The 144,179-nt window shown below is 36.3% G+C and overlaps 4 protein-coding genes across 10 annotated transcripts in view; 1 reads left to right on the forward strand and 3 right to left on the reverse strand.

The window, feature by feature from the left end:
• lurap1 (leucine rich adaptor protein 1) overlaps positions 1-868 on the forward strand; it is a 14,800-nt gene extending 13,932 nt beyond the window's left edge. The window contains exon 2 of the mRNA XM_028444564.1: positions 1-868. This exon is cut by the window's left edge and continues 1,751 nt beyond it. The gene's annotated coding sequence lies outside the window, so the exon portion shown is untranslated.
• Positions 869-16,003: 15,135 nt separating this feature from the next.
• On the reverse strand, positions 16,004-73,230 carry lepr (leptin receptor). 5 transcript variants are annotated; one of them, XM_028444558.1, is made up of 24 exons: positions 73,176-73,230; positions 64,787-64,894; positions 63,491-63,594; positions 56,532-56,581; positions 54,926-54,978; positions 53,124-53,339; positions 49,473-49,605; positions 48,403-48,575; positions 45,296-45,441; positions 43,407-43,545; positions 39,486-39,640; positions 38,345-38,444; positions 38,140-38,239; positions 36,751-36,956; positions 34,680-34,834; positions 33,798-33,951; positions 33,576-33,658; positions 32,593-32,598; positions 23,171-23,378; positions 21,348-21,560; positions 21,184-21,267; positions 20,291-20,384; positions 19,923-19,998; positions 16,004-18,901 (listed from the first exon to the last, which is right to left on the reverse strand). In XM_028444558.1, coding segments are annotated over exons 4-24 (3,291 nt in total). In that variant the 5' UTR covers positions 56,534-56,581; positions 63,491-63,594; positions 64,787-64,894; positions 73,176-73,230; the 3' UTR covers positions 16,004-18,106. The 5 variants fall into 5 exon arrangements, with proteins under 5 accessions (XP_028300359.1, XP_028300358.1, XP_028300356.1 ...); XM_028444557.1 differs by having other exon boundaries at positions 63,487-63,594; XM_028444555.1 differs by lacking the exons at positions 63,491-63,594; positions 64,787-64,894; positions 73,176-73,230 and adding an exon at positions 60,266-60,461.
• Positions 73,231-80,526: 7,296 nt separating this feature from the next.
• Positions 80,527-117,418, reverse strand: dnajc6 (DnaJ (Hsp40) homolog, subfamily C, member 6). Of its 3 annotated transcripts, none has more exons than XM_028444563.1 (19): positions 117,155-117,418; positions 109,916-110,066; positions 103,216-103,351; positions 98,338-98,387; positions 97,131-97,279; positions 96,596-96,718; positions 95,316-95,449; positions 94,627-94,821; positions 94,409-94,526; positions 93,160-93,239; positions 92,871-93,064; positions 90,192-90,560; positions 89,957-90,100; positions 87,532-87,633; positions 87,317-87,448; positions 86,156-86,524; positions 85,198-85,346; positions 84,918-85,094; positions 80,527-83,979 (listed from the first exon to the last, which is right to left on the reverse strand). In XM_028444563.1, the coding sequence occupies exons 2-19, from the start codon at positions 109,926-109,928 to the stop codon at positions 83,878-83,880; spliced, it is 2,736 nt and encodes a 911-aa protein (XP_028300364.1). In that variant the 5' UTR covers positions 109,929-110,066; positions 117,155-117,418; the 3' UTR covers positions 80,527-83,877. The 3 variants fall into 3 exon arrangements, with proteins under 3 accessions (XP_028300364.1, XP_028300363.1, XP_028300362.1); XM_028444562.1 differs by having other exon boundaries at positions 90,032-90,100; positions 109,916-110,456; XM_028444561.1 differs by having other exon boundaries at positions 109,916-110,456.
• Positions 117,419-122,380: 4,962 nt separating this feature from the next.
• Positions 122,381-134,470, reverse strand: ak4 (adenylate kinase 4). The gene is made up of 5 exons (XM_028444566.1): positions 133,937-134,470; positions 132,546-132,665; positions 124,683-124,855; positions 123,841-123,959; positions 122,381-122,575 (listed from the first exon to the last, which is right to left on the reverse strand). Exons 1-5 carry the CDS (start codon positions 134,076-134,078, stop codon positions 122,449-122,451), a joined length of 681 nt encoding a protein of 226 aa, XP_028300367.1. The 5' UTR covers positions 134,079-134,470; the 3' UTR covers positions 122,381-122,448.
• Positions 134,471-144,179: the final 9,709 nt, after the last annotated feature.

Here is a 144,179-nt window from a genome sequence, read left to right on the forward strand (position 1 = left end):
TATTATGTTTTTTAATCATCATACTGATGCCAAATTTGCTTGCTTGGTAAATCTTTAATGCTCTGCAAAGCAAAAATGATCTGATTTAGAAAGTGCAGTGTACAAATTGCATCCACTTTCATCCATTTTGGCAGCTTTGTTTCCGCTCTTGTTTCCACTGATTAATATATGGTACTCGTGGTATAAATTCATTTTACCACACAGCACCTTAACCTCTCACAGCTCCCATCCACAGCATTTTAACTCAGGTGACAAAACAGAAGCGCATATTCTTGCTTAAGACTGCATAGATGAATTAATAAAGTAACTTGACAGTTATGAAAAAAAAATAGTAAATCAAAAGTGCGATTTTTATTTTCAAGTTCTTAACTATTATGAAGAAAAATAATAAATTATATTTTACTGACTGAAAGAACAATGTGTGAATAACCAAGAATAGAGGTTAGTGTCTCATAAAATATTGGACTACATTTATTGTGATCATGTCAAGCACATGTGTCAAACTCAAGGCCCGGGGGCCAAATCCGGTCCTTTAGAGCGTAAAATTCGGCCCGCAGGAGGAAGTCAAAATGACAGAGATACCATGAATCATGTAAATTACCAACTAATTCACTTGTACATATCTCCAAAATAATACACAAATTCAATGAAACTCTACAATATTAGCACATGTTCACCATGTTTAAAGCACATGATGGAAGTCATTACAAATCTCAAATTGTTAAAACAACTCTCGATTTTTCCACAATCCTGCAATTCTCTTCAAATTATTTCACAAAATTTCCACAAAATGTTTCCTCAAAATACATAAAAATTGGCCACAAAATCAAATAAATTGAAAGTGAAGATCCAGCAGGGACTGAAATCTGTCACTTATTGCTTTGATATTATCAGTGCCATACATATTTTATCATTTATTTATACGTGGACGTGCAAACGAGAGCACAATAATGATTACATTACTAATTTTCCTGACTAAAATCTGTGGCCCACTTAAGATGAACTCCATATTTGGCCCCTGACCTAAAGAGTTTGACACCCCTGATGTAAAGCGTTCACCTCCAGAGCTAATAATACGTGCAACATTGTAAATGACAACGCAGCTGCTCTAAGCATCAGGTTATTAGTCGTGACTGGTCGTGTAGACTCTTCCTTAATTTGCCTGAGAAAATATTTGTTTTGTTTTAGATTCAACAGTTTTAACAGGTATTGTGAATCTCTGATGTTGTGCCTGGTTAATGTAAACCTACATATGCCTGTATTTTAACCAATGAACTGACTGCACTGTTGACATGATGATAATATATAAATATATATATATATATATTTTGCCTCCACTTGGCCTTTGCTTGCGTGTACGATTAACTAACGTGTGCTCTTCTTGTTCGGTAACAGGTAAATGTGTGTATTGCTGCATGCCCTGTGCTGAAAGCTTTATGGTTAGACATCAGAACACAATCCCAGAACACAAGCAATATTTTTCACTGCAGTGGGATTGTAAATTGCTTCTAGTCTAATAATATAAGAGTGAGTGTGTATATTTTGTGTATGTGTGTGCGTGTATGTGTTTGTGTGCATGTTGAGGGAGGGAATTAGATGCTGCTTGCCTTCCTGTTTTGATATGAATAGATGAGTTCTGAAAAGCATTTGCAGCTCATTCATCGTATCCTATACCCACCTGCAGTGCTTCATGTGAGGGGGCCAAGTGGGAGAAGGGACCATGTTACATAACGTGAGCACTAATGTTACAGTATAACTTCCTAATAAAAAGCTTATTGTGAAAGATTAACAGGGACTGTCCATTGTTATTCAGTGTGTGGGGGTTTATTTGTGTATAATAATATGAGTGACTGGGTTCTCACAGGCGCTGTTGAGCATAGGGGCCCCTACGGTGTAATTTTGATCCCCTGTGTTGTGTTGTCGCCCCCTATGGTGTGTTTCAGCAGCGTAGGGGGCTTTCCTGTTGTTGTTTTTTCCTTTTTTAATTGGTACCGTCATAATAATTGTTGCACACTTGGACTTCCAGACTTTATTTTACATAATCAAGAAACACCTACATCAGCCACGTCTATTCAAAATAGGTGATTTGCTCGGATGCTCCCGTCTTTAACCAAGGACCCCTGCAGCTGCCCCCGATGTTGCCTGTGTGCATCCAACGCTTGTTAACCGTAATCACTGTCCAATATAACCAGTGTGCTTCAACCGGACGTCATGTTTATAACTCGCAACGGATCATTCTACTTGCATGCGCACGAATGTCAATACTGTCGGGTTGAAACGGGTTCGGGCCATAACAGTCCCAATATTACTGAGGGTCCCTTAGAATCAGTCTTTTGAATAAAATGTTATTTTTTGTCTATACAGTTGGCTTTAAAGTAAGGCAGTAACAAAAACTTTAGCTTTACTTCACAAAATTTGACAGTAAGAGGGCAATAAATGTCAAAATGTTCTGGGGATTGGATGCGCCCGGTCCCCCCTGCAAGACTCGCACCTCGTGATCCCCCATACTGTGAAAAATTCCTGGTGAGATCCCTGAGAGTGATGTGAATTTTTTTTATTATATTGTATCACTTCAGTCCTAATTGTATGTACTGTATGTTGCTTTCAAACAAGTTGTTTAACCATTCCATTTGTAAAAAGACATTTTCAGGTCATACTTTCAGTGTTTTTGACCAAAAATATTGGTATTTCTCTGCTCACAATACAAAAGGAGATCAGCAAGAAGCTTGGAAAAAGACTGACCCATTTTGTTATGCAAGTCTGTTATTTTAAGTAACACCTCCCTCTGAAATAGTAGCAACTACAACCACAAGCATTCATACAGGGCAATAAAAACAAAGATCTTCACGCCTCTGAAAGACAATGATATTAATTACTGTTTGGGTACAAAGATTATTAATGAAATTGCCAATGCACATGAAGAACCAGTTCTGCAGATATCAAATATCACATTTAATATCACAATATTTGCAGCCAAATGATTTAGATTTGAGTTTGTATTGAAAAACTTCACTGAGTTTGTGCAGCTGCTGAAACGTTAGACCACTAAAGTGTTTCCTCTGTTCTTCTTTCTCTGCTTTCCACCAGCACAGAGCTTTGATGGAAACGTCCAGCCTTCGCCAACACACACACACACACACACACACACACACAATGCCCTCTCACTGGAGCTGGCACCACAAAGCAATCACCACAGAAAGTAGGAGCGATGGCCAGCTCTGGACATAAGAGAGGAAAGTCGGCCCAAAGAGTCGGAACTTCAACCCTATTTTCCTCTCTGAATGGATACTTCACTCATGGAAAACCTTTCAACCACAGTATAGACATGAAGTAATGTAAACCTCCTTTCTTATTTAGCATATGAGTTGGCTGTAAAGTAAAGAGAAATCACCTAGTAAAGAAGGCAGCTCTGCTCTGCTGCTCGTGTGTGGTTTTTCTTTTCAAATTAGCTGAGACTTGTGGGGAAAATGGCTTTTACGGCAGTGGGGAACAAACCTGTGAAACACATTACATCAGGCCATGGCGTGTCCTCCTTAATATCTACTGTTAGATGATGATGATTTTCTACAGGATGAGTCCCGCTTTAAACTTGTACATATACATCATTTCAAACAGTCCTTGGCAGCAGTTAATTAGTATTAGTATTAGCATTTAATAAGTGCTGACATTTAAGGTGCCAAAATAGCTGGTTATGGTCTGATGGAGGGATTAAAAATGATCTAAGATTGGCAGGAGAAGAAAGGAAATGGGAATTGATTATTACGGTTTTTATTGCTTATATCGGACAGTGACGGGCAACTTGTATCACAGCGGGGGGCCAGGGGTCTCACAAAAATGGTCACATTATTAACATTCATGTTTGCATTTAGAACTAGAATATTTAAGAAAATACAAGTGAGGAGTCAGGTGCTGGTCCGCTTCATTGAACACTGCATTAGCATTAGCTAGCATTACCCTTGCATTAGCATGTATATTAGCATTAGATCGTATTAACTTAGTATTAATATTATAATTAACCTAATATTAGCATTACGATTAGCTAGCATTAACCGTATATTAGCTTAGCATTAACTAACTTTAGCATTGGCATTAGCCAAGCAATAACATTAGCATTAGCCTAATATTAGCATTAACCTAATTGACATTAGTCAGCATTAGCATTAATCTAGCATTAGCATTAATCTAGCATTAGCCTAATATTAACATTAACCTAGCATTAGCATTAACTAGTATTAGCATTAACTTACCGTAATATTAGCTTTAGCTAGCATTAGCCTAATATTAGCATTAACATCAACCTAACATTAGCTTTAGCTAGCATTAGCCTAATATTAGCATTAACATCAACCTAACATTAGCTTTAGCTAGCATTAGCCTAACTTTAACACTAGCATTAGCGTAACATTAACATGCCTCCTGCATCCTCACTAATAATGATAAATTGAAAGAAAAAAAGGATTTTGTCTTTGTTGTCTTTATTTAAAATAATAATTTTGTGTGTTTTTTGAGTAATTTGTGTATGGGTATTAATCTGTCATTTTCGGGAATTTCTGTTGTCATTTTGTTTGTTATTTTATGTATTTTGGAATATTTTTCTGTGTTTTTAGTTACTTTGTATACATTTTGGAGATATGTTGTGTATTACGTTGGGCTTCATATTATTTGTGGAATTACAATTTTTTGGACGATTTGTTTTGAGGGTCCGCACAGAATTGGATTCATGTGGCAACCAGTTGCCCATGCAGGTTGTAGGATATATTGTTGTGCTGAACTGGTTTCTGAGCGCTGGGCATCCATCCACAATGTTTATTGCCCACACATGAAGTGTGTTGCGTTGGCCTGTAGGTGCTGCACCCTCTGGTTATTCTGGGAACAAGATGCACAGCTTGATTACTCAGACCAGTCAAAGCTCATGCACAGTTGCCATGACAGCGAGGTCAAGCAGGATTGGTGGGCATCACATAACAATGTTTACAGCAGCAGCAGCAGCACATTGTGGGTTAGAGCCATGAGATCAACTCACACGATTGTTGGAAATAATTCAGGTTTTACTTAGTATTGTTGTGAATGATCAACAATGATCACATTTGATCGAAGAATTTGAACACTGTTTCATGACCTCTGCTTTCACTATTACCTCTGGTCATTCACACTGCAAACAACAGTCCTATTTATCATGATTACAGATATTCTGTCATCACTCTCTTTATTACTCCAAAACTCTCTGTCATTTACAGTGAGGAAATAAAGTAATATTGTCTCCTGGGAAACAAAGAGTGCACATAGCATGCAGTAAGAAGAAACTTACACCCTCAGTTTTCTACTGTATTTATTTCATGCACATTGTTATTTGCATATGTTTTACTATTGTACACTTTTGGCAAGCTATTTATGAAACTTTCAACGTACGATTTAATGTTTTCTATTCTGTATTCTGTGGTAGGTATTTTAGGGTGTCACATTCCGACACAAGTTATTTAAAACCTGATCTTTTTGCACAACTTCTTTGATCAATATTTGGCACGGTCTACATTTTCACCGGTGCACATCTAATAGCAATCAAAACATCTCCGGACCTTTCCAAAGATGACAACTTAGTACCGTAGGCTTTCCAAAATAGACCCACAATAACAAATCCTCAAGCTATTTGGACATATGTTTGCTGTTTCTGCATGTTTCCCAAAAATAATATTTCAACACTTTCAGTTGCCAAAACCACCAGAACACAGAGGTGACTTTTATCCTTTTATCAGGTGATTAGAATAAAAGAGAAAACCCAAACAAGCACAAGGAGATTTGAACCCAGGTCCTTCCTGTTATATAAGCACCACTATATCAATGTGATATCTTTAATTTACTTTTACACTTAGGTCATTCTTGATCTTCAACATCATACATTTCAGATTCAAACTTGTCACATTAGAGTTAGGTAAAAACAAAACAAAAAAAAAACCTCTCTTCATATTTTTAGATACTTGTTATGAGGTTGAAAATAGAATAGATGAGGTGCACAAGAAATAAAGGTATTTTTATTAAAAAAAAAAAAAAAAAAAAAAAGCATAACATTTGTATAATGTCTTAACCTTTTCCCAAGTTGGAAAATTCAACAAGGATTTGAAGATTCTTCATCTGAGGAACAACAATGATTCTGTCGTTGTGGCTCTTTGGTCACTTGTCAAGATATTTTAGTCGCTACTAATTCTGTAAATATGAACCAAACAGGCACACTTACCACACCACTTCACACCAACAGCACAGTACATTCACACTGGGCTGAGTGGGTTTGTCTAGAGCACATAGTAGTGATGAGAGAGGATGCAATGTTCTCAGTGGGTTAGTGAGTGACAATCCCAGGATGTGTGGGGTGTGAAGCTGGAGAAATCATGTTTGTGTCAACAACACTCCACTACTGTGACATGAAATAAAGAGAAACTGTGTTCAAGTTTTAGAGCAGACGTGAGCGAATGGCGGCCCGGGAGCCACATGCATATGGCCCCTCACTTCAATTTTGTGCGGACCCCAAAGTAAACACACTTAATGACTTAAAAAAACAACATACAAATATACAGAAAAATACACAACAACAATACAACATTTCTTCAAAACCAAACAAAAAAAGTTACCCCGAAAACACAAAGAAAAACAACAAAAAAAGTCAAAATAAGCACAAAATATACCAAATGACATACATTTACAAAACAATCATACACAAAAATCACAAAAATCTAGCTAATATACACAAAATGACTCATAACACAGACAACAAACAAAATGACAAGGAAAAATACACAAAATGAGTTGGAAAAACACACAAAATGTCCATAAAAACATGCAAGACAACAACAAAAAGACACAAAATGACCACAAAACAGACAACCCCCTTTTCTTTCTTCAAATTGGTCATTATTTAAATGCTGACATGACTGTTGATAACATGACCCTTAGATTTGTTTTGGCCCCTGTCGTAATAACAGTTGCCCATCTCTGTTTTTAAAGTATAAATACTAGATTGAAAAGACATTCATCAGGAGGTCAGATAACTCTTTGGAATTCATGCATGGTAAGCTTTTATGGTTTCAGCATTATGCAGCATGTGAATAAGGCTGTATAAAGCAGCTATACAGATGGACAACTAGAGATGAATGCTTTATGGTGTCAGTGCCATTGATTTTTGTTTGTTTTGTAATGAAAACCTCTGCTAATCGAAGCAGGCTCAGTGTCTGTGGTGGCTAAGGTAGCCTGAGTCAGCAAAGACGTTCATTATATAAGTGAAAACTGCAAGACGCAATGGGAGCTGCTAATGCTGAGCAAATGGGAGAACGGTGACTTTTATTTGACCTTTTAACCTGCAGGTAGTGTCGCCACCACTCTAAGAGTCGGGACCTTTTAATGATCTTTCATGGCGTTTGCTACATTAACGAGCAAAGGAAGCTCACAGTGCAATCAGTGTTAGAAATAATGATGTGAAGTAATGACCTCCCAAAACATGCAGTCAGTTATTGTAAAACCAGTATACACTTTCTGCTTCATTTTTGCTGCAGTGCCATACATGAACTGCTGGGCTCAGTGTCGCTTCACCATTTACATTGTGAAGAAGAATTGCGCAACAGAAGAAGAACCAACCTAAAGTCTTGAAAGTTTGGGACCATTTCACAGAAAATTTATACTAAACACCTGAGGTAAGTTATACTAACATCTGTGTCATGAAACTAACAGTAATACTGTTTTATGGCACTCAAAATATTTGTATATCATGTATATTATATCAAGAATTTTATTTTTTTTCATTCATTTGGGAAAACTGTAATGAAAACTTGTTGCTGCAGAAAAATCAGGAATGAATAAATGCAGGCAGGAAGCTGCCGACACTGTTAATGCCTAAATGGCAGGTCATTTTCCAAGAGAACTGATTGGTTAGGAGGCGGGACTTTTGTACTTGCTCAGATCTTGTCCACTTCATAACCTGGTCCCAACCAGGTTAAGTGTTCAGCCTAAGTTACCATGGTGATTTAGCTCGGTAAGACGTTAGCCAGCGTCGTAGTAACCCACATAGACTATATCCTGGAAGTTACCGCGATAAGAGAAAATCCAGCTTTGTAGTACTAGCCCCTCAAATGTTTCATGGTTGGTTTGTTTAGTTCATAGTATATTCTAAATTGTAACGTTTATTCTGCTGTCTTGGCCAGGACTGCCTTGGAAAAGAGATTCTGAATTTCAATGAGACTATTCCTGGTTAAATAAATGTTAAATAAAAATGAAACAAAATAAACTAGACTTCTGAGACCTAGTTAGCCTTCTCCACTTGGGGTTTCTGGGTCCTCCTCAACCAACACACAACAAACCTGTAAATATTTCCTTCATGCCCTGCAGAAACGTATGGCAATTTATCGAGATGTTCCCAAACAGTGTAATTGGCATAATCTAGTCCCACAGGCTTCTTGCTAAGTTGAGGTTCACTGCAGAGGTCTCTTGCCTTTGTGGGACACAGAGCAAAACAAACTCAGGGGTTGAACTGGGCTGCAAGTTTCACACAGTGACGTAATACGGGAGGGGTCAAGGTCAGCAGATAGTGGCGTTTAGGGAATGGTCGCTCTATTCTCCATTGGCTTTTCAACAATACGGCAGGGAAGTAACTCTCCAAAGAGTACGGGAATGATAGGCATCTGTTTTGTGTTAGAGTGAATGTGATCTTTAAGTTGGTTTTACAGCAGGAGTCCTCTGTGCAAACTCTGAGGGGAAATTTGTGCTCGTTTATGTCACATGTTCATGTAGTTGTGATTTTTGTGACAATAAAATCTTTCATTGTCAGATGGAACATATTGTGCAATATACTTCTGAAGCAACAAGAAAACTATTTAGCTTTTGGCCTTATAAGGAAATGATATAATTATCCTAATGCCTATAATGTAGCTTATGTTTTATATTAGCATTGTACTTAAACGCCATGAGCATTTTCCTTTAAAACGAACGTTTGTCACTTTAATTACATACACATGGTGTTTTAATGTGCTTCTTTTTAAAGAAAAATACTCCTTACATGGCACTGCTAGGGGAAATTATTCAGCAGCTTTTTCACCCTAAATGTTGCAGTTTCCAAAGCCCACAGGCCACCGCAAAGCCCCCATGTTTCTGCTATTCTCTTCTCGGAGCATTTTATTAGTTATATAGACTGCCCTTTATTAGCCTGTTTTTGACTTTCGTGGTGCTTTCTCATAGAGTTGTAAAGTAATCTGACCAAATATCAATAAACAGACCCAAACTCCAACGGCAACAACGATATCATGCAAATGGCTCCTTTATCATTTATAGGCAGAACACGTCAACACATAAAAGAGTAGAATTAAAAATCATATTGATCATTTTTTGGTCTACAGCTTGTTCAAGTTAAAACACATAAAGATGGGATGATACATGGTGCGACAAGTTATTGTGATATTAAAATGTCTCAATATGTATCGTCAATGGTACAAGTAGTATCGCGGGGGGGGGGGATTTTTTAATATATTTTTAGTGTTTTAATAATGTAGATTTGTAGGTATTGAGCACACCTGGAATGTTGTAAAATATTGTCTTCTGATCATTTTCTTTGGCAGCAAAATCTTTACTGCCTTTGGGAGTCTCACCTAGCAAAGGACCGATGGGCTTTCCAGTAAGCCAGTGGTGCATTACATTACAGTAAAAACCATTATGGTGCATTTTACAGCTTGCACAGCTCATAGGAAAGTATCTCTCTAACTTACACACACACACACACACACACACACACACACACACACACACACACACACACAGACAGATCCATACTAGTGACCAAAAGGCAACCATGTCTGCTCTTAAGTGGATACCACTCAGTCTAGTGTTTTACTCTCAGGGTTGACACTGACTGCAAGTCAAACGACCTGGAAAAATACATAAGTAATGCCCCAAGACTGTTGCCCCAAGTTCAAATAGGGCTTTTGACCCAGTCGCTCAAAATCTACTCTATTTGCTCACTGATCAAAAGAATATTTCCAAAAAAGGAGGAGCCAAAATAAAGAAAACAAGTGCAGAGGAGCTTGGGGCACCGCCTCACCACATGCCTGTAGTCGTGAACTCCAAACCAATTAGGCCATAATTGAGTGTTGCAGTGAAAAGGGGGGTGCATTGAGCTGAGCCTCTTTCACCCTATTAGCCAGAAACAAGCATGCATTTCATTCATCCGACCCACTTACAACTAACAAGGAAGTACCAGGTCATTCTCTCAAAAGCTCGCGTGCATCATACAATGATGAAAAAACAAAAAAAAAAAAAAAACAAGCTCTGCTGTGCAAATGACTTGGGCAATGGTTTTGGTTTGAATATATATGGGCAATTCATAAATATCTGGGCTAATGGTTAATTTCCCTCTTGCAAATGACTTGTAGATCATCAGCTTTGGACACAGTGACACAGTTTTGTCCCAAATCCACTCTCCGCTCACTTTCCTCACATTTAGCTCATTTTTCTTTCATTTGAGACAGAAATTAATTTAAAACAGCATGTTCTGTATCACTGTTAAAATGTGTAAACATAAAAAGTAATTCTAAATGTAAATATTAAATCTGAATGTAAATGTTAAATGCGATTGTTTAATGTCAATCTAAATGTTAAATGTATGTAAATCTAAATGTTAAATCTAAATCTAAATGTTGAATCTAAAAAAGACATTAGGGAGGTTGTAAAAAAAAAAAAAAAAAATGTCACTTGTTTTGCAGGTTGTTCTGGTTTCAAAATAAAAGCCTGATGGGGAAAAGTTTTAGAAATATACCGGCAGCCCTGTGTATTTGAACGATGGTCACGTTTATTGGGTAAAATCACAAAGTGAATTTTTTTCAAACCAACAGAAAAAAAAAGTCACTTCATTATACCTTGTTTCCTAAACTGTTGCCATGCCAGATGTACAGCTCTAATATAAACAACTATCCTTGTGCATCACTCACAGAAATCATGCTCTAATTGAAATTTGAAGGTCACTGTTACAAACGTTGTTGAGGCTTTCTCGAGCTGGAATGTTTACACGCTTGTCTGAGAGCAACGGGGTGAGAGTGCAACATGCTTGTCCTCTCAAATCCTCAGTGAGGCCTCATGCACTGAAAAGGGCCCCTGGTGGGGTCCCTGAGGTCAGCCCAGCTTCTGTCCACATGTTGTTTTTTTTCTATTTCCCTTCAAAGACTCCACTCCCCCTCGCTCTGCTCTGTTCCACCTGCTGTTCCTCATGTTTCTACTTTATTGTTGCAAACATTTAGTCATTATTGGACCTTGTTTTTTATTGCATGGACTTGTTTTCAAGTGTGATGAAAGCTGACATCGGTACCATCCTTATAAGTGGATGCAATTGAGTTAAGATTGCAGATTACATGGGGAGAAGAGGATTTGCATTCCGCAAGAATCTAAATCCATCAAGCTTGCTGTGCTGTGGCCCCTGGCAACCAAGCCTTCATTAAACACGTCTGTTGAAAACAGAGCTCTCAACCAATGGAGCTCACACACGTGCAACCCTAATATAAATCTGCATGGGTAGATTCGAATCATTTCCTTTGTCGGTGCAAAGAGTTGCGTTGAACTCCTTGCTCTGACCTTTAGCCCACATGTTAAGACCTTCAAAGCCATGGAGGATAAACATCAGTAGCTAAAGCCCTTCATGATTGCTGCACAAATGAATGCAGAGGCGATCAATGAGGGATTTACAATGTCAAGCTGCGATATCGTTCTCCTGACTCACATTAACTGGTTTGACAGCATCAGTTGGAGCATAAACACTTGGAGCCTGGATCATCTACACCAGGAGTTCTCAACCTTGGGGTCAGGACTCCTTTAGGGGTCTCAAGATACTGGGAGGGAGTCGCCAGATGCCTTTAAGAAACTAAGAATATTTTCTGAACAATTTGAGCCCCTTTTTGCTTATTTCTTTTTATTTACTCTTTTTTAATGCATTTATGCTACATTTCTCTGATTACTGCTCCAACGTCTTTTCTGCAATTTTTTTCCACTTTCAAGATATTTTCAGACTTATAAACACTTTCCACCACTTTTCCCACCTAATGTCACATATGTTGACCCATTATTGTCACTTTTCACCTCTGTTCACCGTATTTCATGCTTATTTTTGCCAATTTTACCACATTTATGATTTGTCATGCCCATTATTTGCCAGTTTAAACTAATTTTTCCTGTCCATTTTTGGCCATTCTAATTTGCAACTTTTAACCTATTTCTGTGGTTTTAATTAATACCACAGAATATTAATTGTCATGGGTTCATCACAACATTTGACGAACATGAACCAAAGTTATTGGTGAGATTATCGCTATAAGGAGATAGATGGATATCTCTGGCAAGCTGTTTTAACATTTAGTAGCTATCCTGGCTCTTGGTTTGAAATATCTGGAATTCAGTCTCGTCTAGTTAAAATTAACTTTGGAAATGTGAAAAAATTCATTAATGTTGGAAAAGGCTTGGCAAATAAAAAGCCATTTCACCTTAAAATGCCAGATCAAGCCCTTCAGTTAACACATTGTTCTTTGTAGATAAATTTACATTTTGACTTAACCAAAAGGACTTTTGAAATATCTCAGAATATTTCCATCAATTTTCCAAACCACTTGCTTCTCTTCAGGATTGCTGATTCTTGGATATTTTGACCTGTTGACCATATATTTTTTAATTTTAGAGGAGTTGAAGATATCTTGAACTCGAGTTTTGCATTTTACACAACAAGCTGTTTAAACTTTGAATATATGTATAAAAAGATTTTTATTTACCAAACCATATTTTACCATATTATTTTTTTTTTTCTGTTATGTAGTTGAATTTTATTTAAACATATGGGTTTTTTTTTTTGGTTTTTTTTTAAACACATTTTTTTCAACGCAATTTTGCATTTTTAATTTTTAAAATTTCTCTCATAAGAAGCATATCATCCCTCCTGGATTTAGTTTAACGTGAAGATGATTTTATATGTGGGCAGTTTGGTTTTTGGTTCCACAGCTGAAAACACTAATCACTTCCTGTCACGTGCTGCTGCTTAACACTTCAGTTCACACCTTTTATGATGATAGCCCCGCCCCTTTACTCACCTGAATTCACTTTTCTCATTAGGACTCGGAGTTCTTAACTGCAGTAAGTCTGCGTTTTAGGTTTTTTTTTGGTGGGTTTGTAATCATTCACAGACTTCTACTTTTGGCTAATCTTTACATGTGTTTTACTGCTAATTTATGACTGTGTGTTCCTCATGTTACAATAATTCATTTGGTTTAATCAATTCAGTCTGCTTATTTTTCTCCTAAAAAAACAAAAAAAAAAAAAAAAATCAGTTGTTATTCAGGCTTTATTTGATATTATTTGCACTGTTTAAGAAGGTCTCATAGCATATTCTGCATCATTATAATTATAAGGTTGCAAAAACCCCTTTTCGGCCTTGAAATGCAACACCAGGCTTAGGCCATAAAGATTTGGTCATTCATTCAGTATTTAATCAGTAAAAACTTTTATAATGCACACATTAGTCACGCATTTTTATCCCTACTTAAAAAAATAATAAATCTATTTACAAGTAGGATTACTGCAGTGACTCTGATGTTAATTTGCTTAAGTAGTGTAAGGATTTAAACTAATCAGCTCAATACATCTGACACATAATTGCAATCATTCCTACAATTGGGCCGAAATGCATAATTATGAAGTTCTAATCCATTAAATCTTTAAGTTTCAAAATAAACCTCATAATTTTAATGGCCAAGTTTCACATACTGTGCACGAAAGTTCATAATTTCCTCCCTAAATCTAATGTTTACATTATCATAGAATTTAAATTCTATATATGACCATGATCCTAAAAAGGTGTTTTTGTTTTGTTTTGTCTTTGTCAAAATGTAAATTTGCTAATCAGATTGTGCTTTATTTTAAATCTAGGGTATCAATAAACTCATTTTAGTTCAAGGGCCAAATACGGATCAGTTCAATCACAAGTGGGCCACAGGTTTTAGGTGAAAACAAACAATTTCAACATTATTGTGCCCAAGTTTGCACTTCCACTTATACATTAGACGTAAAGTATGGAAGGCATTAACAATATCTAAGCAATAAGTGACAGATACCTAAATGTCCTTTTATTTAGTTATTTTTGACCAATTTTTTTTTAATTTAATTTGGGAAGATTTTGTGGAATAATTTGAGAAAAATTTGCCCGATTTTGGAAAACATTTTGAGTTCTTTCAACAACAATTTACAACTGAATTATTTACGTTTTCTGTGTCATTTTCATTTTCTCCTGTTGGCAGAATCGGATGCTCTGAAGAGCCAGATTTGGCGCCCAGGCTTTGTGTGACACATGGTCTAAATAATATTTGTTGTATACTCAATTCCTCCTTTTGTTCAGTTTGGCAATATGTTAACAAATATTGTACTTGTTTTATTGTATTTTTGTGACTTTTGTCCATAAAGTATATATAAAAAAAAGTGGTCATCCCTTCAAACAAGGCCTTTGACTCACCTTTGTTGCCCCCTGGTGGCTCATGAGCCCATGTGCAGTTGCATAGTTTGCATTTAGGCAGAAACTCTGAAGACAAAATACAGTTTCTTTTTGAGGACCATTCTGTCTATTAATTTGGAGTATAAACATTTATTTATTGTGATCTATTACTTTAAAAACTGCATTACTAAGACCAGCCTGTCGCTCAATAAAGTAGCTGTTGTCATGTGATCACTAGAGGGCAGTGTTATACACAACATTTTCAAAGAACACACAAAATCACAATAAAAACATTTATTCAACATAAAAATAGGCAAACCACTTCCACATAGAATAACATCACCTGTCGATCATGTTTTTGAACCTTTTTTACGCTTTTATATATTCTGTGATTTTGTGTGTAACTTATTTTCATCTGTCTTTCTTTTTTTTTTTTTTTTTTTTTAAACAGCAGCAGTTTATTCAAACGCAAAACAGACAAAATAGATATTAAGGTCCAGTTACACCACAGCACAGGGCATGAAGACATCTCTGGGTGGTCGAGGATTTCATGCAGACTTTTGATGTCAAGTTTTTTTTTTTTGTTTTTTTTTTAATGCTGAGAATGAGCAGCCCAGCGATCACCTGCAGATGCAGAACTTGTTTTAAGTTTCATTCAGTCCCATAAAAAAATAAGTTTGGCCTTGACTTTACAGTGAAATGTGCTTTGAAGAGCTCTATACCAAACAGAGTAACATCATAAAGAAAATATAGAGGATATTTTTTTGTCAACCGAACATTTTAACCGGAAATCAGGGCAAAATGTTGTTGTTTTGTAGCCTCGATCATTCCTGAACCAACTGGAGATTGTGGCACTAAGCAGGTAAAGTGTCCAAGTAAACAACACATACATTATAAAACAGTGTGATTTAAATAAAGAAAAAGGCTCGGTGAGGTTAAAGAGTAAATAAAACCCAAACCACTTTTCCCTGCTGAAAACAAATTATTTGGGCATAAAGTATTGTTATTGATGAATTATTGTCCAACTCTTAACATTTTAGTCAAATAATTTAAATTTGGCATTTTAAAAAAACATTAAAAAAAAATAAAATAAAAATGTAAGAGGGACTGCCCTCTATAGGTAGAACCTGGCCATTACAATCACATTTTAGTGTTTGATGTTTTGGTGACTTCTTATGTCACAAACCACCACTATTGGCCACGCCCCTCCCATAAAAACTAGCACCTGTTGAGAGAATTGTGAATAGAGACGTATGGTTGGTAGTTAGTATAGCATAGATTGTTCTTTGGAGAATTCATAGCATAGACTCGGGCTGTGTTCGAAATTGAAAACTGACGTATGACTCCTACTAAGTCTGATGTCAATATTAGTATGTAGCGTGTTCACATTAGATAGTATGCAAAGACTGAGTACGTGAGAAATACCCAGATGTATACTATATTGGACCATTTTTTAAGTATGCACGGTGGGCATACTTAACTCTCCCATGATGCATTGCGAGCGGAATGTAAATTTGTCCTGGGACCGGCTTCGAGCTAAAAGTCAAACATCCCCTTTTCAAAACAAAAGCATGTCTTTTTCTAACCCTTTTGTAAATTGGACTCTTGTTTTGAAGTTAACCAGAAGTTTTGTCAGTAGCAATGGTGAGTCTCCAAAATGTCATCATGAAATATTTTTCTGCGAGTTTTATGGATCTGATGACATGTTGATATTCTGCTTGGTCAGTTTCTCACTTAAAATGTTTTCAGAACTTTCAAAGGTGGAGAATCAACGGCGATATTTAGCCTCGGTGTGTTTCAGGTTTTTGTCGTTTGAATTGCATCTTGGGAAACTTGGAAGAATACTTCAGTGGGAACGCTCATCATCCTAATCATACTTTCTCTTTACTGTCAGCTCGTCTATCAAACAGAAAGTTATACCCATAATCTAAAGTAGCACCTCCTGGAATAGTAGGATAATAATAAACGGGTTTGTTTGCTGGTCATCTGCAGAGCTGCATGACGACACACTTCTAGAACCAGGCGTGCAGGAGCAGGGCAACATTTAAAACAGGTATGACTTTTGTCCTTCAGGAACTCCAAGTTAACCAAGTATCATTAAACACCTTCTTCCATTACTCTAGTCGAGCATCAACAGGACGTCAACACAAGCAACTCCATTACTTATGCAGCGATCAATGAACTGTGTATCCTGGTAACCTCAGTAGCTCGTTGTGAAGTTCACTTGCTTTATTACCTACTGTAATTTACCACGAGTCCAATCTTCACATTCTCCATATTTTTTAGGAAAGCAACTTTGAGAACGAAATGTTCCCTCCACGCATTTCCCAATCACTAACAGATGTCATTATAAACAAACATCATGTTATTCATTTCATCTGCTGCTAGTCAATATGGTAGTGTATGAATGTTTCTGATAATACAATATTTAAAGAACCAAATATCTATTTTCCCTTGTTGAAATAACTTGCTTGTTGTGCATTTTAACTGCTTAAATATATATTATTTAGGTTGCTTCTCTATAACTACCAGTTCTTATCTCTGAAGACCCGTTGTATGTTTGCTACATGCCACTGACTCAACACTAGGGTGGTTTACAAAATTAAAGATCGCTTTTTGCCTTGTTCACTTTGACGTTTTAAGCATTTGTAACAAAAATGGAGTCAATTGCTGCACTTTTAGAGGTGGCACGTTTTTTCACAATGTTGGCATTTTTTTCTGTTTTCAGGAATAGTATTTGAACTGTTCTACTGTTCTTACTCATTTAGTATAACTATAGGTAGAAACTATTATTGACCATACTTACCTTTATATCGTTAAAGATTCTAATATCTGCGAGAGTTACGCCTTCTTTGGTTGAGTAATGAAAATTGTGAAAAAATTGTGCCACCATTTAGGGATGTTACATTGGCCACATTTTTTGGTACAGATGTTCAAAATATCAATAGTAACAAGGCAAAATGTGATCTGGCAACATGTGGAAAAAGTTTTTTGTTACCATTATATTGTGAACTACCTTACTCAACGCCCACATTTTGTTGTTACCACATAAAAGTCCAGAAATCACAGTTGCAGTAGTCGGCATGTGGTGTAGCTGATAACTGGCTCAAATGTCTTGCACCAACCAAACATTTGTACAGGGTACGCCCAGCCCAAGAAGATAAAATGTTTTCTCCCAAGTCTCTGGTTCTCACTTGCATGTGAGCTGTTTGCAAGAACAGCAGGCCTGCTGCACAATTTTACTTGTGACCAACTCAGAATAGAATACACTGAAAGAGTATTACTCTTGTCACCTTTCCTCGAAGCTGTTAAATTAAAAAATCAAGGAAGTAGGTAGAGACAAAAACCTTACACCGCTGATTCCTGCCTGCAGATGCTGTACAATATGGCACAGAATGTAATGTGGGTTTCAAAAACTCATAAAGAAATCAAGAAATCAATTACCTGTGCCCCCTTTTAAGTCTTTTCCCACATGACACAATAGCAGCGATGATTGGAATAGAGCATAAGTCAAGGTGCTTAGACATTTCTCATCGGGTGCTGATGGGACAAAGTCAGATCTGCTTTGGTAGGTGGTGTTGGATCAGAACACAACAGTTGGAACAGAGCTCCCTTTGATCACAGCTGAGCGTGGTCCTGCCTGTGAGCTGCTGACAGCTGCGTTTTGTGCGGAACAGTTCTGAACTGAGGCAGGTACAGCAACGTTGGCTCACTGGAAACCTGAGGGCCGAGAAGAGGATGGGACTCCACGGAACCCTCTCTGCTCAAGCTAGAAGTTTTCAATGTGATCCCTGTTGGCTGCTCTTCATCCTCCTCACTCTGTTCATCCTCTGCAGGGAAGTCCATCCCCAGATAGTATAACTCATTCCCATTCTCGTGCTCGGAGGTTTCCGAAAGCTCCTCCACGGAATTGTAGGAGCAGGAACGTCGTGGGTCGACTGTGTACAGCTCCCACAGACCGCTGGGGAAACTTCCAGATATGTCGGAGTTGGCTGAGAAGTTTCCTTCATCGCTGGAACTGCTCCCACTGCTCCCACTGCCTTCCTTGTCATGGAGGTGAATACCCTCCTCCTGGTGCTTTGGATCGGAGTGCTGCACAGTGGCATACGTGACTGATGACTGTGCAGAACTCTCAGCTCCACTCTGGCACTGCTGCACTGGTAAAACCACCTCCTTCTCTGTTACCATAGCGATGGACGATAAGGCTTCAAAGTGGACGACTTCAGGTCCAAACTGTGAAACAGATATGGGTCCATCCGTGGCGTGGTCAGGAGTCAGGCACACCACAGAGGACCGGCGCGTCGTCTTGATTTGATCCATGATAATGACTTTGGAGATTTTCTCTGGAGGCAACAGCAGCGGCCACACAGGTAGACCTTCTGGAGCTCGTACCAAGTGGTGGAATGTGTCCGCCTGCAGGGAAAAAAGGGACAGTGAAGCTTTTATTACATGAACAGAAGACAAAAGACATCGGGAGATTCAAAATGGATTAAAACACAATAACTGCTGCACATTGTATGGATCTCTGGAGGCAGCAGCTCCATTTCCAGCTAAAGTAAATAGAAAGAAAATGATAATAAAAGATTCGGTTAAAGTTTTTAGTGTCACATCAAATCATAAAAAAAAAAGTTTCATTATGTGGAAGTTGAGACGTCGTGTCTCAGGGTCAGTCTGGGGTGTCAAATGTAAAAACTCAGTCACTGTTTCATAGCCGACATATTTGAAACATTTAGCTCACTTTCCTCACATTTAGCAAATTTTTCTGTCATTTCAGACAAATTCATGTAAAACAGCATGTTATATATCATTGTTGAAAATGTGTAAACGTGAAAAACAAATTTAAATTTTACATCTAAATATAAAAGTTACATATAAATATTAAATGTAAATATGAATGTTAAATCTAAATGTTATATCTAAATCTAAACATTAAATTGGTCGCCAAACATAAAGCTAAATGTATAGAAATTATTCAAAGTAGATAATAAACAGATGTTTAAAAAAAAAAAAAATTATTCTAAGTGGGCATGTCAGCGCCTGTCGATCATGCAGCCCTGCCCACACTCCATTTAACAGATGTAAACGTAATAATAATTTAACATTTAGATTTATCATTTAGATCTAACAGTTAGATTTAGATTTAACATTTATATTTAAACTTGTCTTTTATGTGTACACATTACATGAAATTCACACCTAACAATAAAAAGTATAAATCCTCTGTTTGAGAACATTGATTGTGTGTGTGTGCGTGTGTGCGTGCGTGCGCGCCCAGTGCGTACTGATTGTGCTGCACTAATCCTATTTCTCAAATATGATCGTGTTTTGCACTGTCATGCTGTCAAGTACCGTACTCTATTCTAAAGACCAATCTATTATAAATAAATATAAAAAATGAATGGAATGCAAATACACATTTTGGAGTATATTTCACCTTTTTAAAGTCCTCTCCTTTGGCCCATGAGCACATTCTTGGGTTGGGAACGTCTCTCCACACAAACCTTTTCACCCTGTAAAATTAAAAGGTTGGCTTTTATTTTTCTCTCCATCTGTTCAATCAACACGAGGTGCAATTACACCCTGGTCACCTGCTAAATGTCAAACCCCTGATTATTCTTTAAATATCAGCCCTTAGGTTAGATCTCTCTCTCTAACACACACACACACACACACACACACACACACACTCATCTCCAGTTAGTTCTGTAATACGCTAAAATTAAACTCTCAAAAGTAAGTGACTGTTTTTATCATCAGCTGTTTTTTATAGTTGCCAGTTTTTATGGTTTGTTTGTTGCTTACTGGTTCTGAGTGAAGACCGCTGTGACAAACAGAGCAATGGAGAGGAAGGAGACGATCAGTAACATCAGGTATACAGCAGGGTCTCGTCTTGTAGCTGCAAAAAGGGATTAAAACAGCATATGAGAGGACGAAAGGGGAATTATGAATATAATAAAAACAATCATTGTTTTACAACAAAGATGGGCAAGTTTTATCGGAGCAGGGCCACAAAAATGTGACTGTCGGATCCGAGGGCCAAGTTATGAACATTCATGTCAACATTTAGAATAATGATCTGATAGTTAAAACAAAAAAAACAAAAACAAAAGGGTTTGTGTTTTTGTGGTCACTTTGTATATTTTATTGGTATTTTTGGAGTCATGTTGTGTATTTTGTTGTTTTTATGTGTTTTCGTGTTACTGTATTCAGCTTGTGTGTTTTTGGACACTTTATGTCTACTTTTGTATTTCTTTGTTATTTGTTTGTGTTGTGTTGTGCACAGTTTTTGGAGTAAATTTGTGTATTTGTGTTGCCATTTGAGTTTTTGTAGTCATTATATGTATTTTGTTGTGGTTTTGTATATTTCTGGTATAGCTGTATAGGTTTTGTATAGTTTTCTGTCACTCTGTATGTTTTTTCTCTCATTTTGTGCTGTTTCTGAGTCAATTTGTGTTGTATGAGTCATCTCTGTGTGTTTTTGATGTTTTCTATACTTTTTCAGTCATTTCTCTATTTCTTTTTGTGGTCGTCCTCTTTTTGTCATAAATATTGGGTCCTTTTCTGTCATTTTGCGTGTTTTCATGCGTTAACTTATGAGGGCCACACAAACTTAGATTGAGGGCCGTATGTGGCCTCCGGGCCGCCAGTTTCCCATGTTTGTTTTACAACAAAGAACAACGTAAACATTGTTTTACCCAATGTGTACACTGGCTCTGCTTCACCATCAGCGAACACAGCGTACAAGTAAAATCCAAAGTCCCCTGTGCCGAAGAAATCACCTGGTAGGATAAATGAAAACATCTGAAGGAACTGCTCAAATTTAAACAGGGAAACGCTTGTAAAAGAGCAGAGATTTCACCTCTGAGATAAACCGTCTGCTCTGTGTAGGGTAGTCTGCTCCAGGTTTTCCCTCTGGGCTCAGAGACCCCCTCCTCCTCCTCCTTCTGGGTCCTCTGTGGAACCCACTGCACCACCATGAACAGAGGCTTGGAGCTGTTACTCCACAGACTCCACGACACAGAGACACACGAGCTGTTGATCAGCGACACATGGAAGGAACGCACAGAACGATCTGCAGCCCACAGACGCACAGCAGAAGAAAAACAATGGTGTCAGATAATAGGACGGGATTAAGAAACCAACGTACCCTCCAGTAGCTGTATTACACTTTAATCTTCATTATTTGACTTATCTTTAATAATACATTGGATTTAACCAGAAGTAGGAACAAGTCTTCTCAAGTCTTAAGTCATGTCACTAAAGTCCCAAGTCAAGTCCTCAACTGGATTTTACAGGTCTAACCAAGTCATGAGTCCATAATGTACCACCAGCTAGCGCCATTTTACAGAGCAACATTATTCATATAATGATACTGATATAAACGATTAATTACAAAGAACATACAGTATTTGTCAAATAATAGTGAAATATAAATAAAATAGTGTAATTGCTCACTTTATTTGAAGTTTTATACATAAGGCTGACATTATGCCATTTGCATAAATAAGCTGTGATGAAGGCTGTCATGAAGTGTTGTTCGCTAACTTATGACACCTTTGGAGCTATGTTGACATTTTTTAGGTTAGGTGGAGGGTTCTAGTGGGGTTAGGTAGGGTTAGGGTAACAACACTTAATTACAGCCTTCATGACACCTTATTCATGTCAATGACAGATAATGACAGCATAATGTCAGCCTTATGTATTAGACTTCAAGTAAAGAGTTCAAGTTTCGCCATCCACTCCAATATGCAAATTGCCGTGGCTATTGATATGGAAACGTATGAATAGACTGCCAGTCTATTCATACGCAGCACCCCTCATTGGCCAGTTTAGGTGACGTGATAGATGCACCACGTGACTTCACCGTCAGTTTTATTTGAGCTCATACCTATTTTTAGCTACCTTGCTAACCCTTTTATTTTAGCCCTAACCCAGGAAATACCCTAAAATGTAGAAAAGGTCCAGAAAACGTAACCATAGTCCCGGGGGCTATTGATACGTTTCTGTATCAATAGACAATAATGACAGCGTAAAGTCAGTATGAAACTTCAAGTAGAGTGTTACCAATTTAAAAAAATATATTTTTAGTCCAATTTCTTAAAAAATATATAAATGTATGATCATTTCTAATTGACTTAATAATTAATGTCTAATTTTCTTAGAACCAGCGTCCTGTTGCTTTGTGTCATGACTGCTAAATGTACCTGATTATTATTATTATTATTACTATTATTATTATCTTGTTATTTTTATTTAGTTTGCACATATTAGTCTAACTGCTCTTATATTTATGTTTATGCTTCTTTTTTTAATTTATTTTTCTTTATTTTACTTATTTTTCTTTATTTTCTTTATTTTTCTTTATTCTAGTTGATTGTTATTATTTAATGTTACACTACCTGAGAGAGCACAGGTCACCAAAAGAAATTCCTCGTGTGTATTCATACACCCCTGGCCAATAAAGTTGATTCTGATTCTGATTCTGATTCTGATGTAAAAAATTTAATTTAGCGAACGGTCTCATAATTTAGTGAACAACACTTAATAACAGGCCTTCAAGATACCTTTTTCATGTTAATGACAGATAATGACAGCGTAATGTCAGCCTTATGTATAAAACTTCAAATAAAGTGTTACCAAAACTGTTTTTTTACTCTTTCTTTACATTTCTTGGTCACTTACATTTGGGCTGTTTTTCCAGGGTCATGTTGATGTTGTTGGTGGAGCTGCCTTTACTGTTGTAGGCCTCTACAGTCACAGTGATGGGCTCCTGGTCCCATTCAAAGCTATAGGACGCCGCCTCCGCACTGATCTGCTCCCTAATCACAGATCTATCTGCAGTCTGACGCTGAACTACAAATCCATCCACACAGCCGGGAATGGAGAAATGCTGGAAGAGCAGAAAAAGATCAATGAGTGAGTGAGGGCAGAAACAAAACACTGAGTAGCACGCAGGGGAATGAAGTGGCTTGAATGGATTGTGAATGTTTGTTAACCTAAGCTGATTACATGTTGGTGCTGCTGAGATCACTGTAAGAAGCTTGGAACTGCATTCACAATTATTGTCATTTATTGTATATTTTTCAGTCCTGTTTTCTGTTTTGAATCAGCAAAATAAGCCGTTTCGCTATTTCTAGCACAAAGATAGGTAACTTTTATTACAGCAGGGGCCACAAAAAAGAGATCCGTGGGCCACTTTATTAACATTCATGTCAGCATTTAGAATAATGACCAATCTGAGCATTTATACAGTAAAGAACACAGGGTTTGTGTGTTTTTGTCATCATTTTGTCTTTTTTATTTTTTTCCTTTCTGGGATTATGAGCATTTTTATTGTCAATTTGTGTGTTTTTAGAATAATTTTACATGTTTTTGTTGCCATTTCATGTGATTTCAATTTTTCTGTTTTTCATTATTTATTTAGTATTTTTTTCTGTTGTTCTTTTGGGTATTTTTAGTAAATGAATGTTCTTTGTAATTTTGTATGTTTTTTTGTTAACATTTATTTTGTATGTTTTTTTGTAAACACTTATTTTTGTATGCTTTTTGTAAACATTTATTTTGTAATTTTGCTGTTGTATTTTTTCTGTAATTATTTGCGTTACCTTTAGTATCCGCACAAAATTAGGCCCAACATGTGGTCATATGTCTGCTCTAGCAGGTCTTAACGGAGCAGTATATCGACTTTCACAAATGTGACGGATCAGATCACAGATCGTTAAGGAGCAAGTGCTGCTAATGCAACACCACTTTTGCTCAAGTAAAAAAAGACTGTGTGAATAAACGAAATTGAAGTTTTGCATGTCAGCTTTTTTGTTCGATGTTAACTGTACTTGGAACCAGTTTGATAAATTGCGTACATAAATAAAAAATAATAATAATTTGAAACATACCTTCACTTAAATGATTTTCCATCCGTGTTTTCCCAAATTAGAGCGATGCCTTTAAATAGGTGAATTGGTATGTCTTACTGGAAAACAACTTGAAAATAGTCTAAATGATGTGAATCAAAAATAGCAATAAAATAAAATGTAACCACATTCATGATTTGTCTTGTCCATTATTTGCCAGTTTTAACTAATTATTCCTACTTTTTAAAATTGCATTCACTCGTTTTTGCCAATTTTAAGGCAATATTGACACTTTGAACTCTTTCTTTTTTCTTGTTTTTTAACCACTTTTTCTGTCCATTTTTGGTCTCTTTAAATTCCAACTTTTAACCAATGTCTGTGATTTTTAAAATCCCATTTCACCACCTTTTCGGTCACTTTTAATCCATTTTATTTCTGATTAAAACAAGGATTTACATCTTTAGGATGACTATATACTGTGGCCCAAATAACTAACTTCCTGGATAACAGTGGATATTATTCAGATGAATAAATAAATGTGGTTATCACAGATTCCTAGAACAATGGACCATCATTTTACTGACTTTATGGATGGACCCTAAAAAGCTCTCCCCTTTATTTCCCCTTACAGATGGCCCTGTTTCCATAGGACTGTTCCTCAATGTTCATGTCTGTTCAACCACCAAGGTTGAGAACCACTGTCATAAGGAACCATCGAGTTAAAGATGTAAAATACTGGGACTTTGAATAAGAAATAATGAAGGACATACATTTTTATTGGGAGACTGAGGAAATATTTTGATATGCAGATACATTTTGACATAAATAATCAAATATTGCTGCATTTGGTCGGTCGTCTGCTCACAAATATGCTCAGTTTATTTGTTATAATATAACACAGAATTGCGTTTAGAGTTGCTGAGATATTTTTGCTAAATATCTGTCATCAATTTGAATTCAAAGCCAAGATTTTTGCACTTTATTTGTATTATTCTGTATGTGGATTGTTTCAAGATGGAAAGATGTGAAACAAATGTGATATTTCTACTTTTGAAGTACGGTGTTGAACTGCTGAAGTCAGCATCCAATAGGAACATTTCAAAATCCAAATAAAAAGACTGAGAGGGTGACTTCATAATTTATTTTTTTTCATCATCTAAAGCACGTTCAATCCCAATCACAAATGCATCTGCGTTGCTTTGCCTTAACGACAAAGTTTTATTTCACTCTTCATGTTCTCCACTTCACTCTTGGCCTGTTGGAGATCGTCTATTTTCTTCTCCAGCTCAGTGCTCGTCATCTTCTTCTTCCATTCTACAGTCATCTGAGACAAAACAGTATCCAAGATGATTTGGACCTCACACAGTGTGATCTCCATCTGTTCCATTCCACTGTCGGCCTGTTGGACAGCTTTCTTTAAAGAGAGGATCTCCTCATCTTTCTTCTCAAGCTCAGTTCTCGTCTTCTTCTCCCATTCTGCTTCCATCTGACACACCATATCATCACGGACGCTTTTCAACTCACACACTTCGCTCTTCATGTTCTCCACTTCTCTCTTGGCCTGTTGGAGATCGTCCATTAAAGAGAGGATCTCCTCATCTTTCTTATCCAGCTCAGTGCTTGACGTCGTCTTCTTCTTCTTTGTCCTCCTCCTTCTGTTTCTTCCCCTTCCGCTTGTGGCGGCGAGCACCTTCATTTCATTGTTCTCCTTCACCAGAAGCTCAGTTTTTTGTGTTTCTTTCTCCTTTTCCTCAATCAGAGTGAGATGTTGGTTGAGCCTACACACTTCACTCTTCATGTTCTCCACTTCACTCTTGGCCTGCTGGAGATCGTCTATTTTCTTCTCCAGCTCAGTGCTCGTCATCTTCTTCTGCCATTCTACAGTCATCTGAGACACAACAGTATCCAAGATGATTTGGACCTCACACAGTGTGATCTCTATCTGTTCCATTCCACTGTCGGCCTGTTGGACAGCTTTCTTAAAAGTGAGGATCTCCTTATCTTTCTTCCCCAATTCAGTGCTCATCTTCTGCTCCCATTCAGCTTGCATCTGAGACACAGTGTCCTGATGGTGGTGGTTGAGCCTATGCACTTCATGCTCCATGTTCTCCACTCCACTTTCTGCCTGTTGGAGAGCTTTCTTTAAAGAGCGGATTTCCTCATCTTTTCTCACGAGCTCGGTGCTCATCTTCTTCTCCCACGCTCTCATCTGAGACACAGTATCATTCAAGATGCTGTTGAACTCACATTGAATTTCTCTCAGTGAGCTGCTAGACCCGTTGTTCCTCTTTTCACTCTGACTGCAGACCCTCTGCCATCCAAGTCCATCTCCAACCACCTCATCCATGATCCTGATCTACTCTCCAAGCTTTCCTCCCTAAGAAGACTTCTATCAGTCCTTCGTGCAGTCAAGCAGAAAATTCAATACACACTCAATGTGTGCTGCTGGGTCCTTCCACAAGAATCTCTCCCTTTCCGTTAAATAAACTCAATGTGCTTTTATAAACTCAATGCAGTTTAACTTGTAATGAATGTCTCTGAGAACGATTATCAAAGTTACACTGAGCAGGCTCTGATGTTTTAGAACAGTTAGGACTCAAAGTACCTTTGATGTTTTAGAACACCTATTAGTCAAAGTACCTTTGATGTTTTAGAACACTTATTACTCAAAGTACCTTTGATGTTTTAGAACACTTATTACGCAAAGCACCTTTGATGTTTTAGAACACTTATTACTCAAAGTACAGAATGTTCCAAATGTTCCATATGAACAGGGGGATAAAAGAAGAGATTAATTAGGACCGTACCATTCTATTTATTCATGTCAAACAGAAAAAGCTTGCGGTATGTGTGTTAATGATAGCGCAACTGACTCAGTATGTCAGTTCTACATTCGTCATGTCTAGTTAAAAGCATGTTTCTTTATGAACGTGTAACGTAGTGTTAGGATGGTTCATGTTTGAGCAGTAATTCATAGTGGTCAGTGTGTAGTGTTCAGTGTTGTGCTAGTTACTGAAAAAAGTAACTAGTTACCATTACTAGTTACTTCATTCACAAAGTAACTCAGTTACTATTTTGATTACTTACACAAAAAAGTAATGCGTTACTGGAAAAAGTAACTTTTGAGTTACTTAGAATTAAAGAATGTATTATTTATTTTGGGTAATTTGTGTCCATACAGCTTCATATTAGTGCTGTAATAATATAATAATCCACTCTTGATCAACTGCTATAAAACAGCCATAAATGATGTGCATATAAAACACAAAACAGCTTCTCCAAAATTAAAACAGTAATTTTTCAGCCTTAGCACAGTAATGTAATGTAAGCTGTACATATTCCAGGTGCACATTCTGCTGTTGAAAATGCTTATAAAAATAAATGTGGAAAAACTAATTCACAGAATTTTTCTCAGCTACACAATGCTAAACATATTAGGAAAAAAGAAAAAAGAAAAGAAAAAAAAAACATAGGCTAATGAGCTGCTGTTAGCAGTAACTCAGCAGTCGCGACAGGCTGCATATTTACAACAACATACCGTGCAATAGTTTGGCTGACCTGTTCCTGGATAACAGTCACAGTCCGTTAAATTCCAGCCGCAGCGTTAGCTTAGCTTCACTGATGCATCTTTTGGAGACAAAAATAATCAGTGTATTTCCACTCTGAGAAGCTTGTCCTGCTCTCGCATTGACTCGCCATGATTGGCGCACGTGATGTAAACACAAACACACTGACAATGCTTCTTCTTCTACTGTTTTATTGTGTTTGGCACGGCATACCGCAAAAATATGTAGCGCCACTGTAAACAGGAAGTACACTGCTGCTAGCAAAGTAACGAACAAACGCACCATATTGTAATGATAACGGCGTTATTTCTTTAGAAAAATATTGCGTTACAGTACTAGTTACTGTCAAAAGTGATGTTGGGGCAGTAACGTGTTACCGCCCAAAACTGGTAGTGTTGTTACTCAGGCTGCTATTCAGTTAAGCTAATAAAATGAGGCCGAGCTAGCGTGGGCTATTTTTCTTTAAAATAGGTAAAATTTTAAAGCTTTCTATTATGTCATGCCATAGAAATTAGTCGCAAGGGTTAATTTTGATACCAGTAGATTGTAATAACAGTCGTAATCAAGTGCGTTTTTAGAATAACGGTTTCACAGTTTACCCTGGGAAATATGAAAATATCGTTTGAGTTATTATTGTATTTGTGTGTCCATTAAAAAGGATGGCATGGTTAGTCTTATTTAGCAGAGGTTCATCATAATGTAAATTAAAACTGTACACGTTTTAAATGTAGATTTGAAGGTTTTGTGTCGATTGTTACATAGAAATCATTCTCTGACCAAATTGTATGTGTTATTAATCCGTGTAAATCCCAAAACTGTGGGAAATGAAGGGTTAAAAAAACTGCTTAAGGTAAGATTGTATTAACATGAGTGTTACTTCAAAAACAAATCAAAATCACTGGACTGATGTGCTTCCTTGTTAAGGAGCAAGTGCTGCTAATGCAACACCACTTTTGCTCAAGTAAAAAAAGACTGTGTGAATAAACGAAATTGAAGTTTTGCATGTCAGCTTTTTTGTTCGATGTTAACTGTACTTGGAACCAGTTTGATAAATTGCGTACATAAATAAAAAATAATAATAATTTGAAACATACCTTCACTTAAATGATTTTTAATCCGTGTTTTCCCAAATTAGAGCGATGCCTTTAAATAGGTGAATTGGTATGTCTTACTGGAAAACAACTTGAAAATAGTCTAAATGATGTGAATAAAAAATAGCAATAAAATAAAATGTAACCACATTCATGATTTGTCTTGTCCATTATTTGCCAGTTTAAACTAATTATTCCTACTTTTTAAAATTGCATTCACTCGTTTTTGCCAATTTTAAGGCAATATTGACACTTTGAACTCTTTCTTTTTTCTTTTTTTTTAACCACTTTTTCTGTCCATTTTTGGTCTCTTTAAATTGCAACTTTTAACCAATGTCTGTGATTTTTAAAATCCCATTTCACCACCTTTTCGGTCACTTTTAATCCATTTTATTTCTGATTAAAACAAGGATTTACATCTTTAGGATGACTATATACTGTGGCCCAAATAACTAACTTCCTGGATAACAGTGGATATTATTCAGATGAATAAATAAATGTGGTTATCACAGATTCCTAGAACAATGGACCATCATTTTACTGACTTTATGGATGGACCCTAAAAAGCTCTCCCCTTTATTTCCCATTACAGATGGCCCTGTTTCCATAGGACTGTTCCTCAATGTTCATGTCTGTTCAACCACCAAGGTTGAGAACCACTGTCATAAGGAACCATCGAGTTAAAGCTGTAAAATACTGGGACTTTGAATAAGAAATAATGAAGGACATACATTTTTATTGGGAGACTGAGGAAATATTTTGATATGCAGATACATTTTGACATAAATAATCAAATATTGCTGCATTTGGTCGGTCGTCTGCTCACAAATATGCTCAGTTTATTTGTTATAATATAACACAGAATTGCGTTTAGAGTTGCTGAGATATTTTTGCTAAATATCTGTCATCAATTTGAATTCAAAGCCAAGATTTTTGCACTTTATTTGTATTATTCTGTATGTGGATTGTTTCAAGATGGAAAGATGTGAAACAAATGTGATATTTCTACTTTTGAAGTACGGTGTTGAACTGCTGAAGTCAGCATCCAATAGGAACATTTCAAAATCCAAATAAAAAGACTGAGAGGGTGACTTCATAATTTATTTTTTTTCATCATCTAAAGCACGTTCAATCCCAATCACAAATGCATCTGCGTTGCTTTGCCTTAACGACAAAGTTTTATTTCACTCTTCATGTTCTCCACTTCACTCTTGGCCTGTTGGAGATCGTCTATTTTCTTCTCCAGCTCAGTGCTCGTCATCTTCTTCTTCCATTCTACAGTCATCTGAGACAAAACAGTATCCAAGATGATTTGGACCTCACACAGTGTGATCTCCATCTGTTCCATTCCACTGTCGGCCTGTTGGACAGCTTTCTTTAAACAGAGGATCTCCTTATCTTTCTTCTCCAATTCAATGCTTGTTGTCTTCTCCCATTCAGCTTGTATCTGAGACACAGTGTCCTGATGGTGGTGGTTGAGCCTATGCACTTCATGCTCCATGTTCTCCACTCCACCTTCTGCCTGTTGGAGAGCTTTCTTTAAAGAGAGGATCTCCTCATCTTTCTTCTCAAGCTCAGTTCTCGTCTTCTTCTCCCATTCTGCTTCCATCTGACACACCATATCATCACGGACGCTTTTCAACTCACACACTTCGCTCTTCATGTTCTCCACTTCTCTCTTGGCCTGTTGGAGATCGTCCATTAAAGAGAGGATCTCCTCATCTTTCTTATCCAGCTCAGTGCTTGACGTCGTCTTCTTCTTCTTTGTCCTCCTCCTTCTGTTTCTTCTCCTTCCGCTTGTGGCGGCGAGCACCTTCATTTCATTGTTCTCCTTCACCAGAAGCTCAGTTTTTTGTGTTTCTTTCTCCTTTTCCTCAATCAGAGTGAGATGTTGGTTGAGCCTACACACTTCACTCTTCATGTTCTCCACTTCACTCTTGGCCTGCTGGAGATCGTCTATTTTCTTCTCCAGCTCAGTGCTCGTCATCTTCTTCTGCCATTCTACAGTCATCTGAGACACAACAGTATCCAAGATGATTTGGACCTCACACAGTGTGATCTCTATCTGTTCCATTCCACTGTCGGCCTGTTGGACAGCTTTCTTAAAAGTGAGGATCTCCTTATCTTTCTTCCCCAATTCAGTGCTCATCTTCTGCTCCCATTCAGCTTGCATCTGAGACACAGTGTCCTGATGGTGGTGGTTGAGCCTATGCACTTCATGCTCCATGTTCTCCACTCCACTTTCTGCCTGTTGGAGAGCTTTCTTTAAAGAGCGGATTTCCTCATCTTTTCTCACGAGCTCAGTGCTCATCTTTTTCTCCCACGCTCTCATCTGAGACACAGTATCATTCAAGATGCTGTTGAACTCACATTGAATTTCTCTCAGTGAGCTGCTAGACCCGTTGTTCCTCTTTTCACTCTGACTGCAGACCCTCTGCCATCCAAGTCCATCTCCAACCACCTCATCCATGATCCTGATCTACTCTCCAAGAAGACTTCTATCAGTCCTTCGTGCAGTCAAGCAGAAAATTCAATACACACTCAATGTGTGCTGCTGGGTCCTTTCACAAGAATCTCTCCCTTTCCGTTAAATAAACTCAATGTGCTTTTATAAACTCAATGCAGTTTAACTTGTAATGAATGTCTCTGAGAACGATTATCAAAGTCACACTGAGCAGGCTCTGATGTTTTAGAACACCTATTAGTCAAAGTACCTTTGATGTTTTAGAACACTTATTACGCAAAGTACCTTTGATGTTTTAGAACACTTATTACTCAAAGTACAGAATGTTCCAAATGTTCCATATGAACAGGGGGATAAAAGAAGAGATTAATTAGGACCGTACCATTCTATTTATTCATGTCAAACAGAAAAAGCTTGCGGTATGTGTGTTAATGATAGCGCAACTGACTCAGTATGTCAGTTCGACATTCGTCATGTCTAGTTAAAAGCATGTTTCTTTATGCACGTGTAACGTAGTGTTAGGATGGTTCATGTTTGAGCAGTAATTCATAGTGGTCAGTGTGTAGTGTTCAGTGTTGTGCTAGTTACTGAAAAAAGTAACTAGTTACCATTACTAGTTACTTCATTCACAAAGTAACTCAGTTACTATTTTGATTACTTACACAAAAAAGTAATGAGTTACTGGAAAAAGTAACTTTTGAGTTACTTAGAATTAAAGAATGTATTATTTATTTTGGGTAATTTGTGTCCATACAGCTTCATATTAGTGCTGTAATAATATAATAATCCACTGTTGATCAACTGCTATAAAACAGCCATAAATGATGTGCATATAAAACACAAAACAGCTTCTCCAAAATTAAAACAGTAATTTTTCAGCCTTAGCACAGTAATGTAATGTAAGCTGTGCATATTCCAGGTGCACATTCTGCTGTTGAAAATGCTTATAAAATAAATGTGGAAAAACTAATTCACAGAATTTTTCTCAGCTACACAATGCTAAACATATTAGGAAAAAAAAAAAAAGAAAAGAAAAAAAAAACATAGGCTAATGAGCTGCTGTTAGCAGTGACTCAGCAGTCGCGACAGGCTGCATATTTACAACAACATACCGTGCAATAGTTTGGCTGACCTGTTCCTGGATAACAGTCACAGTCCGTTAAAATCCAGCCGCAGCGTTAGCTTAGCTTCACTGATGCATCTTTTGGAGACAAAAATAATCAGTGTATTTCCACTCTGAGAAGCTTGTCCTGCTCTCGCATTGACTCACCATGATTGGCGCACGTGATGTAAACACAAACACACTGACAATGCTTCTTCTTCTACTGTTTTATTGTGTTTGGCACGGCATACCGCAAAAATATGTAGCGCCACTGTAAACAGGAAGTACACTGCTGCTAGCAAAGTAACGAACAAACGCACCATATTGTAATGATAACGGCGTTATTTCTTTAGAAAAATATTGCGTTACAGTACTAGTTACTGTCAAAAGTGATGTTGGGGCAGTAACGCGTTACCGCCCAAAACTGGTAGTGTTGTTACTCAGGCTGCTATTCAGTTAAGCTAATAAAATGAGGCCGAGCTAACGTGGGCTATTTTTCTTTAAAATAGGTACAATTTTAAAGCTTTCTATTATGTCATGCCATAGAAATTAGTCGCAAGGGTTAATTTTGATACCAGTAGATTGTAATAACAGTCGTAATCAAGTGCGTTTTTAGAATAACGGTTTCACAGTTTACCCTGGGAAATATGAAAATATCGTTTGAGTTATTATTGTATTTGTGTGTCCATTAAAAAAGGATGGCATGGTTAGTCTTATTTAGCAGAGGTTCATCATAATGTAAATTAAAACTGTACACGTTTTAAATGTAGATTTGAAGGTTTTGTGTCGATTGTTACATAGAAATCATTCTCTGACCAAATTGTATGTGTTATTAATCCGTGTAAATCCCAAAACTGTGGGAAATGAAGGGTTAAAAAAACTGCTTAAGGTAAGATTGTATTAACATGAGTGTTACTTCAAAAACAAATCAAAATCACTGGACTGATGTGCTTCCTTGTTAATTTTGTTAGTGGCATAAACTGAACCTAAAGACGTACGAGTGTTGTGTTTACCTCAAACAGCAGCGTGATGTTTGTCGATTTTCCAAACACATTCTCTCGCTGGATTCTCCAAAAATCAGGACCACGTTCAGGGACTGGAGAGGAAATCAACATTAGTGCTGATGATATTTGATATATTTCCAAAAGATCAAAATGTGACTTCAGGCGTTCTTGCTCATTAAAGTTATGACTTTGCAAAATTCCTGTCAGGTGTGAAGCTAATGGTGTTTTTACCTCTGCCGTTTTGAGGCTTAGAATCCACTGCATGACTCCAGTTACTCCAGTATCTCATGCCGGTGGTGCGCCTACACTGAACCTGAACCACGTACACCTTGCACATATTGGGCACCACTACCTCCACCCTGTGAATCCACACAGGCTCCAGGACCTGGAAGCACAACATGGTTAAGCTTCTTTGGGGAAAACAACCAAAAGAAAAGTATTTGTAATTTTTGGAGGGGACAGAAATAAACGGAAGCAATTTGAAAGCATGTCTCTAATTTCCCAAAAAATTTTTCAATCATGAGAGTTGCACTTTAATGTCATGTCACTGTAACTTTGTACTCTCCGTTGCTCGGAAATCAAAGTCTGTTTCGGATCAAAACAACGATCAGTAAGCAGGAACGATCAGAAAACTGCCTGCAGCAATACATTTGTAGCACGTGTTATAGAACGTACGTCGACTTAAATGTTCCATGCTTTGAATAAAGGCTAAAAACTCAACATATTTATCAACCCTGTGTGAAAACGGATGCAAATTTGAGTTTACATTTGGTCGTACGACAGGACCAATCATGAAAAATTCATATTTGACTAACCCAAATACGAATTTGGATTAGGTGTTGATTAATCTGGCGGCTGAATTCGATCGTCAATAACTCTTTGCGCCCTTTGCATGATAAAAATCGGCATCCTCACAACTGAGGTGGAGCAAAACTAAGATATGCTTTTTGAATGTGTGAAAACTGGAATTAAAGATGCACATGTAAACGCTATATGGAAGAGGATCAGCTACTGAGCAGGTGACGTCTGCCCCCCTGTGTGCTCTGCAAGCAACTTCACATCAAATCTGAATATACGAACGGTTGATAAAGGAGGGCCCAGGTGTGGTCTTACCCCCCAGTCTGGCTGGGCTTTCATGTTGGAGGACAAACAATATCGAATCTGACACTGAAGACCTTCGGCAGGCAGGGACGGGGGCTCCCAGGTGATGTTCAGGACTCTGCTGCTCTGACTGACGGCCCTCACGTTGGTGGGTGGATGAGGTTTGACTGCAGGGAGGGGGGCAAAATGAAGCTTTTTCATGACAGTGATAAAGACATGGCATAATAACGTACTACTCATACTAAGTCTGACGTTAAAATTAGCATGTAGTGTGTTCACATTAGACAGTATGGAAAGATTGAGTTCGCGAGAAATACCCAGATGTATACCGTATCTAGACATTTTTGAAGTATGCACGGTGGTCACACGAGTCATACTCAACTGCCCCAGGATTTATTGCGAGCGGAATGTAGAACCGGCTTCAAGCTAAAAATCAAACATCGCTTTTTCAAAACAAAATCTTCTTAGCTATTAGTTTTTTAACCCTTTTGTAAATAGGGCTCTTGTTTTGAAGGTAACAGGAAGTTTTGTCAGTAGCACAATGACGAGTCCCTGAAAATCTCTGAAATGTGTTTTCGTGAGTTTAATGGATCAAATGAGCACATGTTGATATTCTACTTGGTCACTTTCTCACTTCAAACAATTTTAGAACTTTCAAAGGTGGAAAATCAACAGAGATATTCAGCCTCAGTGTGATTCAGGTTTTTGTTGTTGTGGGTTTGAAATGCATCTTGGGAAACTTGGAAGTATAATTCAGTGGGAACGGTGACCATCCTAAGCATACTAATAGTATATAGTAGACAGTATATACTCACGGAGCATGTATTGCATGGTATGGGGTATGCCATTTTGAATACATAGTGTAGGCCTCATAGATCAATAAATCAAAGGTTTTTTGTCAAAAAAAAAAGAGAATTTCCTTAGAAAGGTTGAAATTGCAGCTTTAAAGTTTATGACTCCACTATCAATCTCCGTTTGTTGACAAATAGTAATTTGACGCGAAGTTTGGAAACTTGTTGGGCATTGCATTGTGGGATTTTGAATCCCGTAGAAGAATGCAAAGACGGGGCAGAAGCAGAAAAGTAATTCTTAGGATTTTGTGATTCTTCGTCGGACAGGGAGGACAATTATTCACCTTTCATTCTCGTTCTGCTTTGTTTATCATTTTCCCTGTGATATGAATTCATAACCATTGTTTTGTTTTTCTCTTTAATCCATGGAAAGAGCAGAAATGTAATTTTGGCAGTAACTTTGGAGGCACACTGGTATCAGTAGATTTAGTTCTTAAAATGCTATTTATTGTCTACAGCAGCTTTAAAGCATGATCAGAGAATAAACCCACTTTTGAATCATTTTCTCTGAGTTTGCTTCATAAATAAACTCTGGGGAAGTTAATGGTGGCCTTGCTTGGAGATTTATCCTAAAAAACAGCCACTGCATGGGTGCATGCTCTCACTAGATTGGGGTGTCAAACTCATTTTAGTTCAGGGGCCAAACATAGTGGTATGTAGTAGTTTGATTATAAGTAGGCCGCTGATTTAAGGCGGGAAAACGAACAATAATCTCCCCAAGTTTGCTCTTCGATGATACATTAACTATGTAAGGAGCCAACAATATCCAAGCAATATTTCAGTCCCTGCAGAATTGCAGGTTTTTCTCTTTTACATTTCATTGTGACTAATTTATATTTAATTTCAGGAAATTATGAGCAGTAGTTTCAGGAAAATTGAGTCCTTTGAACAATTTTAGATTTAAAATGACTGCACGTGATAAAAGTGTGGGAAAATTGCGATCCTCCAAATATTGTAGAGTTTATTATATTTGTGTATTTAGAAGGGCCTAGAGATCTACATCTGTATTATTTGGTAATTTACACAATAACTCGTGTTTTTTATGTCTTGTGGGCCAAATTGGATGATCTAAAGGGTCGGATTTGACCCCCGGGCCTTGAGTTTGACACATATGGACTAGATAAACTCAATGAAAGTTGGTTTCTTTATGATTCTATTTTAAGAGTTTATTCTAAAGTGAACTATCAACTGATGTACTGATATGGCCTAACATGCGAGTGCCTCCTTCTCACCGTGATCTATGGGTGACAGGTAGACGGGCTTGGACCTGATGGGGCCCAGTTGGGATGGGACCTCCAGCCACAGTTTGTAGCAGTTCATCCGCAGAGGCTGGATCTTGCAGGTGGAGCTGAAAGGAGTGCACGCAGGCCCAAGGGCACCAACCTCCTCACCCACTCTCTCCTTCTCCTCCATCTCGTCACAAGTCATATCTGCCCACCTGCATGGAAACAAACAAAGAGTGAAAACAGATCAGGCTAGACTAGAGTTAGAGTGATGAGCTGCTGTAAAACTCCTGAAACACTGTTTGACTTCATTTTCCAGTGAAACAACAAAACAACAAAAAGCTTCCAATGGTTGGACAAAAACAGCGTCTAATTTGGTTTTGTTTTAGGTGAATTTACTTATGTATATTTTTCAATCCTGTTTTCTGTTTTGAATCAGAAAAATATGATGATCTGCTATTTCTAGAGAAAAGATAAGGAACTTTTATCACAGTGGGGGCCACAAAAAACCAAAAAGTCAGCATTTAGAATAATGCTAAACATTTATACAGGAACGAACAAAAGGTTTGTGTGTTTTTTTTTTTTTTCCTTTCCGTGTTTATGGAGTGATTTTGGAGTGAGCATTTTTATTGTCATTTTTGTGTATTTTGTCATTATGTGTGATTTTGGAATCATTTTATGTGTATTTGTTGCCATTTGATGCGTTTTTGAAGTAAAACGCATCAAATGATACGGAGAAAAAGGACAGTGAGGAGGAGTAACAACAGGAACAATGACTGTAGACGAGAACACATCACATAAAAAAGGAAAAAAAACATTAATGAAAAGATGAAATTATGGTATGAAGAAGATAAGAATGTTTGACCAGGGAAGAAACGAGGTTTGATGTAAAATTATCTGCGTTCAAACCAGGGGACGGATCTAGATAAGCAAAATGCTTTTTTCCGTTGCCCTTTCCGGCATGCAAAAAAGACAAAAAAAAAAAAAAAAAAAAACGAAGATATGATTTTGCTCTGAATGTCAAAGTGAATTTCTGTGATTGCAACCATGTCGGAAATTAACTGAATAAATAAATAAAATAAAAATAAATTTTGTGTATTTTTGTTGTATTTTGGGTTTTTTTTCTGGTTATTTTGTGTATTTTTTGTAAACATTTATTTTTGTAATTTGAGCTGCAGTAAAACTCCTGTAACACTGTTTGACTTCCTTTTCCAGTGAAACAACAATAAAACAAAAAGCTTCCAATGGGTGGACAAAGCAATGTGTTTTTTAGGTCATTTTAATTCTCGGTACACAACACTTGGTGATTTCTAAGCTTTTACCACATCGTGTCTGAAGTGTTTGTGTGCACGTGTTCACTTTATCACTGAAAAAAGTGGAATATATTTGCTGCTTTACTTGGAGCGAAATATGGGGGTGGTCCACTGTGTGTTTGTCCATCTGCATTCCATGGCATCGATGTCTCCACTGGTTTCACAGCTTATGTTAATGAAAGCCCCTGGAAAAAAACACACATAGGGAATCCTCGTAAGGACACGCAAAGAAAAATATCCTTACTTTAGAGGTTTGAACATTACTTTGTTCATGGGTTTATATGCATTACCTTGTACATAGATCTGGCTGTAAGGTATGCTCCAGTTCTGAGTGCACTGCAGCACATCATACAACCGGTTCTCAGAAGGATGCACTGTGATCTGGCTGACCTGGTGAAGGTGTAACAAGTTTAAATATTGACAAAAACTGCTTTCTGGAACATACATAGGCAACTAGCAACCACATGCGGCCCTCGCTGAACTGCATAAATGGCTCTAAAATCTTTCTAAAAACTAAACATAAAAAAATAATGGGGTAAAAAAAAGCTTAACTACACAAAATGACCCCAAAAACACAAAATCACCAGGAAAAAAAGACAGAGGAATAAAATACACAAGTTTATGCTGAAAACACACAAGATAACTACAAATATGCACAAAAATAACTGCAAAGAAACAAAACGACACCAAAAGTACACAAACACTCCAAAAACACTAGGGGCCTGTACTACGAAGCTGGATTACCTCTTATCGCACTAACTTCCGGGATTTACACAGTGTCCTGTGCTACGATGCTGGCTAACTTCTTACTGGGCTAAATCACCATGGTAACTTAGGCTGAACACCTAAACAGGTCGGGACCAGGTTTTGTTCTGACTAGGATCTGAGCAAGTACAAAAGTCCCAATAATCTCCCGCTTTTACGCATTAACAGTGTTGGCAGCTTCCTTTTGTCCTGCTTTTTCTGCATCAACAGTGTTGCTTTTGGTCTAAATTATGGATTTTATTTATTTATATTGTTAAAGAATTATTCCTAAATAGTAACGTAAGTTGCTCTACACAGTTTCTCCGTGTTTGTGGTCGGTCTGACGCTGCAATCTGCACCCGTTTCACGTGAACACGCACGTAGCCTGGCTGAAATCCTCTCTCTTCAGTGAACGTGTTTATATCCTGCTTCATAGTACAGGTGCTCAGTGACAAAGAAGGTTTGGTTAGGTGAAGCCCGCTAACAGAGTGATATCCCAAATATACATATCCAGCTTCATAGTACAGGCCCTAAATAACAACAGAACTACACATAATGACTCCAAAAAGACATCAAACCCTTTGTTCTACCCTGTATTACTGTTCAGATTAGTCATTATCCTAAATGCTGACATCAAATCGTTGCCCACTACTGTTCGAGAATGTAAATAAGTGTGTACTTTCTTACCCACTGGCTGACTGGGTGGCTGTGATGTAGAGGCTCCAGAAAGTTGAGCCTCCACAGGGCCGTGCTAGCGTTGGTGCTGTGGTCGTTGAGCACACAGTAAACGGTGACGTTCTCCCCGGGTCGTACCACAACTTTCTCAGGAATGTAGCTCACGACTGCAAACACAGGAAACATTACTGTCACTAGCTATTTCCTGTTCTTCAGACTTTAAAACATGTTGTTAAATTTAGAAATCACAACAACAAAAACAGATTTGATGCCTTGCATGATATCAAATATCAAATAATTAAATTCCACTGTGTGACAATACCTCAATACAACAATATGTTACAATGTTTCGCCCTAGCGATACGTTATCAATTCATTGGCGCAAAACATCGATATTTATTTTATATATATATATATATATATTTATGTATATATATATATATATCCTTCCTATTACACAAATTAAGTACAGGGCCCTATAAAATCCACGTTAACGGAATCGCGGACAAAATTAAATGGACAGAATTGGCATGAAATGCATTACTGTGAGAAGGAAGAACCTTTTTTATGGGGAATACATGTTTCTGGGGAGCGCTTATTAGGAACGCCGCTCTCCTCCTCCCGTCTTGGCTGTATTAAACAGCGCCTAAACACCTGAAACCCCATTTAAACTGCCAAAAAACTATGCAAATCATCACTGACTCCTAAATACAGAGCCCACCGGTGCCTGCTTAACTTTAATGTGCCTCTGAAACTCCGTCCGTTTCTCGTGTAGAACAGCAGCGCTCTATGCAGCAATGGATCCGGTGCAGTAGATGAATTCTGAATTTCTTAAGTGACACAAAAATCTTCATCTATCGTGGATGAAATTTCCCACGATATATAGATTATTGATGTATTGTCTTATCCTGCGATATCAACGTTATCGTGTGGTATATCATATTGTGAGGTACCTGGTGATACCAGCCCTACTTCTCAGGTACAATATATGTTTAAATTCCAAAGAGAATGGGACTCGAATGAAGATCTGTATCTGTTTTATTTTATTGTATTATTTGTTTATTTATTTCCAGCAATTTAATACAAACAGAAAACATTTTGTAGTATGTGCACATACATTTTTTCCATTTGTAGCCTACATGGCTAATATACATGGTATGTATTAACATAAATACTGTAGATGTACATAAATACACTGCTCGATTATGTAATACAACATTATCATACTATTATAACTACAATATTTTGGATTATTCTTATTATTGACTTTTAGTTTGCATATAAACATTCTTGTGTTAGTGACTTTAAGTATTGGCATTTCAAACTGTAATATTTGATAATTGTAAATGAAAAAACTAATGTTATTACATGTTATTACAACATGATGTTCTTAATTTCCAGCTGAATTACTTATGTTAATTAAACTCTTGATTGTGTACGAACCCTGGTTGCGTAATCTTCATTTACTAGCAGTCTTTACATTATTTTCTGTTTTTATATCTATTATTAATCAGCTTTGTACAGGCATCTAAGTATATATTTTGAACATATGAGTCACATGGTGTGATTAGTGGACGGTGTCGCTGACCTTGATGTTGAACTGTGATTCAGGGTCTAGTGACGTTGGCTGTATGGAAATGAGCTCTTTATCAACGACTCTGGCTAATGATGTGGCTTCACGTTAGGACATAAATCAACCTGAGAGACCATCTACGTCTCTCAGTCAGTCACAACTGCTCAGCTTCAAAGCTGCGGTGCTACAATGAGTCAGTTTGAGCAATGACAGCTTGATTATTAATGTTCTATTGAATAAAAGTCCAGAAAGTGAAAGTCAGAGGTTTTTTTCCTCCAAACCATTAAGTCCATTTCAGTGATGGTAAACCACGTTACATTATACATGCTTCGGTAGTAAGTACAACATACAAATGCATAATAAATCAGAATGTGGTTATTTCTTCTTTTTTTTCAATTGTGATCAGGGTTGGGGTAAATGACATTTTTCTAAGTTTTTTAATTTTTCCAATTACAAAGATTATTTTCACCCTTAAAGTAAATTTGATGTAATTTTTTTTAATTTTTAAATCAAATTATTTAATTTGATGTCATTTTTTATTTCAAACATGAACACAACAGCAGTGTATTTACCACAGTTAAAATAATAATAATAATAATAATAATAATAATAATAATAATAATAATAATAATAATAATAATAATAATAATAATAATGAGAATAAATAGTTACAAAATCCTGCACGTGAAGCCTGTACATGTTTGAAAATTACAATTATGTCCTCAATTACTAAAGTACTATTAATCACAATTACTGATCATTTAATAAATAACAACATAAAACCTTCCCCTTGTGTTAGCTTTCTGTTAGCATCTCTTGTAAGCTTTGACCCATGTCTTAAATCAGCTGTAAAATACACTAAACAAATAATATCTATCATCTAATTAGTTTTTAATCTCTTGGTTACCTTTTTAGGCTTCCTAATCGATGAAAATATTACTATTAATATTTTTGGTGTTGGTGTCTGAGCTTTTTTTCTGTCAGTATACCCCAAGAATTCAATTATCTTTAAAAGGAAAATGATTCTTAAGAGAACTTAAGAAGGTAAACTTCATATGAAACAGTTTAATAATTATTAAGTACATATGTGTAAGCCATAGAACCATAACAGTGTTCCATGGTTTCATGTGTAATTAAATTGCAAATGACAGTTTTTATAGAATTTTCATGTCATTTATAATTCACTTGTCACTGTAAATAATGATAACGTGATAATTGTAATTAATTATCAATTACGCAATTACAATTTACCCCGTTTACCATTATTCTTCCAATATAAGCCGACCCCATTAACACACAGTATAGCCTACATAGAAAACCATTTGAATGCTTTGGTAACTTTATCAAAACCAAAGTGCAGACAAAGCACATTATTTACTATAATTGATACCAGATCCCACTCCAGTTAAAGCTGGTACGTTGTGAGAAAAAACCCAATGCAATAAGCCAAAATGTTTAAACCATGGCTACATATATAGTTCACCTCCAACAGCATGAGATAATGGTTTCAGTAAGAAGCTTTGGGCGCCTAAAAAAGTCCTGTATAAATCAAGCGTGGAGCACTTATCTTAGAGGTCGAAAACACATAATGACGTCAAAGGAAGAGTGGAAATAATGAAATAGTCAGAATGGGGATCATGAGTCACGTTGAACCCCCTGCCTGAGAGGAGAAGTTCATCAATCATCTGGTCAGACCCCTCCCACAAATACCAGTTAACAAAAACACATTTAGAACTCAATCGGGTCCAACATACTTTGCATTTTATAACTATCCCCATTCATATCAATAAAGTAATCAGGTTATAAAGTCATTATAGAACCCTTGAATATGTCCCAAGAAACTAGGGCTGGGCGATATGGCCTAAAAATAAAATATCTCACAAAAAAATTGGATTTACGATTATTCCCGTTTCCCCCCCGACATTTTAAAGAAAACAAAATGTACAAATGACAACGATGTCTCAAACCAAATTTTCATTTTATTTTATCAAACAACAAAATTAACCCTTATTTACCTCCTGAAATTAAAGTATCAGCTGTACTTTTGTTAAAAAAATAAAAATAAATAATGTAAAAAAAATAATAGTAATTTGTTGTTGGAAACTAAATTATTAACGTTCACATTAATAGCTGCACCATTTTCAAATACATTAACAAAGAATTTTCTCAATACTTAACCTAAAGAAAAACATAAAATAATGACATTTTTCAAACAATGCCACAACTTACAGGGTACACATATAATAGCATCAACATGCAGTGCACTCCAAAATCCTTCTAGTTCTCTAATTGCTATCTTGTGCACTTTTGAAGAAGCCAAATTGATGAGGGTTCTAGAGCAGAAAGGTGCAGACTCGTACCGTGGAGGTAGATGTGGTGAGGTTCACTCCACTCGCTCCACAGCGGAGGCTCGACCCGCTGGGAGCAGCGAACCTGGACGCTGTAATTCACCTTATGCATCAGGTCCAGAGGGAGGCGGGGCTCTAGTAATGCAGACATCTGTGGGAAACAAAAGGAGAGCGGATCAATGCCAAATAAAATGTAAACAAACACATTTTACAAAATGTGTGTATCTGCAGTGTGCAGGGTGGGGGTCAATTACATTTGAAAACAACAATTACGTTTTCAATTATCCATCTTGAATTACAACTTAACTACCATTACGTTGACCGGCAATTTTTCCAATTAAAATTAAAATTACAATTATTTTCCTCCTGACAGTCAATTACAAATATGTTCTCAATGAATCTCAATAAATGAGCCTTTAATAAATAAACCCATAAAACATATCATTCCTCTTGTGTTAGCTTTCTGTTAGCATATGTTATAGCATATCCAGTCAGTTTTGACTTAAATCTGCTGTTGTAAAATACACTAGAAAATATGAATCTCTTTGTCACCTTGTTAGACTTCCTTATTCATGAAAATATAGGTTTTCATGTTTTTGGTGTGGGCGTCTGACACGTTTTTCTTTCAGTTTACCCCAGTGGATCCCAACCTTTTTCTTTTCGTGACCCCATTTTTATATCACAAATTTCTGGCGACTCCAGAGATTTTTTTTTTTTAAGGATTAGTGCACAAAGTAACAATAACTGCCAGCACAGCTATTTTTTATAATATATTAATATAATATACTGGTATTTGAGAAAGTGAAAGGATAGAATACAATACAGTTGTTTGAGATTGTGCAAAATAGACTAATAAAAAAAAAAAAAAAAAATTTAAAAATAAAACTATTTAGTTTAAATTTAAAAACATTTTATTTCCAGGCAACTCTTTGTCTTTAATCAAATTGAAATGAACAGTTTTTATAGAATTTTAATGCCAATTACAATCACGACGTGAATTATCGGAACTCAATTACAATTCAATTACTATTACAACAGTAACATTTTTTTTTTTGGATTACCATTACATTTGTAATTACGTCATAGTTGTTATTAATTACCAATTATGCAATTCGATTTATCGAATTTGCAAAATAAAAACTATTTTTACTTTGCAAATTCGAGTTTAAGAAAAATAATAATAATTTTTAAATTTTTTTTATTTATTTATTTATTTTTTCCACGACAGTTTTTTTTTGGACTTTTTCGGGTTCCGTCGTTGTGGGTTACCATAGCACAATGTGAGTCAGCCCCCTCTTTGTGTACATTTGTTTACCCTTTGAGTAGGCTATATGTGTTTCATTTGTGATTCACACTATGCTGAGATGTTAAGAGTTTATTATTTTTTTAACTGTAATGTTTAATGTTATAAAATATGTAGTTTTCTGATTTCTTAATCAGAATATTTAGGCTACTGTGAAGTTGCTGTTGCACTTTTGCTTAAACCTGGTTAAAGCTTGTAATAGTTGAATGACAGAGCCTCATTTACATTTTATTTTGGAATTGTTCTATGCGTTTTAACTCTTGAGGACAATCACAGCAATAAAGTTGCACTTTTGACAATACATCTGATGTCATTTTTAAGTGCATTGAAAAAAAAAAATCGAAACTCAAATTTTTCTTAAAGAAATCAAAGATTTTTTTTTTAAAGGCAAAATCGCCCAGCCCTACTTACAATTATAATTAACCCCATCCCTGGCCGTGTGTGTAAAATATTTTACATTGTTGAAAATTTACATTTAAAGAATTTCAGAATAAGTAAAGAAATTGAATTAATCAAAATCAATTAAGTGGTTGATTTTTAAAGTTGTTTTAAAATAGGAGTTTGGCTCCTGTGTAGCATCTAACAGATGAGTTCTTACCTTCCAGTCAGCGTGGGTGCTGTTGAAGGCTTGCCGGACCTCGTATCTAAATGGACCAGAAACATCTGGAGGCTCGTCCCACTGCAGGATCAGCTCACCTTCAATGGTCTGAATGTGTGACAGGTGGACTGGGGGGCTCGGCTTTACTGTGAAATACACATAAAGCATGTACTGAGTGCTTAGCCCTACTATTATCCTCAAATACACACTAAACACATTTTACCCCCACTGACACCAGGGATATTTGCTTCCATGAAATAAGTTTCAGGAAATTGTGTCAGGCACTTTCTCTAGCGCCACCATCAGGCCAAACTTTTAAATTAGAATTAATTTATCTTCAATAGTTTTCATCCAAATCATCTAAAATGTACTGACAACATTAATGACCACTAGAGTATGAACCCTATTGGTCGGAAGTACCCCTGACTGCAGTCCGCAGTTCGGGGTGGAGCTCAACACTGCTCAACATCGGCATGCTATTGGCTTTCAGTCCACAGTTAGGGGCGGAGCTCAATGCGGCATGCTATCGTGCTGTGTGATTCTTATACAGTTCAAAATAATTAACCTCAAAATAAATAAATCATGCCATATAAGTCATTTTATTTGTTACATAATTCTAGAGGCATACAAAATAGATATGGGTTAGGGTTATGGTTAGAGTAAGTCTGAACGCGATTGGTTTATTGAACTTGACGCCCCGAAAGTTGAGCGCCGCCCCGAACTGCAGGCTGCAGTCAGGGGCTTCTCATTGGTGATAATATGACCTTTCCTGAAGCGCCACCATCAGGTCAAACCTTCAGTTAGTGTTGTCGATGTTTCCTTTCATGAACACATTTATTTACTTATATCTATCTCCTTTTTTGTACCATATTTGAGGTTATTCCCTATAATGTGAATAACAAGCTTGGTTTCAAATTGACACCAATGCATGCAATATGTGTTCAGCACATTAAAAATACATCATTGTGATCATTTTAATGCTTAATCAATTGTACGCATCAAATTATATGAAAAGTCATGAAATATGAAGCAAAAAACAACAAAGTCAAGTCAAGTATTTTTTGAATGATAAACACTGGATGAGGTCAAATTGACCCCAAAGATAATAGGAGGGTTAAGACCCACAATTAACACATATCTGTCATGTATGACTTATAATGATTACCAGACTTTGGTTAGATTTACTGACGAGGTGCTTTTAAGGCTCCATTGCTCTGATGATGATGATGATGATGATGATGATGATGATGATAATAGCCTCTGCTCCAATCAAACCTTCCTTCATTCCCAAAAATTACTCTTATAGAATTGCTGCCATTATTATGCTGAGACTCCTAAAATGAACCAAAGAAAAGCAATCACGCATCATGAGATCTGAACCCAGCATAAACCAGTCTGGCTCTTTATAGCTGATGGAAAATCTACACATTATTCATAGATCAGCCCACTATTGGCTGATTTTGCATGTTTCAAATGAATCTGGATAAGGGGACGGATCTGGATAAGCATAATGCTTTTTTCCGTCGCCCTTTCCGGCATGAAAAAGGACAACCATGTCGGAAATGAACTGAATAAATAAAAAATAAATAAATATCTCTCATAATCCAATTTATAAGATGACACAATAAAGGTATTAATCACCAACATAGTCCTAATAGTTCAAAATGTTCACCCAGGTTTATGCCCACATGATTTTATTATTTATTATGCAAGTCCAAAAATTTCAAACATAAAACGAAAAGTCAGCTATTTCAGCCCATTTTAGCCCTGCTTTTATATTGTGGAATTTTAAACTTTCCTTTATTTTGAATAAAAACATCCAAATATAATTACACTTCAACCACAAACAGCAAAGCTCTGTCTCCAATTCTACAACTCAAGATAGGCTGTCAAACATATTTCTATATCATTTTTGAAAAGCCAGTGGGAAAGAATGAAAAACGTAAAAAACAATACCTAAGAGGTAAATTATGTCAACAAAGTACAAACTCAATAAAACTACAGGGACAAATACTTTAGATATTTTATTAGCACTAACTCTCTGTTTCCATGGTAACCTCTACAAATGTTACCACAGTGCACACAGACATAAATAAATGCATCATTTTAGGCTCTTTCCACCACTGGATGCACTCATTACATGTGGATTAATGGCTGAATACTGATTTAGCTGAATACTTCAAAATAAGAGAACAAAATATTAAAAGCAGACTTTTTCTTGACCCTGCTGCTTTCAGCATGAATCCAATTGTTATTGACAAACCTCTTCACCGTCTGTCTTTAGGGTTCTGTGCTACATGGACAAAGGCCGTGTTGGAAAAGTCATACTAACGTATTACTAAGTCTGATGTCAAAATGAGTACATAGTGCGTTCACATTAGATAGTATGGAAAAGATTGAGTATGCGAGAAGATCGGGACATTTCTTAAGTATGCACGGTTGGCACACGAGTCATACTCAACCGCCCCATGATGCATTGCAAGCGGAACGTAAAATCGTCCTGGGAGCGGCTTCAAGCTAAAAGTTAAACATCCCCTTTTTCAAAGAAAAGGCATCTCTTCTAGTCTTCCATTAATTTTTTACCCCTTTTGTAAATAGACATGTGTTTCTGTGAGTTTTATAGATTAAATGAGCACATGTTGAGATTCTACTTGGTCACTTTCTCGCTTAAAAGGTTTTCATAACTTTCAAAGGTTTTTGTAAAATATGACAATTGTTAAATTTTACAAATGTTACATGTTTCACGATAAGTTAAAAGTTGTTGTTGGTAGCTACTAAAATAGGAGAATGATCATTTTTATAAAATGTAGTGAAAATTAAAAAATTGCATACATTTGGAGAAATACAGTATTTTGCGTTTAAACATTTCCTACCTTTTTAAGTTACTGCTAGCCTTCCCTATTATCTTAGCCTCTAATTAAAGTAAAACCATGAACATTTGCGATTTAAGAAGTGCTTTTCTAACAGCCCTTTGGACTGCACAGTACCTACTGTATGAAGTAGCTCAGTTTCAGAAAGGTTGGTCAACCCTGAAATAGTACGTTAATATGCGGTTACTTCTGTATATCACAAAACACTAAACGCACTAAAACAAGACGAGGACTCACCAGGTTTTGCAGGAATCCTGAGCTGAACTGATGGCGCTGCAGCATCAGAGAGGCTGACGGTTACCACGGTGACAAAACTTCTGTTGGTGCCGATGGTGAAAGAGCACATGAAGGAATCCTGTGCTTCACAAACTACGGGATTATAATCCACCTCCGAGTCTGCTTCCTGCGACCTGGAATTAAAACATGATCAATATTATTGATGAAAAGGTCATTAAAAGTAAAAAAATAAATCAATGCTGAGTAAGCACCAGGGTAGGGGTCAATTACATTTTTTTAGTTACAATTACGTTTTCAATTACGCATGTTCAAATACAATTCTGTTTTGATTACAGTGACTGGCATTTTTCTCAATTATAATTAAATTCTGATTATTTTTTTATCCCCTGAAACTCAATTACAATTACATTCTCAATTACTAAAGTTCAATCACATGTCTGGGATAAATTACCCCATAAAACTTAACCTTCCTCTTGTGTTAGCTTTCCGTTAGCATCTCTTATGATAACAGGTCCTAAATCAGCTGTAAAATACACTAAAAACAAATATATATCATCTCATTTTTTCCTATCTATTGGTTACCTTGTTAGGCTTCTTAATAAATGAAAATATAGGTTTTGATATATATAAATATAGGTGTCTGAGCCTTTTTTGTGTTCGTATAGCTCTAGATTATTATTTTTTCAAATGGTAAAATGTGGGAAAGCTTGATATGAAACATAGCTTAGCTTTCTGTTAGCATCTCTTATGATAACGGGTCAGTTTTGACCCGTGTTTAAAAATTTTTTTAAATAAAATAAAACAGTAAAAATCATCTTAATAGAATTAAATTATAATTAATAGATTTTATAGAATTTTCATGCCAATTACAAAGTAAATGATCGAATCTCATTTATGATTACAACAGCAACAAAATTAGCATTATAATCACCCCATAATAGTTAATAATTATCAAACATGCAATTATAATTATAATTGACCCAAACCCTGGCAGACACCCATGCAGGCCAGAAAGGTTTACTACTCCACACAAGCCCACATGAGACTCACACAAAAATACTTTTACTTACAACAACCTGTGGAGTTGAACCACCATCAGACCTGCATCCAACCTGCTGGACGAGTGACCATGAGACCTCTGAAGATCACATGTGAAGTTTACCCAGCCCTCATCAACTCTGCACAGGATGTCCATGCATGTGCCTGACAAGAAATCAAACTTGTTAGTGGACTGTGTTGTTTCAATAAAAGCTTCTGAGAAAACATCAGCTTTGGCTTGTTATTCTCCGAAATTAGCTGTCAGACCTGGCAACCAGCTGATTTGTTTTCAAGCATCAAATAATACAAATAATTACAAGCTTATAGGTCTTTTCTTTACATAAAATAATTATATCACAAGAGAAAAACAAATTAAAATCTTGTAAAATGACATTCACATGTAAGTTTTGTCTTGGTTTGTCTTTTCTAACACTCCTTTTTCTCCTGTTCATGAGCATCAGATCCTGCAGCCAAATTGACCTGTTTAATAGTAACCTTGTTATCCAATTTTATTGTTCAGATCCCAATAATGATTCTGATTATTTCACCACAGGAGTTGTTGATGTTTTGGATGAGATTTTACGGCACATCAATCATAAAAGAAATGATTTTGTTTCAAATTGCGAACCTTTGAAAAACAAATATATGTAGACAATTGATTTTTGTAGTAGTAGTTTGTTTTTTAATCAAACTTTCAAACAATTTCAGGCATTGTCTTAGCAGAAAACTAACTTACTGTCTGCAAGAGGAATTGTTACACATAATTTAATAAGTACAATCATTTATTTCTACTTTTACTTTGACATCCACAGACATCTAAGCAGATGTTTAAATAAGTTTAATTCTATTTTTGCACAGAAAAATATGTGTTTTATGACATTTCATCCCAAAAACTGTAGAATCCAACTACCATACATATTGAAATATCATTATCGTGTTTTTGTTTATTTCTCTACTGAACTATAACTGCAGTGAGTTTAGTCATTTCCACTAAAGTCTCAAGGCCTGAACAAACATTTCATATAATATATATATATATATATATATATATATATATATATATATATATATATATATATATTATATGAAATGTTGATATTTGAAATGTATATATTTAGAATTGTTGATAATCTATTCAGAAATGTAAAGCTGATAAAGACAACAAACCTTTCTCTGATAGGCCTCATAGATCCATAAATCAAAGATCCTGCTTGAAAATAAAGACGTTAAAGCTTGAAATTCTACTGTAAACGATCTTATTGACATTGTAGGAAAAGTTTTGTGCACTGCATTGTGGGACGTGGAGTCTTGTAGAGTAGACTGATGCATGGAAGTGTTTTTACTTCATTCTTACTGTGATTTCTAGTGTTAATTCAGTGTGTGAGAACACACTGTTGGGAAGTCACTTTGGCAGAATTTATTTGGGCAAACACAAGAACACACGGTAAGAATAAAGTAAAAACACTACGCATCTGTCTACAAGACTCCACATCCCACAATGCAACGCGTGAAACTTTTCCAACAACATCAAAAAGCTGAGTGTTTACAATGGAAATTAAAACAAACTTGTGAGCTGCAATTTAAACCTTTTACATATATTTTTTTTAGCTTGATCTATGAGGCATATGTCTTTATATGATGAATACAATTATTGTCCATGAGAGCTTTATATATTTCTTTAGAGCAAAAGTAAAATCTATGATTATTAGTGTTACAAACACACTTACAGTATGTGTCAGTGTGAATCAGTAGTGGGAACACTGATTGATGGAAAACCACATAAAGCAAACACACAGGTCTTGGCTGTTCAATTACCATTGCTCCCAACATAAATCAGGGAGGTCCTCTGCATCCCAGTGCCTCACTGATCAATATGAACAAACAAATACTCTGTAGCTCCCCCATTTCATAATAATACTTCAATACAAACACAACTGAGAATACTGACTGAGTTGATTTTCTTTCTGTTCTAATAGGGGCCCAATTTCTCACCTTGCAACAACTAATCAAAGGAAGCTTGTCTAAAAGTGAGTGTGAAAGAAAACAAGGAGGGTTTCTCATGAGCCAAATTGAATCACAGTGAAGTATTTGTGTTGTCCCCCCACCTTTAATGTGGAATGGCAGTCAGGCGGACAGCCTTAGGGTGTAATCGGCCTTCAGTCTGATCTTTAAGGGGGATCTATGTCAGTAATGACACCTGTGGCTTCTTAACATGAACCTTTCTTCTGCTCTAGCTTCTGCTTCTCTTTCACTGCATAGGCACCATTTAAAAAGATAGCGGAGACAAACTAAGGTGCAAAACCACTGCAATGGAATTAAAAACTAATTGTTACAAATCTGTGATAAAGTTGAACGATATTCAGGCGCTGCAGTCTGCAACATATCAAACTATAAAGAACATGCACAGTAGGAATGTATACCATGTCATAAAAGATAAACATGTGCATAGCAGCTTGTAATGTAGGAGTTAAATATAATAACTAGCAAAATTAGTGGGGATGCAAAAAAGAATTGCCAACTTCTTTGGCTGTATGTGTTTATTGTCAATGAGTACAAAGTTTGTACACATTACCTAAACAGTAGATATGTGTAGGAAGTATTCACAGAGAATGAACAGCATTATGTTCACACATTGAGCATTTAACAGTCATTTATTTAGAGTGAAATTTAAATACACTGTACAGGGCAAGATTTGAACCAATCATCCACTGATGATTACGCTAAGGAAGGTAAAGGCAGTTTCTATATACACTGATCTAAAGCTACCCATATACTGTAAGTTCATGGGTTAAAGTCCTACTTGTGGAAGCAAAATAACAGGTGAATGCTAAGTATTCCCATATATGATTATAAGACAGAGAAAGGTTGAAGCAACATTTTAAGCTATTACAAATTGTTGCTGTAGCTGCAGCAGTTTTTCCTCAAAGTTCATGAGCAGCAGCTGTCACACTCTAGCAAGCAGACCTAATCAAGCACTCTAACTTCTCAAGGCTTGCAAAAGCAGCCTAATTGGAATAAAAACGTTACATGACATTAAAAGTAAGAGAGTTAGCATTTTATGAATTAGATATCCACATTGTGAATAAGCAGCAAAACATTTTGATCTTTGAATGGCGGAAATCGGTTAAGATTTGCACACCATGAAAAACAGGGTTACTTTAATAATTAATATGAATTGTGTCCCTCCACAAAGTAAGATCAGAAAGTGGACAACATTTTGATGCTAAAATTGAGTCTCTGAGTTTAAAATTGACAGAGATATAGCAGTTTACAATAAAAGCATATAACCTATAATTACATTAAAAGCAAAACAGTTATTCTACAACATTTTGACATTTGAATGGTGTAGATTGGTTAAGAATCGACTAATAGCAGGTCAAAATATGGTCGGAAGAATAAGAGACTTTGCGTCGCATTCCCACAATAATAATAATATTTATAGGGTGGTGACAAAAGTGTAATCTGCATCAAAACTAATAATTTAAAATCAGATACCCATCATAGATGATATAAAGAATGCAAAATCAAGTCAACATGAAAGACGCCGATGCTTATGTTTCAAAATAAAGACATTGTTTGGAAGATGTACTTTACGCTGACGAATAACACAGAGTCTTATTGACTTGGCTAGAACTGGACGTGTCAATATTTTCTTGAACACTGCGAAAAATATTAAAGCTTACCTCCAGCATCCTCACTGGGATGGTTTTCATTGGCCGAGCCTCTGAGGAGGCAGCGGAGACGACGTGTGAGGTTTGACTCTGATAGTTTCTTTGTGTCCTTTTCCTTCCCACCATGAGATGCTAACAGTGAGTCACAGCAGAGCTCATCTTGCCAGGGAAGATCCAACGCCTCAGAGTAAAGAGATCCTTTGTTTTCAGGCTCCAAACACCGAGAACCTGCTCAGAGAGAGAGAAACACACCTTCATCAGTTGGACAAATGGGAAAAAAGCAGATGGAAGTTAGGAGGAAATTATACAGGGAAGAGAATAAAAATATGGTTGGTAACACTTTACTGGAAGTTTTATACAAAATGCTGACATTACGCTGTCATTATAATGAATAAGGTGTCATGAAGGCTGTCATAAAGTGTCGTTCGCAATATTATGACATTTGGAGCTACGTTGGCATTAGGAATTAGCGGTTAGGGTAACGAAGGGTTACAGGGTTACAGTAGCAGCTGGCCAATAGAGGCCGCTAGGGCACCGCCCTACCACTCACCGCATTAGTTTGAGCAAGACATTAAAAAAAAATGAATAATGAATTAAAAATAGTACGAAACAAATGTATTTCTGTATTTAGATAATCAGAAAAAACATATACATGATGATGAGTAAAGTTGTTTCGTTCGTCTGTGTTGTCTGATTGGTGACGTGTGTCCAAAATCTAAATAGCGCAATAAAAATGGAAATGAAAACCCATGAATATTAAAAAAAAACACTCAAATATCACTGAAACGTTTTTACGCTTTCATGAGGAGGAATTTCACACATTTTGATAAAAGCGCTATGGAAACACTTTTTCTGCAAATACACGTCACAAAACGTGACGTACATGGTCACATGACGTGAGGGACCTGGTCGCATGACCACTTCTCTCTGAGAGAACATGGCGCGGTACGTGTGGACAGAAAAGGAGACCGGGACATTTCTTTGCATTATACTTAAAAATGATTGTATACAGTAAATGTAATATAGAGTGTTGAAAGGAGGTTTGGAACGTCCATATTCCTGCAGTGAAGTCTCGTGGGATGAGATTTGAGGGGACTTAGGAGACGCCAGCCCAAAACAACATTAGATGGAAACACGTTCAAAGCACAATTATACTTTGTCGACATTTAGAAACATCGCTTTTCTTTTGCTAAAACCTGTGATGGAAACACAGCTACAGTCGTCTGTCATAAAGTGTGGCTGATTGACAGGTGAGGCCGTGGGAGTTAGAGATGATAGAAAGAGAAGCAAAATGGAGAAATAGAAATTAAATAATTCAGTGACGTCACTGACATTAATACCTTTCGAGAGGAGAACATATGAGGAGATGCTGCAGGTGAAATGAAATGAATATGTCCATATTTTGGAAACTAGGTCTTAAATTAAATTTCTAAAAGTATAATAACCCTGACACACACACACTCACTCCATTGTACTACATTTGTTCTTGCTTGTTTATGGGTTCTGTGGCAATACATTTGGTTAGTTTGAAAGCAATTCTGTGACTGCAATTTTCCTTGCTTATTTATTCCAAGCTGGACAAACTCTGTTGTTGTAAGTATATTTTGGAGTTGTAGCCCCCACTGGAGAAAAATGCACCAGCCGGCACTGGTTAGGGCTAGGGTAATGAACGACACTTAATGTCAACCTTTATGTATAAAACTTCAAGTAAAGTGTTACCGTAGGGTTTTCTCTTTTTTTAACAAAGGTGTTTTCCACGTGAAAAGCACAGATAATTAAATGTGAACTGGAAGCACCTCAGAGGTCATACTCACCACGATGCATGAGGAAAACACACATCAGGAATGTTAACAGTGCAGAGCGGGCCCTGAGGAGGGACAAAGAGGGGAACATCAATGGATTTGAGGGGACAACAAAGCCATTGTCAATAAAAGACTCCTGAACTCATTAGAGGTTAAAAAATAGGAAGAAAACACACTAGAGAATAAGAAAGACAAGATTGATCAGGTTTTTCAAGTAGTGACAGCGTCAATGAATTCACATTTGACATTTCAGCGTGAGACGTTTCAGTAGCACAAGTTGGAACATGAGCTTCCAAGTTGTCAAGTTTAAAAAAAAAAAAAACAACTCTAAAAGAAGCTGATCTAAAAGAGTGCTGACTCAGCTATCTGTAAATGCTAGTTGAGTAATATGTGATACAGTGTGTAATATGTTTCATCACCTTAGAAAGTTACACACAGTTACATTACTTACATTATCATGGAAACAAAAGCACACCTCAGTGAGATTGTTGCTGTCACACATCGGTGAATAAAACATTTATAGTTTAAAAAAAAAAATAAAAATAAAAAATAAGTAAGTTGCTGTTTTTTTCCCACACAATTTGCCTGAGACATATTGACAAAAATCTGACATTTTATTTATAATAAATTGGCTCAAACTCTAGAAATTCATCTCTTTAGTGACCTTAAAACAATACTACTAGACAGAATAAGACATAAACAGACATAATAAAATAAAATTAAAATACATTTTCAGCTTCAGTGACTTCTCTACATACTGTGTGTAACAGAAGCACAAAGTTCCTGGTGCACTTCTCAAGCAAGCCATTTTAGCGTTTAATCAGTGGGGCTTACTAGGTGCAATTTTAGTTTTTATTAGTAGAAATTACATTTTGAAATGTCAAAATCTGTAGCTAAATTTTAACAGTAGTCAATGGGAAATTTTGACTCGTTGTAATTAAGTTTTGGATATCTAAAAAGAGTGAGAATAGAATTTATCAATAAATAATTAGGCTTGAGCTCTTCTTCTTCTTCTTCTTCTTCTTCTTCTTCTTCTTCTTCTTCTTCTTCTTCTTCTTTAGTTGGATTTTTGAGGACTTTCCAGGGGGTCAAATTTTGTGAAATTTGACAGGACGGTACAGTTTGGTGAAAAATTTTACTTGTAGGTTACTGCTCCCTGGTGGAGACAGAAAAGCACTTTTCAAACTTATTTAAATCTTAATAACGACTTGCCATACTTCACATTCATTTGCGTAATTATCCTTTCAACACTTACAAGCCGACAAGTCGGAGCCTGCGTATATCTCCCAGAATGACGTGGATGTAGCAGCGCAGCTATAAATACAAACTGAACTCCGACACACAAACCTGATCCTTTTAGATTGACTTCAAATTACTTGAAGCAAAAACTATCTTTGAATGATGTAACCTTTTGTATCGCATCTGCATCATTATTTGAATGCAACGCTAAAAAAGACTCACCATTCAGTTTGTGTCAAAGCATTTTCCGAAGAAAAATTCTGCAAATTAATGTTTTTATATTTTCGTCGTGCATGATGATCACTTTTTGTTGTAGTATAAACCTGCACATGCCACCTTGTAGGCACATATTACTCACTGTATTATATGTGGTACTTACATTATGTTCACTGCGTAGACATGATCCAACTCAAGCTGTGATGATCCTCACTGGGAAAAGAGAACAGAGAATCAAAATGTCTGCAACTCTTTTAAAGTGTGGGATCAAAGGTGATAAAATAAGGAAATATCCCAGGTTGAATATTTATTCATAGAATGAGAATCTGGTTCTCTTAGTGTAAATGCTATTGTATCATCTCATCCCTGTTTCTTTCTGCCCATTCAATTCTCATACAGTACTACTTTATCTGCTCTAATTGACATTTTCCACAGACTGAGTTCATCACCTCCTCAAAGAAAAAAAAACAGAAAAACCTGTGTTTATTTGATAGAAAAACACACGTTAACATGTGCATGAGTGAAAACAACAACCCGTGCAAAGAGCAGGAACAGTGTGTGGGTGTCCGACTGAAAATAACTAAACAGCAAGAGCAGATGAAACCAAAAACAACCTCCATAAATTAATCCTGTGATGTGAAACAGGCAAGCAGCATTAATATTAATGAGTATAATCTTCTGGTGTAGTCATAGGCTTCTGCTCCTATTGGGGAAACACGCCTGTAATCACCTTTGGTTAGGGATATAAAGATTAATTGTGAGGCAGTTAAAAATCGATTCAAAGGTGTCACGATTCACATCAACACTCTGAAATTGAATTGCAGTACTTTTTTTTGGTTTTTTTCAATTTTGTTCAATTTTTTTTTTTTTTACAGCAAAGGGCGCTATCTATTTAGAATTTGAAATTCAGTTCTCACCACCGTGTTTTAAATCAGAAGTGTGGAAGCATTTTTGGCATCCCCAAGTCAAAATGAAAGAAGTGAGAAAGAAAGAACATGTGAAATCCAAGGTAAGAGAAACACAGAGAGGAAAAGGAGAAACAAGAGAGAGAGAATGAAAGCCATAGTTTGTTTATTTATATTATTTCTTTTATATGGGATTTGTTTTAATGTCCAATTGTTAAAGCAAAAAATACATTTTCAGTTGCACACTTAAAAAGAAAAGGAACTATTATGCAGTTTTGCATTGTTTAGTGTAGAGTCAGAATTAAAATGAATAGGCTTGTTCTTCATTTGTATTATTTATTTATTTATTTATTTATTTATTTATTTCAGGATTTATTTTGAATTAAATTGCATTGTTTTGCATAGTTTATCAAGGGATTCTTTTGACAACAAAAGATAAAAGAAAATAGTACAGTATTTTTATTTTCAAGGAAAAAAAATAAATATTTTTCAGTCATCATTTGTCTACAGTCTCATTTTGTGAAATAAATTGTGAAAGAAGCGTATCGTGAACCCAGTATCGTGAATCGTATCTGATGTTGAGTGAATCATTACATGATAGATCAGTCATTGGCCAGTTTAGGTCGCGTGACTAAGACCAAAACTTACCCTAAACCTAACCCTAAAAATTGTTGGGATATTGGGTTATAACCTAACCCTAACCCTAACCCTAAACCTAAACCTAATCCTAACCTTAAAACGCAAAGAATAGACTTTCTACATTTTAATAGCAAGCGGAATATACATTCGTCCAGCAGACACACACAGTGCGCGTGCACACATTGCGACACTTCACCATAACAAATGAACACGTGAAACCAATGCGCTGCCTGCATGGCTGTGTGTGTGTGTGTGTGTGTGTGTGTGTGTGTGTGTGTGTGTGTGTGTGTGTGTGTGTGTGTGTGTGTGTGTCCATATGAACCCGGAGCTTTCACTGCATGGAAACTCCCAACATCATTTTTCATTTTTCATTTAAATCCGAAAAGAAAACAATATCACAGTACAATGTGAATGATGTTAAAATGTTGTCATCATCCAGGGATTTGATGTCTAATCTGAAGAAACCTCTACAGGTAAAATGAGCCAAAACACACAGAAATACAGTAAGATAAAGTTAAGCTTTGTTAGTTTGTTAACGTGTCAGTACTTCCACTTACTACTTTAACAGCACAATGTAATTAGTATCAGGGGGATTGGACTGTAGGTGCTGAAGTTAGTTCACCAAAAATATAATCACTCAGTTTATATCGTAACATCTGTACGGACGTTGTCAAGGAACTGGGCGTGTCATTATTATCTGGTCTCTGTCGACCATGACAACACCAAATAAAACTCTGTAACATCTGAGCTCCGACAAACCCTCAACACACATACAGTACAGTACCTCCGCCCCTATATCCCCTCTGCACCCACATGTTGCCTTCACTCACTGCCAAAACTGTAGAAATTGGGAACATCGACAACAAACACATCCAACAAGCAGCAGAGCTGTTACATTATACACGTATTATGGTAACAGCTAACTAAGATCATAGTGTGCACTAACATAGCAGCTGTCAATGTGTTTGCTGTGTCTTACATTTTTGCTAATAGTCTGTATTATTTAATCTGCACTGTGTTGTAAGTTAGAGGGTCAGAAAATGGATGGGAGGATGTGTTGTAAGTTATAAACATCCAGACTTTAAAAAGCTCTTCTCAGGGAGGTTTAAAAACAAATCATGTTTTAGTGAAATATAAGTATTTCTGGCAGAATGCTGTATTTGTTAGTAAGGGAAATCATTTTCAGCAAAGTATTTGGCACACATTGAATTAAAGTCAGCACCTGTACATTACATGACACATGAAAGACAGGCTGACAACAGTGTAGGGAAATGGCTTTGGAGCATCTACTTCAGGTGGCACTGTTATCTAATAGAAATGACAACTGTGAGTAACTATAAATATAGAACTTGTTCAAACCTGACATACCACTTTTAGGTGGTGCTTTTTTGTTTTACATTTATTACAAAACTGTAACAAAAACATTTTTTAAATAAAATACAAATGTACAAATTATTGTATGATCTGTGGTCTAGGCACTGACCTAGACCACAGATCATTCAACTGAATTCAACTGAATTGTTCATAATTAATGGGTAAATTAATTGATCATCTTTCAACACTTTATTTATTTAAACTACTGTGGGTTCTCCCAGTCTGTGTTAAACTAAAACATTTCCTTTAATGCATGTGACTGTGTCTTTAATTGCATGTTTGTGTTGAAGTAATCCAAAAGTAATCAGTTACATTACTTTATTACAGTAATCCTTGAGTAAGTTACCGATTCCATTTTCTAACAGATAACTTGTAATTGTACAAGTAAAAAGTAACCCTCCCAATCCTGTACATATATATATATATACATACATACATACATACATACATACACATAATATACATACATACATATACATACATACATACATACATACATACACATAATATACATACATACATATACATACATACATACATAGATATCTATATACATACATATCTACATACATGTATATTTAGAGATATAAGACGTAACTTGCAAATTGGTTAATCAATCCATCTATATGTAATTCCAATAGTAGAGATGGTTAGAATAAATAAATCAATTCCTCGTGAGAAACTTTTAATACATAGATAGATAGATAGATAGATAGATAGATAGATAGATAGATAGATAGATAGATAGATAGATAGATACTGTAGATAGAAAAATGACACAAAAATGACAATTAACTTCATCTTTAAAGCCTGTTAATGAAAAAAGTGATAGAATTATACAGTAATCTGATAATTGGGCGACAGATTAAAAACAGAAAACGGGTTTTCAGAGTAGACATAAAGTTATGATGAATCGCGAGCCAAGTAAACAAAACACACCGTTATTTATTACCTTTCTGCATTAAAGGCGGTTTCTTACGTTGCTGTTGCGTGACTTTAAATCACGTGTTTTATTCTGCAGGTTTTCTTAGATTCCGGTAAAGTTGAGCGGTCCGCAGCCTTCCCTCCGTGCTTTGCTGTGTGTGCTGTGCTTTTACCGGCTCAGTGTGACAGAGCAGCGGTCACTGACTGAGAACAGAGACGCACTGAGAACCAGAGACGCTCCTCACGCACAACGGGACTCCGCCCGCCAAGATGCGTTCAAGGACCCTACGTAAAACCCAACATAATTTGATACCCATTTCCAGCTTGTCTTGGGCTATATTTTTTTGTTACTAATTATTTGTCAAAGATTCTCTGCATAATGTGCTATTATATTGTACTTTTTAAATCATCTTAAAAGGAGTAAAAACTACAGGTGGCCCAAAAGTATGTGGTGCCAAATGTAAAAAGTTGGTCAGTGTTTCATAGCCGACATATTTTAAGCATTTATCTCACTTTCCTTTATTTAGCTATTTTTTTTTTTAATTTGAGACAGAAATTCATTTAAACAGCATGTTCTATATCATTGTTAAAAATGTGTACACATGAAAAATAAATCCAAACATTGAATCTAAATGTAAATGTTAAATGTAAATCTAAATGTAAAATCTAAATGTAAATGTCAAATGTTAATCAAAATTTTAAATCTAAATGTAAATCTACATTTTAAATTTAAATCCAAATGTTAAATCCAAATGTTAAATTTAAATGATAAATCGGAGCGTAAAGCTAAACATTTAAATTTAGATTTAACATTTAGATTTACAATTTGTCGACTATGAAACAGTGACTAAGTTTTTACATTCCGCATTCCATAGAAAAGAGGACATAAAGCGTCATTTGATGATGTCAAACAGAGCATCCTGTATATTTGTCATGCTTTAAAAGATGAGATGCAATATTTAGATGCTTTATCGAAAAATTGGAACAAAGAGCGCTAAATATGTCACAGTGTGATAACAGCCTGAAATATATGGACAGTGAATGGGTGGTTTATATCAATGGACCCTGTTTACTCTAGCCACCTTTTTAAAATGAGATTATATTACATTTTACCCAAACTCTAAAAATCAAATAATTTTTTTAATTGTTTTTTGTATTAAAAAAAAAGTTTTATTAACACCAACATCCAGTCATTAAATTGAGTGGAAAATAAACCCGTTTTTTTTTTTTTTTTTTTTTTTTTTTTAAATAAACTTCAAGTTTAGTAGTGTTAATTATCATAATCAGCATCTCTTCTGTTGTCTTAAATCCAATATTTTGAATTCATTCATTTTTCAATTTGTTATTGCTCAACCCCAATGTCTGCTTTGAGTTTAAACACTCATAGGTGCCACACACTGTAGTGAGTCACTGACTATTGTCCTTCAGTGGCTCTATGTGAGTAATCAGACTCTAATGTTGGTGGCTGTGGGTGCTGAAGACAAACATGATCCAATAAGCAAAAAGACTAGCTCAACTCTTTTGCATTTTATTAGATTTTAAATCCCACGCGTTTCTGACATTTGCTGGTGTCATAATAAATAATGTGAAATGTTTAGGCTTTAATTTGAAATAGCAATGCAGCCAATGAGAACCAAAGAGTAGCATCCGCAGTCATTATCAAAAGTTTATGACGTAGGAAGGGTGCGTCACTCTACGCTTGCATAAATTTGGGTAGAGGGAAGAGGTTCATTGGGAAATTAATTTCCTTGATCTGCCTCAGAACGCTTTGCTTTCACAGCCCACTGAGTTTTATGGAGATAGATGCAGCACCATCTCTGCTGCCTGAGACAAACCTGTCGATGAATGCTGCGGCACATGCTGGAAGGATAATGACATCTTATTTCACACATGGTCAAAATCTGCTCAGGAATCAAAGGCAATGCTAAAGAAGGTAGAATAAGTGCATCGGTACAATCACTGCTATCAATGAACAGTTTACAAGGTGATCTCGTCAGCTGTGACTGATTCTATGAGCCAATGATAAAAGATCATGAAGCCGTTTAATAAAATATCTCAAGTCACGACGCATGGCTCTAGTATGGAAGAGGATTAGGGCCAATTGAGATGGAGAAAATAATTTCGGGCAAATCCAGAATAAAGCCGAAATGTCGAGATTAAAGTTGAAAATTTGAGATAAAGTTGAAATATATTGTTGATTAAAGCCAAAAAGATGAGATTAAAGTCAAAATTTAAAAAAAATAAACTTCAAGGTACAATTTAAAATTCAAAAGTCAAACATACGGAAACTGACTAGGACCAATATATTATATACAACAGTCTCAATCAAAACTGGCCCTAATCTGTTTCCATAGCTGCTCAATAAATGCTCAGAAATGACTGAATACTACACATCTTCCAAACTCGACTGGTTTTTCCTTCTGAACAGATTACGTTTTTGGTAATATCTCTTCAAAGTCCTTAAAGAGATTACAGTGGCATGTTTATAAGCTAAAAAAGAAAGAATATCTTTGCTATCAAACCCAACTTTGAAGTATAGTGTAACGCATTCATCGATACACAGCATTTTTTGTAACTCTGTACTTGAAGTTTTATACATAAGGCTGACATTACACGTCATTATCAGTCATTAGCATGAATAAGGTGTCATGAAGGCTGTCATTAAGTGTCTCACTATTTTATGAGTATTTTACCTTTAAAGTTTGACCAACATCCCATCTGTTATCATTGAGGAGGCGGGGTTTATGACCTATACTGCAGCCAGTCAGCAGGGGGAGCTCTAAAAATAAAAGCTTCACTCCACCTGGGAGCTTGTCTCATCCATTCTTTTTACAGTCTATGGTTGTCATGGTGAATTGGCTCTCTTCAGCCACTTCATTAGCAGGCCTTCTACTTTTATGATGATATTGTATTTTGTGTTCATTTTCGAAAATTTTCACTTGAATCTCTTTATTCGACTTTAATCTCAACATTTCAACTTTATTCTAGATTTGCCCAAAATTATTTTCTCCATCAAAATTGGTCCTAATTTGCTTCCGTACCAAAATACACTGCAAACACATTCTTTCTTTAAAAACCTCAAATACCTCAAATACCTCACAATCAGCCAAACCGCTTAAATCCTGATCCCTAAAGGAAAAATTACATTCTTTTCTCAAAGGAAAAATGTGGGATTTTCCTAATAGTCTCCAAAATTAGTTTAGTTTCCTCTGAACAGGCAGAGGAGACCAACACAATTTGTGAAAACACACACAGCTTTAGCTGCAACAGGCTCACCTACAGAGTGCATTCAGTGGGAGATGACATCATCCAATGACATCATCCGACGACATCATCGTGCCAGCATGGAAGAATGGCTTCATTGTCATTTTTCAGCTGTAACCCCTAAATAAAACATAACAGAAACTTCATATTAAAAGATATGCAGAAATATCAAGTGTCCTTTTGGATTTCAGAACACTATTTGCACTACTTCTGTAGAAAGAAGTTTCACGTTTAATTAAAAGTTCAGAAAATGAATTGTATCGACATGGTTGGAGAAAACAAAGCTGAAAAGCAGATTTGGAAAAACTTTTGAGAAAGAAAATGACATTTACACTGAGACTTCAAAAGAATAAAACATATAAATAATGGAAAAAGAATAGGATTGCCACATACAAAGGAGCGTGCTCCTAACTTTTGTATTTATTTGATCTTTTTATGCATTCTTGTGCAACCCAGTCTCCTGTTTGTTCCATATTTTGTTTTGTATTATTATTATTATTATTATTATTATTATTATTATTATTATTATTATTATTATTATTATTATTATTATTATTATATCCTTTTGGATTTTAAAACAATATTTGAGAAATTTTCCTTTTAATTTATTAATTTTGTTCAGTCAGTCATTTCCTCTGAGGTTTAATTAAAAGTTCAGAAAATGAATTGTATCATCATGGTTGCAGAAAACAAAGCTGAAAAGCAACCTTGGAAAAACTTCTGTTGACTTTTATACTAAGGCTTCAAAAGAATAAAGGAGACGAATAATAGAAAAAAATGAACACAAACAAATACACTGAACAATGGAGCGTGTTCTAAACTTTTGTATTTATTTCATCTTTTTATCCATTCTCGTGGCTTTTTTAAAAAAATAAATAAATAAATAAATCATCATCATCACTAAATAATCTTTATCAGTGTTTTTGAATCAACAAAAATAGACATAAAATATCATTTTAAATTATTTATGGTTATTTATGCTTTATTTTTGCACAAGAGTTAATCTATGAAAGAAACCGTATATAAGGTTTGGGAATTACCGTATATGTATTTAATGTTCTGTGCAACATTTAAATACCTGTGTTTTTTATTATTATTACTGGGTTGATAAACCTGCTTTGTCATTACATGGAGGAGGATGGTTGAGCAACACTATCATCACTAAAGATGAGTCAGTGTTTTAACCCTTTATGAACTGAAGGAGCCTCGTGCTGTAAACAGATCTGTGTGCATCAGCCGGGGAGGCCGATCATGAATTATTAAATACATAAAAGAGGAGGAAAAAAGAAACTCCTGAGGGGGGATTACATACCGAGAGGATGAGGTCATGCAGCAGACACTGGTTAAGATGATGTCACCACCGTACACAGGGAGTGACGTCACCTCTTCAATTCTAATGCACCCATGTGATGTGATTCCCCTGCAGTTTGCACATCCCACACACACAGTGAACATAAAGCATAAAGAGGAAGAAAGACAAATTATGTCAACATCCCTATGAATTGTGGGTAAAGCTTTGACGACTACTGCCAATGAGAATAAAGTATTTAAGAAAAAAATTATAATAGTAAAATAACATGCTGAGAGCAGGCAGAACTGCTCATAGAAGTCAAGTGGTATCATTACCACAACATTTAGGTCAAAGTCAAGCAGTTTAGTTTTCTTTGCATTAATAGATGAATATTAATCTAGAGGAAAGCAGATCGATTTTCATCATTCCCCAAAAAAATAGCGGATTATCCTGGTTACCTTTCATTAAGAAAATCGACAATATTCAATTTATTTGGATTTATAAGTGAAACACATATTTTCTGTCTGTCTAAAAGATAAAATATAATTTAATGTACCTCGCTATGAGTAGAAATGTATTAACGTTTATTTATTTACAGTACATACTTTTTTATTTTCTTTATCTATATCTATCTATCTATCTATCTATCTATCTATCATCGATCTATCTATCTATCTATCTATCTATCTATCGATCTATCTATCTATCTATCTATCTATCTATCTATCTATCTATCTATCGATCTATCTATCTATCTATCTATCTATCTATCGATCTATCTATCGATCTATCGATCTATCGATCTATCTATCTATCTATCTATCTATCTATCTATCTATCGATCTATCGATCGATCGATCGATCGATCGATCGATCGATCTATCTATCGATCTATCGATCTATCGATCTATCGATCTATCGATCTATCGATCTATCTATCTATCTATCTATCTATCTATCTATCTATCTATCTATCTATCTATCGATCGATCGATCTATCTATCTATCTATCTATCTATCTATCTATCTATCTATCTATCGATCTATCGATCTATCGATCTATCTATCGATCTATCGATCTATCTATCTATCTATCTATCTATTTATCTATCTATCTATTGGTAAAATACATTTTCTTGAATTTTTACCAGAGATTGGGCCACAGGGAATATAATATAATAAAATAAAAACATGCTTGGGCATTAAAATAGTAGCTAAAAGAAAATTTTAAAAAAAATTAAAAAAAAAAAAAATATATATATATATATATATATATTTAAATAGCATTATCAAAGTACCCAGAACCCACTGCTACAGGATGTTTGCTAAAGGGACACTTGGAAGCAGTCAGTGAAAGCTGGTCTGCAGACTTGCTAATGTAGGTCAAACTGGTGACTCTCTGGAAATGATTTTCCACTATGATGACTGCAGCATAAAAGCTGCTAGTGAGAGTAAAAGTCCAAAGGGGGTACAGAAGTTAAAGCATGGGTGTAAACATGTCCATCTTATTGGGAGGCTGGAAAATGTGACCCTGGAGATGAGCAGGCTATATGTGTAATGTCTCTTTAGTTTCCACTTTCCATTAATAGTCTGGTTCTTTATACAATCCTGCTCTGTGTTGGTGTGTTTTTGGAAGGTCCTGCAGTGGATATGCTTGTTTGTTTTTGCCCCATTGATATTTAGTTTGCCTACAAATGCTGTCACCCCAACAGTGGTCATATTTATTCAAAATCCTCAATCTCTTCTTATAGATAATACTCTGAGCATATTTATATTATCATACAAAAATATGATAAATGTCAGGATCATTCATAAAGCTGTTGTTGCTCATTTCAAATGCCAGTACTTCATTATAATTGCACAGATATCAGGTAACTTCAGTTTTTCTGTGTTAGAAAAGTCTTTCATCAGTATAAAATTAAACTTCATGGAGGAAACAGTTTTTTTAAATTTTATTTTTGTACTTTAGAAATAAAAATAATGCAAAACTTTCAGTTTTGCATTATTAAGTCATGTATTATTCATCATAACAATGAAAATAGCTGCACGTCATTGCAATATGGCAAGGTTTCATTTATTCAGAGATTTAACATATAATATTCAAAAAGAAGACAAAAAGAACTTGCTAGAATTATGACACAGAAGTCAAGGACATATCAAATCAATCAGCAGATGCCTCTGAAGAAGACTGTCAGTTTTCAGTTGAAACATGTAAGATGAAATTACATTTCCTGGAATAAAAAAAAAGGTTGTCTGAATAAATTAAACCTAAACATATGATGCAAAAATAACTTGCTGGGATTCAAATTATTATATTTCTCTATTTTACACAATTAAAACAATACATAATACCACAGAAATGGATATACAGTGCAGGAAGAGGCAAAAAGGTTAAAGAGCTTAAATTGTTATTATTCTTTTTTAAATTAAAACACCAACACACAATCTCAAACAACTGTATTCTATTTTTTAACTTTCTCAAATATGAATTTACTTCAAATAAAATGCAGTAAAGCAATATCTGAGCTGGCACATATGGTCAGCTTGTGCACTAATCCTGGCTACTCTGTATTTGTAACACAGTATAACAAACATGATAAAAAAAAAAAAACTATTTGGGGTCCCCAGAAATTTGTTATACAAAAATTGGGTCGTAACCCCAAAAAATGATGGGAACCACCTTCATAAGCATAGTGAGAGCATGCAATCTCCACAGAGAAAGTTGGGAACTGAACCCCAAATAAACCTTGCTGAAGCTGTGAGAAGCCCTTCAGCCGCAGTTTTCCACCAGTAATGAATGTGAATTCTGTACTGTTTATGTTACAAAAATCCATGATGACCATATGGTTCCATTCCAGTGGTAAGACATTCACATCCAAGGCTCTTAATGGAGGAACTATTGTCATGGTGAGTCCCTATGACGCTTGCACTCACTCCTGCTTCGATATTAGAAGTCAGTAGTATTTATCGTGACTCAATGTTGAAAACGTCTCTCGTAGGCAACATTAATGCTGACTTGGATTAGGATAATAGGAGTTCCAGCTGGTGAGAGTGAGTAAAACACTGCAGGCTGAAATATGTTTTCTGACTCAATAATGACAAAACCTGAAAAAAAAACCTGCTTTGTAGTGTCAGATTCTGTGCACTGATTCTATGAGCTAAAGACAAGTATTGTTGAAGGTTGAATGATTGTGTAGAATCATTATTGGAGGAACTAGACTTAGTAAATGTGTAAACAATAAACACACACACAGTATTGTAAATAGGTGTTGACGAGAGGTGAAGAAAATGATTCTTGTAGCAGAAATCAGAAGAGAACAAAGGCGTGGGAAGACATCCCGTCATGCTGTTGGTTATCACAAGAACATCAAATGGTGAGGGGAGGGGGTGGGGGGGGGGGGGTATTCCCCACCCCTGGATTCTGAACTGTAGGTGGAAAGCACCAGAAGAACAACAGAGTTAGACAGAAGGCATCCAGGGAAGTCCTGCTGTGAAGGAAACAGAGAACCTCCATCAAGCTTGTAGCTTTACATGTATCAGGGTTATTGATTACGACATGTATCAAGGTGATTGATTATGTTACTAAATCTAGTCATCTGTCTGAGAGGATGAAAGTAAGAAATTGCCGTATCTCCACCAGGTCATTGGAAACACCAGCATTAAAAAGTTCTTCGCTGGCAGTCGTTTCATTCCATCCTTAAACGTAATTCTGTATAATGTCCACCATGCATTCTTGTGTTTGTTAAAGCCTCTTTATTCAATTACCGAAAACTCATGTGTACATAAGAAACAGTACCTGGAAAAATCCAGCCCAGTCTAAAGACAGATGGAGAAATGTTCCCAATAGGAGGGAAAGTGTGAGTCAAACAGTCCAGCAGTAGCAGTCAGTGCAGCTTTAAAACTGCTGACAAACACACAGACTTAGACAGTGTTTTTCATTCAACTTTTTAACTTTTAATTGGAGGTCGACTGATATGGGTTTTTCAAAGGCCGATGCAAATACCAAATTAAAAAAAATATATCTAAAGCCGATATTTGAGGCTGATATACTTTTTTTTAAAGCACATTGATTATGAAAGACAATTGAAACACTCATATGAATTAAATGTATATATTAGAAATTAAATTAAATACACCAATAGAACTCTTAACATTTATTGAACTTTAAATATACCCGTACACAACCAAGTAAAACAAAAATTTGTATCCTATTAAGGATATAATAGGATAAGGATATTTGATCGTGCACTATTATATCATATCCTTATCCTATTATATCGGCTTTTTATTTGTAATCCTATTGGCTTCTATTTCTCCCATGCACATGCTATTATTATTATTATCACTTTTTTTTTTTTTTTTTTTTTTTTTTTTGTATATTCAAACATCCAAACGAATGTTTTTTATGTTCTTTTTACTTTAATGGCTACTCTAAAGTGCTAAATATTATTTTTTTTTAAATAATATAAAATTAAGCGTCCGATTGCTGATAATGAAAAAAGTCCATATATTGGTCGACCTCTACTTTTAATATTTTAATCAATATCATTCTATTAAGAGGAGATATGTCATGTTGAGAATGATTCCAACACTTGTTTCAACCGTTATTGCATTTTCACTTTTTATCTGGATAATGTGGGTGAGCATTACAGATGGATCCATAGTACCTGAAGGGATAATAATAATAACAGTTTGTGTTGTGTCTCCACTCTCCTTCTGTTATCAACACATCTTTTCTTAAAACCAACTCACAAACCAGCACTAATCCCTTAAATTCAAAGCAGCATCCACGATAATATTAGGACCCAACAAAACCTCACCACCTGTTTCCACTGAACCGTCTCTCCTGTGTTTACACACACACACTTTCAGCTCACGGCTCGCTGATTCATCCCCCACTGAGCACGTACAGTATATATACATTATTCACTCATACAAATACTGAGTCTCTGACTTATGTTATGGCACAACAGGTCATCTTGTAGGTGTCATTTAACAGGTGTAAAGTTCATATTTTACACAGCAAAAGCTCGTTTGTCGCTTAAACCATATCAGTCAAACCACGACTAAGAATGTATTTTTGAGCAGCACGTGTGTAAACCTCAGGCATTCTGCAACGCTGTGTGAATATGATTCAAAGTACTTTAATCATGTAATTTTGCACATCAAGCTTCTCCAGATGGCAACATAAAATAAATTATGTTATAAATGTGTCATTGGGTCTCATTTAATTTAATTTTTGCTTTTTGTTTTAAATGCCCTGCAGTAACTTTTTTATTTATTTTATTTTTTTTAACTTTAAGACTTACAAACCAACAAAAAACAGCTTTATACAAAGAATGGACACACTGTCGAAGAAATACATGTAAAAAATTCAATTTTACTTCATTTCTAGCTGTTCAAAAGAGGGATCGTTATAGCTGTATGTATCTGTATCCATTTTTTTTTTTTTTTTTTTTTTTAATCCATTCATTCATCCATTCTGTGCAGCAAATATATATAGTTTTTGACAAAAATAAAACCGCTTGTTTATCAGGGCAGGAACAAGAAATGACCTTTGACGTTGCTGATAAATTCCCATTTGTAAAGTTGATATGGTGTTTTTTTTAAGATGGCTTAGATTTTAAGCAATTTTTCTGACCTTTTAACCTCTGGTGACCCACTAAATTAGCATATTGGTCACATGTTGACATATATTTGTAGTACATACAATTCCAAACATTTTGAGTGGTAATCGGTCTATTCCATCAAGATATATTGCAATTTGAATTTCCCCCAGTTTGTAATTTGTGATCTCGAATCCGACCCAGTCGTTCATGTATAAGAGTCGACTTCTTGCACTAAGCTACTGTCCCAAACTTGACTTTAATGTTATTTATAGTCTATGGGTATATGCCCTTCAGGAGAAAAATGTGAAGTTTTGTCACCCCATGTGATACCAATATCTGGTCTGGCTCATGGACTATTAGTGAGCATGTGCTGATCAATATTGTACAGAAGAAGTTGCGCATATTGCTAAAATGCACATGCATACATTTTGCATTGTTTTTGTTCGATTTAATGTGTGTAGGTGTTGTGTAATTTGCATGTATACAACAGATTATAGTTTTTTTTTTTTACATTGGGTGCAGTATATGAGCAAGAGCATGTCTGTAAAAGTACATACAGTATGTTACATGCACATATGCACAATTTTTTTATGTATAGGCCTACTGTGCATAAATATATAGCATGTGTTGTCATTCTGCAGCAGAGTTTAAATTTACAGTATACGTGTTATTTAAGGTTCCTCTGTTGTAAACCACACCATCAGAAAAGTTGACCATCTAACTGTAAATGTAATCTTTTGAAAATGTGACCTGGTTGCAATATGAAGATTAAGGTTAAGAAAACATTTGCACTTTTAGTTCCTGTTCATGATCTTCACCTGAGAGAACAGCTCATCGTCATCACTATGATGTCTGTAACCCCATTATCACTTTTTGTCTTCTCCTGGAAACATTAATCACGTGTAATTGGCAGCAAGTCACTGCAGCACAATGACTATTGCTTGAGCTGTGATGTTTGTGTGAACACATGAGCCCCCAACCCACCACACCCCGTCTCCTCCTGAGCATCAACACTGGGAAGGATCGAGACAGGTTTGGCCTCAGGCTCATTTAAATTCAATAGCGATGTGATCTGTTTTTAAGAGCAGCCATTGTGTCTGAACTCTACGGAACAGGAAAAAAGAAAAACAGAAAACAGAGCCAGTAGTGAGAAAAAAAGCAAAATTATTTAAAAAATAATTTAAACTTTAGATCATTTATAAGATGCACCTGGGGCTATGGTTGTATTATATGAAAATAATTTTAAATTGCTTTTTTATTGCTGCATTACAGTACATAGAAATATAAAAGTTCCCGACCCTTTTTGGATCGTGACCCCATTTTGTTATCACAAATTTCTGGCGATCCCATTTTTCTTATTAAGAGTAGCTCAAATATTTTCATACTCTGTTTTATTTTAACTAGATTTATATTTGAGGAAGTGAAAGTATCAAATACAGTTGTTTAAGATTGTGTCCTGCTTTAATTAAAAATAATAATTTGATGATAATAAAAATGTAATACTTAAAAAAATAAAATATATGTATTTTTTTGATCAGTAATTAATTATTATGTTTCTTTGAGGTATTTTTGTTGTCAATTCATACACTACAACAACTAGTTTTGTGTATTTTTATATACCTTGTGCAACTTTTGGGTAATTTTGTGTGTTTCTGTTCACATTTTAGATTTCTTTAGTGTTATTTTTGTGTGTGTTGTTGTACTTTTGTGCATTTTTCTGTGATGTTTTCTGAGTCATTTAGTGTATTTTTGTTGTCTTTTTGGAAATTTCTCTGTTATTTTTGTGTTTTATTTTTGTTTTCTTTTCATCATTTTGTTCCTTTAATTTGGGGGCCACACAATATTAGACCATGGGCCTCATGTGGCCCCCGAGCCTACTGTTGCCCATATATATAATCAGTAATTACTAGACATTCCAAACAACCCCAAGGTTGAAAAACACATCTGTATTTGTTGAAGAGGAAAATATGTTAATCTGTCTTTTCCATGCAAACATCTTATCTCTTGTCTCCACAGCTTCCATAAAATGTTAAAGAACAACAGGATTTCTCTCAGCCAGTCTGAAGTGTTCCTTAAGGAAATTAAACCAGTTGACCCCTCAGTCTAATTTTGTGTGACCCCCAAAAAAAACACACAAAATGAAAGAAAGAAAAAAAAAAAACAAAATAGACAAAATGACTACAAAACCCATGCAAAAATTCTGAAAAAGACAAACAAAAATATACAAAAAAAAAAAAACGAAACACACAAAATGACCTAAAAAAAATAAACAAACATAACAGAAAACTATAGATAATGTGGCCCATCAGATCAGACAATCATGTTTTTCGGCCCCTATTTGTGATCAAAGTTGCCCATGTCTGGTTTAGTCACAATAACAACAACAAAAAGACCCACTGCAAATAAAAGAGATTTAAACAACCAAGCAGAAGTCAGTTCAGGTAGTAATGTTGGCTCGTCCAAACCCTTTAGTGATGAGAAACAACTTATAAGCGCCCAAAATATTGTCTGAAAGCAAATAACAATCAATTTCTCTGTCAGGGAGTTTGCCAAAGTTTCGTTAACGTATTGTGGTTTAAAAGGTCCCCTGCCTGACATTTGCTCTAGATTTTCATCCCTCTCCAAAGCAAAGATGTGGAGGAAGTTGTTTCTATGTGGCAATAAGAATCACAATAAATAACCATGAGTCTGCAGTTAATAACAGAAGTGGAACTCCAATAACCAGTGTACAAAACAGTGAAAGTGAGTTCAGAGTCCCTTTAGTGCATTATAAGCTCTGTATTAATAAAGCATTTACTCACCTATTTATGTGGAGCTGAGCTGTGTGTCTCTGGGCATGAGCTGCTATTTCTGAACTGAAACACCCTTTGTGCTCTACACTGTGTACACAACTGTGTGTGCGTGCACATGTTTGCACTATTCTACCTTTCTCTAGTCTGACTGTTGCAATGCATTTGTACAATTATAGATGGATTTCTTTCCTCTGGAAGAATGCCAGCGGTTATTTTTGTGTGTATATATATCAGGTGTGTAATAATTATAGTTGTGGGAAAACAAGGGGGTTTTCTGAGAGAAGTATTAACAGAGTGAGAAGCCTGCGTTCTATCAGAGGTCAGATGTTTCCCTCGGGCTGAGCTACAGAGAATCTGCTGGAAGAGTCGTTGCAGTCACTAAAAGATCCACTTTACTTTGATTTTGCTGCATTTTTAACCATTGATAAAAACATGTGGCTCCACTATAGTTATCAGTAATGATATATCCTTCTCAAGTAGAAGTACAAGTAAGTCATACAAAAAATACTCAAGTACAAGTGAAAAGTAGCTAAATTAAATAGTATTCAAAGTAAAAGTTACTAGTTACTTTCACCCCCCATGTTTATTTTTGGTAACAAAAATAAACATGTATGCAGTTTCCTTGCATACAGTAAACATCTCATGTATAAACTTTAAAAGAAAGAGAACAAATCTTGCACAAATAGAATATATATATATATATATACTGAACAAAATTATCAACACAACACTTTTGTTTCATCTCCCATTTTTCATGGGCTCAACTTAAAAATTTTAAACATTTTCTATCTATAGAAAATACCTATTTCTCACAAATATTGTTCACAAATCTGTCTGAATCTGTTAGTGAACACGTCTCCTTTGCACAGATAATCCATCAAATCCAACAAAACAAAAGTGTTGCATTTATATTTTTGTTCAGTGTATATACATATACACATATTCATATAATATATTGCATTATAATACTGTCACCTTTTTATGTTTAAATGCAAATATGTCAGAAAGATGCGGCCATTTGATTGTTGTCTGGTCATTTCATTTTTTGTAGTTTCAAAAAATTATAATTATTAGAATTTACTCAGTAACGGTTGGGTGTAGAAACGCATTACTTTACTTCTTAAGTAGAATTACTGATTTAGAAATATACTCAAAAAAGTAGCCATAAAAGCAACTCAACTATAGTAACGTCAGCACTTGTAATGCGTTGCTTTCACCTCTGTACCCAAAAAAGTCATTGCAGTTACTTCAAGTACAAGTAAAAAGTAGCTCAATTAAATAGTACAGTTAACGTCTCATGTTTAAATTTAAAAAGGAAGAGACCAGATCTTGCATAATTGGAACTTCTACAAAGGCAGCCGTATAAAATAAAAGGTTTGTCAAAATGTACAATTCTTTTTTTTTTAAAAAAAACAAAACAAAAAAACACCAATGAATTCAATTCAAAATTTGAAAAAAAAAAAAACATTTTCAGGCTCTAAGTATAGCTACATTTATGAACTCTAAAATTGTGCCATGTGGGTAACAACATAATATAGAAAACACAACCTGTACCAAAGAAAGTGGCTGGATTTTGATCAGAAATGACACGACTAAGAACATATAATCACAAAATAATCACAAAAAATAAGAGTTTACTCAGTGACGGTTGGGTGTAGAAATGTAATGAATTACTTTACTTCTTTGAAAACATTCTTATCTTAAGTACAAGTAAAATTACTGATTCAGAAATATACTGAAAAAGTACAAGTACCCATGAAAGCCAACTCAATAACTGACGTGAGTACTTATATTTTCACCTCTGCTAGTAATGAACGTTGTTACACAGGTGGAAACCTTCTGCAAACCACAGCAACAGTAATGCTATACTGTACACAACTTGGATTGTATTGCCTGGTAAAGTTATTGTTGGTGTTTTTGAAGCTCCCATCACAGCTGCGACTCATAGTTGGGAATCACAAGAGCCAAAGCCCAGAGGCTTATATTTAAATATGTTTACTCTGCCAGGAAGATACCAAATCTCTACTGGACTGAGTCAGGAAACTGACATCCATCATTCCAGAAGTGAAACCCATTGCACAACTTTAAAAATAAAAAGGGTGTGAGTTTGGTCTTTTTACGTCACAGTAAAATCACTACAGGGCAGGAATAAACCTGTACCAATCAATCAAAGCCAAGCTTGGAACTAATATAAAATGTTACAGTGGCAGTACGGGTTGGGGTCAAATGGTATGCCGAATGTCAAACTTTTTCATAGCCGACATATTTTTTTAACGATGAGCTCATTTTTATTTCATTTTAGACAGAAATTCATGTAAAACAACATGTTCTATATTATTGTTAAAAATGCGTACACGTGAAAAAAAAAAATCTAAATCAAATGTTGAATGTAAGTCTAAATGTTAAATGTAAATTGAAATGTTACATTTATTTTGAAATGCTAAATCGAGAATGTTAAATGTAAATCAAAATGTTAAATTTATATCGACAGACGCTAACCTGCCCACTTTGCATAATTTCTAAACATTTAGCTTTACACTTGGCAACGAATTTAACATTTAGATTTACATTTAGATTTACATTTAACATTTACATTTACATTTACATTTACATTTACATTTACATTTACATTTACGTTTAGATTTCACTTTTACGATTAGATGAATCAGTTAAGGTTAGGTTAAGGGACTTGCTGAACGTCCCACAGTGATGGCCCAGGTGAGATTCGAACGATTACAAGCCCACTCCCTTAAAGCTAATATCCGGAGTTTCTGAGAAACATCTAAATGTCCCGTCCTCAACAGCTCCACTTCCTCCCCCTTCTTCTCTTTTCACGAATGAAACAAAGCAGGAAACCCACAAAGTGTATCTGATCATTCATCATTTCCTGAGCGACAACTCAATGTCAGTAAAGGGTGATGCAGTGAATGACGTTTTCTTTTTCTTGGCATGCAGATACAATCCTGTCCACCCACGATTGTGCAAACATATTCCAAAGTGTATGAATGCAGCCTACACATTTATTGTTCATTCATTGAGGTGCCTCCATGTCAGGTCTGTACATGTAATCTACAGTTCAGAGAAGCTCAGTTGGTACTTTTCCACCATTCCTCATGATACAGGTCTAGTTTTCATCCATCTTCTGTACCCACTTACCCTGATCAGCGTGCGATTGTTCTCTACTTGTTCCTCTTTCTTTTTCTTCCATGTCTGCACATGCTGTCGAAGGTCAACACTATATATATATCAGGGGTCACCAACACAGTGCCCGCGAGCACCAGGTAGCTCGCCTGGACCATGTGAGGTGCTCACAGGAGCTCTAGCCAATGAGCTCCAACTAAAATCTAATTTACCTTATAGGATTCAAACTCACAAAGATAAATACATGTGAAAGATGTAGTAAGTAAAGTTAAATACTGCTGATAAAGTTTTAGTATTAAATTAACCAACTTAAAATGTTTCATTTTCACTGAAAAAACATTGTTAAGTATTGCAAATATGGTGTATGATCAGTGGTGTGAGATTTATATATATATATATATATATATATATATGGTGGATTTTCTATAAAATTTAATGAAACAATTGCATAAATAAGAAGAAATTAAGTGTTTCATATTGAAACCTCAACAGTTTCCTACCTTTTTATGTTACTGCTATCCTTCCTTATTATCTTACCCTCTAATCAAAGTGAAACTGTGTAAATGTAGTATTTAAGAAGTGTTTTTCTAACTGAAAGCCCCACGAACTATCCAGTACCTTTAAAATAGCTCACAGTTTCAGAAAGTTTGGTGACCCCTGATGTACGCAATGTTTTTGCGACAGCAATGCATGTTTTATTATTGCAATTAAATGAATGAATTTACCCCACGGAAGGGTAAGACAAACTTTATTAGAAGGATAATTAAAACCAAGGTGAGGGGGAAGGGAACGGGGAAGAGGGAGTCAGGGTAGGGCGATGGAAAGGGTGTGGAGGAGTCGACTGTTTAAAGGTACTTTTTTTTTATTAATATAATAATAATAATAATAATAATAATAATAATAATAATAATAATAATAATAATAATAATAATAATAATAATACATTTTATTTGTATAGCTCTTATACAGTGCTCAAAGATGCTTTACAGGGATAAACAATAAGTAAAAATACAGAGGCATAGACTTAAATAAAAACACAATATAATAAACAATAGGTAGACTACAAGATACAACAGCTTTACATTAAAATGGCTATACATTAAAATGGCTATTAAAAGCAGTCCGTTATTTACCACATCTGCATGTCTTAATGGGTTACGTGGCACGTTCTATTTGGCGTGGAGTCGTATCGCGGGCCCGGCCATAGTTCATCCAAATTTGTTTATTTAAGTATCTCTACTTTGATTTATCATTCGTAACTGAAGTGCAAACTAGGGCACATCAAGGCATGCAGGCCATAACTTGAACTCAAACTGCTCTTATTTGCCCCCTGGATTAAAACAAGTTTCACTCTCAACTGTGAGCTTTCCATATATATACATATATATATATATTCCTCATGATACAGGTCTAGTTTTCATCCATCTTCTGTACCCACTAACCCGGATCAGCCTGTGATTGTTCTCTTCTTGTTCCTTTTTCTTTTTCTTCCTTGTCTGCACGTGCTGTCGAAGGTCAACACTATATACACACACATATATATATATATACAGTATATATATATATATATATATCAATATATATATATATCGATATATATATATATATCAGATACTATCCATGTTTAATCAGAACTGGATCTTTGGATGACTGCTCCTCCGTTATGTGTTTAATGGTGTAGGATATCACACTAAACAAAATGTCAACTCTTTATAATGGTGCACATTCATCAGAAGTGAATCTCCCTTCAGGAAGTGTGTCAGCAACTTACACAAAGTGAGCAGCAGGGACGAAAAAGTAAAGAGGGACACCATAACAATGAATCACATGCACATTTGGGTTATTTTCAATGTAACCTAACATTTTTTACTGGATATTCGGGCACTGAAAATGTTATCCAGGTTTCCTTCACTCATGTACCTCTGTCTGGTCACATTTAAGTGAAAGTAATCATGAAGTGTGTTGCATTAGCTGCGTTAAAGAAGGAATTTAGTCCCGACAATCCTCATTTATCACTGACCACACAAATAATAACCGTGCTGTCAAAGGAAAAAATACTGTTTTTTGTGATTTTTTCTATCTGGAAATCACAAACTAAAGCTGAAGCTGAAAAAAGAAGTGTAGGCCACATTCAACAACAGCATCACAACAGGCATTAAAAGATTAATAGATTTTTAAATAAATAAATAAATACATCAATTAATTATTAATACATAAATTTTATTTAGCTAATTGAAAATGGGTTAAATGCAGAGAAAACAATTTCACTATGGTTTCACTACGGTGTTTAATAAAGGATACATTACTATTACTATTATTATTATTATTATTATTATTATTATTATTATTATTTAGAAGGTAAGGTGTCTCTCAATTAGTTTTGTTCACATCAGTGCAGAACTTACCATTTGTAAACTTGTCTGTACATTTGTGCTGGTGCTGGAAAAATCAAAGATAGAAGAAAATGTGAACTATTTTCTAGTTTTAGATTCAATTCCCAATATCCCAACACCACTTCTTACTTTTGAAGATGTCATTGGGTTATTGCAGTGACTCTCATACCTTTTATTTTTTGCATATTCCCCATTTTAAACGAAGGCAAAAGCTCAAGCCTCGCAAATAATACTGACAAATAACACATTTTCTAATATATTGAACTAATAGGGAACAAGTAACATCATATTTCACAATAAATCAAAAACTAAATCAAACCAATCACCTGCAAAAAAAAACTTGTACAGTAGTAAAAAACTTGTGCAGTGGTTAAAAATACAGGAAGTAAAGGAAATAATTTTTTTAAGTCAACTATTGAAAGTTTGTTTATTGTCCCACTCCATGAGAAGAACACGCCAAAGTAAATCATTATTTTTGCACTTGAGTTCCACGTTACATTTTGTTCCTGGTTGCATATCAGCATATCTAATTTAGTCTAAAAAATTTATGCTTTTTAAAATTTATGCTACATTTTTATGCTTCTCATCATTACTTTCTTTGTGTGTCGGCATTTCTGTTTAGTGTTATTGATCTTTGTTGTCAATGAAGAGAGGCATTTGGCATGAAATTGAAAATGTCCTCCTGTTTGTCGCACCCCACCTATTATATCTCCATTCCCCACCAGGGGGCGCGCCACACACTTTGCAAATCAAGTAGCAATAATTACATTTCAAGTAGAAAAGTCACCAATTCCATCTTCTACTCCTCCACACCATACACTGTAAAAAAGACGGCGCTCCAACTCCAGGAAAGGGGCGGGGCCAGTGAGCAACAGCTGTCAGATAATCCATTAAACACAATCCTGGCTCTGATTGGTTCTTTTTGCTCGGTCGTGGTGCATTCTGGCAATCAGCCAAACGCTGCAGGAGCAGCAGCAGGGACTCAATGAGCCTGTTTTTTTTCCACGCAAACTACTAGTTTGATGTAAAGCTGTCCTTACATGGTGACAGCTTTAGTAAATATGACAAAAAGTCACTTTTATAAGAGTTGCAGACTGCACCTTTAAGAGCTGCTGCAATCAACAAATCACTTGCCTGACAAGAAATTGGCCGAACAAATTCGGATGTTGTCCAGGTTTTTGCCTCGTCGATCCCGGTTTAGCTTCGCTAGCCACAAGCGCCTCCTTTCCTCTGATCACTTTTAACATTGTTCTCCCTGATTTGTTATAACTTTTGTCAGTCTATAAAACTCCAAATGTTTTTCACGGTCTGACTGATAGGTACAGCCAAAAACACGGTAATAATTCACCATTTCCTTTCGGCCCCCGTTCGGGATCTGCTTTCGCTAAATGCTTGTTCATGTGGATCTTGTTGGGTTCTTTCTTTCTGACTATGGACTTTATATTTTGTTCAGCACTTTAAGATGACTTTGTTGTAATTTGCGCTATATAAATAAAGTTGAATTGAATTGTTTACCTGCTGAGTACCTTCAATATGGTGACTTCCAGTTTGATGACGCGCCGGGTAAACCCTCTATTCATAATATCGAGGCTTATTACTCTTCTCTATCAGTTGCAGTGACATATTACTTGTAAAAAAACAATAAAAAAAAAAAAGCAATGGCATTATAGATTATATTTGTTAAAATGTAAACTTTTTCAAGATTTCTACCATATAATGTAAAGTGATCCATCATATGAAAACCATCCCCAGTCATGTGTTGATGTTCTGCTGTTCTCTGGTGTTCAAAAGAGGTAATACATGATACAAATGCACATGAACCTCTATAATGGGCCTCTGTTGACAGTTTATTGTTGTGCACTACTGCACTTTATCTCTATGTACACCCTGATAGGGTCAACAAAACTGAAAAAAAAGAAAAACAGTTTTTTTACACAGTTTAGCTATAGTTGAAGAGCTGACAGGCAAACACATGACATACAGTATCCAAATCAGATCACTTTCATACAGACTTCAAACAACACACATTCCATTTACATATATATATACAGTATATATATTATCAGAGAGATTCATTTCTTAACATAGCCTGGAGTCTTTTTTCACACATGTATGACTCTTAAGGTGTAAATAGAGCAGAAACACACTGCACCCAACATCCTATCCATCCATCCATTCATCCATCCATCCATCCATTTTCAGACCCCCTTGTTCCTGTTTTCAGGGCTGCGACCCAACATCCCAGAGGTCAATAACTGCAGTTTCTTGTTCAGGATCCCATTTCAGTCATAGCTGTTTTTTTGTTTAAAAGGTTCATAATCCACTGTGGGTTTCACATCACTCAAGGAAACAAGCATCCTACTGCAGCCATATTTTGTATCGAGATTACAGCCAGATGAACATCCGAAAGTGAGGACCTGACCCAACAAAACAAGGGTGCAGATCATGAGTGTAAAGAAATGCAGTAATTATTCCAGCAAGTTCATTTTGTCTTCATTTTTTTTTAAATAATATGTTAAGGTTTTATTTATTCAGACAATTTGTTTCAGGAAAATTACTTTGAAATTGACTTTGATCTCCTAACATGTTGCTTTGATGTATGTTACATCAGAGCAATTAGGAATGTATCTATTTGTAAGGATACGTCAAAGCAATCAGTAGATGCCTCTGAAGAAGACTGACAGTTGGTAGTCGAAACATGTCAGGAGATCAAAGTAAATTTCCTGAAAAAAGTTGTCTGAATAAATTAAACCGCAACATATTAAATGCAGTAATTGTTAAAACTCCACCCATTTATTAAGAAGATTTATCTTCAGCCTCATTTTAGCATCAGAAACAACTTTTAGCAAATGGTTTACCATATGCTGAGTCATCTATAATCGGACAAGCACCAAAAATAAGATCAAATTTGAACATTTGCATTTGTTCCAATTATTTTTTTTAAATGAATTTTTTTTTTTTAATGATTAATTAACTTAGAATGTAAAACTAATAGAGAAATGAGTAATTGTAGTGTATGATACAAAACTGATTTCTACTACATTGGCAGCTTTGGAAAAAATGTGGGTTTTTGTGGTTGTTTTTTTTAGGTGTGTGTGTGTGTGTGTGTGTGTGTGTGTGTGTGTGTGTGTGTGTTGATGAAAAGATAGATAAGAACCTGTATTCTTTTTAAAGTTCCTGAAATAAATAAAAATGTCAGTGCAACAACATATAGGTCTCAGGAAAGTAAACAATAAACAAAATATGCACCAATGACAACAGTTATTTAAAAAAAAAAAAAGAAAGAAAGAATGTAAAAAACACACACACACACACACAAACTCCTATTGCATTGTATCAGCTGCAAACACAGTCATCAGGAAACAACGAAGCACACAATTGTTGGTCATTGAAATACCATGGCCTCAAAATACGTTCACAGACAAATCTGCACATTATAGATCTGAAAATAAGTAACAAAAGTGTGAAAATGAGATGAGTTTGTGCTTTTTTTTTAATTTGTGATTACAAACGAGTCAAACTGAAGACATACACTGACACTGACAGGTGAGGATAATAATACTGATTATTTCTGGATCAAAGCAGCTTTTATTAGGCTGGTGTGGATATAATCCCTGGGTATTATTTCAACCAAAGTTTTAATAAGTGACATTTTGAATGATCATTTTGGTTTATTTCATGAGGTTTAATCGGGGAGTAAAATGAAAAATGTAACATTAAAAGTTAATCTGTATCTTGTGCAATCATTGAGGATAATATCATTCATATCAAATACTTGGAAAAATATTTGTTATTCTATTTTGTTTGGATTTGTATATTGTTGTTGTTTTCCAAAGAAATAAACATTGAATATTTAAAGAAAATCACAATGATTAGACCTGTAATTATTGTTAATGTGATGCAGGTGATGATTTCCTTCAGTAGAAGCTGACCTTGATTTTAAAGCCATCATAGCGATACCATCCCATCATACTTGCTACTCAACATGAGATTAACCCTCCTAGTATCCTTGGGGTCAATTTGACCCCATTCAATGTTTATCATTTAAAAAAATAGTAGTTGACAATTTTTCCTTTGCTTCATATTTCATGACTTTTCCTAAAAAAAACATCAACAAAAAACCAAAAAACAAACAAACAAAAAATACTCTAACTTTGTCACTACCGGTCCCAAGCCCGGATAACAAAAAAGGGACGGTGAGTGAAACTTTATAGTGAAAAACCTCAAATATGTTACATAAAAGGAGATCAAAAATAAGTAACTAAATATGTTTATGAGAGTCATGAAAGTGCACCTCAAATTAGTAAAGATTTGGATGAAAGATTTTCAATATACACTAACTCTAAAACTGAAAGTTTGACGTGATGGTGGCGCTGCAGGAAAGCTCATATCATCGCCACAGCCAATCGGGTTCACACGCTTGTGGTATTTAATGTTGTCAGTAAGTTTAGACGAAAACTATTCATTCTAATTTAAAAGTTTGGCCTGATGGTGGCGCTAGAGAACAGGTCAAGGTTTCATTATCAAGGGGTTATTTATGTATTCAACAAGTAAACAAAGTAGGGGTGTCACGATCCATATCGGATATTGGTCCGATAAAGTCGGATTTTATCTGACTGCATCTAAAATATCCGATATAAGGGCTCCGATAAGTTCAAGCCTCCGATCAAGCCTTTTCTAACATTCCACACTACAAAATAAGTAATAAAAGTATGTATGATACGTGCTGATATCGCATTGTAACAATACCGGTATCGGCCAATACTCAAGGTTGCAATATCGGTATCGTATCGGAAGTGAAAAAGTTGTATCGGGACAATCCCTAAAACAAAGTGCCTGAAAACAAAAACCTGGCCCATCAATTTTCTTAAAATCATTTTCTGGAGGCAAATATCCCCAAGGATAAAATATGTAATATTTGAGGATAATAGGAGAGTTAAGAGATGTAGATCACTAGGAAATGGGGTGGGGGTGGGGAGGTTACATCAGAGCTGCAGAGAGTTATGTTCTCAGTCACACTGTTGGTCCGGGGTCAGAGGTCAGCTTTGTCGTCTGGTGGACGTTCTGAGGGCAGATGTTGATGAAGCACGTTGTTGGAGCTGTAGAACGGAGCCAGTAGCACCTCCAGGAGTTCAGATACAGTAACCAGCAGGGGGCGTCCTTCCTTCACTGTCTGTTCAGTAAAGAGCCTTTTGTCCTTGGCTTTCAAATTCTGACCAAGCATCATTCAGTTCCATGAAAATCATCTTGGCGTATTGTTCATAGGGTTGTCCTGTGGCCTGTATGGTGCACAGACAGACACACTCTGAGCACACGCACATTAACACAGCGTCTTTGTCTTTTTTAAATGATCGACTTGTTACTTTCATTCTGTAGACTGTAGATTAGATACGATTATACTTTATTTTATCCCACAGTGGGGATAATTTACATGTTACAGCAGCCAAAGACACAAAGAGCAAGCAAACATGAAAAATAAATATAAAAATGCAGAACAGAAAACTAAGGGAAAAAAATAAATAAATAATAGATATTGGCAGATAGCAGTACAGAAAAAATATAAATAAGCGATAAGGGTTTTTTTTTTTATAAAGCAAAGCCTTCCATTCTCAATGAAACCAGGCTTTTCTGCTTCCACAGTGCATTACTCAGTGTTTTTTAACCTTGGGGGTCGCGACCCCATGAGAGGTCGCCTGGAGTTTAAATGAGGTCGTCTGAAATGTCTAGTAATTGATTAAAAAAATAATGCGGATTTTCAATTATTTTTCTTTTTCAAATTAAAACACACAATCTTACTGTATTTTATACTTTCACTTTGTCAAATAAAATTTGATGATGATGATGAATATTATTATTAATAATAATAATAACAATAATAATATTAATAATAATAATAATAGTTGAATTACAGTTAGTTACCATTGACTTGTTTTCCCAAGTAAAAAAAAATTTAATCAATTGTATTCCATGCCATTTTGTACTTATAAAGGTGAAATTTGGAATTATTGATAACGCAATACATATTGTATTGTTTAGTATCAAGATATGTCTTTTCATGGCATGCAAATCGTGTATGTATCAAATCGTCAGATTCATGACAATGCACACCCCTAACAGTGACGCTGATAGTTGAATAGGACGCATAGCATACTCCTTGTCTTTGTTTGATATTATAATTATTTAAAGCTGAACTTCATCCTCTTATGGTCACTCTCACCTTGTCTGGGTGAACCACCAGGACCGCTCTGCGATAGACCTTCTTCACCTGCTCAGGAGTCACCAGGTCGGCCATGCCCACAGGCTTCCAACGATTCTCTCCCTCCCACAGGACCGTGTGCATGGTGGACAGCAGCGCACGGATGTTACGCTCCTTCCCCTCGATCCAGTCCAGAATCTGAGACAAAAACAAGCATTTGTTGCGTTTAATTTTTATCTTTAATGAGCGTTCATGTTTAAATCATGTCATAGGAAAACAACTACAAGACTGCAGCTCCTGCCTTTATTTTTTCAGGATCCATTTCTTTGGCCATTTCCTCTTTCCTCATCTCTGCTATAGTGCGAGGTCCTTTCCTATCTTTGCTCCCTGCAAAGCCCTGACCAGACAGCAGGTCATCAAAGTTGGCATCTGACGGTTTGGCTCTTGAACCTTAAAAGAACAACATCATAAAAATCAATATACAGCAACACACACTCAATATCTACAATTAAAAGGCTGTATTGCATTATTGTATCTATTGCTGAAAGAGAGGAAATTATCTTTTATTGCCTTAATAAATATAACTGTATTAATAAACACATTACATTTCTATTACCTCCTTGAAAATCGAAATAAAAAATATGAAAGCACAATAAATATTACCCATTGACAAGAACATTTGGGACAATTAATTAAGTTTTGAGCTTAAAAAACAACCCTATACTGTTTTATTTTGAACAGATTGCAAATGCCATAATACAAGAAACAATATTACAATAAACAAAATATTTGATGCAGATTGCTTCCCTCCAGTAAATAATAATAATAATAATAATAATAATAATAATAATAATAATATATATTACTACAAACACATACTTTTGATGTTTAAAAGGCCGTGGGTGAAAGCATAAACTTATTACCCCTTTTCCTAGATTACAGTAGAAAAAAATTCTAATTTTCAGTTTTCTGTTCTAACCATTGCTGCTGCTATTAATAAATTAATTATGTTTATTCTTTATATGATTTTGATTATAATACACACAAAAAGAACACATTATACACTTTCAACATTGTCATACAACATCAAGAGCCAGTTTCATTTTTATTATTCTATCATAAAGCAATTTGTAAATTGAAAACAGCATCAGTTTTTTTTTTTTATGAATCAAAAAAAAAAAAAATCAAGATATAATAAAAAAAAAATAATAAAACAAACTAGAAGATTTTCTATGTATGTAGTATGAAACTCATCTTACCGACTCCAGTCTGAGGTTTGGCCCCTGCACTGGGTGACCCTCCCCCTCCCCCTCCCCCTCCTCCTCCTCCCACCGCAGAGAAACTGATATTGTAGTTGGGTCGGTTCTGGGGCGACGTGTGGGGCATGGAGCTGTGACTGGGGCTGGGTTTAGGAGGTGGAGTCGGACTTTGTCCTTGACTCTGCCACCCTCCCCCTCCCCCTCCAGCTCCAGCCTGCCATGAGGAGAAGCTGGCTCCAGGCTGCGGCTGCGGCTGCCAACCGCCTGCGTGCTGGGGTGATGGAGGGGGACGGGATGGGGAGCCCATTGGAGGGAAGGACGGCGTTGTTCCAGTGGGTGTGGTGGGCTTGCTGGAGAAGCCAGATCCTCCTGATAGAGGGATATAAATAAAACTGTTTTATCAAACAAATATTTTTACAGAAAGAAATTGAAATACAGTAAAAAATATATTAAAAAATAGAATAGTATACCAGAGTATAATATAGTTAATTTATTTCAAGCTAAGCAATAAAACAAACACAACAAAGGTTGTACAAAAAAGGAAATACATTCTTTGCAATCAAGTAAGCATCAATTTATTAATGGCTTGTAAAAAATACAACTTTCTTATTTTTCTACATGTGTAGAATTACATTACATTAAGACATTGAGACAACCACATTACCACAAGTCACATATTAAAAATACTGATTAGAAATACAATTGAATTGTTTTTAAAATGATTCTTTTTCAAATTAAAACACACAATCTTAAACAACTGTATTCTATTCTTTCACTTTGTCAAATGTAAATGTAGTTATTATTATTATTATTATTATTATTATTATTATTATTATTATTATTATTATTATTATTATTATATAATAAAATGCAGTTTTTGTAATACTGTATCACATGATCAAAAAGTAATTCAAGAAAATAAAAATGCCTTTAGGGTTGCCAGAAATTCTTAATATCAAAATGGGGTCACGATCCAAAAAAGGTTAAAAACCACTGGTGTAAAGTGTGTTTGGGATGCTGTGCATGCTCTAAAAATGCCTCTGGAGAGTTTTGTCAAATTCTTGGCTGCATGCAGCCACTCCAGGGGATGCAAATGTATGCCCTTTCAAAATAAAAGAACTTTGGACTGAAAGCTATGATACAAAAGTGAAAGAGACTGACCTCCAAAGCTTCCCCCCAGGTTTCCGATGTCAGCGAACGGGTCCAGGGTGTTTGGTTGGTGCGTGGGGGTGCTGTGGACTGAGCTGGTGGGACTGGTAGTGGCTGAGCGGCTGTCCCGACCCAATCCTCCTCCTGTGGATTCAACAAACCGATCAGTGCTGCTGCGGTTGAACTGATGTGGTCATTATTGTGTGTGATGCTGTGTTTGGGCGAACCTGTGCCAGTAGTGGCAGGTCGGTTCCAATCCCATCCTCCCATTGCATTCTGCTGCTGAATGTTGACTGATGGGGTGGTGGGGGGGACGGGCGAGCTTCGACCTGTCGGAGCATTTAAAGATTAGTCAGAAAGGCATCATGAACGCTACCATACAAACAACTGATGAATGGATTTCACGTTCCACCCACATATTATAACTAACTCAATATTTCCATCACTCTCACATGAAATTTGAAAAGTCCACCTAATTAAAGGAGCATAAGGCAGGATTTGAGAAAAAATAAACATTAATTTAAGAATGTTTTGGGTCCGAACACTGCGGACGTGAAGTCAAATGACGCTGATGGTGACGTCAAATGACGTTGATGCGCGTTCACGACAGCTTGGAGAGGCGTACCAATACCCCGGAAATAAAAAAGAATGAGAAGAAGACAGCTTGGAGACTGAAAGAAGACAAGCACAGTGTTTCCACACATAAATAAATAACCGTGTCACAATTAGAGTGCGGATCGGGTCCAACAGTGAAAACCTCTTTATTTTCTCAAAGAAATGACATATGTACGTTTGTTTTAGTGGTAAGCACCGATTTCATTAACAAACAACTGATAATGTCAACATCAGATCAGCGCACGGGTAACAAGCTGAAGTGAAACATAAGCAAGAGACACACAAGAGACCATCGGATCTATTTACATAATCCATGTATCAAAGATAAATATAATCAATGTTATTGTGCAGTAAAAGGAATGTTTCAACGGTGTGTTCCTTTAAAATGACCCTTCTCTGTTCTATTCTCTTTGCTCAGTGAATCATAACTATCACCGTTGTGGTTAAAGCTGCACTACTCAGTGCTACAGCTGCTGCAGAAGGAAAGGAAGAACGCTGGTCACTATGTAACCAAACCCAACCACCAGTTCTCTGTCCGAACCCGACCCGTCCGGTGCCGTCGGATCCCGACAGGGTTCGGTCGGGTATCCATCCTCTATCCACAGTCATTTACAATCAGCTGTGCTCTGGTGATAAACAAACATTTGATGCGCGTTCCCGCGGTGGCATGGCTGATGGCTACAGTTACACTAACCACGGTGGTGCCACTATGGAGTCTGATTTCTAGATACTGCCCTATGCTCCTTTAACCTATATGTTTTAGAGGTTTAGAGGGAATCTAATTTAAACTCAAACCAACATCAAATCCACTCAGTTTAGCTCAGCCTAGTTTTAGTGCTGTTTTCTGGATTATACTAAAAAAGAAAGCACAGGTGGTGGAAATATACATTAAAGAGTTCATTACTGTTATGATTGATTTCAAAGCTGCTGCATGAGGTGGGAATGAGTAAAGCAAGCAAATAAGCAGTGGAATGGAACACTGTTGCTTAATGGATCTCAATTTAAAAGGACTTTATTCACATACAGATGTATAGGCATAAAGCTGCAGTATGTAGAATTGTGAGACTTGTATAGAAACAACCACGTTCCCCCCTCCCCTCCCTGTTTCAAAACCTATCATCCTTTACCAGTATCCTCATGAACCTTCCCACAGTGGAGCTCTTAATGATTCTTTTCTCAATAGAGACTAGTGACAAATCTAGGGACTTTAACTTAACTGTTATTGGAGAGTTTTCTGGTGTTTTCGAGACTCTGACATGACTGCATGTATCACTCTGTAGTTACTGTCCTTTAAAGCAGCAGCTGCTGTGGCTGGGAGCTCCTCCCCCACTACAAAGCAGTGTTCTTAGCTGCTGCTAAGAACAGATCATCAGAACATCACTGCGCAACAAGACTGCAAGATGAATTGTGTCTGATCTCTCCACCTTGAATGTGCTTCTCTTAGGTTTACATGCAATGTATCCCGTCTGTTCTTACTCTGCCTCTGACACCAGTAAATGGAGCAGACCCTGCACAGTCACAGAGGTCTGCTCAGACTCAAAGCGGACCTCCATGAGTCCGTTCTGCCTTAGTATGTTTGTGCCTTTATTCTGTTGCTTCTCCACGTCGGTCCTCCTTTTTCCGCTTGCTTTACTGTGTATCTGCTGTGCCTAACACCCCTATGGAGACTTTTCCTGCTGGAATGTTTGCCATAGTATTTTACGACAGAGGATGTTAATGCGTATCGACTTTAGTCGGGCAGCCAATAGTAACACCCGAAAACAGCTCATGGAGCACTCTGTTTGTAGTAATATCTCTGATTGGCTGAAGCCTAAATATAAAGCCATGAGAAGGAGAAGAGGTCCACTGTCCACTCAGAACACTTTAAATTAAAATATACTCAAAGGGGATTATGGATTTTTTACCTAATTATGCCAAAAAAAACCTCCATACTGCAGCTTTAATGTAAAATGTACCTTGCATATTTTTGACATAAAGTCCTAAAGTATAGCGCTCTTATCTGATATGGTGCCATAAAACAGCGCAGATGTGCCTTACCCAGGCTTGAATGCTGCAGGGTGGGTGATGGAGAGCGAGCAGCATGCAGGAAGGGGTCTGGCTGCCCCACGTTACCTGGTCCGAGAAACGAACCCATCACATCCTGAGGCTTGGGCATCGGAGCAGCACCAAAGGGATCGAAAGCTGACAACAACAACAAAGACAAACACGTTCCTTGATGTATGGGTGTGAGGGCAAAAGTGGGCGTGGCTTTAAACATCCTCTACTGTCTCACCTGGTGGTGCAGATGGACAGGGCGAGGCAGTGTTAGAGGCCACTTTATGCGGTGTGGACTGAGCAGAGGACGACCCGCTGGTCGGCTGAGCTGGGCCCCCAAACAAGTCCCCCAGCAGGTCAGCGGCCACACCCGCTGTGGGCTGATTGGACGAGCAGGGAGGCGTCATCTCTGCTCTATCCAGCCCTAGCAGATCCACTTCCTGGGTGGGTGCGGGGGCGGTTGGTGCTGATGCAGGACGTTCTGGTTTCTGTGGGGCGTTGCTGAGGCTGCTTCGCTGGCTGGAGAGAGAGAGCATCTCATCGTCTGATGGTTCACTGTCCTCGCCGTGGCTCCGCCCATCTGGACCTCCCTGGGGTCGGCTCGGCTCTGCAAAGTGACAGAAAAAGACAGAATAAAAAAGCATGTGGGTCAGAAGAGAGACTTCACTGGTCTCCAAAAAGCTACAACTATAGTACTACTTAATTACAAGTTCATTTTGTCTTCTTTTTTCAAAACAACATAATAAGGTTTCATTTATTCAGACAACTTTTTTCAGGAAATTTGCTTTGAATTTTGCTTAGATCATGTTTCAACTGCCAACTGTCAGTCTTGTCTGAATAAATCAAACCATAACATAATATAGCACTACTTGTCTGCAAAGCTTTGTGCTAAAGGAAGCGTCTCAATTACAGCAGCAAAATACATTCTCGGAGTGAATCTATGTGTCAGTGTCTCAATCTATTTGCAGTTTACAAATTATACAGGACTTCATGAAGTGTTGGTGTGTAATCCACGGCTCACAGAGCAAGGAACTGAGAGCAACGTCTCACTTATTGTTTTTTAAACCTATTCCAAGGGTCCTCGGAGTGGGATGGGTGGGTATGGGATAAATGGGGTGTATTTTACTCTACTTTTCTTCTATGCATACTTGTGTTGTAAAGACTGAGAACAGAGGGACAAACTTATTGTAGTCTTGATTGCTTTATTTTGATCCGTCATTTATTTATCCTTTGTTCAATATTGCAGTATGTACTGTATATGCAAGTTATCTGTCCTCTCTGTATACTCCCCTCTAATAATACACAACGCTATGTACTTTTTTGAAAATAGTAAAAATTTCATTTAAAAAAAGGAAAACATTTGTTGACGTGGATTTGTATATGTGCGTAGTGGCCAGATTGAGAAGTTTCCCTCTAACTGTATATAATAATAACCCGAAATAAATGATTTTGAGGCCTTTTGTTAGATTTTGACAGACAGCATTAAATATCCCAATTATTAAATGCCCTTTTAATGTAAAGAGTCTCTATCAATTTAATCTAAATTGAATTGTAGTCACTGTATAACCTGTATCATGAATAGGCTCTAATAACCCTGATCTACTCGTCTTACCCTCCAGATCCAATCCCTCCATCTCGTCTTGCAGGAACAAAACAGTAGGTGTGAGAACTCACGCATTTATTATAAACCGATGGGTTAAAGACATTTTGACCTTAAACATACAATATTCTGTAACACTTTGCTTGAAGTTTTATGCATAAGGTAGACATTATGCTGTCATTAGCATGAATAAGGTGTCATGAAGGTGGTCATTAAGTGTAATTCGCTAAATTATGACACCTTTGGAGGTATGTTGGCATTTTATTTATATCTAGTGGGGTTTAGCAGGGTTCAGGGTTAGGGGTTATTGTTACAGTTAGGGTTGAGGCGGGCATACGCTGCGATTTTGTCAATCGTTGCACTCAGCTCCAGCTTATATAGTGCGACTCAAATGCAGAGTCCGAATGTTTGTAGCTCAGGATTCATGTTCTGACACTATACGGACCGACACTCTGACTGACTGCTCACACTTTACGTCCATACATGACACCTCGGGGTCTTGTTTCCAGAAATGCAACGTAAAAATTAGAAGAAGAAGAATAACTCTGAAGCGTCGCCAATAAAACAGAAGAAGAAGAACCGGGAAGTGGGTAGACACTCCTAAATTTCAGCAAAAAGAGCTTTAAAAAAGAAAAGGCGGCAATGTGATGGACCTGGAACAGGCCGTCCATTTTGCAGCGGTCCTACGGTGTTCGCGCATGCATGAGAGTTTGAGGCAAGCCGCTCCGTGGCAAGGCATCAACAGTGCAATACCCTCATGAGGAGCGACCAGGATTTCAAACAGGTTGATTTTCTTACGACCATACGATTGCTGATTGGGAGCTGGTCGTTGAGGTGTTAATCGCTTCTCGTGACCCCATGTATACGACACGATGCACAACACGCGATTTAGCAGAGACTCAGCCCAATCTCAAAAATAGACGCACACGTAAAAAATCAGCTCAAAATGGGCCAAAAAACGTCAAGTGTATGCCCACCTTTAAGGGATAGGGTTAGGAGTTATGGTAAGGAAGGGTTAGGTTAGGGTAATGAACAACACTTAATGACAGCCTTCATGACACCTTATTCATACTAATGACAGGTGTCACGACATATTAGTGACAGCGTTAATGTCAGCCTTTATGTATAAAACTTCAAGTAAAGGGTTATTGAATATTCTACAATTGAATAAAGAAGTGCTTATATCAGAGTTTTAAATGCAGGCCGATGTAATCCATTTCTCTTCTTTTTTTGCTGATATCGGACCTTTATCCAGTATCAAAATGGGATTGTGACACGCTTAATCAGTGTTAAACATCAGTGTCATTACTACAGTACCAGCGACTGCTAATGCATCCTGGTGTTCCTGGTGGCCGGAGAACAGCACAGTGGGACTCAGGTCTTTACAAGGAAACTGCTCCCATGGAGGTGTCAGATCTTTCTGTTTGTCAACCCCTTCTACCTCCATGTCCAGTATAACCTGGAAGAGCTGGGGATACTTCTCAGGAGAGTCACATGCATCCAGCTCTGGTCTAAAAACGAGAGAAGTAACATAGAAACACTGCCGTTATCGTTTAAATACCAAATAGCACCAGATTATTTCCACCAGATAACAACAATTTCTTACTTGTTAAACTTTAACACTGTGGTGCCAGGAGAAATGAAGCCGGTGTGGAACTGGATCTGGAAGATCTGGGTGTTGGAAACCTAAAAGTAGTTGGACTAAAGTTATTGTTTTCTTCACTAATACTTCACTAATAACTTCAATGTAGCACCAATACATTTTCATGCACAAGTTGTAAACACATTAATTTAACTTACATTTAATTTACCATATGTGTTAGAACTAGTGGTAGGACTCAATTAAAAATATGAATTTAGTTAATTAGAGACTTTGTAATTAATTAATCCATTAATCTATATTAATTAATTCCATTTTTGACACGGGAAGTAACGTTTTTCCAATTTAAATGGATTTTGTAAATGATATTTCCATCATTGAGTACAAACATAATGTGCAATATGAATCAAGAACATTATGATTGCATTGTTCACAAAGCACATACAAACTTAAATTTAAGTAAGCTATATTCATGCTTCACAGGATTTTCTGTAAACGTTCTAAAACAAATGTGTTTTTGTGTATTAAGATAAAAAACAGCACTTAGTACAGAACATTCCAGAGAAGTGAAAACTGAACAGTGCAAAATAGTTGGCATGAAATAAACTCTTTTCTTGCACAATTTGCACACAACTGGGCTTCATGCGGTGTTATTTATTTATGTATTTATTGGTTTATTTAACAGGGACAGCATACATTAATATCCATACAGAAAATGTACCAGGTTTAGCCAGAAGGCTATTTCTATGAACTAAAATTAACGGCCACGAAGCACAGCAACGACTTCTTCCAGACTTCTCCCGTTTCTTGTATTTTAGTCTGTTCATCAGTATTATTCGTATACTGTACCGGGAACTTGTGAAATGAGAAAGGTTCCGCGCTGTTTGGAGTGCAAAACAAAACGTTTTTTTTTTTTTGCGCTATTTTGTTGCAATTAACGCATTAAAGTCCCAGCCCTAGTTAGAACATCTATTTTTGGAAAAAAAAATGCCTAAAATATTTCTTTATTATGGATGAAAAATGAAAAATTTCAGCTATTTATCATTCACTGTTTTATGATGAATTACACTTCTAGTTTCTATTGTTTAGTGTCAAAAAAGAGGCAACCACATTAATATACAATCAGGAAATCAGGAATCAGAGGCAGAAAAAAGCTAAAATGATTTTTTAAGACGTGTTTTTGGAGACTGGCTTCAAGACAAAGCTCCCCCAAAACAAAGAAGTTACAATGGCAAAGAGGGGATTTGAAGGGTACCTTGGCCTGCAGGCGTCCTCCAATGGTTGACCTCATGTGGTAGACGGAGACCACGACATCCCCCTGTACACTGACACCCAGAGGGAAAACAACCTTTCCCTCCTGCACCCTGTGCTCTCTGACCATGCAGAGACAGAGGAGACAGCATGATGAAAAGCGTAAAAGAGGATTTGTCTGCACTGCAGCCTACAACATAAAACACACGCTCATGAACGCACCTCATCCTCTCATACTCCTGTGCGGTTGTGAAGATCTTGGTCTCTCCGATGAGGACGTCACAGAAAGGCCTGCAGCCACTGCGCTGCTTGTTGAAGCAGGGGACTGGACTCATCGTGAGGGCCTTGATCACTAAAGGCTTAGAGTGAGGTAAGCTGGGCTTCTCTGACACCATGCTGCACACGTAGCCGATGTACCTGCATGTAGAGGACACCAAGAGATGTGGTTTTTTTTATGAGTGATCGTGTCCCTAAACCTTTCAAATACAAACTGTAATGTATACAATATGTGGATATCAGGGTTAGGGTCAATAACATTTTTAAATTACAATTACGTCTTCAATTATCCATGTTCAATTACAACTCAATTAATACTATTATTACTGTACAAATATAATGCCTATGATTTCCTTTTCCCAATAGGTGGCGCTATGACTATGAATGACGGTTGGTTTAAACCATAACTATTTTTTTTGTCATACAAATGAAAGCTTCTCTAATTACATCATAATTGTAATTAATTACCAATGTGTTCAATGAAATACTTGAAAATGTGATCCAAGAAGGTGAGATGTTATAGTCCTTAAAGACTAAATTAATTGGAAAGTCTTCAACAGTAACGGTTTTGGACTTTTTTTTTCCCACTAGCTTGTTTTATTAATATTCATGCATTAATTGTTAGGGATGCAAACCTGCGGTGTGAAGGCAACAGACCAGATCCCGGTCTTTTGGCGCTGAGCAGCTGCATGGCAGGAACTGGGTTGTTGAAAAGATGGCAGAAGCAGAACATGGCACAGACCAAAACACCGGAAGGAGCTCGACCGTCCTGTGCAAACACAGAACAGACAGTGGTGATCTCTGAGTGATGCATACTGAATTCATAACTCATAATACATTGTTTACCATTAAGTGGCTTTGAAGCGTTTCCCCTTAGAATGTAATAACAACAATATTACTTATTGGGGGACAAAATTGTTTTTTTGGGGCTGATTATGCAAGAAGATGAGAGGCTTCACATAAATCCCCCCCCTCATTTTAACTTCATGTTTTTATTCTAGGTTTGCAAACAGGGGTGGACTGGCCATCTGGCATAGCGGGCATCGTCCTGGTGGGTCGTTGACCCAAACTGAGCCGGTCCGGTTCGTTACGTTTTTTTTTTTTTTGACGAGTGAGTGGAGGCAGACATGGTAACCAGTGGCTAAAAATGGTCTAAAAGTGACAAAAATGTGGCAAGAACAGAGTGAAAAATTACTGAAATGCGCCAAAAGCAGTCCCGAGTGACCAGAAAATGGGCAAAAAAACAGGAACCAGGTGGTATGTAAAGTCAAAGGGTAACTTAAATGGGCGAAATGTGGAACAAAATTAGGGAAAATGTAGGGGAAAAAGGAAACAAGTTGTATTTGGATGAAAAGTGGCCAAAATAATAAAGAAAGGACAAAAAATAGATAGATAGAAGAGAACTTGCAAAAATGAACAAAAAAAGGAAAAAAAAAGGATATGTATTGGCAAAAGGAAGGGCAAAAAGAGGCAAACATTGGACAAAGGAAGTTGCAGAATGGCCAAAGAAAATAGGTAAAAATGGGTTAAAAAGTTTCCCCCTTTTAAGGTTTTCTGGGGGAATAATAAATAAAATTAAAACATAAAGAGCCACATGTTGAGCATCACTGATTTAATAACAGCTTCTACGCTGGTCTGGACATAAAATGCCAGGGCGGAATTTTTGTCCCAGTCCACCCCTGTTTCCAAATCATTTTGGGTACCACACTTAGTTTTTATTACTATTTATATAGAAAGGCTAGTGGTTTTTACTCAGTGGAAAGAGACGTGAAAAAAAAGACAGCTTTTAAAAAAAATTAAATAAAACATTGACAACAACTAAGGATTGCGTTTGTTGCACATCAACAGCTTAAAGATGATTTACTTGGACTTTATTGTGAATCTGAGACGCTGGTGATGACATTGAGGTTCTTACCGAGCATGTGACGACACACACATTCTTGGGGTTCTGTTTGAGCCAGTTATGCATGTTCTTGCACACGGCAAACAGGTTGTGGAGGCTGGGAGCTTGTCGTGAAGGCCAGTTACACTCTGAAACCTGGGAAGGTTTTAAAATCAGCAGGAAGGACAAAAGCATGAGGGGGAGAGATACAGAAATCAAATCAGGGGGGAAGAAAAATCATTAAAATCTGAAATCTGAAAGGAGCAGGTTATTATCAGACAAAAGCATCAGCTGCCATGATGACTCATCAGCATGAGACAGCGAGTCATCAAAGCAGCACTGAAAGGATGCATCTACCAGAGTGTGGCACGCTTTCTTTCATAGAGCCCCTCAGATAATTCTCTGAACATGAACTAAGCAGAAAAACTTAAATGTATCTGGAATGTGTCACTAATAAAGTCTGAAGTGGCAAAACTGATACACACAACACTATAAAAAGTAGAAGACAATTCAAATAACAATAGAAAAATGTCCCACTGTAGTGTGGAGGTGAGTTAAACACACTCACCCGGTTTGAGAATTTGGCGCCACGGTAGTTTCGTTGTGAAAGGTTGAAAACAGTGTAATGGTCGGCATGGCGACTGTCCAGAAAAGAGCGGATGTCCTCAACGTGGTTCTGGTAGCCAATCTGCACGGACTCTGCCGGGTACGTCATCACTGGGGGAGAGAACAGATGAAGAAAGGATTGATGGGATAGATTTCTTCAGTAAACACATCCGAAACTGTATTCAGATCACAAAACAAACCCAGCCTCGTTGTAAACATCACTGGACTTTTCAATTCTCATATATTAACTGGAAAAGAACCTGGATGACATCTTTTTAATTCTTAATTAACAATACAATATGTGAAACCCACTTTAAAATCCTTCACCTTTACTATCCCACCAACAACTATTTATCAAGATTTAAACAAACTGTACATTCTGTCATTTACATCCTGAAAATATTACTCACCTGTTTTTTCAATAACTCACATTCTGGAATTCAATAGAACATTATCTTACACAAAAAAAACTCATAATATAATAGAGCTAAAAATGGAAAACATCATTACTCACTTCACTCACCAATATAGAAAAATAGAAATACTAACCAACATGTTTATTCTGATCAAAAAATACCCCATACATTAAGCAAAATTCTCAAAGTCAATACCCATAACAAAAGTCTACTTAACTGAAATAAACAACTATATAATCTCTGCCAAACATTCTACTATTAAAAATATCCTTTATAAATATCTACAACAAATAGATCAACACAACTCTGTAACCACCTCTATTGTTTGTTTCCTAATCGTGTATTAAACATGTATTATTTTTGTTTTTTCTTCTTTTTCAGCTCACTCAGGAAATTGTTCCCTGTGGAGTGATTGACTGTCTGTCTGTATGTATATAATTTGTAAATATTGTTTGTACACTGCAAATATTTCTGTAAATAAAAAAAATAACAAGTAAAATTAAAAAAAAAGAAAGGGAACTAAAGTTACGTACCTTTGCATTTTGTTACCAACACTGTTTTAAGCCCCACACTCCTCCAGTAAAGCATTATATTATATATATTAATATTATTTTCCTGCTTTACATAACACGTCCTTCAGAGGACAATAAGTTTACTCGTTCCGTATCCTTAATTCTCTTCATCTCTCTGCTAATTAATTGAATCTCTAATTATTTGACTCTGTTTGACAAAAGTCTACTACAGTATATTTACCTATGATGCGAGACGTTATGTAAGCGATGTCCAGCTCCCCTTTGGTGTACCTGCAACACAAACAAAACAAAGAACATGTGTTGGATTCCAGCGTGTCTGAAAACCTAAATAGCAGGAGAGGAAAAAAATGATTATGTTATAAATGGAACATGGGATCATTGTAGAACATACTGCACTACAACAACTAAAGCTAGGTTTAAAATGATGGAGGTAGATTTGATTCTTTATTGTTCAATCCAAAAAAGTTGCTTCAATCAAAAAGTATTTTTTTAATTTAAAAAAATCAGTCAAAAAACACAATTTCAATTTTTTTAAAAAAAGTAAAAGTAGTCAAAGGAAAATCAAAGAAGAAAAGAGTAATTTTCATTACACCTGTATCAATATATTTTCCTCAATGGGAGTTTATCAATCAATCAAATCTTATGTATCGAGCACCTTTCTTACAAATTCAATTGTAGATCAAAGTGCATCACAGAAATGTGCTAATGTGATTGACAAAAGATGAAAAAAATTATAAAAATGTTTAGAGACTAATGCACACAGAAGTAATTTAATAGAACAATTAAAAAGATGACAACATAGGAAAGAGTCAGAGGTAAAAACAAAGCACAGAAGGAATCATTTTCAATGCATAAAATGTTCAAATTTGCATAAAAAGCCATAAAAAATATTTTAAAAATCATAAAGCAGTGCATAAAAGCCAGACTGAGCTTAGTTAATTCATGTGCAGGAATTAAGTCATGCCTTAATAATGATTTCACAAATATTTCAGTAATATTCATTTATTTATAACAGCCTGTGCACAATTGTTAAAAACAAACAGTTTAAATTAAAAACCTGAATATGTTTTCTCTTTGTTGTGCTTCTACTAACCCGCCTCCTCCAGCTACATCATCCTACCAATCCACACACACACATACACACACACCCAACCCTGATGAAATGAAACCTTCTGTATCAGCAGAGCATTGACCATTATTTGGCACAATGAACTGCAATGAATAATTCAGCGGAAGGAGCAACGTTGGCATCAAGGGGAGGAGTCAGTGCACCGGGGAATATAGGACTCATCTGAGATGTGCCCTGGGCGAGGTAAAGTTGCTGAGTCAATAGTGGGAGTGTGTGTGTGTGTGTGTGTGTTTGTGTTTGTGTGTCTTTTTCTGACAGTATAAGGGCTTCCTTTGTGCTCCTCTGTGTACAAACACACACTGGGTGGGGATGAGCGAGTGGTGCCAGACTCTGGCTTTCTCTGCTCCACCTCTACATGCAGCTCCAACATGGACTGATATACAGTATATTATCAACAAATTGAAGGGTTTAGTTTACCTCTGATCCAAAATGCATTTTCTCCACAGTGTGTGACAGACATTCATTCTTCTTCCAGCAAATCATTTCAAACAACATGAGTAAAATAGCAACAACCATTGCATCATTTCACTAAATAATGCAATGACACATTACGGGGAACAACAATAGATCAATACGTCTCTAATATCATTAAAAAATGTATCATACAAACAATCACTATCACATTAGGGGTGCCCCGATCCGATATTGATATCGAATATCGGCCCGATATCAGCCAGAAAATTAATATCGGATTTTATCGGATTGAATCTAAAATCTTGAATTTTTAACATTCCACACGACAAAATAAGTAATAAAAGTATGTAAGATTTGTGCTGATATCATATCAGATCAATATCTATATCAACCAACACTCAAAGAAAAAAAAAAAAATGGCAATATTGGTATCGTATCGGAAGTGAAAAAGTTGTATCGGAACATCCCTATTTCTCGTGTTGGACTTGTCTTTTATTTTGAAAGAAACTTTTTTATTTTGACAGGCATGCTGTGAAATGCATGTAGCAAATATATAGATTTATGTTTACAAAAAGATTATATATATGTGTGTTTTTAACAGCTATTTTTGAAAATTAACTAAATTTGGTTGGTTGAATTCTAAAAAAAAAAAAGAAGTGGGTTGGAATTAATTGACCGTGGCAAAATGTGGGTCCCAGGGTGAGAACCCCTGGTTTAAAACACTTCCGCAAACAGACTGGTCAAAGCTTGTGAAACAAAAACATAAATCAGGCAAAGAACAAGGAAAAGTTGTTTGCATTAGTTTAAACTGTGTCTCTTTAGGACATTGCACAATAAAAACAGAGTACATATGTATATATTCTGTTCTTATTGTGCAATGTCCTTATTGCCCAATTGTCTTTCCTCTTTCTCTCTGTACTGTTTCATTATGCTGTTTATTAATGTGTTTATTTATCTACTGCTGCTAAAACACTGAAAAATTCCCCTTTGTGGGACAATAAAGGTTATCTTATCTTAACTTATCTTAATTTAATCATGCAATAGTATAGTGACTCGCTTTTAGTATAAACTTTATACGGATGTATGTATCAGTTTAAAGTGGCATCAATATTTTCTGCATCTGGTCAATATGTATCAGAATAAAACAATGGTTCTTTCTGATTGACAATCACGGACTTGTCATATGTCAACAATCGTAGAACACAGATTGACGCCCAAGATATAAATATAATAAAACAGACTTTTCTATGACAACTAACCAACAATCAACAGTTAATAATGTATGCATATGTAGGCAGAGTAAACAAACAGTCAGACACACACTCATGTCTGCTGACAGAGAAATTAGAATAAGAAACATTAGAATAAAATACAAACTCTCCTGCATCGGCCATTAAAGGGTACCTGTAGTAGAAATATACACACAGCATATAACAAAAAATGTATTTAATGTCTTACCAATAAACAAAATAAGTGCACCTTTTTATATGAAGAAAAAAAACATTAAAATTACTTTATTTTTTTGTTGATCAACATGGCCTGTCGCTTTAAAGAAATGGTGCATTGTGGGAGGTAGAGGCGTAACAAGTCTGTTGACATTGTGGGAAGTGTAGTTTTTCTGTTGGCTCTTGGCACAAAGCAGCCATGTGTAACCTCTCCTTCAGTGATAAACTGCAGTATCCACGTTGTACGTTAGAGAGGATTCTCGCCAACTGCCTGACAGACAGAGATGTTTCTAGCAGCAGAAACGAGACACAGCTGAGTAGTTAGGTGTTAAAACTGCACAAATATGGCTAGTAACTGTGATGAAAGCTGCGTGAAAGGATATCTGTTCATTGACGTGATGATAATCCACTACCTCAGAGGATCTGCACCTGACGACGTTCTAATGAACAGGTAAATCCTCCTGACAGTTTATCATTTAGCCACAAGGAACAATGTGGTGGGGATGTGGTTAGTGCCATGACAGCCCCCCATAGTATCCCCTGTAAGCAGACATGTAGTAGTGCTCTGACATTTACAAGCTGCATTGAAACTTTCAGTGAAGGAATTCTGTCGGGACCGCATCTGATTTCAGACGTAACTTTGACTGGGTGCCCATTAGCTTAGCCCATTAGCTTAGCCCATTAGCTTAGCCCATTGGCTTAGCCCATTGGCTTAGCCCATTGGCTTAGCCCATTGGCTTAGCCCATTGGCTTAGCCCATTGGCTTAGCCCATTGGCTTAGCCCATTAGCTTGACCCATTGGCTTAGCCCATTAGCTTAGCCCATTAGCTTAGCCCATTGGCTTGACCCATTGGCTTAGCCCATTGGCTTAGCCCATTAGCTTAGCCCATTAGCTTGACCCATTGGCTTAGCCCATTGGCTTAGCCCATTAGCTTAGCCCATTAGCTTAACTCTGACATAGAGTCGTTATTTGGTTTAAAGACGCAAAAGAAATGTTTCTGCTGGGTTTTCTCTTGTTGTTATAGCAACCATTGCCCCTCACTCCGCCATTCTTCAGAAACTGTAGATCAAAGCTCACTGTTGCCTAGCAACAGCTAACAGGAATCAACGAACGTAATTCATATCCTGTCTAAAATGGTGACTCTCCATAGTTTATGCCCCAAGGAATGAAATAGTTATTTTAATGTGTTTTTTTGCACATATTTTGTTTATTGGTAATACACATTTTATGTTATATACATTTCCACTACAGGTACCCATTAAGTTTAAACTAGTAACTTTGTGAAATAGCTTGATCTAGAGCAGACATAGGCAACTGGAGGCACGGGGGCCACATGTGGCCATCGGTCTAATTTCGTAAAGCCCCCAAAACAAAATTGTAAGTTTGGAAGTTGGAAGTTATATGAAGAACAACATATAAACTCCAGAAACAAAGAATGCGACGGCAAAATGCACACAATGTCAATAAAAGTACAGAAAGTTAAAAAAAAAAAACACAAAAAGATAAATAACAATTCAAAACAAGATTCATAAAACAAACGAAATGACAACAAGGATGCACTAAAAAACCACTTAAACACACAATGACTACAAAAACAAAAACACATACAAAAGGATTTGAAAGACACACAAAATTACACAGAATGACAAAAATACACAAAATGACAATAAGAACAGAAAAAATATAACAAAACACATATGACAAAAATTTTCCATATTGACAAAAAAATCTACAAAATGACTTTAAAAACACACGAAATGTGTGTTTTCAAGCTTGTATTATTGCTCAAATTGGTCATTCTTTTACGTGCTTACATGAATTTTGATAATGTGGCCCTGGGATCAGACAATCACATTTTTGTGGCCCCCGCTGTTAAAGAAGTTTCCCATCTCTGATCTAGAGTATATATAAAAGTATGAAGACTATGCAAAATCCACATAGAAATACTTTATCGGTCAACACCACATTTTAGCTCATCTGTCATGAGTATTTGCAGTGCAGTGCAGTTTTACCATGTTGCATTTAAAATCATACCCACCAAAAATCATGCATGTGTTCTCAATGTTACTAGTACTGACCTAGTAAAGTATCATAGTAACTGAGACTTACGTGGCAACTTGACTCATGACTTTAGTGGAGGTGTCCTTCAGTGTGTCCTTTAGGTTGTCTTTAAAGTTGCTGAAGAACTTCCCGGCTCCTCCTTTGACCATATCCAACAGCCCGCCGCCATAGCTGGCGTCCATTTCTGGAGAGGAAAATGTAATCACAAAATAAGCACAAAAAGTAAACCAAGAATGAAAATATGAAATTTTTTGTCTCATTTTATCTTTAACTTGTTGTTATTTTATATTTCACAATTTAACCACAGACTATGTGTGAAGGAATGACAGCTAAACACACCGAATATATAGACATCAACCTGATCTGTACACACATGCATCAGTGTCCCTCCTTAGTCATAAACTGTGTCAATAAATGGAAACCCTGATGTCCTCTCATATTAAAATTAGTAGATCAGAGAAATGGAAACAAATCATATTAAACTAACATCAAGTCCAGGGAGCAAGAAAAACCCAGTGAAGCCAAACTGTATTCTATTAAAACAAAAGATAAAAATAACATGGTTTAGCATTAACTTAAAGCTTCTATTTATTACAGTAAACTACTACTACTACTATAAATCTTTAGCGCTGGTGTCATTTTTCTATTAACGCTATAAACCAGCAGTTCTCAACTGGTGGGTCGGGACCCAAAAGTGGGTCACAGACAGATGGTCAAAAATAAAAAACAATACTATATTGTCTCTCATCTTGGACTTGTCTTTCTTTTTAAAATAAACATGTATTTTGACAGGAATGCTGTGAAATGCATGTTGCACAGGAAAATATATAGATTTATGTTTGAAAAAAGATTATATATGTATTTCTATTTTTGAAAAACTAAGTTTGGTTGGTTGAATTCTAAAAAAAAAATTAAATGGGTCGCAATTTTATGTCTGTGGCAAAAATGTGGGTCCCAGGGTGAGAACAGCTGAGAACCCCCTGCTGTAAACAACAATATAGATGATGAAGTGAATGAAGAAGATTCCCAATGGTGAGTTCAAGGAGCTCACAGGGATCAGCTTATCTGCTGTCATATTTGGTCAGCGAGAGTAACTGGGGACGTATGGACAAAAGGACAGTAGGGCTGGGTGATATATTGAGATTCAAGATATTTACGAGTTTTCTATTTCGGCGATATAGAAAATTACAATATTTCCTATATCTAGCTTATTTTCCTATATCGAGCTTATTTTCTTTTAAAGATGGATTTCTGAGTCCTAATCCAGACCTTCCCCTAAAAAAGCCACACTAACTCACTCACACATGCTGTCGTTTATAGGAGAAAAAGCCCAAAGTGGCACATTTTGTGCAACTGTTTGTTGGTCAGATTGGTCAGGTTTCTGGTCAGATTTCATTTTATTATGCTATTTTTACCCATCTCCATTTGTTCTAAGAACCCCAACAACATAGTATTTGAGGTTTATTTTCCCAAATTCGCCTGTTTTCTGGAGTTTTAGCCTCTGAAAAGTCACTCCTAAAAACAGGCTGTTTTTTGGGCCTACATGCATATGCAAGAGTAGGCCTAAACACACGCGCTGCTTCCGCTGCTTGTACTGCTTCGACGTGTGTTTATCACAGCAGCAGCATTAGTAAATTATTAACACTCTTTCCTTCTCCTCCTTACACGTCTGACCACAGGAATAGTCAATTTAAGACGATGGTCCATTGTTTTGTTCGACCGCGAAGTTGCATTGAGTGACAAACCATCCCATAAAGGTGATACAAGGCGGTGTAACGGCTACTAAAAGTGAAACTGTTGTGAGCGCTCTTCGGTTTATCTATATGCTGGATAATCTATATGTGTAAAAATAATAATGGTCATATTAACTGTAATATCAACCTGCCTTTGCCTTTTGTTTTACCTGTGATGTAGTTTGAGAGGGAGGAGCTCACATTCTTATAGGGTAGGAGGAGCCAGGATTGTCAGGAGGAGTTTTCTAAGGAGTTTTCTCCTTATGATGTAATATTGGAGCAAAAATCCAACTCGCCCATTTGGAGCTGGTTTTTTTTTTTTTTACAAAATGTGGAATAACAAGGAAGGGAGGAAACTGAATCCATGAGTTTTGATCCATACCACCCAGTCCTAAAGGACGGGATGAAGAGCAGTTGGTCAGGAGAAGAAATGATAGATTTGCGTCACTCTGCATCATCACTGTGCTGCCCGAGACTGGAACAAACTGTTACAGGGATGGAGAGTTGGTTTTGTGGTTATCCTTAGAAAACACATTGTTATGGTAGGATAGTAAATCTTGGATCTGTCCACAGTTTGAACATTTATAAATCAGTCTGTGTCCTCCACATTATCATTTGCACCACACGTTGTCAGTAATATGGCCTTCAAGCTGTTTTGGTCTCTGATTATCATAAGACATAGGGACAACAAAGATAGTAGTCATTCTCCTTGATAAGCATGGAAGATCTTTGTGTATCTTATGTTGCGTTAGCGACGTTTTATAAACACTACTTTAGACACATTTCATTATTATGCCCAGGAAATCAAAATATACAACCACGGTATGAATTATAGTATTTCTATATTTCACCGTACCTTTAAACCTTTTCCACACTCACAATAAAAGTGAGAAAGTTACCATGTAAGAGACCAGCATCAAAGGCAACTTAGGGTTCAGTGTTTTAACCCCACAGGAGAGGAGTTAAGAAGAATGAAAAGTTTTCAGAGGGATATGAAGATGAGGCAGTGAGATTCAACTCTGTGGTAGTTGGTTTGTAACTAAAAACATAACTCAATAGAGAAGAGAATTGCCAAATATAGGTTATGTTTACGTAGTGCTGACAGGCTTCTGGCCTCATTCTGTGTCACACACCCTCAGTCATTACAGTCGCTGCTTTGAGCAGATGCTTTTTTTTTTGCTTATTTGTCAAAAAAAAATGTTAAAAAATCCAAATAGTACGACATGGGTGTCAAAGGTGGTTGATCATAAGGGGGGGGGGCGCAAATTTCACATGGGGAAACTCTCACTCAATTTCTACATGAATGTAACTTAGTTTGCACTTCCACGTATAAATGATATGGAAAGTATGTAAGGACCCAACAATAACAAAGCAATAAATTACACATTTCAGTCCATGAATAACCTTTACTTTAAATGTCCTTGATTTTGTGTCAATTTTTAAAAATTTCATCTGGGTAAATTTTGTGGATTCATTTGAAGGAAATTGCAAGATTCTGAAAAAAAAAAATGAGAGTTGTTCAACAATTTGAGATTGAAAATAACTGCCATCATGTGAGTTTGACACATACTTTGTAAGATAAATGAATGCTCACAAACAAAATGCTAACCCAGTGGTTCCCAACCTTTTTTAAATGGCGACCCCATTTTGATATCAAGAATTTCTGGCTACCCTAAAGGCATTTTTTTTTCATTATTATTATTATTATTATTATTATTATTATTATTATTATTATTATTATTATTATTATTATAAATAAATATTAATATCATCCAATTATACATTTTATGGCAAATATTGGCTAATAATATCAGTGGACCAATGATATCATCCATCTCCACACTGTCCAGCAGAGTTAAACACACACACACACACACACACACACACACACGAGACTGGCTGAAGGCCAGACAGACACCTGACACGGCTCTCCTCTCCTCTCTTTCCCCTAGCTTACCTCCCAACCTCCCCCCTTACTCCACTGACCCTCCCACCGTCCTCACCCAGCTTCTTTAGTTTCACACCAGTTTTCATCCCAGGAGGTTGACTGACTCCACAGAGCTCTGTAGTGAGGCCATTATAGGCTTAAAACAAGCTCCTATAACACAATTCCAGCACATTTGTTGTCATATTAGCATTTAAAAGCAGTCATTTATCTTTGTTTGCATGTGATAAAGTCTATTAAAACTGCTTTATTCAAACTATTATATGATTGTTTTGTAGCCCAATACATACACTAATCATAATTATTCTGGTTGAATCTGTGATTAGTTTAATGCAGTAGTAGTTTTTCAACCTTGGGGTCGTGATCCCATGTGGAGTCGCTTGGAAATAAAATGGGGTTGCCTGAAATTTCAAGTAATAATTTTTTAATTAATTAATTTATTCATCTATTTTGCACATTTAGAAAAAAATATGATACATAATAGCACAGAAATGGATACACAGTGGAGGAAGAGGCAGAAAAGCTCCAACCGCTTAAATATGAATTATTTTTCAAATTAAAATGCCACACACTATCCCAAGCAACTGTATTCTATGCTTTCACTTGCTGCAGTATAAATCTAGTTCAAATAAAATGCAGTATAAAAAATATCTGAGCTGGCACATCTCATCACTTTGTGCATTAAAACATGTATGTATATATATATATATATATATATAACATATGTACTATATGTTTTAGTCCAGTATAACAAACATGATCAAAAAGCAAATTTTAGAAGAAAAAAAGTCTCTGCTGCTGTCACTATACATTTTTTTATATAAAAATGGGGTCACAACACAAAAAAGGTTGGGAACCACTGGTTTAATGGATCACCTGCTTCCTAATAATAACTTATTTACTAGTTAGAGATACAGTGTCTTCTCTGTTAGATTGCACCACAAAAACCAGGAATCCCTTTCCACATGCATCAGTGCGCATTGGCATTTACCATGTTTTAGTTTCCTTCTTTTCTCCTTCCTTTGATCACCTTTCATACAAACTGACCACAGGACGAGCTGTAACAAAAATTACTTACTTTCTATATTTCCCATCCACTACCAGCTACTGGGATAAAGTGACACATTATCAGCATATATTTAAAGGTTTTGTTACTGGGATAAATAGATTTGCATGAAATAGAATAGAAGTTGTACATTCAACGTTTGCATTGACTATCAAACAAATCTTCATCTTTCAGAGTTTGTCAGAATTTGATCATCACAATAATTTAGTGTTGCTACATTTTTATTACAGAAACTTCTTTCTATTTTTGTTCTGACAGAGAACATGTATGTGAAATTACAATGTTGATTATACATAGGCCTGTTGAACATGCATCATTATAATTTTTTGTGAACAAAATCTAAATAATAATAATATTAATGTCATCAAATACTTTTGGGTTAGATAATAACTCTAATATTAGTCAAAGATTTAGGTGGAAACAATACACAGTGACAATACACATCTGTACAAGTTTATAAAGACTAAACAGCAGATTGTATCCCAGCCAGAACAGCGTAACAATGTATATCAGCGATTCTCAACTGGTGGGTTGGGACACAAAAGTGGGTCACGGACCTGTACTGGGTGGGTCGCAGAAAGCTGGTCAAAAATAAATACATACTTAATGTCTCTCATGTTGGACTTGTCTTTTATTTTGAAAGAAACTTTCCTTTTGGCAGGCATGCTGTGAATGAATGAATGTTGCACAGGAAAATATTTAGATTTATGTTTGAAAAAAGATTATATATGTGTGTTTTCAACTAAATTTGATTGGTTGATTTCTAACAAAAAGTGGGTTGGGATTTAATGATCGTGGTAAAATGTGGGCCCCAGGGTGAGACCAGTTGAGTAAACCCTGATTTATATAATATATCTTCAAAAGTGTTTTTTTCTCATATGCAACATAAATCTGAAACTGTACAGCTTCAATCACAGTTTTTAAAATAAATAAATGGACTAAACAGGCTTATTTTGAAACTAAACTATGATTCTGATGCTTTGATTTCCTTTTGAGTTGTGCCCCAAAGCCACAATTAGACATTTTGCCACATTGTAATTCTCGTTCATATTTGACATTAGAAAGCAATTTCTGATTTGAGCTCTTCCTAAAGGAGGTAAATTAAACAGAAGGACTCCAGTTATTCAGCTGGGATTAGGACAAACTGCACTTTTAAACAAGTAACTGGAATATAAGGCTGTGTTTAAATGTTATGTGCACAGGAGGATGAACTCAGTTTCTCTCTATCGATCAGTGGTTCTCAACCTTTTCAGCCTGTGACCCCCAAAATAAAGGTTCCAGAGACCGGGGACCCCCACTGTAGCTGAAGAACAGTCATGTGGAGACAGGGCCATCTATAAGTGGGAATAAAGGGGAGAGATTTTTGGGGTCCATCCATAAAGTCAGCAAAATGATGGTCCATTGTTCTATGAATCTGTAATAACCACATTTATATATTAATCTGAATAATATCCACTGTTATCCAGGAGGTTTAGTGTTATTTGAGCCATAGTATACACAGTCATCTTAAAGATGTAAATCCTTGTTTTAATCAGAAATAAAATGGGTTAAAAGTGACTAAGAATAGTGGAAAATGTGGTGAAATGGGATTTTATAAACCATAGAAATTGGTTAAAAGTTGTGAAATGAAATGGCCAAAAATGGCCAGAAAAAAAATGGTAAATATTGGAACAATTAGTTTAAACTCACAAATAATGGGCATGACAAATCATGAATGTGGTTAAATTGGCAAAAATAAGCATGGAATGTGGTGAAAAGAGGTTAAAAGTGACAACAATATTCAACATATGCGACATTAGGTGGGAAAAGTGATGGAAAGGGTTTATAAATATGGCAAGTTTAATGTAGTTGCGGAAAAGGGGTTAAAAAAAATAAGCAAAAATGGGCTCAAATTGTTAAAAAAAAATATTCTGGCATTTGGCGTCCCCCTCCCAGTCTCTCGCGACCCCAAGGTTGAGAATCCCTGCTATAGAGAAGTGGTGTGGAGGTGTTATAGAGTCTGACCTGAGCTGTCCATGGTGCTGTAGACGTCCCCTCTCAGTGGCCCTGCCTTCGGTCCGAGGGTGGCCGTGATGGAGGCTCCGATGGAGCTGCTGCCGCTGCTGCTGCTGATCCCTCTGCCGACGCTGAAGCTGTCTCCTCTGCTATCGACCAACTGCAAGGATTCATAGCCATCGTAACTGGTCTTTTTTTTGTAGGCCCCCAGCAAGCTCATAACCAAAGGACGCACACAAATAAGAAGCAAATTATAGACAAAGGAAGCCTCCCCCCAAAAAATGCGCAGTAGGCTTCAGCACAGCTGCTGCTCCTGCTTCTGCTCCTCTACTGCATGTCAGAGAAGGGGGAGCAGGAGAAAAGGAGAGAATGGCCCGGGCTCCTCTGTTTCTGAGGTAATTCTGCCGGCTGATGCTCTCTCCCTCACACCCTCCCCGTCTCTTCCTGGCTCCTCCTCTTTTCTCAGCACTGCATTTTACTACGACACTGCTGATGCTGCCTGTGCAGCGTGATGCTGTCTGCGTGTATCAATGGAGCTGATTAGCAGGAGCTGTGAAACAAATGTGTCAGAACCAAAGGATTTGTGAAGGCTGAAGCTTATTTGATTGATATATATAAAGATAAACTCAAGAATGTAAAATGTACAAAGACTAACAAAATAAATAGATTATTACAGAGTGCAGAGCCCATATTTTAAATGTAAATATAGCAGAATATCAAATTTATTTAATCGTGGCAACAAAAATTGTGATCACGAGTAAAATTTGATTAATTGTGCAGCTCTACTATATAGTATTCATGTAGGTTAGGATGATGGCAGATGATGACCATTTTTACTGAAGTATACTTCCAAGTTTCCTAAGATGCATTTAAAACCTACAACGACAAAAACCTGAATCACACTGAGGCTAAACATCTCTGTTGATTCTCCACCTTTGAAAGTTCTGAAAACATTTTAAGTGAGAAAGTGACCAAGTAGAATATCAACATGAGGTCAATAGATCCATAAAACTTCTGGAGATTTTCAGAGACCCGGTTAACTTCAAAATAAGAGGCCTATTTACAAAAGGGTTAAAAAAAACAAAGAAAGTGTCTATTTGTGCGGTTGCCGTACGGACAACCCCCAGTGCTATTGGTACGGTTACCGAAGTACACGTACGTAGCGTTTTAGAATTAGGTTTAAGGTATGGGTTAGGGTTAGGTTATAACTAGGGATGTAACGATTCACTCAACCCCGATACGATTCGATTCACGATACTGGGTTCACGATACGATTTTCTCACGATTTATTTTACAAAATGGGACTGTTGACAAATGACTGAAAAATATTCCTTTATTTTTTGGGGGAAAATACTGTACTATTTTCCTTTTATTTTTCATTGTCAAAAGAATCCCTTGATAAACTATTCAAAATGATGCAATTTAACTAAAAATAAATCTTGAATGAAATAAATAAAGGAATAATACAAATGAAATAGCCTATTAATTTAAATTCTGTTTCTATAATAAACAATTCAAAACTGCGCAATAGTTCTTTTTCTTTTTAAAAGTGCAACTGAAAATGTATTTTGTGCCTTAACAATTGGACTTTAAAAAAAAAAAACAGTCATTTTACTGTATTTACGTCAGATATTTGTTTAGACCAGCAGAGGGCGCTGGTAACCCAGTGGTCGGTTGGCATGCAGTTATTCCACCAGTGAAGAAGAGAAGCTATGCTAGCAGACAGAGTTAATAGAAAAACGGGACTTTTACAGATATTCACGTAATATTTCAGATATTCTTTCGGTGCTAAAGGAGTAAAGAATCATTTATGAGCATGTTTAACAGTAAATGGCGGCCAGAAAGAAAATAGTAGCAGATTCCGCCCGTCACGTCCGCTTCTGGAAGGATTAATATATAACGCCCTCTGCTGGTTAAAAAAAGTACTGCGATTCAATTTTCAGAGCATCGATGTGAACCGTGGTACCTATGAATCGATTTTTAACTGCCTTACGATTAATCGTTACATCCCTAGTTATAACCCAATACTGCAACAATTTTTAGGGTTAGGGTAAGGGGTAGGTTTAGGGTAAGGTTTAGTCTTAGTCACGCGACCTAAACTGACCAATGACTGACCTATCACATGACCTAAACTGGCCAAATGGGGCACTGCGTACGGATAGAATGTCGGTATATTGATATGGCAACCGTACAAATAGCCACTGCCAAAAACTGATGCTTTTGTTTTGAAAAGGGGATGTTTAACTTTTAGTTTGAAGCCAGTCTCAGGACGATTTTACATTCTGTTCGCAATGCATCATGGGGCGGTTGAGTATGACTAGTGTGCCCACCGTGCATACTTAAAAAATGTCCCCATATAGTATACATCTGGGTATTCCTCGGGTTGTCAATCTTTCCATATTATCTAATGTGAACGCACTACATACGCATTTTGACGTCAGACTTAGTATGAATAGTACGTTAGTATGACATTTCAAACACAGCCATTGTTTTATTCTCTAAGTCCATGCTGGACCCTCTCTGACCAGAGCAGCCATGCTTTCTTCCAGGACTTAATTCCCTGGCAACAGAAACAGTTTGGTTCTGAAAGGAGGACATGAGCCTGGGAAACTCTTTTGAGGAGAACAGATGGGATCTCAAAGCACAGTGGGACTGGGAACAGAATGTCCAAATGGGAAGAACGATCCCACCGCCAACACCGGACACAACACGCTGCCGATGCGTTGTTGCAGCGATGCTTCCTGCCTTTTTCAGACTTGTGTGTTTGCCACCTGATGAAAATCACACTTATGCTTGTAAGGAAATGTTGGAATGTTTGGGTGTGATTTAGTCAAATAATTACAGTATCTAAACCTGAACTCTATACTAGTGCTGACACTGGGCTACAAGCCTGAGTTAAAGGCAATAAAAGGCAGAGACGCATTTATGCCAGTGACACAAGGTTTATGACGACACAATTTAGATCCATAAAATCAAAACAAAGCCCAAAAAGCCCCCAAAACCAGATATCTTTACAACATAATAAACTAAAACCAGAAACCCATATTACAATATCAACCCCAACACAAAAACTACAGAGTCAAAACAGAACTTAATCAACACGTGTGTAGATGAAGGAATTTCTGACATTTCTAAAACACAAGAAACAGTCATTGCTTTATCTGACTCCCATTGGATCACTCGCAAACATGAAAGCTTTCAATCTGACATTGTTTTTTTTTTGTTATTTCTATCATGGTCATCATCTTGGTTAGCAGTACTGCTTTGCCTCACAGCTACAATAACAAGTTGTGGTTTTGTTCCATGTAGAGTTGAATTTGCGTGAATATAATTGTCTATGTGTTGGCGAGCAAATCTAAGATCAACTCTGAACAGAAGAAAAACATTAAAGATGAACAAAGCATTGTAGTATTTAAAGATAATTCATTCTAATCTAAATAAAATTAATTAAATCCAGAATTAATCTATGTGAAATCAACTCTTATTTTAAAAATACATGATGTACAAGCTTTGTTTACCCCATTGGTTTTTCAAGTCGTGACCCCATTTTGATATCACAAATTTCTTGCGACCCCAGGGACATTTTTTCTTTCTAGAACTAGTTTTTGATTATGTTTATTAAAGTATGTTACAAATACAGAGTAGCAAGGACTACTGCACAAGCTAATTTTATGCTGCATTTTATTTGTAATAATTCATATTTCCAAAAGTTTCAGTATATAATACAGTAGTTTTTATATTGTGTGTGTGTGTGTGCGCGTGTGTGTGTGATGTATTCATTTAAAAAATAATAACTATTAAAAAAAATTTAGAAATTACAATTTCAATCAGTAATTGGTAGGAATGTCACGGTATTGACAATATTGCGATACCGCGGTATTAAAAGTGTCTGGATATTGTTGTGGTTATGTCATGGTATAAAATAATGAGCCGTTGTGCTTGAAATTAAGTTTTTTGGTTGGCTGTAGTGAACATTTTCAGAGTAAACAACAAGTACCATAATGCATTGTTGATTCAGTCTGGTCAAAAAAAACTCTAAAGGAAGCATTTACAACCATGGTCCCTCAGAACAGCACAAAAAATAACAGGAGATGTTGCGTAGTTACACCCGTATATCTGTTGTTGTTGGATTAGACCATCATGAGACAGATTAGTTTTACCCTACTGATAAATGATGTGTTGTTGCAGTAGTCTTGGCTGAAAGAAACACAAAATAAATGTAAATAGGTGTGTGCGTGCGTGAGAGAGAGAGAGAGAGAGAGAGAATGTTCAATATTCTTTGTATTGTGGGTGTGTGAGTTTCATTTTATTGACTGTCTTCCACTGTAATGTAGAACAGGCCCAGGAGTTGTAAACTAGCACTAGCTTTAAACTTCTATGTGCATCACATTAGCTGCACACTTCATTTGTATTTATGTTGAATTGCATTGTCCCTGTTGAATAAATAAATAACAACATAGTTACTTCTCGTCCTAACCTCAAATGTTGACTTGTTTATTTTTCTCCAGGAAAACCTCAAATTAAGCTAAACACAGAATTAGGAAGTTTGCACTACTGATTTCTTTCTCTTTTTTTAATTATCATTATTCTATTTATTGTTACTAGGTTGTTTCTATACCTGTGTTGAGTTAAAGAGTGTTCCTGACCCGATTTGAATGTTTGCACTTTATCTAAAGAGTCTGTATCTGTTAGTAGGCAGTATTCAGTTTCTAATGTCATGAATGGAAAAGTATGACAATGAATAGTGAACAGACAATGTTGTAATGGTTATCATACTTGTTATTATTAGCATTGCTGTTAACTGTGAGCCTTCCTGTAAAATTGTGAGCTTTCCTACAATACCGCAATAATTATCCTACCGTTAGAGTTAATAACATGATAATGCCGAACCGTGAGATTTAGATATTGTTACAGCTCTAGTAATAGGTTTTGGGGTTTTTTTTAACAATTCCTGGACATTTCAGGCAACCCCATGATTGAAAAACACTTTTTTAGCATAAGGTTCCCAAAGTGGGGTACGGGTAACCCCAGGGGTACACAAATTGTCATCGGGAGAATTTGAATATAAATTTAAAACACGTCGACAAAGTTTGAAACTAGAATATAAACAGAGCAGCAGTCAGGAGCCTCAAACATTGCCACATTTTACACATTGGCCTCTGTAAGACCACCCCAGGGGTCTGCAACCTGCGGCTCTAGAGCCTCATGTGGCTCTTTGACTCTTTTGCAATGGCTCCCTATAGCTTAAAAATATATTTAAATATAGAGTTGTCATTTTCTTACAGAAGCTATTCATGATTAATGAAAAATAAAATCATGATATACCAATTTGTTAACCTAAAAATAAATCACGTTGCAGATGCAAGATACTGTTTTGTTGTTATTTTTTGATGTTAACTTATTTTGTCTTATTTAAAACTGTTTTTAAGTTGCCATTTACATGATCAAGATCAATCAAATCAAATCAAACATTATTCTATATAATTTTAACTGTATAGAATTCAATATGCTGCATTATCTTTATTGAGAAGGTATTTTTTTGGCACCGGAAGGACTTTAATCAAGGTGAGATGAGGCAAAATGGCTCCTTTGAGAGTAAAGGTTGCATACCCCTGGACTACCCTATAGTGGTGACAAACATGAAAACAAAATGGAGAATAAGGCTTTGCATGGAGAATGACTGAACATATAGCAGTAGTGCAAAATTTCTTAAATCAACAAATGTTTGATTTCTTTCCCCAAAAAAAGAGAGATTTGTTTATCATTGAAAATGCCAGTAGGCGAATGAATTAAATCAAGTGATAATTCTGAATAACATGTTTTCTTGTGTGCTTACAGACAATAATAATAATAATTAATTATATATTATTGCTCAACGGGATAGGTAAAATTCAGGCAATTCTTATGTGTGCAGGAGTAGGTGGTACATGGCTTCAGGTTAAATGTCTGAAGGGGTACGGGAGTGTGAAAAGTGTGGGAACCACTGGCCTAAATTATATAGCATTTACTATTATGTTAATAATGCTACACAAAAGTAAAGGCCAATAGAAAAAAAAAACTGGTACAGCTCATCTACGACTACTTGGATGTGGATTGTTGTGTGATTATGCTCAGTTATTGCAGTCAGAAAGAGACCAGATATCAAAGCTTGTAAAGGTATTTTGTGATTTCAAGTTTTAAGATAAATGGTTTTTAAATGTTTGTGATGGTAGATGTTTCCACACGTCTTGTCCTTGCTTTTTACAAGATAGCAGGACGCTTTCAGGATTAATGATTCTCTCTGTGGCAGTTAAAGTAGAATGCAGGAATCTGCTGCATCAGCTTGAAAGGTGCTTTACAGAGCAGTAATCTGAAGGTTTGTCCGACATGGGATTTTCAGAATAAAACTCGTGAAAAACTCAAACCCACAGGTTTCCTCACATTTCTGCGCCATAAATAAAGGTCAGTTGGCGACCAAGGCATTTTGCACTGGGTGCACTAAAAGCAACGCAACATGACCGCCTCACCAGCTAAGCTGCTCACGTCACGTGACGTGCGTGACGCTCAGTGATGTCCATAGTGATGAGCCGGTTCCATTGGACAGGAAGGGGAGATCTGTCCTAGGCTCTCAACACAGATCCAGTGCAGGGGGATCAAACTGAGGGATTGTGATGGAAACCCAACAGTTGTTTCCATTAGTGGAGTAATTTAAGCTTCACACATGTTTTTCACAATTGATATAAAAGGTTTGCCATCGTTGCTGATATGCACACTAGTAGGTTTCTGCACTATGATCAGAGAATACATGCAAAATCTTTTAAATGCATTCTATCAAAGCTGAATTAATTGTGAAAATGTGCAGGATTTTTTTTTTTTTTTTTTTTTTTTTTTTAAAGCGCATTCATTTTGAACAGAATGTGACGTTGTGATGTTTGACATTTACCTTAATGCCAAAAATAACCTGACATGATGTCATTCCGTGTGCTCGGCGTGCGCATTAATCCAAATCCATGCAGAACCGGCTGAGAATCACAACAACTTTCCTCCTTCGTGTCAAACAGCGTCTCAAGGACGGACATCGTTTGTTTAATGAACTATTCTCGACGATGAAAAACAGCGCATTAAGTGCGCACCGTGTGTGGCACCACGTACGATTATTATGTAACATGTCAGCGGTTATTATGGACGGTCCTGTTTGATTTGAATAACCTACTGATGTAAATGAATATGAATGATGTTTAAAAATGAGCTGGTTTTTTTTTTTTTTACCTCGCTGAGCACTTTCTACCATCCTCCCGAGTGCGCGCGCCGTCCTGCGTCGAGAGGTAGCGATGCGCGCACGAGCAGCGACCTTTGATGTGTCATCAGCTGCTGTCAGATCAAAGGTCAAACATCCAGAGGGACACGGTGGGCATCCCCTCCCCCCCTCCCCTGACCAGGCCTGTGGGTTAGATTCTACGGAGGCAGAAACAACGGCTACAGCAGCATCCGGATCACACTTTAGGCTCTAAAGCACCTATGAGCTGCTCGGATGGTGATTGGTCGATGTGTAGAAGAGATGGATGAAGGTAAAGCATGGAGCGGCAGCAGAGACATCGTATATAGATCTGTGCAGAGGAAACTGTGCCGCTCAATGAAGCTTTTCACAAGAAAAAAAAAAAAAAAAACTGGGGAGAAGCAGTGTTTATTTGTGTCTTTATTATTCAATCAAAACTCAAAATTTCAAGCAAAAGAAATTTCAATTAAAAAAATGAAATCAATGAAAATAGTGTTGAAATGCAATTATTTGGGTCTCAAATATTTTTTTGCATTTTAACACTTTTTTTCTTTGATTAAAAATAATTATTCATGATTCAAGTAAACTTTTTTGATAGAAAATGTTTTTTATTGAAGTGATTTTTCTTTTGATTAACTTTTTTTTATTGAATAATGAAGCACAATGATTCATTCATTTTAAGTTTTCTGGGTTTTTTGTTTGTTTTTTGGGCTTTTACGTAGTATACTGTATATAAGATGCAATTTTTATTATATGTTGTTAATTTCGTAGTTTGTATAATATTTACTCTTTACTTTGTATTATAACCAGCTTTAAATAAATTATAAATTATTGTTGTTATTATTATTATTATTATTATTATTATTTTATTTTATTTTTTTTATTTTATTTTTTTTTGTATTTATAAATATTAGATTTTGGACAACCCACAACACTTGTGATCGACGTGTTCTACCCCATTTTCTTGAACTTCTGATGTATTTGTTGATTTATTCATCTTTATTCCTATTTGGCTGTCTGTTCATTTATTAATTATTCAATCACTTATTGATTTATTTACATGTATCTAAATGTATCTAATCAAAGTGTATCTTATCCAAGTCTTTAATTCCTTAGTGGATTTTTTCTATTACATTTTTGTTTAGCGATGCTCCAGGTTCTTTAATCAACCTGCAAAGAACTTTAAACTGAATTACATTTTCTGCAGAGCTGCTTCGTTGATTGACTGATTAAAATACTGATATTTCTGTTATTCTTTGTCATTTCAGCATTCCTGAGAAAAAATAGAACAATAAAGAATTGTTTGATTTAAAATAATTTTCTTTTGGATCCTAAACATTGATCTAAACAGAGCAGGTGAAACCAAAATCCAAATTAAATTAAAGTTGATTTTCTAGTGTCTTTTCTGCAACCAACATATCTATACACCCTGGGCCAATGTCATGGAAGTTTGTTTGCAGGGCTATGGATATCGAATTAATGAGAACACTTAATTTTATTTTTTGTACATAAGGCTAACATAAAGCTGTCATTATTATTACATGAAACTCATAATTAGCATTATTAAGGTGTCATGAAGGCTGACAATTAGTGTCGTTAGTTACCCTAACCCAGGGGTCACCAACCTTTCTGAAACTGAGCTACACTGAATAGTCCAAAGGGCTACCGGTTTAAAAAGCACTTCTTAAATACCAAATATTGATGGTTTCACTTTAATTAGAAGGTAAGATAATAAGAAAGGCTAGCAGTAACTTAAAAAGGTAGGAAATGTCCTATTTATAACATTTGTTTCGATATCTCACTATGGGATACACTTAATTTCTCCTAATTTAAGCGTCAAATATTTTCTTTTATTATTATTATTACTTTGTCTGCACATGCTGTCGAAAGTCAACACTACAAGAAGTGCAATCTTTTAAAGACAGCAATGCATGTTTTGTTATTGCAAATAAATAAATGAATTTATTTTATTGCATAATTGTGACCATCACCAGCCCTCCATAAGGAAGGGTAAGAATTTAACACTTTATTAAAGGGAGGATATAAAAAGAGAGGGCAGTGTTACACCTAGGTGAGGGGGAAGGGAACAGGGAAGATGGAGTCAGGGTGGGAAATGGAAAAAGTGGGAAAGACTTGACTGTTTTAAAGTGAGAGTGAGAAGTGATGTTATAGTTGTGCATATTGTACTTATTGTATTGTGTAATCAGTTCAGCCTGTCTGGTGACAAGTGTGAAGCTTAGGTAAAATGGTGGTGGCTGTGAACAGAGGGAAGGAGTGAGTGGTTATACCTAAAACTGGTATTTGGGATCAACGTGTCTAAGGTTAAACCCAGTACGAGTTTATCCCAAATCCGTGTATCATTCATTCATTTGTTTTTCATTATGTAACAAAAACATGAAAAACAAAAAAAAAACACTCATTATTTGATATTTGTTTCCAAAACCAAAATGAAAAAACGGGAAACGCCTTGTTTTTCAAATTCAAGTTTTTTTTGCTTCGGTACAAAAAATGGAAAACGAACAACTTAATTAGTTTTCTCCATTACTGATTTGCCAAAGTACATGACCCGGAAGTGTACTTTCATCCGACGCTAACGGCTATGCTAACGGCAGTTCGGCATGACAAGATTGCTGCTTCCAACTGTGTCCTTTTCGCTTTAGCTGGTGTTGGGCACAGAACCTCCTCACGGACATTTCGGGGGATTTAGAGACTCCTAAGTGTGGCAGAGCTAAAGATATCTCGGAATGTGTAACGCTTCACTTCCGGGTCACGTGCTTTGGCAAATCAGTAATGGAGAAATCGAATTAAGGTGTTCGTTTTCCATTTTCTGTACCGAAGCAAAAGAGCTTAGATTTGAAAAACAAGGCTTTTTCCGTTTTTTTCATTTTGGTATTGGAAACAAATATCAAATAATGAGTGTTTTTTTGTTTTGTTTTTTGTGTTTTTGTTACATAATGAAAAACGAATGATACACGGTTGATCCCACAGCCAGAGGCCAGTGCATCCATGACCAATGTTTGTGCAAGAACCACTTCTACGAACTCAACTAACCCTAACCCAAAAATGCCAACATAGCTCCAAAGGCGTCATAATTTAGCGAACGAAACCTAATGACAGCCTTCATGACACCTTATTCATGCTAATTACAGATAATGACAGCGTAATGTCAGCTTTATGTATAAAACTTCAAATAAAGTGTGACCGAATAGGAAACAAACATTGAACAGTAACAGAACATACAGTATATACACAATGTTGTGTCATTACTTAAACAAATGTTCAGGGAATAAACTCCTAACTGATCGAGTGTTTTGAACACAAAGCCTTGACACCAGCAAAGTTTGGAGAAATTGTTTTATTTTGTCATGAACTGCACAGCTTATGTAAAAAGGAGCAAAATGTTGCATAGGTAGAACGTAGTTTAACCCTCTGATTAAACAACACAGACTTAGCATTTCTAAGCCCACACATTAAAAAGCTATATTTACATGCACTCACAGTCCTCAACACACCTACTTTATCAAACACACATCATAAGGCCTGACATCATTTACTGCTGACTGATATTATTTCTTTTCACATTCTTTCTCCTGCACACCGAATATTATCATCATGGCTATTCTACTTACTCAAGTAATTGATTTTGTGATAGTGGTCTTGTGTATATATATATATTTATTTTTTTTAAAGTGTGATTTATTATGTCATAATAAACAAGTATCTGGTTTCTTGTTTATAGTTTATTTGTCGAGACTTAATTTGAAAGGCTACATATGGAAATTGGTGTTCTAAGTGTGGATTGGTATTCAATTAATTTAGATTAATATCCATAGATCAGTTGAATATTTCTAGTTATGTTTGATGTATGTTTCCTGAAGGATGTTGCATCCATAATCAGCAAGTAGCACTTTGCATAAAATCAAATTACACCATGTTCTTCTTCTATGATGAAATTGCAACATCAATTTATGTTTATTGTTTTTTTGTTTGTTTGTTTGTTTTTTACAAAAAATAGCTCAAATTGGCAGTAAATGTTTCTTTCATAGCAAAACTCATTTGGTCCTTGTTACTCACAGAAATACGATGGTTTTAAATCATAAATCGCATTAGTCATTTCCAACATTTCTTGGTTTATTTCACCCAGCCACAATCATTTCTTCTTTCAGACCAAATAATACAACTCTATATTTATGACCCTTTAATATATAGTGACTGTTCTTACAGTGACACTGAAGTGAGTGCTTACAAAAAAAAAAAAAAAAATCACAAAACTCAGACATTTTAAAGAGAATCATCGAAAGGCAACCTTGGAATATAGTAGGCAACAATTGTAACAACATTGAAAACAATGGTAGAGTCATCCCTATCAGAACGAGTGCTAGCGAAATAGTCCGGCTCTCCAGCAAGAAAAAAAAAGGTAAATAGTTTCAATTTACACAGTGCTATAATTGTTGTTTTACAGTGAGAAGAAGATATAAAAAAAAAAAATCTATAACAGATTTATCAGCTACGGAAGAGGATCAGGGCCAATTTTAAAGGAGAAAATAAAGTTGAAATGTTGTGAATAAAGTTTATTTTCAAAATGACATTACATTTGACCCTTTTTCCCGAAATTTCAACTTTAATCGTGAAATTTCGACTTTATTCTTGATTTGCCCAAAATTATTTTCTCCATTAAAATTGGCCCAAATCGTCTTCCGTAATAATCCAAAACTTGGAGGTGCATTTTTCTAATGATAGATGAAGAAAAAAAAACAAACTAATTGATCAAACTCTTTCTGAATGCTATTTTACTGCTGAGGGAGAAAACAAGTTCATTTCAATTGGTATATACTGTGCTGCCAAGCTGAGTAATGAGAAAAGGGCACACCCACATCACATGTTTATAGCAACAATATTGTGAAAGTGTTTGCCATTTAACCTTGAGTGAAAAAAAAAAAGCTTTTTCATTTTACTAACCTTTTAGGCAACTTAGTATTTTCTTCCCTTTCTAAAATCTTTGGTTTTCTGATATAAAGGTTTGGTCCTAAAACTGGTACAAAAGGTCTTTGCATTTGGTTTTTGGTTTATTCAGCATGCAAAGCAAATAGTTTTTTAATAACTGCTGGATCCATAAAACCCTAATTTCCAACTCCAACCTGAATGCTTCATTATGGAATAGCAGAAACTCATAACAATCAGCTGCATAAAGCTCTTTAACACACTGTACAGTCATACTTTTGTTTGAATCCCACACATGTAAAATGTTACCCGACTTCCCCCCGTCCTTCCTCTTGGTGTTGACATCTCAAGGTGTTTGTGTCTGAAATGCGTCTGCAGGCTGCATGTGTAACTTAGTGCTAAGCAGAGAGTTGATGTACGGCCAAATACTGTCTGTGTCGGTACCGGAAAACGTGTGCAGAATTCCTTGTGACCTAAAGAAAGAATCAGAAATGGGCGGAAAAACAGCTTAGTTAAATTAGATCAAAACGTAAGAATGTGAAAATGAATGTGTAAATTACCAACTGATTCAACAGTAGATATCTCAGCCTCTCCAAATACACAAATGCAATGAAACTCCACAGTATTCCTGTGCTTATGTCTCATGATGGCAGCCATTTTTAATCCTAATTGGTTTTTCCACAAAATGCGCACAAATTAAATAAAAATTGGTTAAGAAAAAATCAAGGACATTTAAAGAGAAGCTTATTGATTGAATTGTGTTTTGTTTTTTCCATATAATGTACCTGAAAGTGCAAACTAGGGCACAATGGTGTTGAAATTGCACATTTTCCCGCCTAAAATCTACTACTTCAACCACTTCAGCTCAAACTAGTCTTTGTTTGGTCCCCTAAACTAAAATGAATTTGACCCCCCGGTGTACAGGGTCAAAAGTGAGTTACACACAAACATCTTTTCAAAACAAAAGCATCTCTTCATGTCTTCCATTAGTTTTTTAATGCTTTGGTAAATAGGGCTCTTGTTTTGAAGTTAGCGGGAAGTTTAGTCAGTAGCACAATGGAGGGTCTCCAGAAATCTCAGAGAAGTTGGCTTGAAATTTGTTTTTCACGACTTTTATGGATCAATTGTCCACATGTTGATATTCTACTTGGTCACTTTCTCACTTAAAATGTTTTCAGAACTTTGAAAGGTGGAGAATCAACAGAGATATTTAGCCTCAGTGTGATTCGGGTTTTTGTCATTGTAGATTCAAAATGTATCTTGGGAAACTTGGAAGTATACTTCAGTGGGAACAGTCAACATCCTAATCCTCCTAACTATACTTACAGTATATCGTAGACAGTATATAATGTACTCCTTGAGTTTGAAGTGCATAGTACAGACTACGCCAAGATCGAACACAACCACAGAGACAGACAATTACAGTCATTTTAACTAAGAACAATTTAAATGCTCAAATTTGCCAGAACTATTTGTTAATGAACCTTTATATGGAACTGGAGAATGTTGAGTAAACCTACGCTTTCCCAGGAAGAACATGCAAACTCTTCTATGGATTCCTAACAAAGATTTAAATGTGATCATGAGCAGCTTGTTTTGAATCCAATGTAAGATAACACAATATCTATTTAATTAGTCATGGAACTGAACCAACTGTTGTACTTTAAACAAGCCTGAACATGCAAGTGTCTTTTTTAAAGATCCTAAAAGAAAAGAGTAAGTACTGGTATTCACTGACTTGTAGAGGTTAAAGACAGGCTTTGCCACGTCTTTGTAGTGTCTCAGTCGGGCCACCAGAGCTTCTGGTTTGTCATCATCATGCTGAATCAGTTGCTCTCCTGTGATGTCATCCTTACCCTGGGAGAATACAAGTCACAACAAAAGCAAAGTCAACAGGCGGAAGACGATAGATGGAAAAACAGGCTTATGTTACAGCACGGTGCATGTGCTAAATAATAAATAGCTAAGCTTCATGCTCCCCAGCACCGCTTTTCAACAGTCATAGCATTAATCCTGTGAGGGTCTCACATTAAGATATATATGAAGGTAGGCCTGGGTGATATATATAAATACAGTATATATATTGATTTTTTTTTAGATTAATTCAAGTTTTTTTGCTGCGGACAATTCAAAAAAATGAATAATCCAACTTTCTTTTTCTCTCTTTTTCTCCGCGAGCTTTGTTTACAGAAAGAAAGAGGTTTTGCCTCCCTGACCAGGCTCTTTATTTATATTTCTGAAAATTGGTTTGAAACAAAATGCACTATTTAGCTAGATTTTGAGTTTCGCTAAGAGTACGATAGAGTGCACGGCACGTTCGTGACATGTAGCCCTGTAAGTTGTGGCATTGTTTGAAAAATGTTATTATTTTACATTGTACAAGTATTGACAGAATGAATTGTTAATGTGTTTGAAAATGGTGCAGACATTAATGTGAACGTCGACAAATTATAATGATTTTATTTTTTTTTGTTTTAACAAATAAACAGCTCTCACTTTAATTCCAAGAGATAAACAGGGGTTAATATGATTAAGTTTGATACAGTAAATAAAAACCTCCACCTAAACGTTTAGGTTTACCTGGACTTGGGGTGGATTAAAGCCCATGTTGTAAACTCGACCGCTGCCTGCATGAATCCAGCGGTCGCTCAGCCTCTCCCTCAGAGTCTCGTATGGGATGTTGAGGCTGATCACCAAGTCCAGCTGATACAAGGCGTTTAATGCCGACGCCTGTGTCAGAGTGCGTGGGAAACCTGGGTGAACATCCCAGAGAAAAGGTTAATCACATGACACACAACATCCCAGAACAAAGCATAACTATCACAACAAAGCATAAATTTCATTCTTTCATTGCACAAATACATTTTCCCCCAAGAAGCTTTAAAGTCTGATTAAAAATAATAAACTAATTCACATCCAGGACTCTCCAGTCTGTAGTTTTCTCCCTCATATGAATTAAATACTGAGTTAATGTGACTTTACAGATAAAGACAGCCTTGTTGATGATTTATTCACTCTTGTTTATTGATTCCTAGTCGCAACATAGACAAACAGATTTTCTTGTCCTTATTTTTCCTAAATTAGCTTTTCCTTAACCTTTTTTTACTTTTCTTATTTCTTTGTTTCTCTATTTTTCTGTATTGTTTAAAGCGGCTTTGACCCAAAAAAAAGCGCTCTATAAAATTGATGCATTAATATTACTATTATTATTATTGTTATTACTCTAACAAATAAATGTGAAACTTGAAAATGCAGACAATGGTGACTCAATAACCAGTAAAGATCCCAGCACTTGAGATCCAGACTGTGTCAGATAAGTGATTGCAAAAGAAATAGAAGACGTAGAAGAGTATGGGAACGATTCTGCAAAAAGTTCATCTACTCATTTACGCACTTTACATTTTATACTGATGTGTTGCATGTTTTGCTGCTGAATGTAACTTTCTCTATATTTAATTGATTGTATTTGTTTTTACAGGATTGTATTGTAACTCAATACTGTCGAAAAGTTGGCGTTGACTTGGTTTTATGCTTTCTTTTATGTTTGAACAGATGGAAATTAACTGTAGTGCTAAATATATATATATATATATATAATAATATATACGTAATATATACGTATACTGTTACTGTTACTTATTATATTCATTGTCCCTCCCAATTTAAACATAAATGAATAGGCAGCAACAGTTGTAAAAAAATTGATAACTGCTTTTGCTTCATGTCTTCTCCTGACCTGACGTCCTAAAATCTCTTAAAGGTATAGTGGATGATTTTCGGGAAGTTTCGAAAAGAAACGCCCTCTGTACATGCAAGAGAGCGTGCACAAGCCCAATTTTCCTCGTGCACAGCTCTATTTACAAGTTGGAGTCGGCATGCTCATACAAGCATACCTTCCAAAAGAAGATTTGCATTTTTCCCACTATGTCAGACTCACCACCGGTAAGTGAAAATCCATTTTCAAAGGATCCGATGCGCACCGGGCATGAGCACGTGCAACGTCCTTACATAAACATATCACCAGAATGATTGACAACTAGGAGGACCAACAGTCTAGATGATCCACCCGGAATTAGAAGCCAAAAAACATTGTCCACTGTACCTTTAACATTTAAAATAGTAGATGATCCACTTGTTCCACTGTCACCCCATTACAATATAATCCAACTTTTTCACAGATATTTATTTACTAATAAAGTTGTTTTTAATATAGGTAAAACTATGTATTTGTATGTTGGCGTTTCTGTTTGCATGTACTATACTGTGTGCATTACTTAACAGTAACCATTTGCTGGCCCTCATGATGTTGCTTAAGCTGCTGCTGCTGCTTTTAATCACAAAACTAACCTCCAGTAAAGTGTAAACCTCCTGTTTCAGTAAAAAGTAACTTCTTGTACATTATTAACAATGTCACAAACAAGAAAACAAACCATTTTTACTGGTGAGGCTAAAGTACCTGCATCCATGGCCGGGGCCAAAGGGGTGGCCCAGGTTGACAAGTGCCATCCCTAAAATCTGATTGGCCGCCCCATCCAGATTCACAAAAGACAAATGCAAATTATTTTTCTTTTGTTGAAACAGTGATAAATCTACAACCTTAACTAATATATATACACATATACTGTAATGATAAACTATTTTTTAGCTTGGCCTGAGGTAAGGTAACTACTTCAGTGTTATATCTTTAATGTAAATGTAACAGATGTTAGGTATGCTCACTCCCTGGTTGTCAGTTGTAATATTGGGAATTAGCAGCACTCACAGTGGGGAAAACTCAGGTACAGTCAGTCTTGTGAAACTATTGGCTCATGACTCAATTCATCTAAACAGCTGGATCCTCCTAAGTTCTTCCGCTGAAGAATTTTGGATTTTTTTCACTAGGCCCAATTTAAAAAATATATGTTTTAGAAATGCAAGCTAGTGCTTCCTGTGCTTTAAACATGATAAAAGTGCTTTTTGGGCTTCATACACAAAGTGTTTTCTTCATTGATTCCTTCAATCGTTAGTTAGAGGGTGATTTGCTCAAATCAGCCTGTTTGTGTAGAGTTGCTCAGAAAGTGACTTTTCAGAGGCTAAAACTCTGGAAAACAGGCGAGTTTGGGAAAATAAACCTCAAATACTATGTTTTGGGGGTTCTTAAAACAAATGAAGATGGGTGAAAAATAACATGATATGGATCCTTTAAGGAATTCTCGCTGTTGTAAGAATTGTTCTTTGTGGACTGCAAGATGTATCTTTATCAGCTGTAAAAAAAAAATAAAATATATATATATATATAAATAATTCACCATGAAAAATTGAAATCACAAAGAAAATAAGTTGCTAAAAGGTTCAATTATCTACTTCAATGAAACGGTAAAGAATATTTTATTGTGTTACCAGAAACTTCACCAGCACCACATGGTATTTGGTGTTTATTCTTACATTGTGATAGTAGTGTTAACTATCACTATATACTATCTTCCATCTCAACCAAATCTATAAAGCAAGGAATGTCTGTTTGTCTGTCTGTCCGTCTGTCTGTGTGTTCCTCAAATATCTCTGCGGATCAGGATCAGACTGTTTACTGAATCTGAGCAGGTTTTCATCAACTTAATTTAAATTAACCTCATTTAAATTATCCTGATGATATTCCAAATGATTAGACAAAAATAAATAGACACAAGATGCAACAGTAATTTCACCACTAGGGGCCAGAACATTAGAAGCATTCAAGTTATCATGAATGTACGATGTTTCAGACTCTACAATACATCAATGGTATCGTCCACAACAACACACAACTTGTTCCCACAGATCTTCTGTAGCACTGATGAGATGTTCATATGAAACAGTCTGAACAGGTGAAGCTGACGGAGGCTGCTCAGCCCCTCCCCCCGTTTGTAGCGCTTCACCAGAAATGGCTGTAATTTTACAGACACAAAATATATGCGGGAACTACTCGGCTCTGTATTTTGGAGTGCGTGATTAGCTGCATATACTGTATATATGTGTGTACACCGATACATATAGACGGTGTCGGGGAGTAACAGATTACAAGTAACGGTATTATGTAATCAGATTACAAATTATGAGTAACTGTAATCCGTTATAGTTACAGAACTCAATAGATTACACAACATTACTTCTCTGTTTCACGATTTATTCACTCTCAACATGCCAAATCTAAATATGAAAAAAACATAACATGCCCGCACTTGTAAACCCTTGGCCTGACATTTGAAAAATGACATTGATTTATTGTGACCAAGTGAAGCACTTCAGTGAATTTATAGTTGGAATCGGTTCATCTACTACATTTATAATACCGGTGTCACAGTCTGAGTTTACCTCCGTGCGGAAATGATCACCCTAACCCTAACATAATCCAAAAAACCAATAAAACACGTGTGCGTTTACTTTGAAAACAAAAATAAATTATAATTTTTTGAACAAAAATTCATTTTTCGGTAGTGCGCACATGCGTATATACAATCTCAGTACAATGTGAACTCAGACCATGACACCGGTAGGGGAATAAAACATTATTAAATATGATTACTCTCCTGTTTATGCATAGAATTTTAATACGTAGTAGTTTCTGTGACAAACACAAAGATAAAACATGTTGCCACTAATCAAGAGCCTTGAGTGGATGTCATTTTACACTACAAGGTATCAATGGTCTGTAAAATCAGTCCACGACAAAGTTTTTATTCAAAATTCTCAAAAATGCTGTTTTTTCACCAAAAATTCCCATTTTAGTACCAATGTTTTGATGCATGAATTGTTGCTGGGTTATAAATTCAGATTTACACCTACATAAAATAGTCCAAAAATAGACTTTTTTAAAAAAAATGGCATTTTTTTCGCAAAAATGATCAGATCGGAAAAATGTTGGCACTAATCTAAAGCCCTGAGTGAATGTCACCTTACAGGAAGGTATCAATGGTCCACCTCCTTTCTTTCTTTAAAATCAGTCCACGACAAAGTTCCTCAAAAATGCTGTTTTTTGCCAAAACTCGACCGACCTAAACTTTGTTTTTCATTACCTGAAACCCCCCCATTAGTACCAATGTGTTGCTGTTTTCAGACTAAATGCAAACAGATATATAAACAACTTTATATTTATTATTCAATCTATTTAAAGTAAGTCCGAAACACTAAATTGGGAATTTACACTACAGACTAAAGTGAATCCAATATTTTGCTCTTTTGTGACTCTTATCTGATGTTTTTTAGTATTTTACGAGTGGTGCAACTCACAAATCAGGTTAGGCCACTGTCCTATTTTTTCACTAGTTGTCGTGGCAGTAGTTTTACATATTTGAACTTTAAACATGTATAATGCTTTGTGTTTGTTCTGTTAGGAAAACATTTCTTTGGTATGTACGTTGTTGCGATGCGGAGCTGGCATTCGATCCACACCCAGATATGATAAATTATTGTATAGCATTAACTACATATCACATGCATTTTTTATTCTTTAGATGTTTAACATGTTTTGATGCTTCAACATATAAGGAAAATGCCCATGTTGCAAATAATTATAAACTAGGGTAAACAGTATTATTAACTGGGATTTTAAGTGTTTGTTTTATCATTTGAAATTTAGTGTGCCACCTATGCCCCTGCAGTGGCCCCCCTAACCAAGATTTCCTAGACCCGCCCCTGCCTGCATCCATCCATCTCATGATATCTATGCAACCCACACTTTGGGAACCACTAGCTTTAGGTGAATACTACATTTATCTTTGTTCTTAGATGAAGGTATAAAGAAACCACGCTTATAATCTTGTTTCTAATGCATCTCTTGAATCAAATGGAAAAAAAGGATCATATCAGTATCATATAACTGAAGGACTCTGAAATACAGATACCCCAAGAATTCAAGGAAATCAGTTACAGTTAATCACATTTTTACAGCATTTTAACTGTGTGGATGCAGCTAATTTTCCTGAAGATCTGAAGTATTTTGCCGCAAGTCACTGGTTTGCTCACTCCTGCAAAATGACTGAAACTCACTGGTCACGACGACCTTCAGAAAAGCACTTGAGATTGCAGAGTTTTTATCCTTATCATAAAACTTCAACATTAACTTCACCACCAAAAAAAGTTTCCAAAGTGATTATCTTTCTTAAAATGTCTATTTACAGACATGCCTACAGTATAATGAACTAGAGATTTCTGAAAGCATGTGAGTGGAAAGATTGACTGCGAGTTTGTTGCATAAACAATGCATATACTGTAGTGTAATACATACTAACAAAGGCTGCAAGATACAAAACACTCAGGAGTTTGCACGTGTTTGTTTTTGTGTGTTTATATCAGTGAGAGCGCACTGTAGCTGTGCCCACTCCACATTCTTGAAGCCAAAATACAGCACTTAGGGGCGCGTCCATCTTGAAAATTTGACGTCATTTGGAACTAGAGTCTGCGCCGTAGGGTCTGGTGGGAGGAGCCCTGGTTACACGCCCCGCCCATTTAGCGTACTGCCCTGATGACTTACGTAGCCCAGCTACACCAAGAACATACAGTAAGTATTTTTCCCGTCTGGAAATTCTACCAACGTCTTGTTCATATCACAGAGGTTAGTACAATGCTATTCACAAAGAGAGCTACGCAAGATCCACGGCTGTCAATCATCGTCATATATGACGTAAAATCCCATTTTTCAACCTCAAATAACTTATTTAAAACAAACTTAACAGAAAAATGAGCTCTTGAACACAATGTAGGGTGATAATAACTAACAATCACAGCAGAGTTTAGCTTTGGAAAAAAATTATGTGACGAGTATTTTAACTTTACAGTTTGACCCACATCCCATCTGTTATCATTGAGGAGGCGGGGTTTATGGCCTATACTGCAGCCAGTCAGCAGGGGGAGCTCTAGAAATAAAAGCTTCACTTTTGGAGGAGCTTGTCCCTTCCATTCTTTTTACAGTCTATGGTTTATATTGAAAGTTAAACCCTGCTCAATACAAAAAAAATTGGTACTTAAACAGATTTAAAATAGATTTTGCTCCTTCAATACATAAATATCAGATATAAATATTCAGGTCAATGGATTAAAAGCACAGCATATGGTTGCGTTAAGAAAAATGTAAAAATCTGGTATAGGGTGATGGGGGATCCCATACTTAGTGTCTGCTGAATGTGTTCTTTTTTTGTCGCTGAGTTTAAAGTTCTTATTGATGATTTTAAGATGTTGAATGTTTTCTGTTGCACCTTTTGATCATGTGAAGCACATTGAGTTGCCTTGTGTATGAAATGTGCAATACAAATACATTTGCCTCGCCTGCTTTGTTCCAATAACTTTAACGTTTCCTAAGTCCCAAAGCCTTAAAAGTGACCAACCATCTTTGGTGTGGTTGTAAATGTTCTTTGTATTTACTAATGCCTGTAGGATAATCTTTAAACATGAAATAGACTTGAATCCTGAACATTATTAACTTTCTTTCTGCAGGACATCACACATGGCCTCTTGCGTGATTCATTACTCACTGAATGAGACACGCCTTAGGATGGAACTTGGTCAACGGGCAACGTAACATATTTGCTTATTCTTTGGCTTTATTTACCACCTTCCATATGCTCAAATGTTCACATTCGCTCAGTGATAACACTCTGTTGCATTTGTCTTTAACTATATTCTTTATTAGTGGTGGCACTAGGTTAAAAAAACTCTTCTTCTCTTCTCAATGGCATCTACGAAACTGCAATATGTGTTTTATAGACTTGGCTGTTTTTTTTTGTTTTTTTTTTTAATTTAATTGATTGGTGTTATTTTATTTTCTTAAAGGAATTGTACATTTTGACAAACCTTTTATTTTATACAGATGCCTTTGTGGAAAATTGTGCAATATCTCCCTTTTTAAGTTTATACATGAGATGTTTACTGTACGCAAGGGAAACATGCCAAGATTTATTACCAAAAATAAATGTGGGGGTGAAAGTAACTAGTAACTTTTACTTTGAGTAATATTTAATTGAGCTATGTTTCACTTGTACTTAAGTATTTTATGTATGACTTACTTGTACTTGTATTTGAGTACAATTTCAATCAAGTAACAGTACTTCTATTTGAGTAGGATATATCAGTACTCTCTACACCAATAGTAGTACGTTAGTATGTGATTTAGAACACAGCCCTATTGGTGGCAATAGGCGTGATATGCTTAATAAAAAGCAGAAGTGTAGAGAAAACAGTTTGGCCCCCAAACACAGCTATCCAACATGGGATTTTAGGGGTGTCGCCTTGAATGGCCAATGAAAACGTAGGCATGGTTGCCACTGGCAGTCACAGACACACGTGCATTACTGCATATTTGTAACACTTTTAAAATATTCTAGACCAAAGGTGGAGAGGATCAAAATGCAAAGCTTACTTTCCCACTCACCACGCAAACAGGTCGGAGAAAAAAATGTTGCTGTGATTGTAACACTAATCTGTTTGTCTTACCATCCAGCAGCCAACTCTGACCACTGAGCTGCTCGAGTCTGGGAAGCATCAGCTTGGTCATCAAATGGTCAGGCACCAACATGCCTCTGTCCACGTAGGACTTCACCAGGAGGCCTGCCTCTGAAACGCAGCAGCACTAATTATTACAGGGCGGGAGAACATGCATGGTACTACATCTTCCTGGCATTTCAGAGGAAAACACCACAGGAGGTATAGCATCCAGTGGAACTGGTTAAGATTAGGTTCATTCTCTAACCCACATGTGTCAAATTCAAATCCGGCCCTTCGGAACATCCAATTCAGAAAGTAAAAATGACAGAGAAAACATGAACCACTGTGTAAAAGGAAACTCAACAGTATTTGCAGGGGCTCACACTTTACCTGGTGCTTTTATTGCACAATTTCAGTCATTTTTCATGTTAAAGAGTTTCCCTTAATTGACTAGAAATTGGTGACAAAATCTAGGAATTTCAAAGTGAAGATTCTGTTGGGACTGATTTCTGTCACTTATTGCTTGGATATGTTGGTTTCTTACATATTTTGTATTTTATGTATATGTAGAAGTGCAAACCGTATGGCACAATAATATTAAAATTACCGTACTTGTTTTCCAGCAACAAAAAAAAAATAAATAAAAAATCTGTTGCCCTCTTAAGATCAAACTTCTCCGTATTTGGCCCCTGAACTAAAATGAATTTAACAGCTCTGGTCTAAACAGTCACAAAGAGAAATATTAAAATGTGGCTTCCTTTCCTTTTAATCACGAGAATGCAATAGTTAAAAGACACAAGTCATCGTTTGTTTTCAGACACACCCACTTATTTAAAAATAACGATCTCTATGCAAAAGAAGCTTGAGTTTACTATTCAACTTTATATATATATATATATATATATATATATATATATATATATATATATATATAGTTAAAAGAAATCATTGTAATCGTTCAAAGCTCAGCTGGCAGGGAAACAGGGAAATTTAAATTGTTTCCAGTTGCAGGTTTTGATGGGGGCACCATTAGTGGTTTAAGATGTTCGGGGGACTTTATGATGTTGTAAAACTCACAGTGCGTTTTAACCCTAAGTAAAGCACAAAAAAAGTTAGATTAGGTAGAATTTTAAAAGTAAAACTATAGCTTTTAACAACAAATCAGTGGGGCTTTATAACGGGTTTAAAACGTGTAATAGAAGTTGATTCTTCATAACGATTCACTCTCCGAGACGATTATTGTGCAACATAAAAGCGGAATCGCTTAAGATTCATGCGTGCAGAAGAAAGCAGAGGAGGCTTTTGATGAGGCTTTTTTTCCTCTGCAGTCTGCCTCTTCCTGTTGGCCCCTCAGTGGTAGTGTTGATGTTTGTTTGTTTTGTTGTGCACAAGTCTCTTACCTGTCTTTGCAGCGATGCCCTCTCGCAGGTAGTGTCCACTGGACAAGTATTGTAACCCAAAACTTTGCGCAATCCGCTTTGATATTGTGCCTTTCCCTGATCCTGGTGGGCCCATGATAGCAGCTCGGAAAAACTTAGACATGGCTTCCTTTATAAAACCAAACAAAAACAAAAGACAAGCAGTAAAAAAAAAAACAAAAAAAAAACAAACAAACCTCAATGAGATGCCCACGTGCCACTTTTTTGTCTAAAAACCGTTTGACCGATAACGAAGTAAAAAAAATAAATAAATAAATGAAACTACAAAACGAAAGCTGTAAATGTCACTGTGCTGTGTCCGTGTTTTACGCACAGCCCAGTGAGTGCGCACACAGGATCAGTGCTTTCTATTCTACTCAAAATCGTCCACACGCCTTTTCCCTTTTTTCCACTTCCCTCTTTAACGCACAGCTACGTCTTTAAGAAGACAGGCTTGGCTTCTCTCTGCGAATGAATGACGGAGACTCCACAACGCCCTACTCCCCTATTCTGCTGCTGCGTCCATCCTCTGCATAAAAAACACAACAACAAGGTAAACTGGGTGTTGTAGTTTTTTGGAGCTCGAGTATTGTATGTCAGCACAAAGACGGAAGTAAGTTCTAATAGACCTGAAACGATAGTGTTTTACATATATTTTAAAAATAAAAATAATAAACTTGTCTACTTAGAGCATGAATATCTAGAAAACTTTTAATACAGCGAGTTTGAACTTTGGTGTCTGCCAAGACTTTTTGGAGAGGCGTGGTTTTGGAAGGAGAGAGCAGTTAAGGACAAGCTCAGAAGTGTTGAAAGCTTTGCACCTCTCCAAATACTGTCACTTTAAACTCAAAGCATTGAGGCTTTAAGACAGAGGAATAGAAAAGTAGCCCATACTTTTCATACATATAGAATAGAATAATTAGAATACATTAGAATGGAATAGAATATGAGACAATAAATTAGAATATAATAGAATAATTATAATATAACAAATTAGAAGAGAATAAAATAAGTTTCCTTTGTTGTAATTCCAGCAATAATCTGTGATAATTTTCCCTCGTTAAAAATATGTCAAGGTTAAATCTAAATGTTACATTTAAATATAAATGCTAAATGACGAATGTAAATATAAATGCCAAATGTTAAATCTAAATGTAAATATTTAATCTAAATCTAAATGCCTTGTTTGAGTCAATTATCTTTTATTTTTGGTACTTCCGGTTAATTTGCACATTAGTTAAATATTTAGTTTGACCTGTGACATTTAGATTTAATATTTACATTTAACATTTATGAGAAAACAACAAAGGTGGAGTTTGAGATTCTTGCCAGGGGAGGCAAAAGAAGAAATATAATTCAATATATAGACCACAACCGCAATGTGTGTAACATACAATAATGAAAAAATGATTAGTAACATAATTGATAATGTTGACTCCAAAAATGTGTCATACATAAACAGCAGAGGAAGAATTCCGCAACAGAAGAAGAACCAACCTAAAGTCTCAAAAGTTTGGGACCATTTCACTGAAAACTTGTACTACACACCTGAGGTAGAACTAACATCTGTGACATAAAACTAACAGTAATATGTTAGAATCAAAGCAGAAGAAAACTATTTTATATATAAAAAATTTTTAAAAATGGGACGAATTTGGGAAAACTATATTGAAAACTTTTGGCCACTAGGCGGAGCAATGCTACCCCCAAACTCTGCGTATGGAAAACAAATAATACAAATTTCACAAATATTGCTGTAAATCTGATTAAAAGTAAAAAATAAATAAAATTAAAAAATCACATACATTTCTTAAATGGGGTTTGTAGCTAAATGTTGCGAAGAGTTGATGTTTATGTTAGCATGCATAACTTTACAATCGGCACCCCAAAAATCTAGTGTTTTTAATTATTCCACTCTTTGGGTTATTTTGAGGCTTAATTGTAAATTATAGGTCCTACTTCTAACATAAATTAAAGTGTTACAGTTACATTTTACATCAATAACTATGAAGTAAAGAGTCCACCACTTGTTGATCAACTAGATCTTGATGATTCAGTGCCTGTTGTTTGTTGTGCACAGAAGCACACTATGGGGTGCCGATTGTAAAGTTGTGCATGCAACTTATGTTTAAAAAAACATAAGTGATTTTTAAATTTTACTTTAGACCAGATTTATAGCAATATTTGTGAAATTTGTAATGTTGTTTCTCTTAAAAATATAAGCCAGGTCAATGTTAAATCTAAATGTTAAATTTGAAATTGTAATTCAAGATGTAAAACGTAAATCTTTACTGTTAATACTCCCACTGAATTTGCATATTAGCTAAATATTTCGTTTCACCCGTGACATTTAGATTTAACATTTAGATAACGTAAAAAAAAAAAAAAAAAAAAAAACTCAATTTTTTTTTTTTTTTTTTTTTTTTTTTTTTTTTTATTTCTAAACATGGTTTGCTGCTAAATATTGCAAAAAGTTGCTGTTTATTTTAGCATGCGTAACTTTGCAATCGGCGCCCCATATTAGTGGTAAATTATAGGTCGAATTGTAACAGAAATTAAAGTGTCACAGTTCAATTTTCCATCACCAACTATAAAGTAAAGAGTTCACCACTTATTGACCAAATAAAGCTCGATCATTCTGTGTCCATACTAGTTTATTGCGCACAGAAGCACATGAGTGTCTGTCATAGCACAGCAGTAGCAGACGGTAGTGATCCTAAGACTTGTTGCCCATTCGGCAGTAGGAGGGAGGGAGGGAGGGAGGGAGAGAGCGTCCCGGAGCTGTCAAACCCTCTCTATGGACGAACAGCGACACTTTAATCCATCACAAAAACAACTCGCAAGATTATCCTTTATCTTCATCGTGGCACAGGTACTACTTCCTCGCCTCTGCACCCGGAAGCCTGTGTTTTTTTTTTTTTTTTTTTTTTTTTCTAACATCATCATCATCATCATTTTGTCACATGGCTTTGGAAGAATTCAATAACAACAAAAAATGGCGACAATCACGTTGCTTCGTGTGCTCTTGCTGCGTCATTAAAAATATTCATGCAGACAACAGGGATTCGAGGGGGAACCTGCAGGTAAATCCGCTCAATATTCACTCGACATTCAAACTGGACTGATTGTAATCGGGATTATGTGATTATATTGGGATTTTATTTTATTTTAACAACACGTTGTTTGTTTTTGTCCAGAAAAGGGGTGTGTGCACTGTTGGGCGTCAACGTGTTGGCTGTGCACTGTATTCGACACGAACATTATTTTTGACATCTGTTTATCTTAGGGAAAGATCTTTAGATGCAAACGTGTAAGAAATAGTGTCGCTATGAATAGAGGGCTGTTGGGTTTGGATAACTTTATTTAAGACGGAAAAACAGGAACAAGCCGAGCTGCTGCTTTCTATCTTTTTTTTTTTTTTTTTTTTTTTTTAGTTAGCTCAAAGCTAATGTGTAGCTTTGAAAAAAAAATCTGCATTAAAGTAACAGTCTGCTTAATTTTTTTTTATTTTTGACTGCTGAATGTTATTTACATTGAGGGTTTATGCAATATGGACGTTGCTTTCGTGTTTTTTTCACCGTCGCCCATGGCAACAGATTGCGCATGCACGTGTGAAAATAGTGCGTTGTGTCGTGTGCACGCTGGGCACAAGTTGCACTTATTGCTGTTGCACATTATATTTGTTCAGAGGAATCCTGTTCACTGTGTGCAGCGGAGCTAATGGAGTTGTTTACATCAAGTGCGGAGGGCGGACTGAAGGGGGCGGAGCCTCACCACAGAGGCGAGGAGGCGGAGCCTGTGAGGAGATTCACAACAAGTTTGACGTCACTCGGTCTGGTGGTGAGGAGGAAGAGGAATACCACAGGTATCATATTAAAATCCTACACAATATTTATCCAACCAATCTGTATTTCTCCAAATGTTTAGACACATACAATAAATGCAGTTTTTGTTATATTAAATCAAATAGAAAATTACTTAATTATATTCAATTTAATTGTAAATGTATCAATATGTACTTTGAACGTAAGAAATAATTATGTGAATTTAAAGGATATAAGACTTTGTCCCATATTCATACAAAAAAAAAGCATAAAAACTGTGGCAATATGTAACAATATTTTTGAAGTAGAATAATAACTGATTTATCTTTTTTATTTTTTTATTTTAATTATGTATGTATGATTCTTGTTTGCTTGTCCCCTTTCTGTATCTTTGTATAGTGTGCACTTCTGTCTTGTAAATTTGTATTTTTCAAATAAATGAAAAAAAAAAAAATTGTATTTATATTTGTAAATTTACCTTCTTCTTCTCTTGTATTCTCATTTAATCTTAATTGCACAGCATAATTATTATTTTTATTACTATTAGATTTGCTAAGAATTTAGAAACTCAATCATCTTTTTTTTGTAAATAATTCTTAATTTTTTCTTTCCATCCTTTTATCCTTTAATCCTTTTATCATCCTTGTTCATCAGGAATTCTTGAAATTAGGTGCATAAACCTCACTCACCAGTGACTACTATTATTTTTACAGGCACCTTCTGGGTCATAAATGTCTTTATTTTATTTTTTTTACATTTGTTGAATGTCTTTATTAAGTTAAAAAAAAATACTATATATGTAATGATTCCAACAAGTTAATTTTGTCTTCTTTTATGAAATAATATTTTAAGGTTTCACTTATTCAGACAACTTTTTTCAGGAAATTTACTTTGAAATGTACTTTGGTCTCCTGATATGCTTTGATGAGATGTCAGTCATCAACACTATGGGTTAAAATGGGAGTTATTTAGGTTTACATGTATTTGCTTTCCATCCATTTCCATTTTTTTTAAACCTATGTCATGTGTGAGGATTCATCAACTATTGATATTTGCCTGTCAACTTTGCCTCTCCTAATCAACTATAATTGTGTTGCATGATCATTTTCTCTCTGCACCGATGCTTTTATTTGTCTGACATGTTTCCCTTTTATTATCTGCATGTCACAAAGGACATAGAAAAAGTGTTAGAAGTGCTGTGTTCATGTGCACCCATTGTTGACCTACTGCTTGGAAACAAAGGGACGGACGGTTAGACTGTACAGGCTGCCCTGGTTCAGTTATCACAGTGCTGATGCTGTCCCCATCGAAGGTACAGTACTGTGATAACTGAAGGATGGCTGCCAACTTGACTCTGACGCTGCACTTAAAGCATATCTGAGGTGAGGAGGGGGAGGAGCATAGAGCAGATGGACACAAGTGAGTATCTCAATGAAATGCTTTGTTATGGGAGAAAAATAAATCAATAAATGTTTACTCATGATTGCAAAAGTTGGTCTCTTTATTTGTACCAGTGTTGAATCAACAAACTAAAGCATTATCGGTTAAAAGGGTACCGCAGTCATCATGTTTAGAGGTACCCATTACTCAATGTATTGATCAACAACTATTTATCTAAATCTAATTGATTGAAAAGTGGCTGGAATTTAAATTTTCATTGTCAGCATCTTAGTGCAGCAAAGAAAGTAGTGTCAGTATTCACGCCATAGTGTCAGTTTGAATATAAGGCAAGGCAAATTTATTTGTATAGGCAACTCAGTGTGCTTGGCATGATCAAAAAGTGCAACAGAAAACATTCAACAGCTTAAAATCAATAAGAACATTTAAAATCACAAGTAAAATCAATTAATATAATCAACAAACACATTACATCAACAACATGACCAAAAATCTCCCTCTCAATCATACGCAGTAGAGAAAAAGAGTGCCTTTAACTTTGATTTAAAAAATGTTTGCATTGGATTATATAAAAGCAATGTTTTTAGATAACAAGGGCACTAGTTTGTGAGTTTAGGAGATACCACTTACTATCAACACTGTTTAATCAGATATAAGAAATGGACGTCACCGCACAGTAGATATAGGGTTGTAGATAGGATTACTCCACTGTTTTTGCGTTACATACATTTACAGTGGGAGTGAATGTGTGTAAACTTAAAATTAGAGTTTAATTGGTCATTAACAGAGGCTTATTTAACGGGCCTATCATTGCAGTTAATCCTAATTTGTCTGAGTCCTATTATTGAATTGAACAGAAATCAGGTGAACTCGTGTATAAAAACACTATTTACCTAAAAGCCAAATTATAAATACAAAATAGTATGGGACATACTGGTCAATCTTTTGCTTTTTGATCTTGTTCAAGACTTTATTTTTCTTTAAACAGATGATATTGCACATAAGACCTTGAGTGAAAGCGAACAATGTTTTTTAGCTGCTACCTAAAGCCAAAGAAAACCATGTTGGTTCTTGCTGTCTGCAGTCAGTGTGGAAGGGATTTTCTGACAAGTCAGTGTCAGTGGATTAAATTAGGTCGTAAACACATGCTTCAAATTACTACCAACAGGGGGCGCTAGGGATCGTTTAGGATTAGCTGTGGGGAGGGAATGGGGATATCCATTACCTATTGTGCAATCTATGGAAGAAAAAAAAAATTGATTTTATTTGATTTCTTTAACAAATCAAAAAGCTGGGTGGGAGAGCCAGTTAAATTTTCAATGCAGGGTATTTATATGGGTCGTACGCAGGGTTAACAGGTACAAACTTTTACAGACAGATAATTAATTAAATTATTAATTTTATAAAAGACCTGTGTTTGCTGTGAGGTAAGATATCCATTACAACGTTATAGACCTTGGACACAGGGTGCTTTCTATTACCTACATTTACATTTAAATTTCATTACTTTTCTCACTTTGTCTGCACATGCTGTTGAAGGTCTACACTGCAAGAAGTGCAATCTTTTTAAGACAGCAATGCATGTTTTGTTATTGCAATTAAATAAATGAATTTATTTTATTGCATCATTGTGACCATCACCAGCCCTCCATAAGGAAGGGTAAGAAACACTTTATTAAAGGGAGGATATAAAAAAAAAACAGGGCAGTGTTACACCAAGGTGAGGGGGAAGGGAACAGGGAAGAGGGTGTTTGGGTAGGAAATGGAAGGGGTGGGGAAGAGGTGACCGTTTTAAAGTGAGAGTCAGATGTGATGTTATAGTTGAGCGTATTGTGCTTATTGTGTTGTGTAATTAGTTCAGCCTGTCTGGTGACAAGTGGAGAAATGTAAGGTGGTGACCCAGTACGAGCTTATCCCATAGCCCAAGGCATGCCAGTGCATCCATGACCAATGTTTGTGCAAGAATCGCTTCTGTGAACCCAAGCGCCACCCCGGGCCCGAAGATGCAGCCAGGCCGGCAGAGACATCAGGAGCCAAGGAGCCTCAACCTCAGCACTTCCCCAGCGCGCCCACCCCCCACACCGGCGCGGTGAGCTGCCCTAGGCCCACACAACATGGGTACCTCCCCCAAGACCACTAGGGGACGAGGCCAGCACTAAGCCATACCAGAAGGGGAGAAACACCCCCACGCCTCGCAAGGGCGACAAGGCCCGGAGAGACCCGGTTAAGAGAGCACCCAGCAATTATATGGTGCATTAAGGCGGAGGCGGCGGTCGTACCCTCCAGTGGTGGTGTGTTGAGGTGTGTTTAAACTTGTAGGGATTGGTAGGGCAAATTGTGGTGTTAGTCCTGCCCCCGTGCCACTACATGGTAGCACAAGTGGTGCCCGCCCACCACCCTCAGCCCCGCCATCCTGCCCCCCAAGGGGTGGGCAGGGGTGTGGTGCACAAAGAGAGAAAGCCAGACCAGCTGGGAGTGAAGTGAAGTGTCCATGGAGGAGGCCTGTCTGGTGTGAGCCCGGCCCGGGTATACCCCACCAGCACCCCAAACCGACAGGAGCCCCCCACCACTCAACCAACCAGGAGAGCAAAGGAGGAGTTGGTGGGGGCAGGAGACAGAGAACAAGAGGAAAGAGTGGCAGAGAAACACACAGGCCCCCAGTCCAAGAGTCCACCCACATGTGCACGAGTATAGCCAGAGGGACAGCATGCCCGTGCAGAGGCACCCGGACATCCCGGCAACCCACCGAGGTAAAAGCCTCCCCACAAGCCCAGGGAGGGCCAGGTCTACAGTTGGATTAGTGTATCAGTAAAGAGTGGTGCTGGCAGTCGCTTGCAGGCTATAATCAGGCTCAATATTAAGATTTAACGCATTTAAAAAAGGAGTCCAACGCTCTTCAAAGCAGGTTATTTGATTTTTTCTGAGAGCATACATGTTTTCCATGGAAATTAATTCTATGTGGAGATTTTGCCATTGGTTGATGTTTAAGGATTTTCTTTATCTTTCCAATTCACTAATATTGTTTTTTTTTTTTGCTATGGTGAGTGCCGCAAAGATGGATTGAAGGCTGGAAGATCAAGCATCGTCATGTCTCCTATCAGACATATATAATTGGAAATAGAGGAATCCTGCAGTCCAAAATTGAGGACAGTTTTTCAGTAATTAGAGACCAAAACTGCTGTAATGGGGAACAAAGCCATAAGGCACATAAATAAGAATCAGTTGTTCCCTTGGTGCACTGAGAGCAGCTGTCTGTTGGGGTCCATTTTATGCATTTTCTGTTAAGTAATGTGGGTTCTGTGGAGGAGCTTGTATTAAATTAGTTTAAGGTTTGTGTTTTTTGTCATCTTAAAAGTATTACAGTACAACACATTTCTGTCCAGAAATTGGTGTTTGTTTACCAATTCATAATAAATACAAACCAAATCAGTCAGGGCCATTTGTTAGACTGTTACACTGTATATTCTTTCCCAGTGACTGCTGGTGAAATTATGATCCCTGGTCAAATTGAGATCCTTGCGTACAGAAAATGTGGGTAAACCAAATAATTGAAGAAGTTGTGTGTAGTTTCGTTTAAGTGCAAGTGTAAATGTCTCTGGTAAGGAACTATTGTTGAATCTTTGAACCTTGTTTTAATCAGAAATAAAATAGGCTAAAGGGCCCGTGTTAAGCTAAAATGACTATCTGTGCTTTAAACATCATAAAAGTGCTATTTGGGCTTCATACACATGCCCAAAGTGTTTGTTTTTTTTCATTTCTTATTGGAGGGAGAGCCCTACACCTCGCTCCAATTTGATGATGCGTTCCCACTTTAATGATGAATTTGAGGCGGCACTGAGCTGGAGGCCGCGCCTCCAGGAAACGCTCTGCCGTGATTGACTTGTAAACAGACACGCCCACGAAGGAGAGCATTTCAGTGTCCTTTGAGCAGTGCTTCCACAGTCTATCACCGCTGCACATCGAAGGCTGTGGTTGTTTCTGCTACTGCCGCTGTTGATACGTGTTGTTTGCTCTCAGGTCAAATAAAAGTGTGTTTTCGGGTGTAAATACGTGACTACAATATTTGGCTTGCCGAAAGAAGAAGCAGTACGGAGAACGTGGCTGGACTTTTTGAATGGTGACTTGCCCCAGAAACCTGCCAAGAATCTATTGTCAGCGAGCGACACTTGACCAAAGACTGCTTCCAGAACTATGGTTATTGTGAAACTGGACTTAGTCAGAAGCTAGCCTTGAAACCTGGTGCTATTCCCACAATAAAAGAAGCTAACGAGGAGCGTAAACCTGTAAGTACATTACTAAAACCACGAACTAGCCTGTTATACTGTTAACTGGATAATTGTTGTCAATAGTCATATATATATTTCCAAAAACAATCACAACTGTGTTAGAGCTGTGCAAAAAAATGGATTTATCGAATTTGTACTAAAATTGCAAATTCGAATTAAAAATAATATCAAAAAAATATTTAAGTTAGTAGTTGTGTTTTTTTTTTTTACTTTTTCGCATTCCATCCTTGTGGGTTACAGTAGTGCGATGTTAGCCAGACCCCTCTTTGTTTACATTTGTTTACCCTTTTAGTAGGCTATATGTGTGCCACAGGCATGTTTAATGTTTTATTTGCAATATGCTGTGATTGTAATGTTATATGTTATAAATTGTGTAGTTTTCTGATTTCTTAATCAGAAAATTTAAGCTATTGTGAAGTTGCTGTTGCGCTTTTGCTTAAACCTGGGATAAAGCTTGAAATTGTTGAATGACAGAGCCTCATTTACTTTTTAATTTGGGATTGTTCTATGCATTTTAACTCTTGAGGACAATCAGCAATAAAGTTGCACTTTTAACAATGTATCTGATGTCTGCAGTCATTTTTAAGTGCATTGAGAAAAAAAAATCGAAAATCGAATCGAAACTCTAATTTTTCTTTAAAAAATCTAAGATTTTTTTTTTTTCTCCTTCTCCTTTTCGAACATGTAAAGGCTTCGTGAGCAGGATTTCTGTAACAT

Source organism: Gouania willdenowi, chromosome 4 (assembly GCF_900634775.1).
Source record: "Gouania willdenowi chromosome 4, fGouWil2.1, whole genome shotgun sequence".
NCBI lineage: Eukaryota > Metazoa > Chordata > Actinopteri > Blenniiformes > Gobiesocidae > Gouania > Gouania willdenowi.

Bases quoted from the DNA above. Each gene is read 5' to 3' on its own strand.
- lepr (XM_028444558.1), bottom strand. The intron at 49,606-53,123 runs GTAAGCTTTAAT...ATTTCTTGTCAG, and splicing joins TCCCAGTGAGGATGCTGGAG to GCACATGCATGGACATCCTG. The intron at 21,561-23,170 runs GTAAGTGACCAA...TGTGGGCTGCAG, and splicing joins CCTGGAAAAACAGCCCAAAT to ATCGTTCTGTGCGTTCCTTC.
- dnajc6 (XM_028444561.1), bottom strand. From the start codon at position 110,126: ATGAGCTTGCTGGGGGCCTACAAAAAAAAGACCAGTTACGATGGCTAT. The intron at 103,352-109,915 runs GTCAGACTCTAT...TTTCCTCTCCAG, and splicing joins CAGCACCATGGACAGCTCAG to AAATGGACGCCAGCTATGGC. The intron at 86,525-87,316 runs GTCAGTCTCTTT...TCCCTCTATCAG, and splicing joins CCTGGGGGGAAGCTTTGGAG to GAGGATCTGGCTTCTCCAGC.
- ak4 (XM_028444566.1), bottom strand. From the start codon at position 134,078: ATGTCTAAGTTTTTCCGAGCTGCTATCATGGGCCCACCAGGATCAGGG. The intron at 132,666-133,936 runs GTAAGAGACTTG...GCTGCGTTTCAG, and splicing joins GGGCATCGCTGCAAAGACAG to AGGCAGGCCTCCTGGTGAAG. The intron at 124,856-132,545 runs GTAAGACAAACA...ATGTTCACCCAG, and splicing joins TCAGAGTTGGCTGCTGGATG to GTTTCCCACGCACTCTGACA.